Source organism: Mesoplodon densirostris, chromosome 12 (genome assembly GCF_025265405.1).
Source record: "Mesoplodon densirostris isolate mMesDen1 chromosome 12, mMesDen1 primary haplotype, whole genome shotgun sequence".
Taxonomy (NCBI): Eukaryota; Metazoa; Chordata; class Mammalia; order Artiodactyla; family Ziphiidae; genus Mesoplodon; species Mesoplodon densirostris.
The window spans coordinates 30,915,069-31,019,813 of record NC_082672.1 but is presented as its reverse complement, the minus strand read 5'-3'; the positions used below and the strand labels follow the sequence as shown (position 1 = coordinate 31,019,813).

General features: G+C 39.5%; 3 protein-coding genes, 3 non-coding genes and 1 pseudogene across 11 annotated transcripts; 5 read left to right on the top strand and 2 right to left on the bottom strand.

Moving 5' to 3' along the window:
* Positions 1-10,169: 10,169 nt before the first annotated feature.
* LOC132499959 (pantetheine hydrolase VNN2-like) lies at positions 10,170-35,106 on the bottom strand. 2 transcript variants are annotated; one of them, XM_060114673.1, is made up of 7 exons: positions 34,894-35,106; positions 34,645-34,775; positions 20,036-20,228; positions 17,577-17,865; positions 15,904-16,277; positions 14,361-14,531; positions 10,170-10,361 (listed from the first exon to the last, which is right to left on the bottom strand). In XM_060114673.1, exons 1-7 carry the CDS (start codon positions 35,104-35,106, stop codon positions 10,170-10,172), a joined length of 1,563 nt encoding a protein of 520 aa, XP_059970656.1. The 2 variants fall into 2 exon arrangements, with proteins under 2 accessions (XP_059970656.1, XP_059970657.1); XM_060114674.1 differs by lacking the exons at positions 15,904-16,277; positions 17,577-17,865.
* A 5,316-nt stretch (positions 35,107-40,422) lies between these two features.
* On the top strand, positions 40,423-43,793 carry LOC132499822 (splicing regulator RBM11-like; annotated as a pseudogene).
* SLC18B1 (solute carrier family 18 member B1) lies at positions 43,211-74,061 on the bottom strand. Of its 5 annotated transcripts, XM_060115004.1 has the most exons (15): positions 73,742-73,938; positions 73,185-73,218; positions 72,542-72,681; positions 63,664-63,759; positions 63,271-63,344; positions 62,397-62,544; positions 60,271-60,427; positions 54,939-55,075; positions 52,142-52,243; positions 50,744-50,835; positions 48,786-48,881; positions 47,010-47,084; positions 46,219-46,312; positions 46,070-46,122; positions 43,211-45,843 (listed from the first exon to the last, which is right to left on the bottom strand). In XM_060115004.1, exons 1-15 carry the CDS (start codon positions 73,847-73,849, stop codon positions 45,777-45,779), a joined length of 1,473 nt encoding a protein of 490 aa, XP_059970987.1. In that variant the 5' UTR covers positions 73,850-73,938; the 3' UTR covers positions 43,211-45,776. The 5 variants fall into 5 exon arrangements, with proteins under 5 accessions (XP_059970987.1, XP_059970988.1, XP_059970989.1 ...); XM_060115005.1 differs by lacking the exons at positions 73,185-73,218; positions 73,742-73,938 and adding an exon at positions 73,978-74,061; XM_060115006.1 differs by lacking the exon at positions 73,185-73,218 and having other exon boundaries at positions 73,873-74,060.
* Positions 74,062-83,109: 9,048 nt separating this feature from the next.
* On the top strand, positions 83,110-85,768 carry LOC132499795 (small ribosomal subunit protein eS12). The gene is made up of 6 exons (XM_060114496.1): positions 83,110-83,180; positions 83,311-83,361; positions 83,542-83,658; positions 84,606-84,708; positions 85,162-85,263; positions 85,674-85,768. Exons 2-6 carry the CDS (start codon positions 83,348-83,350, stop codon positions 85,734-85,736), a joined length of 399 nt encoding a protein of 132 aa, XP_059970479.1. The 5' UTR covers positions 83,110-83,180; positions 83,311-83,347; the 3' UTR covers positions 85,737-85,768.
* LOC132500469 (small nucleolar RNA SNORD101) lies at positions 83,883-83,955 on the top strand. Its single transcript, XR_009534057.1, has one exon. It is a non-coding gene; the product is annotated as a small nucleolar RNA SNORD101 (small nucleolar RNA).
* LOC132500475 (small nucleolar RNA SNORD100) lies at positions 85,001-85,077 on the top strand. Its single transcript, XR_009534063.1, has one exon. It is a non-coding gene; the product is annotated as a small nucleolar RNA SNORD100 (small nucleolar RNA).
* LOC132500474 (small nucleolar RNA SNORA33) lies at positions 85,420-85,549 on the top strand. The gene has a single exon (XR_009534062.1). It is a non-coding gene; the product is annotated as a small nucleolar RNA SNORA33 (small nucleolar RNA).
* Positions 85,769-104,745: the final 18,977 nt, after the last annotated feature.

Here is a 104,745-nt window from a genome sequence, read left to right as displayed (position 1 = left end):
CCCAACTCTAAAAGTGAAGTTAATGAGCCAACCAGATTAGTCCACCCCATTCCAAAACACACTGGCTGTTAAACTCTTTTCTTTTAATAAAATATATTTTCCTGGTAGTTCAATATTTCCATTCATAGGGCCAATATGGAATCACTGTAGTAAGAGCTATCATAGCAACAATTTGTGAAAATTTACATATTTAGCTGTAAGAGACAGAACAGAGTGTTAGGCAAGCCCTGGTTTTAACAGAGCTCACAAAATGGCTCACAAAATATACATGCAAATGACTGAACTCAATGTTCATGACCAGTGACCATAAATGTCTGCATTTATAAGAGGCTATCAGCAGAAAACACAGGAAAGACTGCCTAATAATCTGAGATATTAGAACTTTACCTGAACACTGTGCAAAACATAGATAGATGATAACATGGTCAATGCTGGCAAGTGTCCAACAGGTTAAAACTCCGGACCTCTGGGGAACCCAGCTAATGCTGTGGAGTTTATGTGCAGAAAACATAAACTCCAGGGAGCTAGGCTTTGGGGTCATACAATTTCTTCATCTTTATAGAATATGCTCATTTTTCAAGTGAACCCCTTTTCCCTAAATACTTATACTAGCACATCACTCAAAATCTAATTTTCAACAGGTTGTTTCCTTATGCCTCATCTGATGTAGGGAAACTGGTAGGTTTGGGATATTTGTGTCTTTTGTTTCTTTGATTGCTTCAGGAAAACCAGGAAATTGTGGGTGAAGAAATTGCCTCAAAAATGAGGTAGTGGCAGCTGTGTCAAATGCTGCCAGCATGTCAACTAACTTCGTTTTAAGCCCTTTAGTTTTAAGCCCTTAATTTTAAGCCCTTTAATTCTAATAACTTTTTTTCATTATCTGGATATGCCTTTATCCTCCCAGACCCCCTGGTGGGTTTCCATGTGTCCTTATGAAATAATATCCATCAGACACAAATTCTTTTCAGAAAAAAATATTCGTGGACAAGATGAGACCTGTGTAAGACAAATAAATTGCTTTATAATGAGAAGGAACTTATTTTCATAGGTCAAGTTGAAATTCTACCTGTTGCTTCAGTTGACCTGACTTTCTGAATAGAAGCAAAAAGAAACAAAGGAATTTCCCTTTGCTCTCCCTAATATCAGGAAGTATACCAACTTTTTATTATGTTGAAATCAATAGAAACTTGCATTAAATATTTCGTTACCAAGTATCATTAGTAATGTCTTTGCCTCATTTGTACATAAGGAATAAGGATTGTGGATGCAAATTATTTAAACGAGGTTTGAACGTAAACATTCAAGTACATAATTTGAATGACAGTTCAAAATTATTGTGGGATTAGGAAGTTTAGAGTCTAAAGTTTTGTATTAAAATAAATATAATTCTGCCTTTAAATATGTAAGGTACAAATTTTAAATGAGAGAAGGGCCCGTAGAATAAAATCTCTAAGTTCGTTGACTCTCCCCAGGTCGTTAGTTCCAATATCCATTATAAAACCTGCTTTCTATTTTTATCATCAGGGTCCTGACTCTGTGGCCAAGAGTTACTCTTACAGGCCCTCCATCAGCCCTTCTGATCTCACTCCTCCCAACCTAATCTTCAATCAATACTGCAAACTATTGAGTTCCCTTAACCCTTGCTCTCATTAAGTGAAATGCTTCCCATGTGTATGTCAAATCAAGGCAGACAATCAGAGCCTTCTCCCACTCAGTCCCATTTTATCTTTCCTGTTCTTAGCTAAGACCACCTTTCTTATTATATTTTAATACACTTACTACCGCTCTGATCCTGGGTTGATTCCTCGTTAAATCCTGACCTTCCAACTCAAGTTTCTCACCTCTCACCTCGGTTGCTGTTCACTTCTCTGAACTCTGAATGCACTTATGGTCAGTAGCCACATTATTAATTACTTTTCATTCTGTATTCTACCGTCATCTTGCCCCCATAGCAGATCCTTTTCTACTTCATACCTTTAACTACCCTCTATGAACTGAAAACTACTGTCGCTATCTTTAGCTCAAACTTCTCTCCTGAACTCCAGGATTGTTTATCCAACTAAATAGACTTCCACAAGCTCCTACAAAGCATCAATCCACTTGCCAGCATCCATGCCTATCAAGTCCACCTCCCCTCCTCTCACTATCAATGACTGCTCATGCCCCTCTCTACATCCTTTCCCTATCTTTGTCCACCGGATCCCAGACATTGCTTTAGAATTCCCTCTCTTCCTCCTTATCATCAATTTTTCTTTGTCTTTTGGGTTAATTCCATCAGCATACAAATATCGTGTTGTATTTCTTACCTTAAATAAAAACAAAACAAAACCGTCTCTTGATCTGACAACCCCTTTCAGTTCCTGTCTCATTTCTCTGTTCTATTGTACAAAAGAACCCTTCTACATGGTTGTGTGTACTCTCTGTCTTAATTCCTTCCTTCCCATCAGGATTTTGTCCCCATGACTTCACCGCCTTGTCAAGGTCACCACTGATCTCTGCGTTACTAAGTTAGTTGACATGCTGGCAGCATTTGACACAGCTGCCACTACCTCATTTTTGAGGCACTTTCTTCACCCACAATATCCTGGTTTTCCTCATTCTTTCTTCTTGGTTTTTGTACTTATTTACTTCAGAGGTTTTTTGTGGGCTTTTTTCTTCCTGCTTCCTTCTCATCATCCCTAACCTCTCAACGATGTTTGCCTTGGAGTCCAATTCTTAGAAATCTTCCGTTCCTATCTACACTTATCCATTTTGTGGCTTTAAATACCATTTATATGTTAGTGATTCAAAGATCTCTATCTCTATCTCAGACTTCTCCTTGAACTCCAGACTTCTGTGTCCTAAAAATTTTGTCTGCTCAGAATCTCCAGTTGGATATATAAAGGCATTTCAAATCAACATAAACAAAACTGAGCTTTTGACCTTCCATTTCCGACACTCCTGAAGTTAGTCTCAGATCTCAGTTAATGGCTTCTGTAAACTACCAGTTGTTGAGGCCAAAGCCCTTGGATTTATCCTTCCTTCTATCTTTGTCTCTCACTCTATACATGTTCAATCAGGAGGTCTTTCACTACTGCAACTCTGGTCCAGGCCCACCATCATCTCTGTCCTGGATTATTCCAATACCCTGCTACCTGTTTCTGGTACCACTTCTTATACTTTTGCACAACAGCAGTTAGAGTGATCCTATTAAAATGTAAAACTAATTGTGTCAATCTGCTCAAAAACTTCCAAAGGCCTCCTACTTCACTTTTAAGAGTAAAAAGCCAAGTTCTTGCAATGCCTACAAGATCCAGCCTTCTGTTACTTCTAACATCAACTCCTAGTGATTTCCTCCATGTTCATTTGGCTCCAGTTGTATTGACCTTGGCGTCCTTGATGTTTCTCAATGTGCTATTCTGCTACCACTACCCTGAGGGAACTATTAGAATTGTCTCCTATATGGCTACCCTACATTTAGAATTTTCCCTTCTTATCTATCCTCCAAACTACTAGCAAAGTAATTTTTTATGGAAATTTAGTTGATTTACAAATTGTGTTAATTTCTGCTGTACAGCAAAGTGATTCAGTTATACATATATATACATTCATTTTTGTTTTCCATTCCATTATGGTTTATCACAGGATATTGAACATAGTTCTCTGTGCTATACAGTAGGACCTTGTTGTCTATCCATTCTGTATATATAGGTGTATATAAAGGTGCAAAGTAATTTTTAAAACTATTTAGTTCATCATGACACTTGACTCTAAAGTCCCTCAATGGGTCTTTTAGCTTCAGGATAAAGTCCAGACTTCATTTGTGCTTCAACAATCTGGCCCTCACCTATTTTTCTGGCCTCATATTTTTTCATTGTCTCTCCTTACCCTTCTCCTTTTACCCTCCCTCAGCCTCAATATATTGGTCTCTACTTGCAGCATGCCATTCTTCCATGTCTTTGTATGCATGACTGTCTCTACCTAGGATGTTCTGATTGACTTACCCAACTGGTCTCTGACAACTCTCTTGTCTTCCAAGGCAAAATTGACCCATTATAATATTCTGTGATGTTCGTTACATGTATTAAATGAGATACTTGAAAATGCATAAGACAGTGTAAGGCATATTCTACTTGCTCTTTTTTTTTTTTTTTTTTTTTTTTTTTTTTTTTTTTTTTTTTTAGGTACATGGGCCTCTCACTGTTGTGGCCTCTCCCGTTGCGGAGCACAGGCTCCAGACGTGCAGGCTCAGTGGCCATGGCTCACAGGCCTAGCCACTCCACGGCATGTGGGATCTTCCCAGACTGGGACACGAACCCGTGTCCCTGGCATCGGCAGGCAGACTCCCAACCACTGCGCCACCAGGGAAGTTCTCAATATTTGATTATTATGATAATGAGTGACAATGATGATGGTGATGCTCTGTCTCCCAGACTGAGATTCTTAGAAAAGAAACGTTTGTTTTATTCATCATTACCATCCTGCACAAGACCTTCCTGACCAGTTGTAGGAATCCAAAATAAGTGGTTGGACTTCTTAAGATGCACAGGGAGATATGGACAAGAATGCTCAGAGAAGCTTTATTTATAATAGGAAATAATGTTAGTAATAAGTATAATAGGTAAAAAACCCAAAAGTAAAAAACCTAAGCATCCATTGAGCTGGACTAAACCACAGAAACAAACACAGGGACAAAGAATGTTGAAACTGGTGATTCAGAGTCAGCTGACATTACCTTTTGATTCAGTTTGTCATTGAGAATTCACATAAGTTCCACAAAGTATATATTTGAGATCAACGATATATGTGTCCACAAAGCCTCTTCTCCCAGAGGTGCACCCAAAATTTATGGTTTCAGCAGCCCTCCTGTAGTGAAGAGCATAGCAGCTCAGAGGAAGCCAGAGAATGGGCCTGCTGCTTTTTTACTGATGTCTGTGTGAGAGGCCCTGACAACATGCCTGGGACCACCACTGCATCACAGTTGACTGCTTCCACATTTTGTCCTTTACTGCATTATCAAGCTTACCCAAGATTTCAGTGCAGTGGGTTTGGCCATGCCCACCATATTCGTCAGTAGGAGAGAAGACAAATGAATATTGTCTTATCCATTGTGTCAGATGATGTGCAACCAGGAAAACAGAATCCACACCAGTTATTTTAAGAGAATTTAACATAGGGATTTGGTTAAACAGGTATCTGATGAATGAAGGACAAAAAAGGAACACTGAGGTAACACAGACAGGATAACTGAGGAAAGCAGCTACCACTCCATACGTGAACAAAGGGAAGAGGAGAGTGTAGGAGCTGGACGCTTTCCAGGGAGCACTGTGGAGCTGAGGCTCAGAGCCCTAGGGAGAGGGTACTCTCCAACTGCTGCTGATAAGCCAGCACCTCAGAGGAGGGCTTCCACAGCACTGGCACTCATCCCTTGAGGAGACACTTGTTGGTGCCGGTATTTTTGATAGAGGGTAATGACACTGGTTCTGAAAGTAAGGAAAAAACTGAAAACTAGAACCAAGTGCTTCTGGAACAAACTACTGCTGTTAGGTACAGTATTGTTGATGGGACAACACTGACAGGTGAGCAAACGGAAGTCTCTCCACTCCTCGTCCAATCTTCTGTTTCCCTCTAGCTTCCTCTATTGGCAGAACCTAACAGGGAGCCAGGTGACAAAGGAGGAATATGTTTGCCTAGTCCCCGCCTCATCATCACAAAGAAGAATACAGAAAGGTGGGTTTGGAGCTGAGAGACAATAGCTGAATAACTGGCACACTAAGGCAACTGTACAACATACACTGTGAAAATGCATGAGGTAGATTGATGCTTGTTTACATAGATAAAGCTCAAAATTTCTTATGTAAAAATAAGAAATATGCACAATGATATGTATAATTTGATGCCACGTATACAAAATTTTAAAAAATGCAAAATAGGACTAAGATATTTATGTACATATTAACAAACTATCAAGAAGTCATGGGAATGATCTAAAATAACCTTAGGATAATGACTTCCTCTAATAAAAGCAAACAGGGAAAGGAGAAGAATGCAATTGGAAGGAAAAACAAAAGGAGGCCATTCTATTCATAACATCTTATTCCATAAACAGGGCAGAGGGTACATATTCTTTCACTTAATTTCTTGTACTATCACTTTATCATCTTTTCTAGTATATTTGGATTCCTTTCAAATTAGTGAGATGTTTAACTGATGAATAGGTTCCTAGCCATGAGGCATGAGTTAGGACTTAATAGTAAGGCACATATCTGCCCTCCAACTACATACCTCCTACTTCTATTTTCATATAGTCAAGAGCATATTTATACAGATGTCTCCCAGCAGGAGTAAATTATAAGCAATTGCTTTTCCGTCATGTCCAAATGACAAAGCTCTCACAATTCACTGATATGTTCTATGAATTGCTAAGATACTTAAATCTAAATTCATATATGGTCATATTGGAAGCGTGATCTGGTCAGTGAAAGATTTATATCTTGTACAGTAGGATCTACAGAACTATCATGTCCCAAATACAAACAGACACCTATTCTGGGCACCCATTCTCTCTGTTCTTAGTAATTTTTTTTAGTTCATTCAGCAGCTTTGTTTTAGGCACTGTGCCATAAATTAGAAATACATCATGGTGAGTAAGCATGATTTCTGTCCCTGAGAAGTTCATTTCAGTGGTAAATATATCAAATGTGATGCTTTTTATAACATGAAGCATTACTAGTACTTACCAATGCCATGAGGGTTGTAAGAATTAATAATAGATGTAAAGTCTTGTAGGAATAATTTATTTTAGGCCTCACATTCTTTGCTTTAAAATCTACCATTTCTTATATTTTTTAATTAAGTCTTAGATTTCTTTAGCTCTGGCTTTTCAATTCTAACACATGGAACCTTACCTGTAATCTTGAAGTTGCTATGGTGGACCTCCTAATTACAGATAAGAGAAAGGCAGGCTAAATGCAGGTGGGTGGGGAATGAAAGTCAAACAAAAAAGAAACCTGAAGGGTACTCTATGTAAGGTCTGATGTCCAAAACATTAAATTCCTGTCCTATCACTGGTAACCACGTGAGTGTCCTTGTAAAGTTGTCTATGAAAACCCCCATTTTAGCCTTCTGGAATTCAAATATGTTATATGTCTGTTATACCCGCCCTTCATTTATAAAGCCCTTCTGGTTCGTTAGTCATCCTGGGTAACTGCATTTAAGTTTGCACTTCTGATTCTAGAAGATATATAAACTGCCACTTTATCATAAGAAATGAGTATTGACCTTCTTTGCCTCTTTTCTCTTTGTTCATAAAAATCAGACTCTCTTAGGAAACTCATCTTCAAACAGTATAATGAAAAACTCAATATTAGCAATCTCTTAAAATGTTTTCATTCTTTATTATTTATTTTATTAAAAAGATTGAAATTATAGTGTAAAATGACCTTAGCATAAGAATTCCTGAGTCTCCAGCTAATGGGCTGAATTTCGAGAGTTCAACAGGAATAAGTAAAGGGTAGCATATCTTTCTAAAAATTAACATCGGGATAAAAAAAAAAAGTACATGAGAGGAGCAGGGAAACAAGGGCTCACAACTCTTATAACTGAGCAAAGCTATCATCAGGGTTGTTCGATCCATATTTATATGAGGTGTCACAAGATATTTGAGGACAGGTAAATTAATATCATGCAGTTCATCCCTATTATTTTTCTCCTTTGACTTATCATCAAGTGGCCTGGAAATTCTCTAGGAGATTGTTAAAATATCTTCTTTCCTCCTCCAAGTACTACTTCATGCCTCCAGGTCCAGTAACTCAAGAAATCCTCTTCCCAGTTGTTAGTATTTTTATTCAATACATCCAAATATCTTTTCAAGAATGCCTTTGTTAGAGGTGTCTGTGTGTGGCTGAGTGTTTGAGTGTGTGTGTGTGTGTGTGTTATGACCATATTTACTTAAGCAGGCATCAGCCCTAAGATTTTTTTAAAACATTATCATCTATGAGATACCTAAGAGAGATGGTCAGAATGGAGTTAAAGAATGTGAATGGAATTTAAGAGAGGTGAAAACAGAGAAAAAATCTCACTGGAAATCACTTATGTAGATGAATATGCTAACACCATGAGGATGGGTCAAAATGCAAAGAAGGAATAAAAAAGTAGAAAGTAGAGGTAGTGATCCTTGCAGAGTAGGCTGCAAATATATCACAGAAATTACTGGACTAGATTATATGACAGGGGCAGTGTCACAGAATGAATGGTGAAAAGATCAAAGAGAATGCATAGACCATGTCCCAGTACCTAGTGCCTGGAACATAGTATGAAATCAACAAATGCTATGTGAATGAAAGAACAAAAGACAGAGAGTGAGCGCTGAGGGAAGGAAGCTGAAGGAGCAGCTTTGCAGTACAGGTGCCCGCAACTGGGAAGCTGTGACAGCGCATTTTAGGAAGAAGCCTGGTGAAATCCAGGCTAGGTGGAAACCAGCACCTTGTTTATTCCCTCCAGAACCACAGGAGACTCAAGAACTAACATGAAATTTTAAGGTGAGACAGAAAGACGCTTATCACAGAAACTGGACACTGACATCAGATTCGTTAGAAACTAAAGAGCTACTCCCCGACGTGTATTTCCCTAAATCAATGCCAAATGAAACTACTTGAATTGTTTGATAAAACACAGTGGTTGTGTGAAAACCACTGATGAGATATGGGTTAAAACATTGTGATGCAATTTTGCAATTAAGTACTCTTTATTTTCCTTGGGACTGGTGTTATTTGTTTTTCATTTTTGTTTTTATTTTTAATGAGTTGAAGTATAGCTGGCAGCTCTAAGTGTGAATGAAGGGAAGAACTGTCCCTTAGAATCTGTGAGGATATTCTTGCTTGCATCTTTCTCAAACCAGTGGGTTTAGTTTCAGCAGTCGACTAGAAGTGAAATATCGTTACCCAAGAGTCACAGAACACATTGCAAAACCATTGCATAATGTCTAACTTCCTCAAGCGAAACCTGGCAAATCTGAAATGTTCTATATTTTATGAAGCGATAAAAGAACACAGAATTTTGATGACTATGTGATTTTGGACTATTTACATACATGTACATTCACCACCACTAAAAAAGCAGATACTCAGTGTTGAAAATAGTGTTACCATTAACAGTCATGGTGGGGCTTCCCTGGTGGTGCAGCGGTTAAGAATCCGTCTGCCAAGGCAGGGGACATGGGTTCGAGCCCGGATCCGTGAAGATCCCACATGCTGCGGAGCAACTAAACCCGTAGGCCACAACTACTGAGCCTGTGCTCTAGAGCCCGCGAACCACAACTACTGAGCCCATGTGCTGCAACTACTGAGCCCATGCTACACAGCTACTGAAGCCCGTGTGCCTAGAGCCCGTGCTCTGCAACTAGAGAAGCCACCGCAGTGAGAAGCCCACACACCGCAGCAAAGAGTAGCCCCCACTCGCCACAGCTAGAGAAAGGCGGTGCACAGCAACAAAGACTCAACACAGCCAAAAATAAATAAATAGAATAAATTAAAAAACAGTCATGATCTTTGTGTTATGGGATTTGTGACTGTTAGATTACACCACAGCCTTTAGGCAGGACTGTTTGGAGCTATGAATACCCATTAACCTGGACTAGCTGTTATTTCTTCTAGAACATCTCAAAACAACTTTCATTGTTAAGATAAACTTCAACGTTGGAGTTTATGTTTCCAGTGAAACTCCAATGAGTTTATGTTTCCATCTGATTAGAAAGCAAATCCTCCCCAATCATTAGCACAGAAAACTAGATGAGTTCAAACTGTCTTTAATGTCAAATGGAATTCAGTCATAAACGTCTCAATTCCCATCATTACTGTTCTCTCCCAAGGCTACCACTATATTTACAATGTCCCTGAAGCTCTTCACTCTGTTCATGCTCACACACACAAGCACACACAAGCACACACAGCAAATAAGGCTGGAGACAGGATTAATCCTCATTTACATGACCCAAACCTCAATTATACCGTTATACCATACTGTATTATTTCAGCATAGCCAAAAAAGAGGCAAAATTACCATAACACTTAAATATAATCCTTGATGAGAAAAATATATATATTTGGAAATCATTGGTTTATACTGGGGAGCGAGCCATTCAGTTTCTTAGTAAACTTGGGATGCAACAATGAATATGATAAAGTGATGTCCTACACCATCACAGTATTTTGCAAAGCTATGATCATTAATAATGTGTATATTATCAGGTAAGTTGTTGCTGAGTTGCTGGTCCCACCTGAGATGGAACGTACGTCTTTAGTGTACCATCTGCCAAACAGTGACACTGTTAGAATAGGCTCAGATGATCCATTCTTGTTTACCAAACGCCCATCTTTTAGTACCTAAAGAAAAAGTGGGAAAAGTATAGTCAACTTGATTAGAATATACATTACAAGCAGACTCATGATTTTGAAACCATCCTAGATATCATGGTAGGTAAGGGGGCTAGGGCTGGGGTTGGGGCTTGGGGAACATGTGGGAAAGATAGGAAACAGCTATTTTATATGTAAGGAAGACTAGAGCCATTCTAGAGGGTTCAATAATTGAGTTTAAACAATCAGATGTAACCCTTAATGAAAAGTCAGAAATCATCAGTAGCAAAAATTTATTGAGTCCAATTATAAACAAGATAACCAGGAACCAGAGGAACACAAATAACATCCTTCCCTCAAGAAGCTTAAAAGTTAATGGTGAAACTGAGAAGATGCTACATATAAAGGGAGAAATCAGTATATTAGTATATTGCAGAGAGAAACAGGTATGTGCCTAGGAGGTCTGAGAAGGAATAGCTGAACTGCTCTGCTTCCCAAGGTGGGATACAGTCTGCTACAAGGAGCAGTTAGGAATTTCTCCCTGGGGCTGTATGATGGAAGACTTTGTGCCAAGTGGAAATCAAGCAGCAAAGGCTCATTCTGAGACAGCAATGTATGTGACAGATCTAGGCAATGTGCTTTCTCACTCCAATTTGGTTAGAACAAGTTGTGTGCTGGAGCCAGTGGTGTGTAAGCTCACAACAACAGACTGTTAAATCTTCAGGAACTTTGACAGCTGGTTGTTAAACATGGTTGTTCTTGAAATTGATGGTGGTGAGAATATTTACATCATGATAACTGGCAAATGCCACAAATCGGAGCTTTTCTTTTTCTTCCTCAGAGAGTGGCTTGTTACAATTTACAGCACATCACTAGCTGGAGTTGAAGATTATTGAAGAGGAGACTAAGCCATATGGTCAAAGAGAACTGTAGGGATCGGATTTGTGAAAGCCATGAATGATCAGATCTATCCTGAAGGCAAGAAGCTTCTCTGTAAGGGAGTAATGTATGCAAAGTAATGGAACAAGAATAGAAAAAAACACAAATAGACAACAGATAGAACAAGAATTAAAGAAAATGAGTTCATCATCAGTTGTGAGAAGGACAGTTTGGATGGGGAAGAACTTAGAAGGTGAGAAATTAGATACTTTATAACTAGAAGTAGAAAATACCTAAATATCCTCGAAGGTGATTATTGTGGTGACACACGCACACAAATACATAGCTCACTGACAAGTCGTCAAACACACAACCTGTTGGTAATTAAATGAACAAATATAAAATGTTAAATGTTCATTGTTTATTAAGTGTTTCTTGTTTCTAAAGAGTCCCTTGTTTATTAAATTGTTCGTTAAAGAACAAAAATGAAATAACAGAGGTATATTTCAAATTGCATTTGAGTGAAAGTTTGAAACAAGTTAAACACAAATATTTAGTTTTCTTGTGACTTTTCATCAATATAGTAAAATTGTGTCTATTTTGACCTCTTTGGAATTAATTGTTCCACATCGGTGATTGTCCCTTGGGTTCTAGTTAGAACTTAGCATTTTTACTGTTTTCTTGTTACAAATTTTCCTAAAATATACTATATAATTAACTGGCCTTCTATGTTACACTCAAGATAATTTGACCTTTTTGACTATTCCCTTAAACTGGTAGTTTTTACCCACCAAAATCACCTGTAGGACTATGAAAAATATAGGTCTCATCCCCAGAGATTCTGATTTACTGTATCTACAGTGGAACCTGGCCTCCTACTCCTCCAGTCTGTCTGCACATTGATGTATACTTACATGATGCTCAGTACATGTGGCCTAATTCTGGCAAGCTTTTCCTCCAGTTGTTGATGAACTTGGTTAACTAGGTAACCTTTTGAGGTAAGTACCTAAAAATATATCCTGATACTTGTATAATGCTCCACTGTTCACAAAGTGCTTTCACATGCATTACCAAATCAGTGAGGAAGATATTCTCCCCATTTTACAGGTAGGAAATTCAGAGGTTAACTGACTTGCACAAACTTACATAACTACATAGTTGTAGAGGCCACACTTCTGATAATATACCAGAGTTAACCTAAAATGTTAAAGCAAGATGTTTCCCACAGTTGTGGTGATGGTCAATGACACTTCATGCTCTTAGCGTAGAACTAAGGATGGGGAAAAGATAGGCAATGAATATGTTGGAATCTCTGCAGAAGTGATCCTCAAAGATAATGTGGAAATATGTGTTGATGGAGAGTCCAGCAGTCAAGGAAACTGGGGAAATACTCAGGAAGACATGGTCAGTGTGACTCATGTAAAAAACTTGTCATCTATGGTAGGGGTCCCCAACCCCCAGGCCACGGACTGGTAATGGTACCAGTCCATGGACTGTTAGGAACTGGGCAACACAGCAGGAGGTGAGTGGCGGGCAAGTGAGCGAAGCTTCATCTGTATTTACAGCCACTCCCCATCACTCGTGTTACCGCCTGAGCTCCACCTCCTGTGAGAATCTAATGCCGCCGCTGATCTATTTTTTAAAATCGTACTCAGAAAATTAGATTGTGTGCTAAATTTAAATGGCAGGGCTTTACAAGATATAGTGCACCCATACCTAAGCTTACCTGGGTGAACCCTACTCTCCCATCTTTGACTTCCTTGAATTGGCCCCTGAAACTTTCAGTTCATTTACACATATTTGTGCCACTCTAGCCAACTTTCAACTACAGGATTTGAGCTCCAGACCCCTTACTTCAGATCTGATCAAGATTTTCTGTAGTTGGCATTTAAGCTTTTATTCCAGCCTCAATTTGCTCATGAGATTCTGCCTAACTGGGTTCTATGGCAGCCAAGGATTCCCATTCTCTGGGTTTCCCAGCCTTAAGGCTGCATTGTATGTTGAACTATTGGTATTACAGAATTAAATATTTTTATAAATATGACCAATTCCAATCTGATTAAACAGGCAGACACAGATATACGACCATAAGCAATCTGCAATTTTAAAGATTTCCTTGCTTGATGTTTTGGATTACTTAACTTAGATCCTATTTTTCTTTTATAAAAAAAATGCAGTGATTTCACTTTAGGTTCTGAAACTCTGCCACTGTTTGTCACAGTTCAGTGAAGACATTAAGGGCCAAACTTGTAGAGTATGTGTATGTACATGTGTATATGTGCCATGTACTGACTAGAAGATACAAACCTACAGAATCTTAATTTTAATTTGAGACTAGTTTAATTTGTGGATTAATTGGCTATGGCCACTATGGTTTATGAAATAAATATTTGATTTTCTGTTTGTCTCCACATGTGACAAAAAGAAACTAAAAATCTGTAAGTAAATATTCTGCAATGAATGTTGCCTCAGGCTCATAGGGTCTAGGTATCTTATGGTGTTATTCCAACAAAGTGTCATCACTTTAGAATTAGTTGCTGTATGTTGCAAAAATGGTCACAAAAATTTCCCCTCCTTTATCCATACCCTTTTCAGTATGATTTTACAGCTCTTCCCATTGAGAGTTCTGCAGCATTTATTTCTCCACCCTTTGAATCTACCTTGGTCATGTGACTTGCTTTGGTAGATGAGATATTTGCAAACATGTTGCAAGAAGAGACTTGAAAAGAACTGGCCTATTGTGTCTTTCCCTATTTATGCTCTTGGACTCCTTAATCTAACATGTGAACAAGACAAGGCTTTCTGGAAGATGAGGGACCACAGAGGGAGAGTGGCCCCAATCATCCCACCTCTCCAAGACTATGCCATCACAAACCAGCCAGCCCCAACTAACCCACCTGCTAGCGGCAGATGCATGAATGAGCTCAGCCAAGATCAACTGAGCCTCTTCTAGTCCAGAAGAACAGCCAAGCTACACCCAGTTCACATCACCAACCACAAAATCAGGGCTAAAGAAATGGTTATTGTGTAAAACCATGAAATTTTGAGGAGTCTGTTACACAGCAAAAGTTAACAGATACAGTTGTCATAGCCTGTTTTATTTGACTTCAGAAAACAGATAAAATGAAGACACTCTTAAAGTTATCCTACCTCAAATTTTCCAGGTGCCAGATTGATTTTAGTAAGTAGCACTTCAGGGAAAACATACTCCGTTCTAAATGTGCCACTTAGGGAGAACATTTCATATCTTGTCAGAGCAGTGTCTACTGGCTGTCCACAAGTTGTCAGATTAGTGGATTTACATTTCACCATCGTGCATACCTGTGTAGAAGAGACGCACATGAAATGCAATGTCTTGCATCTAAGTTACTTGTACTAGAACTGTTGACTCAGTTTATAAACGTAGCAAAGTAAATATTTTCACCATCTGATAAAGGGATTTGGATCATATAATTACCTGCTTTATTGAAAATGGCAAATGATTAAGAACCAACCCCCACTTCCTGGGTAACTAGCGGGATTGAAAGAAAGAAGCCAGTTTAAAACTAGATTTGTAATAGGAAAGAACAAATCCACTCCATACTGGATCTGTTTCTTTTTATTTAAACCTTTGTAGTCTACTGCTTTTGCTACAAGTTAATCACTAAAGGCATGCTGCCTATAAGCTTTAAATTATACATAATGAACCATCTCTGAGAATCCTGCCTTTCATGTAATGATCTAAAATACCTTTGTTTAGCTCACAGGAAACTTCCAGACCAGGCACACCTATGAATGGCTACAGGAAGGAAAAAATAAACACATCCCCTCCAGAGTCTGACTGGAATTAGGATTTTACCCCCTCCCCATTTAGTGTAAAAGAAGCCTGAATTCTACCTCAGGGAAGATGGTTCTTTGGGACACTAGTCTACCATCTTCTCAGTCTGCTGGCTTTCCAAATAAAGTCACTATTCCTTGTCCCAACAACTCATCTCTCAATGTATTGGTCTGTCATACAGCAAGCAGTACAAGCTTGGACTTGGTAACAGATATAAACCATTAGTCTGGCATGTCAGATGATGGCATTTGGCCCAAGAAAGTAGAGGTATTTGGGCAACAGGAGTACAAAAGCCAAAAGGATGATTAAAATTTTGACCATCTCTCTTTTTTTTTTCATATCTGTTTCCTTAGGAGAAGGTAGTGAGGCACAGAGTAAAATAAGAAAAAACAAATGCATAGCCAACATTATACAAAAAGTTTAAAAAATTTGTCACTGGAAGGGCATGAAATGATCAGGGCATTTGGTTATGAGAGAAGTTAAAATAAAAGTTATATCCCTACTTATTGTTGGTTTTAAAAGTTAAAACAAGACTTTATATTCAGATGTGTCAACAAAGCTACTTAAAGAAGGCTTCTTGAAGTTCACTTCAATATGTAAACTAGTTTCATTAGTCAAATAGAAAATCAGCATCGTCAGGCTAATGTATTCTTTTAATGTGCTCAAAGCAAGCAATCAATGATACTTAGCCCCCCTGCAAATATCACATGATTAATCCCAAAGTGTGTGTGTGTGTGTGTGTGTGTGTGTGTGTGACACTGGCAATGCATGCAGTCATGCCAAGGAAAAGCATTTGGCTCCCTGGGACAAATATGAAAACTTAACCCCGGAATTTACTGACATCCAAACACTCCCTTTCTCTCGAGCTGAGATTACCTGCCAATACTCTCTTCTCCTTCGGCCATGAAGTCCAGCAAAAGCGCCTAGAACATACACTTCATTCTCCTCTTTTCCTAACATTCTGTAGCTTAAATGACAGCACAGCTCATTTCGACAGACTGTAAGGTTTCCTGCATTTTCAAAGAGTTCTGTGAAGTTGAACTCATCCCGGGAAATAAAGCCCCTAAAGGAGTTTTTCTGTCCTGGGAATGGTTTGACGGTGGTGGCGTAGGCACTCCAATTCACAGCTGGTGGGTAGGTCGGAGAGTTTCGGGGATACGAATCCACCTCTGCAAAGAGGATCTTTCCCAACTCTGTTTCCATATCATAATGGTATGCTTTGGGAGAGTGTGGCGCATAGATACCACTGCCTGTGAATGGAAGACAAGTCTTTTAAAAACAAAAAGCAAACCCAACACCACCAGTTTCCCCATCAGAATTGAGCATGTGGTCATGTCACAAGATTAGTCACAATGAGAAAGCACAAGGCACTGAACACCTAAGTATAATACTTCTCCTATTCTCTACTGGAGGAGGTTAAACTACATGATCAGTGGTCTCATTTCAAATAAACTTTGAATATAATTTACTAGCATTATAGAAAATTAAGCCAAATATTAAAATCATTGTACTCAGGCATTCCTGAGAGGTAGGGAAGTTAATACAAAACTCCCTCCCATTCTCCATTGTGGTGGTTTTCAAATATGTTCCAAAATTCTTCAACACTCCTTTCTCCAATGGGTGGATCTAATTCCCTTCACTTTGAGTGTGGGCTTGACTTAGCGACATACTCCTAATCAATAGAACATGGTAGAAATAATGGTTTGTGACTGGTCATTAATGGCGATGCAGCTTTCCTCTTTCTCTCTCTCTCTCCATCTCCCTCTCTCTCTCCCTCTTTCTCTCATTACTTGTTCTGGAAGAAGCCAGCTGCCATGTCAAAAGGATACATCACACAGCCCTATGGACAGACCCATGTGCAAGAAATGAAGGTCTCCTCTCAACACCCACTGAGAAAGAGAGGAACCCTATCGATAGCCGTATGAGTGAGCCATCCTGGAAGCAGGTCCGCCAGCCCCAATCAAGCCTTCAGATGACATTTAGCCCAGCCAACAGTTTAATGTAACCTGAAGAGATGGCCTGAGCCAGGACCACCCAGCTAAGCTACTCCCAAATTCCTGACCAACACAAATTGTAAGATAATAAATGTTTATTGTTTTTAAGCTGCTTTCACATTTTACTTTTAAAGCAATTTGTTATACAGCAACATGTCAATAATACACTACTCTGCCTTGCCAGTTATAGAGCATATCTTATTTATTTCCCTGCTTTGCCCCGTACTATCTCGTGGCCTTTGGCAAGTTACTTGCATTTTTGTGTGTCTCAGTTTTCTAATATGCAAAATTGGAATGATAGTACTTAGTGCATACGTAGAGTTGTTGTGAGGATAGATGAAATAATACACATAAAAGTCTTAACACAGCCATAGCTATTATAATCAAGCAGTAGCTTTTCTTTTCTTCTTCCTCTTTTTTTTTTTTAATGAAAGGATACAAACATAGTGAGAAGTCCCAATGAAGAACCAAAAAATTACAACAGGTCATATCTGAGGCACAAGTTTCTCTGCATTTAGAAATATAATCGGCAAACCACATCTGGTCATGAATTACCTGTCATTTTTAGGCTGACATTATGTGTGTTGGCCACAAGAAGATTAACTCTCATTCCCATTGCCCAAGCTGAATGAAATTCAATAGCTGTCAAAAAGGGCAAAACATTCATCCAAGCTGTGGGAAACAATATGGTGTCCACGTGGAAATCTTTCACCAGGGTCACAGCAGGATCATGGAAGAGAATATCAAAGCATGTGAAAATGCCAAGCTTTCCAAAGGAGGTGTTGAAAGTCACCAACTCCGGCTTTTCGGGGACATCAAACTGAAGCTCAGAGTAGAGGTGGTACTATAACAAACACACAGGATAAAACCAGGAAAGGCTTGTTTATTGAAGAGGTGACACATGAAAACTCTCCAAGTTAGTAATTTTGAGATTTGACAATGCTCAATAGCAGGAAATCTATAGAAGGTGAATGCCTCTGGTGACTGGAAGTTAATTTCCAAAGAAAAATACGAAGAAATATAGTCTCTCTCACTCCCTCTCTCCCTCTCTCTCTCTCTCTATCTTTCCCTCTCTTTCTCTCTCTCTCCCTCCCTCCCTCTCCTTATCTTCCTCCCTCTCTCAATCAGGAGCCAAATACCTCCCCATAAATCCTAAACACTATGTGCTTCTTGAAAGCTGAAGACATACATCATTTTTCTTTGAGTCCCTGATACCTATAAACATAATAGATGCACAATAAATATCTATTAATCAGATGAGGGAGGCCCTCTCCCTCTTTACAGTATTCCATCCAAAGTAATTTCAGGGACTCTTACCCAGCTTTCAAAATTGTTGCTAAAAATAAATATTTTATTTCATTCTCTCTGATTTCTTCCAAGTAAACTTGAGAAATGAACCTAGTCTAACTTAATAATCAGGGTCAACAGCTTAATAAAATGCTTTGCAAAGTAGGAAAGACTGAGGGTTGGAAGCCAGACTATTAAAACTTCTCTCTAAATTTATTTTCTACCTAAAAAAAATTTTAATTGAAATTTACTAGCATTTTAAGAATTGATTGACAAAAGTACTCTTATCAGATCCATATGTCAGAGAACATGGGTCACGAACTGTTCTGAGGTACCCTGATGGAAGAGTGAGAGCTTCTCACTTTAGGATGACCCAGGTCCTCATTAGCTGTCCACATCCAGTGCACTGTGTCATCCTGCCATTTACTGAGCCTGGATAAATGGATTGACCGACTATGCTACCAGTTTAACTAGGTCAACACTTACAGAATGGAAGAGTAGCTGCAAAGAAAGAGCCTTTAAAAATGATACTCACAATGCAAACACAGTCTCAGAAACAAGGAAAATGGAAGTACTGACATTTCTATTTCCAGTCTGAGACACATTTTTGAGAACACAGAAGTTTAATTACATATAAAAACAAGTTGTGGGGCTTCCCTGGTGGTGCAGTGGTTGAGAGTCTGCCTGCCAATGCAGGGAACACGGATTCGTGCCCCAGTCCAGGAAGATCCCACATGCTGCGGAGCAGCTGGGCCTGTGAGCCATGGCCGCTGAGCCTGCGCATCCGGAGCCTGTGCTCTGCAACGGGAGCGGCCACAACAGTGAGAGGCCCGTGTACCACAACAACAACAAAAAGCCAAGTTGTGAAATCCGCAAGTTTATGAAGAAAACTTTTTGAAAGTTTTGAGTTTTATTTATAAATACACAAATAAACACACAAATAAATATAAATATATTTTATTTTGAGGACTCATGTTAAAATTTTTTTTCCATATAGAGGTATATGATCAAAAACATTTGAAAGTCATTGGCTCAATGTCACTCCTCTTGAGTAATATTTATTTTTCCCTAGGAATTCCAGGAGATAATTTCTCCAGTCAGAAGATTTTGAAGCCACAATTAAGATGCTTAGAAAAAAATATGGGAGAGGAAAAGGGACATTCACACTGACCTGCACATCCCATAACCATTTAAAAGGTCAGCCTCTCTCCCGGTCCAATTTAGTATAAAATTATGACTTCAGGTTATTTTACTCTTTCAATTCAGATTTTAAAGTAAAAAATTTATGTTTTGACCTTAAATCAATAAGAGGATAATTAAATTAACTGGTGTAGAAACTAAAAGAGAAAGATCATTTTTGTGACTTGATAGAAAGCAGGGAAATTAACTTCCATGCAACTGATTCATACGATGTGAAAACATCTTTTATCATTTCAAAATTAAATGGTATCCAGACTACAGTCATCTCAGTATCTTTTATATCAATATGAAAATTACTTGTTTTATATATGCAAAAACTTTATCTCAATCCTGGACTATTACCAAACCTTTCTTACAGGTCTCTGCCTACAATTTTTTCCACATTTCTAAAGTGTCATTTTCTTTATTGCTCGCTTTAAAAAAAAATCTTGGTAACATTGTGTTATAAGAGAATGAAGCTCTAACTCTTAAACACAGCATCCACCCCCTCATAGCAGGCTCCATATTACACACCCACACCCTCTTACCTTGTGGTAACGTGCCACCAGCTTTCCCTTTGCATCATACACCACGTTGGTGTTGTATTGATAATGGCCATTTGGAGGACACGCAGAGTCATAGGAATTACATGGCTTTTTGTCCCCAATATTTGCCAAGACATAGATAGAGTTGTTCTTGGCCAGGCAGCTGAGTCTTCTTTGTACTGGTGTATGACCAAATCTAAATCCAATTTTAATTAAGACTTTTCAGTAAGTCAGACAGAGAAAGACAAATACTGTATGATATAACTTATATGTGGAATTTTAAAAAGTCAAACTTGTAGAAACAGAAGATAGAATGGTGGTTACTAGCAGCTTGATTGTGGGGAACTGGGGAGATGCAGTTTAAGGGTACAAACTTGCAACTAATAGATAAATAAGTCCTGGAGACTGAATGCATAACATAGCGCTTATAGTCAACAATCCTGAATGATAAACTTCAAAGTTGCTGTGAAACTGGATCTTAATTGTTCTCATACAAAAAAGAAATGATAATTGTGTGACATGATAGAGATTATATGTAGAAGTCACAAATTGTGCCTAACCTTGATGAATTTTTTCCACATTGTATCTATTTCTCCAGCAATTTATTATTCACACTCCTGCATCAACAGTTGTCATCTCTCTACTAGATCATTCCATCAGCATGCAAATATGCTCTAGTACCTCTCATCTACAAACAAAATAAAATAAAAACGTCTCTTGACCCCCATGCCCCTCTACTTTATGCCCCATTCCTTAGGTCCATCTTACAACAAAACTCCCTGGAAGAGCTGGACAGTTTGCTATCCTCAGCCCATCTTCTCCCGTTCTCTTTAGAAGTGCTCAGATCAGCTTTCATTGCTATCATCCCACCCGACAACTCTCTCTAATGCTGATGATGACATCCACATGATATCATCATCACGTGAAATCTTGTGATCTTGTGCTACTTACCTGCAGCAGTTGACACAGTTACTTACACCCTCCTCCCGGAATCACTTCACCTTGCTTATTGGACCCCACGCTCTCATTCTCCTACTCACTGGGTGCTTTTCTCCATCTCCTTTTCTGGTTCCTCTTCATGTGCACTGAGTCTAAACACTGCAGTTTCTTATAGCTCAAGCATTAGATTTCTTCTCTAACTCACTCCATGGGTGAACTCATCACGGTGTTAAAAAATTTTTTCTCGGGACTTCCGGGGAAGATAGCAGAAGAGTAACACGCGGAGATCACCTTCCTCCCCACAGATACACCAGAAATACAGCTACACGTGGAACAACTCCTACAGAACACCTACTGAACGCTGGCAGAAGACCTCAGACCTCCCAAAAGGCAAGAAACTCCCCACATACCTGGGTAGGGCAAAGCGGAGAGATTCCCGCACAGAGGATCGGTGCCGACCGGCACTCACCAGCCCGAGAGGCTTGTCTGCTCACCCGCCAGGGCAGGCGGCGCTGGAAGCTGAGGCTCGGGCTTCGGTCAGAGAGCAGGGAGAGGACTGGGGCTGGCGGCGAGAACTCAGCCTGAAGGGGGCTAATGCGCCACAGCTAGCCGGCAGGGAGTCTGGGAAAACTCTGGAGCTGCCGAAGAGGCAAGAGACTTTTTCTTCCCTCTTGGTTTCCTAGTGCGCGAGGAGAGGGGATTAAGAGCGCTGCGTAAAGGAGCTCTACAGACGGGCGCGAGCCGCGGCTGAAAGCGCAGAGCCCAGAGACAGGCGTGGGATGCTGGGGCTGCTGCTGCTGCCGCCAAGAGGCCTGTGTGCGAGCGCAGGTCACTGTCCACACTGCCCTTACGGGAGCCTGTGCAGCCCGTCACTGCCGGGGTCCCGGGATCCAGAGACGGCTTCCCTGGGAGAACGCACGGCGCGCCTCGGGCTGGTGCAACGTCACGCCGGCCTCTGACGCTGCAGGCTCGCCCCACACTCCGTGCCCCTCCCTCCCCCCCGGCCAGAGTGAACCAGAGTCCCTGAAGCGGCTGCTCCTTTAACCCTGTCCTGTCTGAGCGAAGAACAGACGCCCTCCGGCGACCGACACGCAGAGGCGGGGCCAAATCCAAAGCTGAGACCCGGAAGCTGTGAGAACAAAGAAGAGAAAGGGAAATCTCTCCCAGCAGCCTCAGAAGCAGCAGATTAAAGCTCCACAATCAACTTGATGTACGCTGCATCTGTGGAATACATGAAGACAACAAATCATCCCAAATTGAGGAGCCAGGAGTCAGTGCTGTGCCTCTGAGGTGGGAGAGCCAACTTCAGGACACTGGTCCACAAGAGACCTCCCAGCTCCACATAATATCAAATGGCGAAAATCTTCCAGAGATCTCCATCTCAACATCAACACCCAGCTTCACTCAACGACCAGCAAGCTAGAGTGCTGGACACCCTATGCCAAACAACTAGCAAGACAGGAACACAATGTCACCCATTAGCAGAGAGAATGCCTAAAATCATAAAAAGTCCGCAGACACCCCAAAACACACCACCAGACGTGGACCTGCCCACCAGAAAGACAAGATCCAACCTCATCCACCAGAACACAGGCACTACTCCCCTCTACCAGGAAGCCTACACAACCCACTAAACCAACCTTAGCCACTGGGGACAGACACCACAAACAATGGGAACTACGAACCTGCAGCCTGCAAAAAGGAGACCCCAAACACAATGACATAAGCAAAATGAGAAGACAGAAAAACACACAGCAGGAGAAGGAGCAAGATAAAAACCCACCAGACCTAACAAATGAAGAGGTAATAGGCAGTCTATCTGAAAAAGAATTCAGAATAATGATAGTAAAGATGATCCAAGATTCTATTTCCAAGATCCAAAATCTTGGAAATAGAATAGACAAAATGCAAGAAACAGTTAACAAGGACCTAGAAGAACTAAAGATGAATCAAGCATCAATTAAAAACACAATAAATGAAATGAAAAATACTCTAGATGGGATCAATAGCAGAATAACTTGAGGCAGAAGAACGGATAAGTGAGATGGAAGATAAAATAGTGGAAATAACTGATGCAGAGCAAAATAAAGAAAAAAGAATGAAAAGAGCAGAGGACAGTCTCAGAGACCTCTGGGACAACATTAAATGCACGAACATTCGAATTATAGGGGTTTCAGAAGAAGAAGAGAAAAAGAAAGGGATAGAAAATATTTGAAGAGATTATAGTTGAAAACTTCCCTAATATGGGAAAGGAAATAGTTAATCAAGTCCAGGAGGCACAGAGAGTCCCATACAGAATAAATCCAAGGAGAAATACGCCAAGACACATATTAATCAAACTGTCAAAAAATAAAAACAAATAAATCATATTTAAAGCAGCAAGGGAAAAACAACAAATAACACACAAGGGAATCCCCATCAGGTTAACAGCTGATCTCTCAGCAGAAACTCTACAAGCCAGAGGGGAGTGGCAGGACATAATTAAAGTGATGAAGGAGAAAAACCTGCAACCAAGATTACTCTACCCAGCAAGGATCTCATTCAGATTTGATGGAGAAATTAAAATGTTTACAGACAAGCAAAAGCTGAGAGAGTTCAGCACCACCAAACCAGCTTTACAACAAATGCTAAAGGAACTTCTCTAGGCAAGAAACACAACAGAAGGAAAAGACCTACAATAACAAACCCAAAACAATTAAGAAAATGGGAATAGGAACATACATATCGATAATTACCTTAAATGTAAATGGACTAAATGCTCCCACCAAAAGATACAGATTGGCTGAATGGATACAAAAACAAGACCCATATATATGCTGTCTACAAGAGACCCACTTCAGACCTAGAGACACATACAGACTGAAAGTAAGGGGATGGAAAAAGATATTCCATGCAAATGGAAACCAAAAGAAAGCTGGAGTAGCAATTCTCATATCAGACAAAATAGACTTTAAAATAAAGACTACTAGAAGAGACAAAGAAGGACACTACATAATGATCAAGGGATCGATCCAAGAAGAAGATATAACAATTGTAAATATTTATGCACCCAACATAGGAGCACCTCAATACATAAGGCAAATACTAACAGCCATAAAAGGGGAAATCGACAGTAACACACTCATAGTAGGGGACTTTAACACCCCACTTTCACCAATGGACAGATCATCCAAAATGAAAATAAATAAGGAAACACAAGCTTTAAATGATACATTAAACAAGATGGACTTAATTGATATTTATAGGACATTCCATCCCAAAACAACAGAATACACATTTTTCTCAAGTGCTCATGGAACATTCTCCAGGATAGATCATACCTTGGGTCACAAATCAAGCCTTGGTAAATTTAAGAAAATTGAAATTGTATCAAGTATCTTTTCCAACCACAATGCTATGAGACTAGACATCAATTACAGGAAAAGATCTGTAAAAAATACAAACACATGGAGGCTAAACAATACACTACTTAATAATGAAGTGATCACTGAAGAAATCAAAAAGGAAATTAAAAAATACCTAGAAACAAATGACAATGGAGACACGACGACCCAAAACCTATGGGATGCAGCAAAAGCAGTTCTAAGAGGGAAGTTTATAGCAATACAATCCTACCTTAAGACACAGGAAACATCTCGAATAAACAACCTAACCTTGCACCTAAAGCAATTAGAGAAAGAAGAACAAAAACATCCCAAAGTTAGCAGAAGGAAAGAAATCATAAAAATCAGATCAGAAATAAAAAGAAATGAAGGAAATGATAGCAAAGATCAATAAAACTAAAAGCTTGTTCTTTGAGAAGATAAACAAAATTGATAAACCATTAGCCAGACTCATCAAGAAAAAAAGGGAGATGACTCAAATCAATACAATTAGAAATGAAAAAGGAGAAGTATCAACTGACACTTCAGAAATACAAAAGATCTTGAGAGATTACTACAAGCAACTCTATGCCAATAAAATGGACAACCTGGAAGAAATGGACAAATTCTTAGAAATACACAACCTGCCAAGACTGAATCAGGAAGAAATAGAAAATATGAACAGACCAATCACAAGCACTGAAATTGAAACTGTGATAAAAAATCTTCCAACAAACAAAAGCCCAGGACCAGATGGCTTCGCAGGTGAATTCTATCAAGCATTTAGAGAAGAGTTAACACCTATCCTTCTGAAACTCTTCCAAAATATAGCAGAGGGAGGAACACTCCCAAACTCATTCTACGAGGCCACCATCACCCTGATACCAAAACCAGACAAGGATGTCACAAAGAAAGAAAACTACAGGCCAATATCACTGATGAACATAGATGCAAAAATCCTCAACAAAATACTAGCAAACAGAATCCAACAGCACATTAAAAGGATCATACACCATGATCAATTGGGGTTTATTCCAGGAATGCAAGGATTCTTCAATATACGCAAATCAATCAACGTGATACACCATATTAACAAATTGAAGGAGAAAAACCATATGATTATCTCAATAGATGCAGAGAAAGGTTTCGACAAAATTCAACACCCATTTATGATAAAAACCCTGCAGAAAGTAGACATAGAGGGAACTTTCCTCAACATAATAAAGGCCATATATGACAAACCCACAGCCAGCATCGTCCTCAGTGGTGAAAACCTGAAACCATTTCCACTAAGATCAGGAACAAGACAAGGTTGCCCACTCTCACCACTCTTATTCAACATAGTTTTGGAAGTTTTAGCCACAGCAATCAGAGAAGAAAAGGAAATAAAAGGAATCCAAATTGGAAAAGAAGAAGTAAAGCTGTCACTGTTTGCAGATGACATGATACTATACATAGAGAATCCTAAAGATGCTACCAGAAAACTACTAGAGCTAATCAATGAATTTGGTAAAGTAGCAGGATACAAAATTAATGCACAGAAATCACTGACATTCCTATATACTAATGATGAAAAATCTGAAAGTGAAATCAAGGAAACACTCCCATTTACCATTGCAACAAAAAGAATAAAATATCTGGAATAAACCTACCTAAGGAGACAAAAGACCTGTATGCAGAAAATTATAAGACACTGATGAAAGAAATTAAAGATGATACAAATAGATGGAGAGATGTACCATGTTCTTGGATTGGAAGAATCGACATTGTGAAAATGACTCTACTACCCAAAGCAATCTACAGATTCAATGCAATCCCTATCAAACTACCACTGGCATTTTTCACAGAACTAGAACAAAAAATTTCACAATTTGTATGGAAACACAAAAGACCCCGAATAGCCAAAGCAATCTTGAGAACGAAAAACGGAGCTGGAGGAATCAGGCTCCCTGACTTCAGACTATACTACAAAGCTACAGTAATCAAGGCAGTATGGTACTGGCACAAAAACAGAAAGATAGATCAATGGAACAGGATAGAAAGCCCAGAGATAAACCCACGGACATATGGTCACCTTATCTTTGATAAAGGAGGCAGGAATGTACAGTGGAGAAAGGACAGTCTCTTCAATAAGTGGTGCTGGGAAAACTGGACAGGGACATGTAAAAGTATGAGATTAGATCACTCCCTAACACCATACACAAAAATAAACTCAAAATGGATTAAAGACCTAAATGTAAGGCCAGACACTATCAAACTCTTAGAGGAAAACATAGGCAGAACACTCTATGACATAAATCACAGCAAGATCCTTTTGGACCCACCTCCTAGAGAAATGGAAATAAAGACAAAAATAAACACATGGGACCTAATGAAACTTAAAAGCTTTTGCACAGCAAAGGAAACCATAAACAAGACCAAAAGACAACCCTCAGAATGGGAGAAAATATTTGTAAATGAAGCAACTGACAAAGGATTAATCTCCAAAATTTATAAGCAGCTCATGCAGCTCAATAACAAAAAAACAAACAACCCAATCCAAAAATGGGCAGAAGACCTAAATAGACATTTCTCCAAAGAAGATATACAGACTGCCAACAAACACATGAAAGGATGCTCAACATCTTTACTCATTAGAGAAATGCAAATCAAAACTACAATGAGATATCATCTCACACCAGTCAGAATGGCCATCATCAAGAAATCTAGAAACAATAAATGCTGGAGAGGGTGTGGAAAAAAGGGAACACTCTTGCACTGCTGGTGGGAATGTGAATTGGTACAGCCACTATGGAGAACGGTATGGAGGTTCCTTAAAAAACTACAAATAGAACTACCATATGACCCAGCAATCCCTCTACTGGGCATATACCCTGAGAAAACCATAATTCAAAAAGAGTCATGTACCAAAATGTTCATAGCAGCCCTATTTACAATAGCCCAGATATGGAAACAACCTAAGTGTCCATCATCGGATGAATGGATAAAGACGTTGTGGCACATATATACAATGGAATATTACTCAGCGATAAAAAGAAACGAAATTGAGCTATTTGTAATGAGGTTGATGGACCTAGAGTCTGTCATACAGAGTGAAGTACATCAGAAAGAGAAAGACAAATACTGTATGCTAACACATATATATGGAATTTAAGAAAAAAAAATATCGTGAAGAACATAGGGGTAAGACAGGAATAAAGACACAGACCTACTAGAGCATGGACTTGAGGATATGGGGAGGGGGAAGGGTAAGCTGTGACAAAGCAAAAGAGCGGCATGGACATATATACACTACCAAACGTAAGGTAGATAGCTAGTGGGAAGCAGCCGCATAGCACAGGAAGATCAGCTCGGTGCTTTGTGACCGCCTGGAGGGGTGGAATAGGGAGGGTAGGAGGGAGACGCAAAAGGGAGGGGATATGGGAACATATGTATATGTATAACTGATTAAATTTGTTATAAAGCAGAAAAAAATTTTTTTTAAATTAAAAAAAGTTTTTTTCTCCCTCTTAGTGGTAATTTTCTTTTCTTTTCATAAAGGAAGTTTATTCTTTTATTATTTCCAAAAATAATCCAGCTCCTAAAGTCTTGAAGTTTAAGATGTATTTTGGAATTTGTTTCTTGGTAGTTGGGGAATAGCCAAATGAGTTTTCCTTCTGATGTGAGGGCGGAGGTAGGGGTCTCAGTGTGTTAGTGGTGGTAATCCGAAATACAGACATATTATCTGGGTGGTGCAGGAATGGAACACCACTGGAACTCCCCTGGAAATGGTAGTGCTGTGAGCCATTAGACCAAGGCCAGCTCTGAGTGCCCTGACGTTTGGAAGCCCATACTCTGAAGATACCAAGATAACTGACAAATAAATAGCAGACTACAACAGAAGGGACATCATTCTTACCTTTGTGACTCTCTTTTTAGCTGTAACTCTGTGGCCTTATGTTATGCAAAGCGGTCTATAATTCTTATCTTTGGAGATGAAAGGAGTATGAACAGAAATTTTTGCAGGGCTTATAGAAAATTTGACTACTGTGCCTTTACAATGAATTTAATAACTTTATTGTTGGAAGCCATCCTGGAGCCATCGCACCATGACAAAGTCATGAAGCAACGGAAGGCGAAACTGCAAGGCAGCGCCGTGCCAGGAAGGTGGACTACAGCTCTGTTGTTATGTTTTATGATAATAAATTTACATATAGGGGCAATTTTGGGGGGATGTTGCTCCACGTGAAGAAAAAATTCCTCTAGGACTCCCCCTCCTGAAACTACCACAGAATGGGAAGTACCCACTAAAGCCCCGGGGAAATAGGTAAAGAATTAAGAACTTGGAAATAAAGGGATGTTTTTATGAAAAACACCCTCTATTATGGAGTTATGGCCATGGGCCGGAGTTCCTGATGACATAGGAAATTTATGGTTCTATTATAAAGGAAGATTAATTATAAAAAAGCAAATGACTAGAGCAGAATCGGTTGCTAGGATAGGGAGAAAAACACTGTCTCAGTTGAAGGAAACAACGAGAAAGAGCATGCAGGATATATTGTAAATATTTTCGTGGAACCATTGTAAAAGTTTGCCCATGCAAGAAGAGAAATAGGAACAAGTAGCTCCAACTTTTACAATTAAAATAATCATATAACTGCTTGGCTTGGTTACTAAGAAATAACCTGTGATTAATGGGAACTTAGGGAAATATTTTAATAGGACATCTAGAAACTAGGGGATATTTTTTAAAAAAATCTTTATAGAATATTTTGAGATTTGATTGTGCTAAGATTGTTTGGCCACGTACCTGGTAATGTAATCAACTATAATATATAAACCTGTGATTGTAAACAATAAAGGAGAGGATGAGAGAGAGAAACATGCAATGCTGATACTTTAAGAAGTGTAATAGATTTATTTCCTTTGCCGACTCTATCCATCCCTCAGGTATCCCTGGACTGGCTGGAGCTGGACTCCGGCACTTTATATGATGAAGCTAACTTTCCTACTATAGAAATACCTTTAAAAAGTTTATGTTTAAGGACATAAAAATGTGCTTGACAGTGAGTGCCTAGAACAGTGCCACTAAAGGGAAATCCTAACTAAGAAGGTACATTTCTGTACCAGAGCTGTGTTGTAACCACCCTTTGGGCCTTCTGCTGGAAAAGTAGAATCAAGTCTCAAATAATGTCTTTTTAATTATATCCTATAATCTTACAGATGTAGGACAGTACTGTATCATACCTCTGTGAATGTAAAATATCTTGTACCTGCTTTATGATACACAGTAGTGATCATGCTTTATCAGATCTATTTATAATGATGTTATTCTAGAATGTTTTCTTTCCAGATGATGATTGAGGAGCTAATAAAGAAAATGGTGTCAGGTACCACAACAGTAACAGAACTTTGCTGTTTTCTGAGGTTTTGATTTTTACCTTTTTTTTTTTAATGGATTGTGCTATATGTCTCTATAATTTTGTTCAGATGACTGCAGAACCTAGAAAAGCTGTTGCTGCTATTGATGCATAAAATACTGCTCTTGGTCTTTTTATATAAATAAATACATCTATATATATATATATACATATATATGTATATACATAAAATTGGAATTTTTGGAAACTTTAGCTGTGCTGTCAACTTTGGAAAAAGTATCCCAGTTGTACTGTGCTGGGTTGGCACTGTACAGAAATTAACATCTATATTGGTCTAGAAATGTTAAAACATAAGTTTTTCCATTTGTACAGGGGTAACACACTGTATTAAATATGTAAGGTCTTATCTACATGGGTTTTATTACAGAAACTAACAAAGTATTCTCTAAATAAAAATAAAAATACAAAAATTAAAATGTGCTTGAAAGGTCTCTATTTTTACCCCAAATAAAGAATATGGAGAGTGTTTTTTAATTTTTGTGGTTTCATCTGTGAATAGGTAACTCTTTGAGACATTTCTGCTTCCACTGAGGACCAAGATTCTTTGCTCTTTGACATTTACTGACCAATGTGGAGTTGGCAATATACTTATTGATAAGTTATTAAGCTTACTTGAGAATAGTCATACTAAATGTGAAAGGAACAGAGTGAGAGCCATGTCAGGGTATCTTTTTAAAACTAAATATGATTATCAATATTTAAAAATGCAACTTTACTATTCTTGCATAGATGATAGATATTGTGTCTTATTTCCTAAAGCTTAATAGGTTTGAACATGGAGTTTATTTATAGAAGGCAAATAAAAGGAAATTTATAAAAGTGAATGTCTGAATAGAATGATGATAAACTTATCCATCCTATAAACTACATTATTACATTAGTTTCATTAAGAGCAATGTGATTTGAAAAAAAGGTCTGTCTTAGGCTTCCCTGGTGGCACAGTGGTTAGGAATCCACCTGCCAATGAAAGGGCATGGGTTTGAGCCCTGGTCTGGGAAGATCCCACATGCCGTGGAGCAACTAAGCCCGTGTGCCACAACTACTGAGCCCGGGTGCCACAACTACTGAAGCCTGTGCACCTAGAGCCCATGCTCCACAACAAGAGAAGCCACTGCAGTGAGATGCCTGCGTACCGCAACGAAGAGTAGCCCCCGCTCACTGCAACCAGAGAAAGCCCACGTGCAGCAACAAAGACCCAACACAGCCAAAAATAAATAAATTAAATAGATAAATTTATATTTTTTAAAAAAGGCCTGTATGTGAGAAGATTACTGTGGACCTAGATTTACTTAGGAGATATTTATAGATGGTTCCTCATTTGAGCTGCCACTGCTAAAGCACATCCCCAACCTCACCAATGAGAATCTAGTAAGATTCACCTTTGATTTTTACAGCACAATTATGTGTTTTGGAGCTTGCGTTTAACAGGCAGTCTGAATTCAAACCTCAGATGCTTCTTTATCATGACTGCACTTCCTGCTTCCTTACTGTAGCTCTTTATACATTTGCTGGTTTCATGGGTGAATGAGTGAATGCATGAATGAAAAGGGATGGATTGATAGTTACTCTTACCCAGGTTAGTAAATCTGATTTAAAAATTTTTTCTCCCTGACTTTTTCCCTCCAACCCTGACCTTGTCTTTCATGCCAGACTCGAATATGCAACTGCCAAGGTTATATCTCCAGTTGGATATCTATTAAATCACAGCTCAAACTTCAGATGCACAAAACTGATTTCCTGAGTTCCATCCCAGACTTTCTATTCTTTCAGTGCTCCTGTAACGGAGAGGACCCTATGGGACCTTCCCAAGACAGACTCCCCCCATCCTCCATGTGTCCTCTACCTGCCTCTTTTTTTGTGGAAAAGCTTTAGTCTCCCAGGCCTCCCCTGAGTCACAAAAAAATGGCTCAAGAATTAATGATTGGAAGAATGTAAACACATAGTAACAAAAAAATAGCAGTTGGGCGGGGAGAACTGGTAACGATTTAAATAATAGATTAGCTCTACAGCAGAGTCACAGAATCTTTAGTTCCTCCCCAAAGAACATAAATAACAGAGTCTGACACACATTCCTCAATTGTTTTGCAGATACTAAAATCCCCACCAGATCGAAGACGCTAACTGCATGATGACCATGAGCATATAACCCCCAGACTGGCTGGAGCCTGAGGATAGATGATGTTAACCCCTGTGACATCACCCTGTTACCTCACCATCAACCAATCAGAGAACTGTGCAAGAGCTGATCACACACCCTGCCACTCTCTCCCTCACCTTGCCTTTAAAAACCCTTCTCTAGGGCTTCCCTGGTGGCACAGTGGTTGGGGCTCCGCCTGCCGGTTCAGGGGACACGGGTTCGCACCCCAGTCTGGGAGGATCCCACGTGCCGCGGGGCGGCTGGACCCGTGGGCCATGGCCTCTGGGCCTGCGTGTCCGGAGCCTGTGCTCCGCAATGGGAGAGGCCACAGCAGTGAGAGGCCCGCGTACCGCAAAAAAACAAAACAAACAACAAAAAACCCTTCTCTAAAATCCATCGGGGAGTTTCGGTCTTTTGAGCATTAGCTGCTTGTATGTCTTGCTTGGCCCTGCACCTTCCTTCACCACAGCCCGGTGCCAGTACATAGGCTTTACTGTGCCTGGGCAAGTGGACACAAGTTTGGTTCAGTAACACTCCCTATGTCTGTAAATGGCAATTCCACGCCTACAACTGCTCAAGCCAAACATTTGGGAGTCCCTCTTTGTTTGTTTGTTTGTTTTCTTTTGTTTTCTGGTCGTGCCGAGTGGCCTATGGGATCTTGGTTCCCTGACCAGGGATTGAACCTGTGGTCCCTTCAGTGGAAGCACGGAGTCCTAACCACTGGACTGCCGGGGAAGTCCCATTAGCAGTAATCTTTTGATGTTGGGCTACCTTGCTTGTTTTTTCCTTTGGGGGGGTTGCAAAAACTCCTATATATCTTGGCTCCTACCTTACCTCTTTGGAACTGTCCAAAGAGGTATCTGAGGGGCTGTATCCCCAGCTAAAGTCCTTTGTAAAGCCCCAAAGAAAACATAATTGTCAACTATTAGGTTGTGCTTTTTTTTTTTCAGTCAGCATCCCTATTCTTATCTCCAAATGACATTCTATATAATAAATGAGTTTGTTTACATCTGTCTTCTCCCACTAGAATATTCATAAGCCACAGGGAGGGCAAAGACTTTGTTTTAATAAGTGTTATATCTCCTATTCTTAAAATAGTATCTGGCACACAGTAGATGCTCAATAAGTAATAGTTAAATGAATTAAATGTAACTGTATTGGGTGACAACGCAAACCCATTTTCTGTCAAAATTTCTTTTTTCTAGTGTAGAGCTATGAAAGAAGTATTTACTAACCATATGGAATAGATCTCGCCCCCAACCTTCACCAGTTTCCACAGCTACTGTGATATTTGACTAGTCCATAAATTTGCAACATATGTTGTTTTTAACAGGAAGTCCATCTTCCAATCCTACTGTGAGAAGAAAACAAATGGGTTGTCCCCCTTCTCAAAACTTCTAGGCAGAAAGACTGTCCCGGGCTTCCTTGGTGGTGCAGTGGTTGAGAATCTGCCTGCCAATGCAGGGGACACGGGTTCGAGCCCTGGTCTGGGAACAGCCCACCTGCCGCAGAGCAACTAGGCCCGTGAGCCACAACTACTGAGCCTGCACGTCTGGAGCCCGTGCTCCGCAACAAGAGAGAAAGAGACAGTGGAAGGCCCATGCACCGCGATGAAGAGTGGCCCCCGCTCGCCGCAACTAGAGAAAGCCCTCACACGGGAACGAAGACCCAACACATCCAAAAATAAATAAATAAATGTATTAAAAAAAAAAAAAAAAAAAAAAGACTGTCCAGCTATTGCCCCTTTTCTTCCACAAAAGTGTTTCTTACAAACATCATAGGAAGCATCAGCTCAGAACAGGAACTATTGGCAAGTGGAGCGGGTGACTGTCATGTAACCCGATATTCTCCTCGTTGCGCGGTTAGTCTCTTTAGAGCTGAGAAAAGCCATTTTCTGATAACCCTTATATAAAATTTACACTAACCAGGAGTGCCTCAAAAAGCGTGGTATCCATAATCCTCCAGCAAGAGCATGGCAAAGGGACATTTAACAAACTTAATTTGAGGTACAAGAGTGAGAGAAAGTGCAAGAGGGTAAGAGATGGTGAGAGGATTTGAGAGTTGAGAAAGAACGTGTGAAAGAGTGAGGGACTTTTTACTGCCATTATGGAAGTGTGCAATCCATGCCTCAGTAATTCAAGCCTTAGTAGATAGTAGGAGTTATATGTTAAATATACACACATATATTAAATATTTTACATTAGAAAGTTTCTGGATTACTTTTTCCCAGGAAAATTAGCTTTATGAGCCTAGGAAAATGCAAAGTTTCAAAACATAAAGTCTCACTAGAAAGTAGATAGTGAGGTCTTTCTGCCTGGGAAACAGATTCTAGAACAGAGAGACTGTGAATTGAAATATACTACCTTCAATAGAGACCTTGGAATATTTTCCAAACACAACCCCGTGTCCACTTCAGAAATTAATTTTCATGAGAAATTAATATTCATGAGATCGTGTTCCCCTTAGTTTCTAGTCCCAGTAATATATATTTTTATATTTCTCCAAATTTAATAAAGATACTAGATTATAAATAATTGTTAAATGGCATCTAGGTACAATTTTAAAAAAATCTAATGAATGCCGATATATATATATATATATATATATATATATATATATATATATATATAAATATAAAACAAAAACATACACCACATACATGATCATTCAGGATTTATCATTTTGCTGAAGCGAACATGTACATTTTAGAGAACCACAGCACTTTTGTACAAACAACTAGGATAACTCAAATACCTGTGTGGGTCTTGACATGGAATCCAGTTCACCAGAGGATCTGGAATATCCTCCAGATAAGGGAAAATGGTTTCCCTGGTAAATTTCCATCCATAAATTGCATCTTCTGGTGTCACAATGATCTGAGCACCCTGTTGAAAACAAGTTAAATCAAAATTATTTCTCTATGTATGTAGACTATTCAACACTCCAATCTTCACCAGCTCTCATGCCCCTCATAAATTATGATTAGCAGAAATAAAAGCATACCTGTTCAGCAGCCTGCTTAATTGCTCTCTCCAGAATATCTATATTCTTGTTCATGAGGTGCAAGGCATCATCCTGAGAAACATGTGTTTCTGTGTGATTTGGCAATATGACAGCATGTTCATATACTGCAGCTTTGAAAGTATCCAAAGCACTGACATGCAGAATAATTAGGGCAAAAACTGCCACGGAGGTTTGAAAAGAGGAAATGATCATGGTCAAGGTCTAGCGAGTTCTGCAAGTGAAAGAACATTCATGTAGTATTTATAAAGGAAGGAACATTTAGGTAACATTACTGCCAGCTCTTATTTTACAATCTCATGAATATTATGCCTTATCATTTTGCAGGAAAAAAATTCAGTTCCCTGAATACAATCAAAAAGTATTACAAGGATTGTACATGTACTATGGATGAGATTTAATGTCAAATTTCAAAAAGACAAAATTCAAATATAGTACAGTTGTACCCTTTTATTAATAGAAAGAAAATAGTAACTAAATTAACTCTCATGTGAAGAACCATAATACAACAAATCTCATTTATTAAATTACAAAAACTAGATAATAATTTTTTTCTGTTCTGTTGACAGATCTACATCATGTTCATTTTTAGAAGAGAAGAAAAAATTTTAAAGTATTTACTACTAGGAAAATGCAATACACGGCAATATTGGGAACAAAATTCACCCAAGTCAACACTCTGACTTACCTATTAAAGACTCTGAACTTGCACCCCATATAAACAAGATTTTGTGTCCAGTTTGCTCACTGCTGCATCCTTAGTACCCAAAGCACTGATCCTCCGGATACTGGTCCCTGGTGTTTGGCCGGAGGAGAAATCAAGAACTTCTGCTAAGGGGGCCCCAGCCCTCCGGGGACCAAGCCTCCTTCCTCCCCCACGCCTTTCCTCACCAGCCCTCTCTCCTTCCTTCCTTTCTTCCCTCCTTCCCCCTTTCCTTCCTTTCTTTGGAGATAGATGGAAGGGGAGGGAAGCATCTCACTCCGGCTGGTGATTATAAAGATCATCTCTATTATAACCCAGATAAGATGTAATTTTCATTTTTGTTAGAGGCAAATAACCACATAAATGAGCTTTTAAAAAAAACGTGTATGTTATGTGATCTCTGATAACCTCCTAGGACATCCATATTCTCCCTTCCCCAGTCCCAATCCTATCACACAAGAGTTTAGTGGGGTTTTTCGGTTTTCGATTTTGTTTTTTAATCTGAGTCTCTTCATTCAAATACTTTTAGACGGCATAGAAGAGTAGAAACAAATGAATAAAATTCTTTTATGTTTTCTCTCATACTGAGATAAAAGTCTTGATATAGGTGAGATCCAAGGGCTATAAACGAAGTCTGCTCATATCTTCTGCTTTGAATAGAAATTTTTAGTAAAGAAATAACTTCTTACCTCTATAGAATAGCAAACTGAAAATAATTTTTAGAAAAATGGTCAAGGCTTTTAGTGGATAATGTGAAGGGAAAGAGATTTTTATAATCTATTTTTATATAGTAGATTATGAGTGCCTTTAGAGTCTACAGAGCATGTAATGCAAATGCCCACACTTTACAGGACAGGAACCTGAAGCATAGAGAGGCAGAGTGACTTAGAGCAGGGCATAGGACTTTTCAGTCCTGATTCCAGAATCTTCCCCAATACCCAAGACATCATGCACGAGTCTGTACTCTGGTTTAATGTCTGCATCCAAGTGTCTGGACACTCACTTGCATTTTTTTTTGAATTTATTTTTTGCTGCATTGGGTCTTCATTGCTGCACACTGGCTTTCTCTAGCTGTGGAGAAGGGGAGCTACTCTTCATTGCGGTGTGCGGGCTTCTCATGGCGGTGTCTTCTCTTGTGGCTTGCGGACTCTCGGGCGCAGGCTCAGTAGTTGTGGTGCACGGGCTTAGTTGCTCCGCGGCATGTGGGATCTTCCCGGACCAGGGCTTGAACCTGCGTTCCCTGCACTGGCAGCAGGATTCTTAACCACTGTGCCACCAAGGAAGTCCCTCACTTGTATCTTTTAAGAAACCCCATTCAAAATGACCACGTTAGGAAGACCACAGATAAATCTAAATACTGAGTGGGTACTTGATGTAATTGAGAACTGTAAGCTCTTTCATTTCTACAAGTATCAATATAATTTGGATCATGATCTACTTCTTTGTGATTTAATCTCACCAATTAATACTTCATTATCTCTTTTGCTTGTAAGTAGTTAGATAAGCTGGTGAAAATAAGCTAACATCTTTACTTTTGCAGGGTAAGAACAGAAACAATCGTATGTCTTTCATATCTCAGTGTCCCCAAATTTCCTGGACATTTTTCTCTCTTTGTGGCTATAAACAAGAGAAATAGTGTCTTGTTTATTCGGGTTTTTTGGCTGGAGGGCGAAAGGGGAAATGGTTTCTGATGCAAAGTCAAGGTGATTAAGCTCCTTTTTTTCTCTGCAGCATTTCAAAATTGTCTCATAAAAACTGAGAATCTGAGTAACAAAAACAATGGCATGGAAGAGTCAGAATCTAGTAAATGAAACAATTTAAATATGGAAAAATCCATAAGACATAAAGAAAAAAGTGAATATTTTTTACATACATTTGTCATAGAAGCAGCTGATATTGTTTCAAATCTTCAGAGGTAAAAGACTAAATTCAGGACATAGAACTTTTAAGAGTTTACATTTTCATGCTCATAAAGGTGATTGATTAAGTAAGCCTTAATTAACTTCTTTAACTCTGTTGTAAAATAATGTTACCTGGCCACAGGGTACACTGATTAAGTATTAGTCACTGCTAATATGACCTATTTATTAATTTACCAATTTGTGATTAATGGAATTGATTACAAGGGTGAAAAGTTCCAATCAGTTCAAAATTATATGGTCAAAGGGCCACTATAAAAAAAAAATAGACGTCGTTCAAATATTTGTTTCTAACTGGGAATCTGATCATCTCTTAAAATAGTATTCAACTGGACTTGGTTTTCTGGCTGTAATAAGTAAGAAGAGTAGAAGTGTAGTTTCTGCTTTGCACTCCACTTCTCTGAAACTCTATTTCTCACCTAAAAGTTCAGGTAATCATACCTGCTCTATCACCTTCACAAAGTTATTCTGAGAGTCAAAGACATATGAAAGTTCTCTGCAAGATTATGATGGGATGACAATAATTAACAAAAAGGGGAGACAATTTAGTAATGTAATGATCCTGACTCCATAACTCATCGTTAGAGCTATTATTGTTATAATAGCTACAGAGCTATTATTGTTCGGCTGGACAAATCTGGTCTATCTGGGGCACTGTGTTGAGGATGGGATGGGGAACACAGCACCTGGGCACTTACTCCTGGATCATGCCCAGCTGGGCCTGGCAGATGTACATCCTCTGCATGGCGAAGGCATCTTAAGAGCACCAAGGCCCCAGAAAGACAAGGGGTGGCTCCTGGCTCTGATTCAGGCCTCAGGCCTCAGGTCTGGCCCCTCTCCCAGGTGTGAAATGACATTAACAAAGAGTTGGAAATAGCATGTACAGTCACTGATGGTGTTTCCTCATAAGCAGCAAAGATGACATCAAAAAATAAGTAAGCAAAAGAGAAAAACCAGGCCCTACTTTTAAAACTATTTTCTCTTGATACTGTATACCAAAAATAGGATGATACTGTACCCCTCCCCCTCCAAAAAAAAGAGTACTTGGTGGTAAAGAACTATGTTTCTGTCCCTGTCCCCATCGGAGACTTGCATTGGTCTTTAGCAAGCCTGTCTGAGTCAGCATTTGAGAAAGGAAATGGCTGCTTGAGCAGAACCAGCCTGAACTTTAACCATCTTTTGGGGCCACATCCCAGCCCAGGTGAGGTGCTCCTCCAGCTCTGGAGTTGGATTGGTGTTCAGCTCTTCAGACAGTTCATACAACTCAAACCAAGAGAGAATCTGAGAGAGTAATGATTCATCACAGCCTGCTGCTCCCAAAATGGATGGAAAGAGTGGTGCCATAGGAAGTTGCTAATCGCCACCTGTTTTGGACCTGCGGCAACAGTGATTTCATGTGGTTCAAACTACCCTTTTGCTTTCTGATGTTAGAAGTTTAGGATCGTGGTTTGCCGGGCTGCAGAAGCCCATTTGAACTAGCAGTATGCTCCCACATTGTCTGAAGGTCCCCACTTCCTCAAAAGAAAAATAGGAACAAGCTCTCTTCTTGATGATTTCACTTGCAAATCCTTTATTTTATTCTGATCCAACTCTGCCAAAGTTCATTGACTTCAGCAACAGGAGCTTCTAAAATGTCTGTTAGTTGGTGTCATAAACTGACCGTTTGCATCCACCCCCCGAACAAATTCATATATTGAAATCACATCCCCCGTGTGATGGTGTTAGCAGGTGAAGCCCTTGAGAGGTGGTTAGATTCTCAGGGTGAAGCCCTCTTGAATGTGATTCCTGCCCTTATAAAGGAGACCCCAGAGAGCCACCTGCCCCTTCCGCCATGTGAGGACACAGGACCACCATCTATGAACCAGGAACTGGGTCCTACCAGACCTGAATCTGCCAACACCTTGTTCTTGGACTTCTCAACCTCCAGAACTGTGAGAAAGAAATTTCTGTGGTTTCTAAGCCACCCAGTTGATGGTATTCGGTTGTAGCAGCCTGAACTAAGATGATATTGGGTGATGGTTAGGGATATGGACCCTGTAGCCAGAATGCCTGGGTTTGAAACACTTCCTATCTGTGTGGCCATGAGCAAGTTATATGTCCTCTCAGGGCTGAAGTTTCCCTCACCTGCAAAATGGTGATAAAATGTGAATAGTTTTGGCTGTTATCATTATCTCACGCTCACAAGATGGAGGCCCTATTGTGAGGGCAATGCCCAGTGCAGTGTTGACCCACATCTTTAAATCTCTCTGGTCAGATGCTCACCGTTTTTGGCCACTAACTCACTAAAAGAATGTCAATTAGGGGCTTCCCTGGTGCCGCAGTCGTTGAGAGTCCGCCTGCCGATGCAGGGGACGCAGGTTCGTGCCCTGGTCCAGGAGGATCCCACATGCCGCGGAGCGGCTGGGCCCATGAGCCATGGCCGCTGAGCCTGCGCATCCGGGCCTGTGCTCTGCAACAGGAGAGGCCACAACGGTGAGAGGCCCGGGTAGCGCAAAAAAAAAAAAAAAAAAAAAAAAAGAAAAAAGAAAAAGAAAAAGAATGTCGATTAGTTCACATTCTTTATTTTCTCATTGTTCTGTCGCTTTCCGCAAAGTTGTTCATGTTTCCTGTCTTCTATGTCAATCTGAACTGAATGGCTTCTCCAGGGATTATTAATTTAAAGTCCATTTCTACGAGCTCATCTGGATGGCTTTTCCTCCAGCAGTCCCACAGATTCGCCCTCTCCCTATTTCACACATCATTCTATTTTTTTAAACCACACACACACACACACACACACACACACACACACACACAAAACTTACCAAGAAACTGGGTTACTTCTGCATTGCTGTTGGGAGGATTGTGAAATGATACAGCCACTCTGGAAACCAGCTTGGGAATTTCTATATGAGCTGCTTCTTCAGTTTCTTATAAGCTGGGCCATTAACCAAAGTGACTATATTCAAAGACAGAAAAGAAAAGCCAAAGTCTGCGTTTGTCTGCTTTGACCACCCAGAATCCAAACCTTATGCTTTGCTAAATGGAATTTGTTCATATTGAAGATCAATTAATGTGCAGCATCTGTTTGGGACTTCTTGCTCTTCTGAATCAACTAACCAAAGTCCTGAGAGCTGCATTAAGACACATTCACCAGGTACAGGAATGGAAAAGTGTGGGCAGATCTTCCTTTCTTATACAGTTTTTTTTTTCCAATTAATAATGCTGTTTTACCCCAAGAATACTTTTACTTTCAGAGAGCTTTCAGTGACATGCATGAAATTAAATCCCGCAGCTTCCTTACAACCAGATGGCAGTGCCACTTAATGCACATCCCTGTCCTCACACTATTCGTGTTCCAGATCTAGAGGTTGGACCCAGCTCTTAGGAATGGACACATCGACAACAGGGTAACTCTGATCTTTATCAGATAAGTAAATAAAAGAGGCAAAAGCAAACCAGTAACAGCAAGAGAAAACAACAGAGGAAATGAATATAGCCATTCATTTCACTTAAGTTCTGAAAGTGAAAAGTATTAGTGTGATGTTTGCAAAAAATTAATAAACAGAAATCTCAATAAAGTTGGGAGACCAGAGAGGAAGCTCTCACACCCTGCAAGGATAGCAGAGCCCAACAGGGAAAAGAAAAACTCATCTTCTTTCCTGGCAAGAACTCAACCAACGAAACACCACGGGCTGTTTGTTTACCAGAGCCCTCCCAACTTCCTTTTTCCATCTATAAAAGTGTCCTCCTTCCCTTGCTGTGTGGGCACTTGTACAAACGCTGAATTGCAATTCTCTATTGATTCTAAATAAACCCATCTTTGTTGAAGAAATATCTGACTGTCTATTTGTTTCAGGTCAATATGTTCAAATGAAATATATACCTACACTGGTTTTAATTCTCAAAAGAAAAAAACCCTATTCATATTCATCCAACAACTGATTTCATGGTTGTCTTTTTTTTTTTTTTTTTTTTTTAGCCTCAATGGGTGGCATGTGGGATCTTAGTTCCCCGACCAGGGATCGAATTGGTTCCCCTGCGGTGGAAGCACAGAGTCTTAACCACTGGACAGCAAGGAAAGTCCCTCATGGCTGTCATTTCTGAAACATATAATAATGTGACTTAACTGATTTTGTATTCAAATTTATCTTAAATGACAAAAACTTAAAAATGATAATAATGTACTGCTTTTTGTAACTGTGCTACTGTTGACCATTTTGGCTTATTTTAGTACTGCTGATGCAATTGCACTAAACTGTAAACCAGAAGTTATTACTGAACATCATGCTTTATCAGATTGTCACCTATAAATAAACTGGGATTCGAAGTGGAGCTACGGATTTTCTGAAAGAAACTAGTGCAAATATTTTAAGAGTTGCAAGTTGTTCCTAATGAAAAACTGAATAAGTAGGCTTTTGTTTCATTTGTTAATACTTTGGATAACATTTTATTTTTTGTCTTAAGTATGTTGTTTCTTACTCTCCTGCGTGTTTATTTCACAAATTGAGGACATATGACAGTGAGACCAAAGGAAAGCTAACTATCATAGTCTTTGGATCATTCCCTTTTGCTATGATCATATATAAATAAAAGATATCGGTTTTACTTCTCATTTATTAATTGTACTTAATGAAAATTAGTTGGCTATGTCAGTATTTATTATCCACCTCTTTTGCCAGCTAGGTATGAGAAGGTATGTTTAACATATTTAAAGCTTGATAACTTAATAAACAATAGAATATTGCATTGATGTATGATATTTAATATTTATTGTCCAAATCAAATTTCCTCTGTTAAAATATATGGGTTATTTGGGGAAAAAACTAATCATGCAATTACCATACAACTCAGCAGTTGTATTCCTGGGCATTTATCCCAGAGAAATGAAGACATCTTCACACAAAAACCTGTACATGAATGTTCATAGCACCTTTATTTGTTTTACCCACAAACTGAAAACAATCCAGATGTACTTCAATGGATGAATAACCAAGCTGTATGTCCATACCGTGGAATACTACTCAGTAAGAAATGAACTATGGACACATGCAACAATGTGGATGAATTTCAAGAGCATTCTGCTGAATGAAAAAGGCAATCCCCCAAAATAACATACAATAGGATTCCATTTATGCAGGATTCTTGAAATGACAAAATTACAGAAATGGAGAACAGATTAGTGATTGCCAGAGAATAAGGAGGGAGTGAGGGTGAGAGAAAAGTAGCAGCATGGGCAACTGAAGACTGGGAATCTTTCTTTACCTGGACTCTACCAATATATCCTAGTTATAATATTGTACTGTTAAGTGTTGCAAGATGTTACCATTGGGGGAACCTGGGTAAAGAGTACAGATGATCTCTGGGTATTATTTCTTACAACTGCATGCGAGTCAACAATTACCTCAAACATTTTTAAAAAGTTTAATTGAAAAAACAATTTGTGATTTAAAAAAATTTGTCCTTTTTATTTTTCCTTGGGATTAGTCTGTATGTCATATATGTACAGGTTGCAACGTGACCTTAACATAAAAGATACTTCTTAACTTATTATATTCTACATTCAGTCTCATTTTTAAAAAAGTGCTTTTAAACTGGGCACTTTGTTACATATAGATGAATATAAATATATATAAATATAAACACATAGATTTCCTTTGACAATTTTGACCTACCTTTTGGTTTCAAAAGGTTCAAAGTTCTGCTATTGTTTCTCATATTTTTAACATTTTTTTGGTCATTTATCTTAATACTTCAAAATCATAAAATGAGGAAGGGGCAAAGTTGTTTTTGTACAAAGCGGCTTTAAATACACTGGTATCCACAGTAGCTACTGACAGCGACGTGTTGGGAGGGGGAACAAAAAGTTCTCTAGCCAGTAAGCCTGGAATCTTTGCGTTGACCTTGAACTAGTCTCAACAGTCAACAGCGCTGATAACGGTAATAGGCTGACAGCCCTGAGTGGGCCGGGACGGCGGGTGGGAGCGGTGCGAGCTCGGGCGCCGCGGCCCGGCTTTGAGCTGCTGGATCCCCGCGGTGCTTTTATAGCGGCCCCACGTGGTACAAATGGGAACTACAGGCATTCGGCGGCGTCCTCGACCACTGGGCGGACAAGGGGCGGACCCGCATTAGTCTGCATCCTGCGCCCAAGGAAGGAAAGCCCTGTAGAGGGGCCAGGACGATTTAACCCGGGAGATCGAGGCCTGGCCCTTTCCGCAGTGCACACGAGTGCAGGGGGCTGGGGTCACACTCGTCCTGGTGCCGCTCCAGTAAGCGTGTGACAGGCCACTTGTGCTTGGCAGGCAAGGGACCAGCCTCTGGAGTTCTCAGGGCGAAGGGACTTGGGGGAGGAGGAGAGTGAAGAGTTCATGGGAACTTTGAATATTCAGTTTTGGGAATTAATGCCAAACAGTCTTCCGAAACAGTCCGTGGTCCAGTTGCTGTCCATCTTCTCCAACCTGGGTATTGTGTTCCTTTAAATTTTATTTATTTTTTTCCTTATGGTGGTGTGAAAGGGCATGGTTTAATGTGCCTCCTCCAGATCTGTTTCTCTCCCATTCTTCCCCATTTCACTAAGAGGCACCAGCTGACCATCCATGCCCTCAAGCCAAATCCTAGGAGTCTTCCTGAATTTCTCTCCCCTTCTCTGTCCATTATTAGCAAACCCTGTTGGTTCTACTTCCAAACACATCCTTTTCTCTACTTCAGCACCACCTTCCTGATCCAAACCATTAATGTCTCTCTCAAAGCTTCCAAAGATTTCCCTCCACCCCTGGTAATCCGCATCCCCACTCACCTTGGCCATGCAAACACAATGACCTTCCTGAAATATGAATCAAATTATAGAATCCTCCATTCAAAAGCCAGCTCCTCTCCCCCGCCCAAATTCCTCTGTTTACTAGACTCCAGCCACGTGGGCCACGGCCTTCTCTTTGACCATGTCAAACCGTTTTGCACATGCTAGGGAGGGCTCTCCCCTCAGAATGGCTGCCTCATTCTCATCCTTCAGAGCTCAGTTCAAGGCCTTATCTAAATGATGATCTTCACACCTAATCAGCTCCAGCCAATTACTCTTTCATATCACCAGGTTTTTGTTTCTGTTTTTGCTTTTGTTTTCCATCATAGCATCTCTGCAAGATAACTAGAGATGCTGGTATTTATTTCTTGCTTGTCCCTTCCACTGGAATATTAGTTCCATAAAGACTAGACTGTTTAACTTGATCACAGCTAAATCTGTAAGATCAAGCACAATGTCAATTCAGAGAAGGCATTCAATAAATATTTTTGAATTAATAAAGAGATAAAAAACATTTCTTCTACTAAAAAGGGGTGGGTGGGTAAATGGGGCTACTACACCATGAAAATGGATCAGGAGGTATGAGAGCTGCACAGCAGAGATTCACTCACTTCAAACAACTGCATGGATTTTACCTGAAGTCAGAGGAACCCCTTCCCTAACATAGAACAAGCATTCCTGTGGGCTCACTTGCTCTGGGAATAGGATACATCTATTGGGAGTATGTTTTTTTTTTTAAAAAAATGATAGAACTAAAACAGAGACATTAAGGGAAATGAATAATATTATACCAAGCATGATTTATAAATCCAGATCCTAATTCACAGCATATTACAAAATTGGAAGTGTTAAGTAATATTATTCTTGTATCTTTCACACAAACAAAAGTTTTAGAAGAGCTGATGGCCAGGGTATGCAATAGAGTTTTTCCATGGTAGGCTGGAATTTTGCCTTTTGAACAAAAACAAAAAAACCTTAGGACACAGAGAAAGCAAATATTTTAAAAACTGATTTCACAGTAATTATTCTGTATGTTTTGAGTTATCTTTATATTATTTTTAAGCATATCAAATCAATTCATTTCTTTCCCTGTTAATAAAAAGGGTACAGTCACAGAATCAGTGCCCTCAGAATAAAAAGTAAACAGAGGAAACAGGACACCTAGAGTCAGTAACATCCTCAGGGCCAAGTCTGGTCACTCAAAACCAAAAACTTTTGTTGATTTTCAACAACTCTTCGCATACTTAAGGTTTCAAATATGGCTGCTTCAGCAGGTCAGCTCTTCAAGACGACAGTATGTGCAGCCCAACACAGGATCATCCAAAACTATGTTAACAATTTCAGGATGCTGGTGTGGAGTCCATGGCGTTTTGTGTGTAAAAATTAGGAAAATCCTTCCAGTGATGAAGTTCAAGGCCAGGAGCATCCATCTCCCAGCCCCGTATCAGTAGGGATCCCTAAGGTAAGGCTACGTTTCATCAGGCAAGAGAGCAGTCCGTTCCTCCTCTGTGCCGAGGATATTTTGAAGTTTAGATCTACGTTGAAGGAAAGAAGAGGCCAACCTCAATATTTCTCACCTTAAAAAAAAACTCAGTACTTACATCTCTATCCAACTATTTCCGTAAATGTGTCTATCAAGTGATGAGGCTCACAGTGCCCAGAAATCTCCAGAGTGGAAGAATGGATGTAAAATGGTGTCTTTTTTCCACTCCCACAAGCCAATTTTTAAAGAGAGAAAAAAAACTCAAGAGTTGACCATACCTCCTTCTTCTCCTTGAATGCTCCAATAGATAGAACAGGCCCATCACTAGTCCCTTTAACACAATGAAAGGTACTGCTTAATATCAATTATCCAAGTCACATTTCTCCATAAACATAAGGAAAATGAAAGTAAAAGACTAATTACTCACACTTGTCAGAGCCCAGAGACCCTGCAGAGCAGCTGCCCATTCAAAACCAATTTTCTCATATAGAAATCCCCCCAGCATTGGTCCTACAAAAGCACTAACAATGAAAAGAAGAAAGAGGATTATAGTGCAAAAAAAAAGTTACTCTTTATAGGCTGCATGACTGCTTCAATTCATTATATTGAAACTATAAAACACTAACAAAAAAAGCCAATTCCTGGACAGAGCATTAGGTCTAAGAAAATAATTCTACCTGATAATGATGATGTTTAAAATTTTTAAACAATCCTAAAATTATAACTGCTTCTGAAAAGTTGGTGCTTTATATGAAAATTTTTAAAAGATGATATGCATTCAAAAAAACCTTTATATTATTCTCTCTACTCTTCTAGGTATTTGTATTTAAAACAATTCAGTACGTACTTATTGATGATAGCTACATGGCCAGCATACAGTTATCCCTCTGGTAGTGTAGAGAGTTAAAAATAAATACACAAATGAATGAATAAATGAATACATTTTCAAAACTGAGACAGGCTCCTGTTAAAGGAACTTTAAAATATCACTTAAATAAGACAAAGTATATGAGACCATTTTGATTATGTATTAAAACTGCTGGTATAACCATTGATCTTGAAGTCAGACAGCTGGATTAGAACTGCAGCTCTGCCCTAAGTGAATTATGTGCCTCCTGGCAACTCATCTGACCTCTCGGTGTCTGAATTTCTTCATCTGTAAAATGGGGATAGCATTTTCCAACTTACAGGTGTGAATGAAATTCAATAGCTACTCACCCAACTGACCACAATGCACCAAAGAGACCTGAAACAAGTCCCAAGGTACTTAATCCTTCTTCAAATCCATTTTCACTGCAAAGAGAAACAAGAGTGTGTCTGTGGTTAAAAGGGAAACCTGCATGAAACAAAAGAATAGGGTATGGTATAAAAATAAACCAGGGATAATCTGGATAAACCCAACAGCCAGAACACTCCATTTCTAAAATAAAAAAGCTAATCTCATTTGAAGATATTACTATAGTAATATTTCCTCCAGGGTTTTCTAAAAATACTTCTACTGCATATATAGGATACAATATTAAGAATCGTGACCCACTTGCCTTAAATGTTTATTAAAGTATATAATTAACTAAGAAATTCTTCAAATGAGATAAACATGTAGAGAGAACGATGGGCAATCTTTAGAAAATACAGAGGCAGCTCCTCATTCCTTTGAGACCTGTTGAACTGACAACAGCAGAGCCATCAGTGTTCTCCCTGCTCAAGTTCACTTTGTGTTCTTCATCATTATGCCTACTAAACAAAAGACTGATGGCCAAGTGACAAAGATACATTTGGTCTTCTTCCCCATTTCTGGCACACAGCTCCTAAAACCCCGTGGAATTTCTTAAGTGATGAAAGCCATAAAAAAAAGTGTCTTTTGTTATGTTAATGAGATGACTTTGGGACTAGCACCCACATTGCCTGGAGAACCAACACGTGATTAGAGGGTTGAAACTTCCAGCCCCACACATCCCTCCCCCATAGAGAGAGGGGGTGGAGGTTGAATCAACTGCCAATGGCCAGTGATTTAATCAGCCATGCATATGTAGTGATGCTTCCATAAAAACCCAAAAGGACTGAGTTCACAAAGCTTCCAGCTTGGGAAGCCAGAATGCTTCCATGTGCCACTGCGCTGGGCCCCAAACTCCACAAGGACAGAGGCTCTGCTGCTTGGGACCTTATCGCCCTATATATCTTGTCATCTGGCTGCTGATCTGTATCCTTTAATATCCTTTGCAGTAAGCCAGTAGCTAGTGAGTCAACTGGTTTCCTGAGATCTCTGAGCTGCTCTAGCAAATGAAGAGAACTCACGGAGGGGGTCGTTGGAACCTCTAATTTACAGCCAGTCGGTCAGAAACATAGGTAACAACCTGCATTTGAAATGGGCATCTGAAGCAGAGGGCACTCTTGTGGGACTGAGCCCTTAACCTGTGGGATATGATGTTATCTCCTGGTAAATAGTGTCAGAATTAGTTGAATTGCAGGACACCCAGCTTGGTGGTGTGAGGGAGGAAAAACCCACACATTGGAATTGATACTAGAATCCATTTAGCTGGTCACTCTGTGCCCTTGTGTGGACCTCCTCTATGACAGGGAAATGATGCTGAGGCCTTCCCACTGTGCTTTGGCTTTTTTTTTTTTTTTTAATTTATTGAAGTATAGTTGATTTACAATGTTGTACTAATTTCTACTGTATGGCAAAGTGCTTCAGTTATACATATATATGCTTTGGCTTTTTAGAAGTATACCTATACTGAGGTGTAAACTAAGCCAAGCCTCTATCCACAACCCATTTTACCTATCATTGTACTAATATTACTATATATTATCATTTATACTATTGTATTTTTGCTTATACTATTTATATCACAATATTGCATGACATGAAATCATGAAGATTTAGTATTTTAAAAAAATATCCAACATCCTACAAAACTGAGAAATTCAAGAAAGCTTTTGATGTTTATTGCTAATCACAATACAGTTCTTCAAGCCATGGAAGTAACTTACTGTGCGCAACTGAGAATCTCCGGGAAAGCTGAAATTAAACTCATTCCAGCAGAGATACCATTTATGACTAATATCAACACCAACAACCAGAGCTGACTGCAAGAGAGTTTTGGAGAAAAATTAACATTTAAAGAGACAACAAAGCTTCACGCCAAGGAGGGCAGGCAGGATCTCAGAGAAGTTTGTTTTACAGATAACATGACTAGTCTGGTCCTTATCCCCATCTGATCCCATTTTGTTCAATGAAAGCACCTTTAACTCCTTACATTTTTGAGGGGGGAAAACGATCAATTTATCCTGCTATCCCAATATCTTTGGTCACACATGTCACATGCCTAGAGTCAACCTGCCTTCTTATCACCATGTAAAAGCCTTTCAAAGTTGGTTAAAATGTCAATGTTAATGTTGCTCCTTCAAGCACTTGGCTTTGAAATTCCACTGACTGAAAAATGGCACAGAAGGAAAATGGTAAAGGAAGTGACAGGAGCCTGCTATGTGTTCCATGTCGGGCCCTATGTCAGTTACTTCATATCCATTATTCTACTGAATCCTTGCAGCAACCCTGCCATGTAAGTCTGTTAAAAAATGATTAAGGAAGACAATCTAGGTGATACAAACAAACTTTATTTAACACTTCATGAAGTGGATGGTCTCATTTTGGAGAACCGAAAAATGGGATGGAAGGCAGGAAGCTTTTACAGGATAAGGGGAAAAAAAACAAGGAAGAGAAAAACAGGTAATATCTGATAGTCTGGGGCTACGCAGTCCATCTTGTTTGGGGTGAGAGGCCCACAGTTGGTGGCTTGGCGTTTGGGGGTGACTGGGTGACTGGATAGACTGCTCTTCTGGTCAAGAGGAGCATTTACAGGGACATGAAAGTTTTCTAAGTTTTGGTTTGCTGACATGGCACCCTGGGCTGGAGTCACTCTATCTTGAGCCTAGAAAATTATTTCAACAGTACTATTATTGGCTTTTTTGGTGGATACGAAAACTGAGGCTCTTGGAAGTTAAATGATTTGCTCAAGTTCACATACCAAGGAAGGGGCAAAGCCCACATACAAACCCAAATCTGAAAGACTCTGAAATCTTCCTTTTTCCATATCATGTTTTGTCCCAGAGGTACCTAAAAAGCTCTAAGTAGCTCACTTTATTTTAGCAAATAAATTATAATAAACAAGCTTTATTAAGCAGCTACAATATGCTAAGGATGATAGAGAAACAAAAAAGATTTAGATCCCTCCTCAAGGGGCAAGAAGGAATAGAAAAAACAAAAGTATATTCTAAGAACTATCAGCTAAAGGTAGATAACAAATGCTACTTTTAAAATAAAGTACAGGACTTCCCTGGTGGAGCAGTGGGTAAGAATCCGCCTGCCAATGCAGGGGACACGGGTTCGAGCCCTGGTCTGGGAAGGTCCCACATGACGCGGAGCAACTAAGCCCGTGCACCACAACTACTGAGCCTGAGCTCTAGAGCCCACGAGCCACAACTACTGAGCCCGTGTGCCACAACTACTGAAGCCCACGCGTCTAGAGCCTGTGCTCCGCAACAAGAGAAGCCACTGCAAGGAGAAGCCCATACACCGCAACAGAGAGTAGCCCATGCTCGCCACAACTACAGAAAGCCCACGCACAGCAACAAAGACCCAACACAGCCAAAAATAAATAATAAATTTAAAAAAAATAAATAAAATAAAGTACAAATGTGCAATTGAAATACAAAGGGAGAATAAGCATTTTTATCATTTGATTCAGATTTTATGCATTCCTGTTTGCCTAGACCACTGCTAGCATCCAGTAATACTGTCAGCAAAACAAACAATTCAATATAGTCCTAAATCTGGTAATTATTTAAATAAGATTCAAAGATACTAAGCATATCAGTGTTATACCAAAAAATTTTTAAATAATTCCTAATGTTATTTTGCCACAAATTCAGAAGAAGAAAAAAAAAATTACCTCTTAATGTGCAAGAATGGGGCAGGTCCTAAGAGCATGTAGCACCCTGCTGTGATTAAGTTTCCAAAAACGAGAAGCCATTTCCTTAGATGCTGGTAAAGAAAGTCCACAGAAACTCTTAGAGGTAAAGATCTTCCATAATTCAGGAAAATAAAGAAATCACTGAAGAACACAAGTCATGATATTAAAAAATCCAAATACATTGGGGAAAACAAAATTTTACATGTAAGAGAAAACAGGTAGATGGTAAACACAAAAGCAAATGCAATATACCCCAAGAGAGGGGTTGAGCAAATGACAAGTATTCCTTGGAAAGGGAGTGTATTGTAGATTTTGCACATGATAAACTGTTCCAAATATAACAATTTAAAAAGTAGTCACCACAAGGAATGACCAAGTAGATGCACTATCTAGAAAATTCACATTATTAAAAAGTACCAAATAAAATGTTTCCTTATAAACTACTCAAACACAGGCTAAAAATTATAGGGGTACGATATCTGTTCAGTTATATAAGGCTATGCCTTAAAACTAAGTTACAAACACTGTTTAAGACACTTGCTTTTTTCCACCTGGATTACCAAGTAATCTCCATGTAATAAGTCTTCATAAATATATACCCACATCTAATTAAGAGGGGAAACACAAAAATAAGCACTAAAGTCATAGAAGCTTGAGACCTGGCTAACAGTACTAGCTCTGTACACTAGTCATCTGGACTGAACGGTTTAGACCTAGTTAAAGGAGAATAGAAAGGATTTTCTGTCAGGATGGCTATGGGATAACTGATGCATATTTACGCGACCAATCCTTTCACTCCCACAGAAAAACTAAATTCTATCCTCTCAACTTGGTCAAGTCCTAACTACTTTTGGGGCTCTGCCCTAATTATTAAGGTCAAACCACGTTTTGGATCAAGGGAACTTTTTTCCTTTAGAAAGTCTAATCCAAGAGTTTTTCAACAGTTTTAGCACAAGACTCCTCTTTTCCCAGATGAAGCAATTAAAAAGTGAATCTGTTCAGGGGGATGGCAGGTTGGCACATACTGAGACCTCACACTGGAACCTCTCCATCAGCTTAAAAAATTGAATATATTAAAATTTAAATGTTCTCACTGCTCTCCACCCCCTCAAAAAGCTAACTGTGGTGATGGATACGTTAATTAACCAGGTAGAGGGAATCCTTTCTCAGGGTGTATGTATACCAAATCACCATGATGTATACTTTAAATATCTTACAATTTTATTTGTCAACTATACCTCAATAAAGATAAAATTTTTTAAAAACTGAATATGTTAATTCTAATCAATGGACCTCTAGAGTTCAGGAAGTACAGTTGGACAACCACCAGTCTAGACATACAAAAGTAACTCTTAAATATCGATGACGCATACATACTGGCATTTTATCACTGAGTAGGCCCACCAGTGGTGAAGAAATGGCGTAGGATAGTGCCAAACCCAGGAATACCAGTCCCACATATCCAGCTGGTAAATTAAACTGTAAAGGAAATCCTGTGTTAAAGTTACATGCTTAAGTCATTTTTTTAATAAATATCTATCTTTTCCTTCTACCATTTCTTCAGCTCTTACTATCTGCCATGAGGCTACTACTAATAGTCAGCATCCTTCCTAAGTTTTGTCTTACTCTTATAAACGGATTACTTTTTCTCTATAGGGGAAAAAACCTAACCACAGGTCAGGAGTCCTGGATGTTTTTGATTTGTAGCATTTGACATTATAGTATAATTATCCTTCTATGAATCATAGCATTTTTACATGTCAATCAGTGCTTTGCAAACGTTAGTATGCACAAAAAATTACCTAGAGAACTTGTGGGTTTTTTAAAAAATAAATTTATTTATTTACTTTTGGCTGCATTGGGTCTTCGTTGCTGTGCACGAGCTTTCTCTAGTTGCTACAAGCGGGGGCTACTCTTCCTTGAGGTACGTGGGCTTCTCATTGTGGTGGCTTCTCTTGTTGTGGAGCACAGGCTCTAGGTGTGTGGGCTTCAGTAGTTGCGGCACACGGGCTCAGTAGTTGTGGCTCGTAGGCTCTAGAGCACAGGCTCAGTAGTTGTGGTGCATGGGCATAGTTGCTCCGAGACATGTGGGATCTTCTCGGACCAGGGCTCAAACCCGTGTTCCCTGCATTGGCAGGCGGATTCTTAACCACTGCGCCACCAGAGAAGTCCGGAGAACTTGTTATAAGAGGTTCTTGGATGCCAGCCCTAGAATTTCTGATTCAAAAGTCTGGGATGAGGCCTGAGAATGTGCATTTCTAACAAAAATCCCAGGTGATGCTCACTGCCCACAGACTGAAGTGCACTGGTGTAAAAAACGCTGACAATAATATCTATTCTATCCATCTCAAAGAGATATAAATTTCTAATTAAAGAATTAGATGGTATGACACATTTTAAAAGGCTTCTAAAGTAGTAAGCTACCTCATAACTCTGCTACTGTTACTGTTACCAACATGATATAAATGCCTTTCTTGGTTATCTGAGTTGTTCTCATTTTCCTTAATTTCCTTAACTAATCCTTAATTAAGCCCATGAGCTCTATTTATACATCAGTATATGTTTGAATAATTTTAGTGACATAACTCAAGCTAAAAATCAGCCGTTTAGAGACAGTAGCAAGATAAAAAAGTCAGAAATGTCCTCTTCTGATTTTACAACAGTGGGGAGACAGGGTGGAACCCTCCTTCCCTAAAAGGCTGAGCGACTGGACAGCAAACAGCCAATACAAAAAACTGTTAAGAAGGCAGAAGAAGGGCAAAGAAAAACTAGAAAGTACATTTCTAAAGATTTTTTTATAAGTTAGACACGAGCAACTTGGGTTTATGAGCGATTGGTTACAAATTTTTTTTTTCATTGTTTGGACACACTTCTTAAAAGGACAGAAAAATGACTTAAAGAGACACGTTGTTGGGCTTCCCTGGTTGTTCAGTGGTTAAGAATCTGCCTGCCAGTGCAGGGGACACGGGTTCGAGCCCTGGTCCAGGAAGATCCCACATATCACAGAGCAACTAAGCCTGTGTGCCACAACTACTGAGCCTGCGCTCTAGAGCCCACGAGCCACAACTACTGAGCCCATGTGCCACAGCTACTGAAGCCCACACAGCTAGAGCCTGAGCTCCGCAACAAGAGAAGCCACTGCAATAAGAAGCCAGCACGCTGCAACGAAGAGTAGCCCCTGCTCTCCGCAACTAGAGAAAGCCGCGTGCAGCAATGAAGACCCAATGCAGCCAAAAATAATAAATAAATAAATAAATAAATTTATAAAAAAAGAGAGAGACACGTTGTTGATAATGTGAATGGAATGTGTCACCATAAACACCAAGTATTTTTCTTATGCATTACCTCATAGATACTCACTTCTTAAGTGTGATATATTATTTTCCAAAACTTGGGTCTGGCACTAAAATAACTGTCCCAAGTTTACCTGTGAAATACCCAAAACTGTCTTTACTGACTTGAAGGGGTTGTGTTTCTGGTAACAGTGCTTTTTTCATTCTAGGGCCTCAAATAAAGTGAGTATGGACTGCAGCTAGTAGATTTCTGTCTTTATAAACACAGATTAATTCTCCAGTATAATTAACTATCAGACTTAGTAACTTATTGCATTATTTATTAATAATCTTTTTTCAAAAATATCTAAGAACAAATTGCTATAACATCAAACTTTAAAATTCAGTATATAATTTTCAGCATTAAAAAGATGGAGAGAAATTCTTGGTTCCTTTCTCCCATCTCAGATTAATATAGCCCACAGTCTTTTGAGTATGTATGCAATAGACTAAAAAGTAAATGGACCCAGAGGGGATCTGTTAGAAAAGAAGGGACACCTCACATTAAATGAGGCACTAAGTACTCCAAATGTCTCACTGGAATCAAAGCAGAGGAAAATATCCTTATTAAGCAGCCAGGATGTTGCCCAAGCCAGACCTATGATGACTCGAGCAAGGCCTTGAAAAAGGAGACCAGATGAAAGGCTTCTTTCATTTACACCAAATCAGACCCCTAATTATAGGGACATCACAGAGGGAAGGTACAGGCTGTCTTGGTGAGTAGCTCTCATTCTGCCTCCTTCTTGAAGCCACTCTCAGGATTTTCCATCAAGCAGGGCCCGAGAGCAAGCAATTATGTCCGCCCGCTACAATGCGGAGGTCTGCATCACCAGGCTACTCACCTTCTCCAAAACAAAGAGGGACAGCGTAGGATCAAGGAAGCCAAAACCTGAGCTGAGTGAGGTAACGACGAAGGATATAAAGGCAACCTTGGGTAAAATGATGAGTTTCCAGAATGAGTGTTTCCCTGGATCAGACTCTGTGGGGTAAAAATAAAAAAAGAAATTAGAGTAATGAAAATTGCTTAACTTTATCTTTCAATCTATTTTGAAAAGTCAAATTGGTAAGGTCATCTTTATCCAGTAATCAAAATAACCACACTTTTGAGTTTGCCTAAAATTTGCACATAAGTTATTCAAACCTAGAGGCCATTTCAGTGTTCTTAAAAATAATTTCTGTAATTCAAAAAGAATCAACTGGAATCAGAGTGTGAGGAGAAGAAGCAGTCTTGGTTACAGGTCATAACCTAGAAGTCAGTGAGGCCTTCCCAGATGGGATAGAGAATATGTAAAGTTTGATTTGGTGCATAGGAAAAGCCAGACGCTTTATCGGGGAAAAATGTGTGTGCTGAGGAGGAATCTGAGTTAATCAAAGAATACAAAACAACTTTTTTTCTGCTCGTGAAAAAAAAACACTGAATTGAAAGGGATGCTCAGGACTTCCCTGGCAGTCTAGTCGTTAGGACTCCCTGCTTCCACTGCAGGGGGCATGGGTTCGATCCCTGGTCAGGGAACTAAGATCCTGCATGCCGTGTGGTAAGGTAAAAAAAAAAAAAAAAAAAAAGAATGAGATGCTACTGAATCATGTGTACATTCCATTTGGCAGTAAAGGTCAGTTGAACAGCAACCTCATGTCCCACCATTCCAACAGCAACACAACTTCTGCACCGTCCCAAGCACCAGGCATGGTTGTTTCCAAGCCGCCAATCATATCCTACAACTCCCTTCTTTTTCCCTGCTAATTTTTGAAGTTCTATTCACTCTGTAAAGTCTGGCTGTGACCCTAATTACCCCACAAATTTTACCTCTGTTTTCTACTGCACTTCTAATCTATACCATGTAATTTAGCACTTAAACTTAAATTTCATTTTACGTGGTTTACTACTGTTTGATGACTTTCCTATCTTCCAACTAACTTACTGAACAAAATCTATGCTGAGTCAGATACCATGCAAAATGCTGGGCAGACAAAGGCAAAGGAGACAAACGCAGATCCTGACCTCACAGAGAAGACACAGTAAGGCGTGGAGAGAGCTAGGATGGAGCTAGGAGTGTATGGATTGGAGCATATGAGAGGGTTGCCTTAAAAAAACAGGGAAAGCTGTTTAGGAAAGGATTTCCAAAAGTAATCATATCTAAGTTGCTGCCTAAAAGATGAGCTTGAGATGAACAAGCAAAGAAGGAGGAAAGAATAATCCAGGTATATTATCCAGGAATGGCTCATTCCAAGACTCAGAAGTGAGGGAAAACTATTCTGTTTGAGGAAATGAAAGAGCAGAAGCAAAGGTGGAGGATGGAAATTGGAGGGTAGGGAAGAGAGATCCCATTGTAGAAGGATGTAGTGATCAGATTATGCAGCACTTGTAAAATAGGCTAAGAAGCCCGGGAAATCACTAGACACTTCAAACAAAGACTGAGAATCAGATTTGTGCTTTAAAGAGACCCCTCTGTGGTCTCCTGGGAAATGGAGACAGGGGGACGAGTTAGGAGACTGTGCACTGAGCCAGGCCAGGAAGCTCTCTGAGGGCCAAATCAGCACTGACATCCTCATTTCTCCAAAGGCACCCACCATAGTTCATTACTCAATAAATTCCTGGTGAATAATGCTCCAGTAGGGAGCAAAGTACCAAAAAAGCATCAAGTATGGTTCAACTATTTTAAGTACTACCCTTAGACTTTGTCAGGATATGAGGGATAAAGTTAAACTGTGGTATTAGTTTCTTAATTATTAGCCAAATATTCAATGATGAACCAATTGTGAGCCCAGCCTAGGATGTTTAACTACAGATTTGACTTAGAACGGGGACAGGCACCACCATGTGGCTCAGTGTGGCAGTGCCAGCAGGGAGACTCCATTGGGTGTGGATTTTGGACTGTATTTTACAGATGTTTATTAGTCACCTTTAAAATATAAATGATAGAAGATCAACTGTAATCAATTACATTTATTATGCATTTAGAAGGTATTATGGATGTATGGTATAAGACAAATTATTATGGCATAAATGGTCCCTTTCTCTAAATCCAAAGTGAGAAAGGGGATTATCGCAATAAGAACATACAGAAACGTACATGAAAATGAACACATAATGAGTTTAACTAAGCTGCTGATGAAGCCCAAGCAATGAAAACTTATGGTGATACCTACTTCCAGAGGCACGTGACAAAATCACCTGGGGAGCTATTCAGGTATTTCAGCTACTCAGGTATTCTCTCTGCTTCCTGCAATTCTGATACATTCTTCTTGGAGGGACAGGACTCCATGGTTGACAAGGTCTGCCACAGGAAACTGCTCTTAGAGATGAGGAAGTGGTGTGGCCCTCAGGTGTGAAGGGGCAGGAAAAATGCAGAGTACTGTGGCACTAGTGACTTAGCATTTAGATCATTGATTGAGAAGGTTCAGAAAAACTTCCCAGAAGAGGTCATACAAATTAGGTTTTGAAGGATGAGTAGGAGTTAGGTAGAGTAGAAGTGGGAGATAGTCCAGCTCATGTGACTCCCCTGCTGACACCTGACAACAGCTCCTAGTGGCTTTCAGGATAAAGCTCTCATTTCATGGATTTAGGGATTTTTATTAAGAGGATTGTCATGTACTTGACTGTGTTTTAAAAATATTTCTTTAGTGCAGTATGAAGAGGTGACTTGGCGAGCAGATATAAAGGATGAGAGAGAGGGAGGGACTGAAGTTGACTCTTAGACACCCAAACCTAAAGCTACCTTGTTCATGGGTCTAGAAGCAGTTAAGTGAGTGGGGTGGAACTTATAGAACAAAATTCTGCCAATATCATCAAAATAAAAGAAAATTTAATTTTCTAGCTTCTATCTATAAGCTTTCCTAAAACATTAATTTTTAAAGGTACTCAATGGGAACCCCTAAATCAATATTTATACCCTCAACATTATCAATTTTTGAGATTTAAAAAAAATACCAGGTTTTTCCATTCAATCTAAATAGAAGATCCCTCTTTAGATAAATAGAAAGTTTGCCAAACCATTTTAAATGGGCAAAAGGCCTAAATAGACATTTCTCCAAAGAAGATATACAGATTGCCAACAAACATATGAAAGAATGCTCAACATCACTAATCATTAGAGAAATGCAAATCAAAACCACAATGAGGAATTACCTCACACCGGTCAGAATGGGCATCACCAGAAAATCTACAAACAACAAATGCTGGAGAGGGTGTGGAGAAAAGGGAACCCTCTTGCACTCTTGGTGGGAATGTAAATTGATACAGCCATTATGGAGAACAGTATGGAGGTTCCTTAAAAAACTAAAAACAGAATTACCATATGACCCAGCAATCCCACTCCTGGGCATATACCCAGAGAAAACCATAATTCAAAAAGAGTCATGTACCACAATGTTCATTACAGCTCTATTTACAATAGCCAGGACATGGAAGCAACCTAAGTGTCCATCGACAGATGAATGGATGAAGAAGATGTGGCACATATATACAATGGAATATTACTCAGCCATAAAAAGGAACGAAATTGGGTCGCTTGTAGTGAGGTGGATGAACCTAGAGTCTGTCATACAGAGTGAAGTAAGTCAGAAAGAGAAAAACAAATACTGTATGCTAACACACATATATATGGAATCTAAAAATAAAAATGGTTCTGATGAACCTAGGGGCAGGACCGGAATAAAGACGCAGATGTAGAGAATGGACTTGAGGACACAGGGCGGGGGGAAGGGGAAGCTGGAACGAAGTGAGAGAGTGGCATGGACATATATACACTACCAAATGTAAAATAGACAGCTAGTGGGAAGCAGCCGCATAGCACAGGGAGATCAGCTCGGTGCTTTGTGACCACCTAGAGGGGTGGGATAGGGAGGGTGGGAAGGAGAGGCAAGAGGGAGAGGATACGGGGATATATGTGTACGTATAGCTGATTCACTTTGTTATACAGCAGAAACTAACACACCATTGTAAAGCAGTTATACTCCAATAAAGATATATATATATATATATATATATATATATATATATATATATATAGAAAGGAAAATTAAAGAATCAAAGAAACAAAAAAACATAGCTAACTGTAACTTTAAGTTCATTGAAGATGCAGGGAAATTTTAATTGAGGAATAAGGGAAATGAAGAGGAAGAAGTAACCAGGCTGGCAGGGATTAAAGGGGCTTCAAAAGATACCAGGTAGTGGGGGTGATGGGCAGAGACGAGGAGGGCAGGCCAGGATGCAGGGAATTACTGATGTTGAGGCCAGTCCAGCACCCGACCACAGAAGCTCTAAATACACGTCCCACGATTAACTAGTAAAGTCTTTTTTCCTTATACGGTGTTACTGATAAAGAGTTAACACAACTCCTCTTACTGCATGAGAATCTGACCTGGTATCAGTTTCTTAGTCAATAGCCAAGTGTTCACCTGTGAACCCAGTCTGAGCACAGTCCAGGATGCCCTTCTACAGAAATAACCATCACGACGCACAGAAAGAGGACAGGCTCTCCTCCAGCTCTGTTCCACTAGTAATCTGACAATGGTAAAATGCCTACTCCATTGCTAGGCAATCTTACGTATAATGAAAATAACCCCCGACTGGTAAATTTCAGCTGTAGAGAAGGAACTATAAACAAACCATCAATATGCGATGCTTTGTGCCTCCCTGACTATGGTGACTACTGTACCTGGCGCGTGCCTCATGGAGACCCCGGCAGCTGTGCCCATAGTGTTGTTAAGGATAGGATGACTCCTATGGGGCATGAAGCTTTGGAGCCAAGATGACTCCCGTTACTGCCTGATGCGGCCCTGTGTCCTCGCACTTGAGCTGTGCTGTACACAGCTGCAAGCACCACAGGGAAGGAAGGTCTGACTTTGTCCTACTGTCACAGAGCCTTGTAAGCAGATGGTGAATCTTTAATTTTAAATCCAAAAAGACATCTGATGGGCACTGCGTATGTTTTATGATAAGAAATTTAATGTTTGCTAGTTCTATAGGTCAGAAAGAATTTATGACAGACAGAAATTCACATAAACTGATTGTTTACAGCAACATTTCTGAAAAGAGGATCGATTCAGCATGCTCTACAAAGCTATTATTGATTATGTAAAATAGAACTGTGTATATGTTAAATTGGTCTCCTACAAAGGCATAAAAATACTTAAATTTAAGGTTTTTAAAGTGAGTAATATATGAAATCTTACCATAATTAGGTAAAATACACATGTTGAGGGGAACCATCAGCAGAACTATGCATCCCAGAAGAATGAAAGGCACCTCATAGCCAAAGGATTGATACAAGAAGCCACCCAAAGGAGGCCCTAGTACTAGACCCAGTCCAGAGAAAGTCTCAAGACTTCCCTACAAATGGGAAAACAAAAGAAAATTGAGTTAATATATTTTGTTTGAAAAATGAACAAAGATTTAATGGGCATGATCTGAAAAAAATTCTATCCACTTTACAATTTATACACATACCACACACACACCCAAGATGGACCAAAAATTTAAACATACATATTAAAATCATATAAGTACTAGAAAAATTAAAAATGAGAGTTTTTTGTTTTCTAATCCTTATGGTGAGGTAAATTTTCTAATTATGACATAAAAACTTAGAAGACACAAAAAAAAAGACTGATCAATCTGATTACATGAAAATACGAAAAACTATGAATGGCAAAAAAAATCAAAAGACAGAAGAATGGGGAAAAAACATGGACAAAGGACTAATTTCCCAAATGCATCACAAGAGCAACTACTCATCAATGAGAAAAATCAACAGTCCTATGGGAGGAACTTCCATGGTGGTGCAGTGGTTAAGAATCTGCCTGCCAATGCTGGGGACACAGATTCGATCCCTGGTCTGGGAAGATCCCACATGCCGTGGAGCAACTAATCCCATACGCCACAACTACTGAGCCCACGAGCCACAACTACTGAGACCGCATGCCACAACTACTGAAGCCCACGCACCTAGAGCCCATGCTCCACAACAAGAGAAGCCACCGCAATAAGAAGCCCGTCTACCACAACAAGCAGTAGCCCTTGCTCGCCGCAACTAGAGGAAGCCTGTGTGCAGCAATGAAGACCCAATGCAGCCAAATAAATAAATAAATAAATAAATAAATAAACTTATAAAAAATATTTAGAAAAAAGAAAAAACACAATCTTATGGGAAAATGGGCAAATGTTGTAAATGGACTGTTGACACATAAAATGAAATACAACTAGCTCTAATGTGAACTGGCCATCTCTAAGTTGCAGGACAGCACAGCCACACTCCAAACATGTTTAGCCACAGAACCTTGTCTACAGAGCATGTCAATGGACTAGCATCCTTCTGAACCCTTCTCGAGAAATGTAAACAGTACACCTGTTACGGTGGCCACCACTGCATGGCAAATGACTATAGAACCTAAAGTGAATCTATACAGATATATATACATACATATATATATATATATATATATATATATATATATATATATATATATATATACTTACATGGGTGTATAAATATATGTGTACATATATTTAATAAAAGTGTGAAGATTTATATTTATACAGCAAATAGTTTACCTGAGGGTCAAAACTTTCAAACTGTAGTATTAATATGGGTAAATTAGAGAATCCTTGGTACTGAGCTGATTAGACCCTGAGGTCTCTGAGGGTGGTGCCTGTTCTGCAATGCAAACCAGGAGTCCTTCGGGGATGTCTGGGTCCAGAGGAGTGAGCTATGGGAAAGGCTAGTTGGGATCAGGGAGAAGCAGCCAAGAGCTAGGACAGGAATCTGGTATGTCACTAATACCTGGTATCGAGGTGCGTAGGCAATATATGAGAATGTACGCCAATATGATGCTACCAGGCTCTGGATTTTTTGGTAAAATAAGAGGGTGCTCCTCAGACTGACGGCACAGAAACACTTATGGACTTCAGAATGATCTCTAAGGTCCTTTCCGTGAATCTGGGAAAAGTGGAGGAAGGACTCTAGTATAAATCTGCTTCAGGTGGCCTAGCTACAATCTAGGCTATAGAGAGACAGCAAAATACTATTAGAGAGGGTTTTTTATTTTTTAAGGGGTAAAAAGAACATTTGGTTTTGCCCATTCAGGGGCTTCTAAGCCCAGGAAGAGCACTTAAGTAGACTAAGGGTATATTTATTGACAGCCTGCTGCTACAGGCAGAAATTGGGGTAAAAGGTAACAAAAACAGAAAGTAGAAAAAAAGGCAGGTCTAGAAGAATGGGCCCCAGGTTTAACTTGAAAGGTCAAATAAATATTTTAGCCTACACTAAAAGGAAAATAGGAAAAGTGTATAAAATACCTACCATTACTGTAGCCACGTTATTTGGAAAAGCCTTTGCAAGGATAGAAGAAGATGCGGTTATTGCTGCAGCAAAACTGATTGCGTCAGTTATTCTCACTAGAAAACACATAGCAATAAACACGGGTCCTTCTGGAACTTGGTCCAATACACTAAAAAAAGAATAAGATGACTCTCAAATGCCAAATTGATTTTGATTTTTTTTAACTGTACTCACTGAAAACAGTAGTACCTCAACCACAGTTATTAAAATAAATCTCTTTAGAATACAAATTTTTTAAGAGTTTCTTTGTTATATTTTTAGTAGGAGGAATCTGAGTCATAATGACAGCCTCATTGCGCATTTTTACTGATATATCTGATGCCCTAAATAATAATACTAAATAGGCCTTTTGAAAAATGTAGAGTCACTCTGATAAGAACATATGTAGAAAGCCTTCTTAGTTTTAGGTCTTCCCCCAAACAAACAAACAAAAAAAACACAAGAAGAGGAAAGCAAAACCAGGAACCTGAGAAAGATTTCTGATGACATTATCTTAACATTTGTATCCTTATGTTCTTCAGCTGATTCTTTAGGTAAGAAATTCACCTTTCTGCTTAAGCCAAAAAGCTTTTGTGACTCAGAAAAGGGAGTTAAGTTTCTGTCTCTCAGGATCACAGGAGTCCTAAAGAACAGATTCAGCAGCCAGCTTAATGGTGATCCCCTAGAGGACTCTTTTCTTAAGATCAATGTCATTCATTCCATTCACTGTGTCATTCAACTCCCTTCAACATTAGTCACATGATATTGACTGATTTACATAAACCATTAACATTTTAAACTGAAGATAAATTATGAAATCTGTTCAAGCTCCCAAACATATCAGAACATGACTTACCCGAAGAGAACTGTAACTCCTCCTGAGACAAACATTCCTGCTACAAACATAAATTTTGCTCCAATATGTAAAAGCTATAATAAATGTCAAAGAAAAGTGTAAACTGATGACTGCTACAAGTCTATAGTGACATAAACAAATCCACTGTATCAGGAAACAAAAGATTTGGGGAAGATATGTACAGTTAACAAAACATTATAAGTCTTTAATGGAATGACAACATGCGTTGCTTACAAACACGGAAGAAGTTAAAAATCAATCAACTTTAAGAATGGAACTGTCAACTGAAGCACGATTCATAAAATATAATGGTGGTTATTTCTGTATCAGTGGAAATTCTAGACTAGTAAATTAGAATAACTCATTACACAATTTTAAAAAATTAATACTTACATATTTTCCAAATACCAAAGATGCCAGCAAGTTAAACAAAGCATAACATCCAAAGATCATACCAATAACTGTATTGCTGGCTCCTTTCTTTTCAGCCTTTAAAGAAACAGAAAAGAAAACAAAGTTTGAAAGGCAAGTTAGCACCAATATAGAAAAATGGAGCTATTAGATCAGAGCATCATCTTCTTGTAACCTTTATCTGTAGAGTAATTTCAAAGATTATTATTTGAAAATAAACATGGTGAGGAAGGAAAGGAAACTATTAAACCTAGTCTCTGACATGAAAGTAATTCACTCACCAAGCCTATAACAAATTGTTAGCTTTACGATCTTGAGGAAAAAAAAGAACAAAGCTGGAGGAATCACACTTCTTGATTTCAAAAATAAGTTACAAAGGCACAGTAATTAAAACAGTACGTTACTGGCATAAAGACAGACATATAGACCAATGGAACAAAATAGAAAGCTCAGGGCCTCCCTGGTGGCGCAGTGGTTGAGAGTCCGCCTGCCGATGCAGGGGACACGGGTTCGTGCCCCGATCCCGGAGGATCCCACATGCCGCGGAGCGGCTGGGCCCGCGAGCCATGGCCGCGGAGCCTGTGTGTCCGGAGCCTGTGCTCCGCAACGGGAGAGGCCACGGCAGTGAGAGGCCCGCGTACAGCAAAAAAAAAAAAAAAAAAAAAAAAAATAGAAAGCTCAGAAATAAACCCACATAAATATGGTCAATTGATCTTCCACAAGGGTGCCAAGGACACACAATGGGGAAGAGATATTCTCTTCGACAAATGGTGTTGGGAAAACGGGATATCCACATGCAAAAGAATGAAATTGGACCCCTATCTTACACCACTCACAAAATAATCTCAAAGCAAATTAGACTTAAACATATAATCTGAAACTGCTACACTTCTGGAAGAAAACAGGGGGTGAGGGCTTCTTGACATTGATCTTGGCAATGATTTCTCAGATTTGACACCAAAATCTTAGGCAACAAAACAAATCAGACAAATGGAACTATATCAAACTAAAAATCTTCACAGCAAAGAAAACAATCAACAGACTGAAAAGGCAACCTACAGAATGGAAGAAAGTATTTGTAAACCACCTCTATATACGGGGTTAATATCCAAAATATGTAAGAATCTACTGAAACTCAATAGTCAAAAAAACCACCACAAAGAACCTGATTTAAAAATGAGCAGGGCTTCCCTGGTGGCGCAGTGGTTGAGAGTCCACCTGCCGATGCAGGGGACACGGGTTCGTGCCCTGGTCCGGGAAGATCCCACATGCCGCGGAGCAGCTGGGCCTGTGAGCCATGGCTGCTGAGCCTGCGCGTCCGGAGCCTGTGCTCCATAACGGGAGAGGCCACAACAGTGAGAGGCCCGTGTACCGCAAAAAAATAAATAAATAAATAAATAAATAAATAAATAAATAAATAAATAAAAATGAGCAAAGAACGTGAACAGACATTTCTATAAAAGAGATACAAATGGCCACCAGATATATGAAAGGCTGCTCAAGATCGCTAATCGTCAGGGAAATGCAGATTAAAATCATAATGAGATATCATCTCGCACCAGTTAGGATGGCAATTATTGAAAAAAACAAAAGATAACAAGTGTTGATGAGGATGTGGAGAAACTGGAACCTTATACACTGTTGGTGGGAATGCAGAATAGTGCAGCCACTATGGAAAACAATATGGAGGATCCTGAAAACATTAAAAATAGAACTACCATATAATTCAGCAATCCCTCTTCTGAGTATATATACAGAAGAATTTAAAGCAGGGTCTCAGATATATTTGCACCCCCCCATGTTCATTGCAGTATTATTCGAAATAGCCAAGATGATATAGAAACAACACAAATGTCCATTGATCAATGAATGGATAAAGAAAATGTGGTATACACATAAAATGGAATATTATTCAGCCTCAAAAAGAAGGAAATTTTGGCATTTGCAACAACATGGATGAACCTTGAGGAAATTATGTTAAGCGAAGTAAGCCAGTCATAGAAGAACAAACGCTACATGATTCCATTTATATGAAGTATCTAAAATAGTCAAACTCATAGATGCAGAGTCTAGAATGGTGGTTGTCAGGGGCTTTGGTAAGGGGGAAGTGGGGAATTATTGCTCTTTGGGTATAAAGTTTCTGTTATGTAAGATGAGCTTGTTAGGTTCTCACCACAATAAAAGAAAAAGAAAAAAAACCCCACAAAAGAACACAAGGGAATTTTTGGAAGTGCTGAATATATTTAATATTTTGATTACAGTGATGACATCACAGGTGTGTGCATATGTCCAAACTCATCAAGATGGATATATTAAATGTGTGCAATTTTTTGTATATCAATTATACTTCAAAAAGTCCCCCACCAAAAAAAAAAAAAAAAAGAAGAAGAAAAAAAGAATTGTTAGCTTTAGCTGGCAAAAATCAGAATTAGAGTATAAACAAAACAAAAAACCTTGGTTAAGGAAATTTGGGCTTTGCTTCAGCCATGGATCTATGCAAACAGCTGATCTTGACACACTTTCTTTTTGGTATCCATGATACCACACTTTCTTTTTGGTATCCATAGAAAATATGTATATTGCTCTCTGCCCCCGGTTCTTGGTACAAAGCTCCTAATACTCTTGTAATTTCCTCAGTGATAAGAGCTCTAGGAGCAATATTGTTCTAATATTCAGTCTCTGACCCTGGTTCCTGACACCGAGCTCCTAAATCCCTTGGCATCTCCTGGGTGACAGGAGTTCTAATAAGATAACTCTTGGTGGACTCCTACATGGGGGCTGGTCACCAGAAAAACCAAGCTATGATTAGAAGCTTAGAACTTTCAGTCCCATACCCCATCCTCCAGAGAAGGGCTGGAAATTGAGTTAATGATTGATCATGCCTACGTGATTAAGCCTCCATAAAAATCCCTAAGGTATGGGGCTTGGGGAGCTTTTGGGTTGGTGAATACATGGAGGTGCTGGGAAAGTGGCTCACCCAGAGGGGACATGGAAGATCCAGGCCCCCTCCCACATACCTCACCCTCTGGATCACTTCCATCGCATGCCCATCTGTATACTTCATCACATCTTTTTATAATAAAGTGGTAAGCATTAAGCAAGTGTTTCCCTGAGTTCTGTAAGCCATTCTAGCAAATAAATGAATCCAAGGTGGGGTGGGGGGTGGTCATGGGAACCTCTGATTTGTAGCCAAGTTGGACAGAAGCTGGGGGTAACCTAGACACCTACTACTCGCGATTGGCATCTGAAGTGCGGGGGGCAGTCTCGTGGGATGGAGCTTTTAACCTGTGGCATCTGGGCTAATTCAGGTTACTGTCAGAATTGAATTGAATGGTAGGACACCCACCTGGTGTCCAAGAGAACTGCTTGGTGTAGGAAAAAGAACCCCACATATCTGGTGTCAAAAATGTTGTGAGTGTGGTAGTAGTATAAGAATAAAGGAGAAACACACAAAACTGGACAGCTACATGCAAAAGAATGAAATTAGAACACTCCCTAACACCATACACAAAAATAAACTCAAAATAGATTCGAGACCTAAATGTAAGACTGGACACTATAAAACTCTTAGAGGAAAACATAGGCAGAACACTCTTTGACATAAATCACAGCAAGATCTTTTCTGACCCACATCCTAGAGTAATGGAAATAAAAACAAAAATAAACAAATGGGACCTAATGAAACTTAAAAGCTTTTGCACAGCAAAGGAAACTATAAACAAGACAAAAAGACAACCCTCAGGATGGGAGGAAATATTTGTAAATGAATCAACGGACAAAGGATTAATCTCCAAATTATATAAACATCTTATGCAGCTCAATATTAAAAACACAAATAACCCAATCAAAAAACGGGCAGAAGACCTAGACATTTTTCCAAAGAAGACATACAGATGGCCAAGAAGCACATGAAAAGCTGCTCAACATCATTAATCATTAGAGAAATGCAAATCAAAACTACAATGAGGTATCACCTCACACCAGTTAGAATGGGCATTATCAGAAAATCTACAAACAACAAATGCTGGAGAGGGTGTGGAGAAAAGGGAACCCTCTTGCACTGTTGGTGGGAATGAAAATTGATTCAGCCACTGTGGAGAACAGTATGGAGGTTCCTTAAAAACTAAAAATAGAATTACCATATGATCCAGCAATACCACTACTGGGCATATACCCAGAAAAAACGATAGTTCAAAAACACACATGCACCCCATGTTCATTGCAGCACTATTTACAATAGCCAGGTCATGAAAGCAACCTAAATGCCCACTGACAGATGAATATATAAAGCCATAAAATGGAACGAAATCGGCTCATTTGTAGAGATGTGGATGGACCTAGAGACTGTCATACAGAGTGAAGTAAGTCAGAAAGAGAAAAACAAATATCGTATATTAATGCATATATGTGGAATCTAGAAAAATGGTACAGATGAACCAGTTTGCAAGGCAGAAATAGAGACACAGATGTAGAGAACAAACGTATGGACACCAAGGGGGGAAAGTGGATGGGGGCATGAACTGTGAGATTGGGACTGACATATATACACCAATATGTATAAAATAGATAACTAATAAGAACCTGCTGTATAAAAAATAAATACAATTAAATTTTAAAAAAAGGTGAAACACACAGGAGGAAGGTTCGAATGCAAATAAATTAAAAAATCTCTTTGCTGGTCAAAAAACCTCAAGAACAGGAAGCTCCTTAAGCTGGCACATGAGTCATCCCAAGGACTGTTCAGTGTGGTTCTCTGTTTCTGACACCCACTCTCAACTACCTGACAGTTCAGAGAAGATGAAGTTTCCTTTTCTGACATCAATAACACAGATGAAAGAAGCTCCCCCAGCTCCCGACATTCTCTCCATTCTCCTGAAACATCTGGAGTAGTTTATCACCCATCAATGATCCCTATTAATATTTGTAGCCTATTCTATCAGTGAGCTCCTAAATTTGCTACAGATGATAGAGTATTTATTCTAAATCTACTTCTTTTGAACTTCAAATGCTACTATTAGTTGTGATGTGCAAATGAATAGACAAAAGGTTTGAAAACCTTTTTAAAACCCTGGAACTATGGTAGATCCTTAGATCAGGTACTAGCTATAACCATGTAAGGGGTTAAAATATGAGTTTAATTTCTTAAAGATAAGATTGGCAACTTGGCATACCATGAAGCACTAAGCCTGAAACACAAAGCTGTCCTCTCAGGCAGTCGGGAATCATTTATCAAGCACCTTCTATGCATCACGCAGGGTACCCAGGAGCCAGCAGTGAATAGCTATGGTCAGAAGATCTGACTTAGATTCATCCTGCTGCCAGAGCTTCAGCTCTTCCACAAATCACTTTACTTTGAATACAGAAATGCATGTGCATACACACACTCCCTTTAAAATCCGTCCTCCACAACAGCCATAATTCTATTTCTTTACCTTTTCTCCCTAACTACAATTTTAAGATAAAATTTTACTTTATTGCCTCCCATACGAAGTTATGATCATCATTCAAACGTTGTCCTTTTAAAAAATGGTCTTCTTATGTTATTATGTCTCTAAATAAACCTTACAGTTCTCAAAGCAGCGTACCACAGGAAATCAGATAGGTGAACTCTACTTTTCATGGCTAAACTATAGGCAGGAAAGGTCCCCTCACTCTAGGAAGCACCTCCTACCCCTGAAGTGTGGTCCCTAAGTGCCTGGTGGTGGGAGATAGTGGAGAAGTTGAACCCAGAGCATTGTAGAAACTGCTTGGGCAGGATTTCAGCCCATAATTCTGTGAGACTCAGGATTAGCCATTCCCCTTCCATTACTAATCATCACATGAGATAATGGTGTGGAGAAAAGAGAGATCTCACTATGAACGGTGCCTTCATTGGTATCCTAGCAAAAGGTTACACTGTGTGTAGACAAGAACACAGAGTCCACATTTCTACTACACAAAGGTCAGGTGGTGTTACGGGGTTCATTGTGTCCCTCAAACTTCTTATGTTGATGTCCTAACTCCCAGTACCTCAGAACGTGACCTTATTTGGAGATATAGTTTTTGCAGGGGTAATCAGTTGAAATGAGGTCATTAAGGGTGGAGTCTAATCCAATATTACTCGTATCTTTGTAAAAAGGGCAAATTTCTTCACAGAGACACGCATAGAGGGAAGATGGTGTGAAAGGACACACGGAGAAGTTGGCCATCTACAAGCCAGAGAGAGAGGCCTGGGACAGATCCTCCCCTCACGGCCCTCAGAAGGAACCAGCCTTGCCAATGACACCTTGATTTTGGACTTCTAGCCACCAGAGCTGTGAGACAATAAATTTCTGTTCTCCCCAGTCTGTGGTACTTTGTTACAGCAGGCCTAGTAACATAAAACAGGTACCTTGAAGGGAAGGTATCATCAAAGGGGTGAATTAAGATGTAGAAAGAACATTCATTGGTCAAGTCACATCCATGTTCTTTGCTTAATAGCTCTGAAAGGTATTTAATTCTAGAGTCTGGCAGAAAATATATAATAGTCACAGCAACTAACATTTATTGAACCCTCACTATGAGCCATGCTGTTCTATATGGTTTCTAACAACAATTAAATAAGGGATATATTTTTAGCTGGCCCCATTTTACAGATGAGAACACAGACTTGCAAAAGTTACTTGTGTCATGGGCCCAGCAGTCATGTCAGCTTCCATCCTGCACAGGTTCCCACATTCTCTGTGGAAGCAGGATGGTGACTTAGGATGTCCTAGAATCACATACCACAGCAGTAACTGAATACCACTTTGGGCATGTGGATCCTGCTTCACATTAGGACAGCAAGAACAGCTATTAAAAGCAATTTCTAGTTCACTTATAATCCTCTGCCAAAGGAGGAGGGGGCCAGAAAAAGGATGAGTAGAAATAAGAATCCTGTGCCAGAAGTTAAGAAGAAGGGCCTTGGGCTTCCTTGGTGGCGCAGTGGTTGAGAGTCCGCCTGCTGATGCAGGGGACACGGGTTCGTGCCCCGGTCCGGGAGGATCCCACGTGCCACGGAGCGGCTGGGCCCGTGAGCCACGGCCGCTGAGCCTGCGCGTCCGGAGCCTGTGCTCCGCAACGGGAGAGGCCACAGCGGTGGGAGGCCCGCGTATCGCAAAAAACAAAACAAAACAAAAAACTTTAAGAGAAAGAAAAAACAAAAAAGGCACACACCAACAGCCTTCTCTTCCTTTGTCTGTATTCCACTAAGAGGAATCTAACACTAGCTGCCCTTGCTGAGTTCCAGCTGAACCGGGAAATACCCTTCTAACTTGATGGCGCACTCACTCCCGGTCTTCTCCAGCGTAATTCCACAGGCTCCATCCAGCACTAGTTTTTTTCCAAAACTGGTATCTACTCAGTCTACTTACTCTGTGTTGCCCAAGCCCCTCTGATGACTTCCTACTGACTACATCTTTGGCCTGCGTGGAAGGACCCTTCCATCGGAGCACCAACCTGCCTTCTCAGATCCTCTGCTCACATCAGACCTCACAGAACCCTAGGCCCAAGCCCCACCTTCGTCCGTGGTTCCCTAAGAACACGCTATTTACTTTGCTAATCTCGTGACAATCCCCTGCGGGTTTCTAACCTAGAACACCTCTTGGACTTACCTTACGGTTATTCGGCCAAGCCCCTTTCAGTATTACTCCTCTCTTTCCCTTCCACACCAGCCAGCCTCTCCCACGGCAAAATGAACCATTCCCTTCCCTAGAGTCTCCTAACATTTTAGACATCCTCTTCAAGAATATCCAAATACTCTGCAACTTTTTGTTGTCATATTTTTTCACTCCCCATGGACAGACGAGAGAAGGACATTTTCCTCATCTTGTTTTCCAGCCCTAAAACATCCAACGCCTAGCACACTCTAGGGTGGGAAGTCGTTAAACCTCCCATTCCCGTTCCGTAAACGGAATTGAACTGGGCCAGTCACTTAACTTCGTAATCTGTTTCTTCACTTGCAACATTATGAGATTCTCGCTATTCTGCCTATCTTATGGAGTTGCTACAGAAATCAAATGGGATAATGCGTGGGAAACTACACTGAAAACTAAAAAGCACTTATGGCTACAGAGCTGTACTGCTTCTTTAGCAGAGAAGCCATGCTTCTCGTCTTTCGTAGCACACAGAAGGAAGGACCACATGTTATCAAAGAAGTTAGAGGACTGGGAGGGGCCCGTGCACCATGCGGCTTTGGCAAAGAGCGTGAAGCAAAACACATGGGCATATTATCTCCACTCAGCCAAGTCAGTATCATTCCTTCCATACTATACCTCACCAACCTCTAGATTCCAGGTGGATTCTCTAGGGGTTATTCCTTCCAGTCTGTGCCATTATCCATAGACCCTAACACCACATAGAACACTATGATTAGAAAGACCTAATCAATATTAATCAGAATTCCTCCTTGGCACAAACATTGCCACTAGATTCCATATGAAATTCAAGTCAGAAAAGGGCATTTAGTGGACCATGCCTACCTAATTCCAAAATATTAATAAACCCAAACTCCAGGAAACACTGTCTTAACGTAGATCTTTTGCAATAACGTTAAAATCTCAGTTATTCAGTGCACTTCCTTTTTTTTTTTTTATCAGTTGCAGAAACCAAACAGATGAATCAAACTACATGGTAAGCAAAGTAATCCTCAGAAGGTCAATTATACTTAGGTGAATTACTTCCCAAGATGATGTTATTTTTACTGATTTTTTTTTCTGGTATCAAATATTCTCTAAGAAGTCTTCTGTTGGCTGAAGTTCTATACATCATCTTTGCCATATGCAGATTTTTACATCCCCCAAATGAAATATTTCAAAGCTTTTTAAAAACACTAATAGTTCATAAGGATATAAAAATGTCTTACCTCCTTGGGGAAAAAAGGTCCAAGGATAGAATAGCACATCATGGAACCTAAGTTAATGGAAGCTGCTGCTATCAGTACAAAAATCTGTTCTCTTGAAAGCCACCTGGATGTCTCCCTTGCATCTCCTGGAGGGCCATCACCTTGAAGGCAAACATGCTGCAATTACAGACATGTAATTGGGGCTACTGACCAAAGTACAGAAATGTCACTTCTGTGCACAGAAATGCACTCAGGATAACATTTGCTGAGCTAAGGGCTATTTTGAATACAGCACATTTGATCAAATGTAACACAATCCCTGTATATCACTGCAATTTTCAAAATATATCACTTTCATTTACATACTATTCCCTATTAGGATTTCAGTGCACAATTTATCAAACCATCTGCTTTGTTTTGCCTTCACCATAAGGTCTATTTCTTTCACCTTTACTAGATTCCTTCAGGAAGGATGAGGCCACAGGGTATTGTTCTCTGAAGTATAGTGTGCTTTCTCAAGTTACTAGCTTCATATGCTACGTGGACTCAATAACATTTTAAGCATGTCATGTTAGCGGTTTATTAAAAGGGTACTATTGAAGTCAAGTGAAGTGTAAGTAGGAGAAAATAAGCTAAATCATTCAACTGGAGAATTAATACTTACAATGGCAGCTCCTGGAAAGACAAGTGCCATAAATCTGTAAATCAGTGTTTTACAATAATTACTGGTCTTCTGCATCAATTAATTTAATACTTATTCCCAGGGCTAAATTTCCATTTAATTTAAAGACACGAGGTCAATTACTCAGTTCCAAACATCCAGTAAATCTATTTGCTATTTTTAAATTAAATGGTTTTGAGAAAAAAGAAATTTAAGTAAGAAAAGTATATTTGAATTGCTCTATTTTTTCAGAGGTTGCCATTGTTGTCTAGAAAAAGAAATCTGTGCAACAGGAGGAAGTCTCAAGAGCCTGTGTAAAAAATTTGGTAGTGGATGAGGAAGGGAACTGAGAGAAAGTTAAAGGGGCGACAGGGACAACAGTGGGGCTGGGCTCGAAATGTAATGATTTTCGTTTGTCTAACGGGCACACTTATTTGAATGCATTCTTAAACACATAGTACTTAAAAGTAGAGCTACAGAGAGAAAGTCATTAGAGGCCACATCCGCACCACCCCAGTGCGCAAACTTTAACCCTTTCCAGAGAGAAAAAACACGCTGACCCGAACCCCACTGCCCGGCCCCTCCTTTTCCAATCTCTCGCAAACAAACCACGCTAAAGCTAATTCAATCGCTGTTAAAGAGACACGACTCAAGCCACAGAGATACATCCGGCATCACTGCTCTCTGTAACCTCCTGGGGGGCGTGGGCTCTCGGAGTCCCCCGGCGAGTCCATGGGCAGTGCGCGGACTCCTGCGCCGCGGCTCCAGGGTCCAAGCCCGCGCCCTCAGACTCGACCTTGAACGAGCGGAAAGGCGGGCGGCGATTGCTCAGCCGGGTCCATGCATCCCGTATTCCCTACGGGAAGGGCGCCTAGGAGTTCTACGCGGCCCTAGAGGATAGGGAGGGGCTCCGGGAGGGGGGGCGAGGGCGGGGCTGGGGCGGGCGGAGGGCGGAGCAAGGACTTTCTTTTTTTTTTTTTTTTAAGGCGTAGGCTGTTTACGTCCACCACCTAGGATGTGCTGTGCTTTTTCTCTCTGTATGAGAGAGAGAGAGAAAAAAAAGATGTCTATATTTCATATAGTTGAACCCCCTACCTTAAAATGAGTAAAATTTAGGAATACTAAGAGTAAGAAAGGAAGCTAGGTAGACACAGAAAAGATAGGGAACACCTAAACTTAAAAACACAAATGTGAATTAGAAAATTAGATTCATAACGACGCTTTTTTTTTTTTAAGTGAAAGCAAGTTTATTTAGAGAGATACACATTCCATAGGCAGAATGCAGTCCGTTTCAGAAGGCGAGAGCAGCCCAGATTTTTTATTTAAAGTGCGTTATTCTTCGTAGTGGGTAAACGATATGGTGTTTGTAATCACTGAAGCCAGACATTAGTAACCTGGCAATGAATTAACTGATGTGAAGTACCCGAATTAGAAAAATATTTGCAGGAATTATAGTGAATGCTGAAGACGCATGGCGGAGTGGCTGGGAGTATACCCTGGAGGCAGAGGCTTGAGGTTCAATTCAAGGCACTAGCCGGCCCTCTGTATCCTGCTTCTGCATTTCTCGAATTCAACCAAGGAGGGAGGGGCCCGAAAATATTTTTTTTAATTTTTTTGGAAATTTCCAAAAAGCAAAACTTGAATTTGCCAAGCAGTAGCAACGATTTACATATCATTTAAATTCTGTTTACAACTATTTATATATCGTTTACATTGTATTGGGTATTATAAGTAATCTAGAAATGATTTAAAGCAAATGGAAGGGGGTGCTGTAAGTTATATGCAAATACTATGCCATTTTGTATAAGGGACTTGAGCATATGCACTGGGGAACCTATACCCTCTGATACCAAGGGATGACTGTACTAGCTGTATGTGACTTTGGACCACAGGTCAGTTTCTCCATCTGTGTGACTGGGATTATAACGCCTATCTTGTAAGATGGCTGTGAGCACTGGTGACAAACTATGTGAATGGCTTGGCACTCGAACATGACGGCTGCTATGTTACTCTCACCCTCACAATTCTCTGGCACAAAAAAATAAGAGGCTTCACTTATCTACAACTTATTTACTATTTGGGAAGGGCTAATGTTTGAAGACTGGGAAATTCTTAATTTGGGGCCAAGGTAAAATAAAGTAACTCAAGACCATTGAGTTACCACCTAGTGCCAGGCATTGCAAATTCAAAGATAAGTGAGCCCCATCCAGCCTCTGCCCTTAAGTAGCATACATACCTCCTTCTAGCAGATAAAACAGACACTGATTAACAATTTATTATAATGCAATGAGTTCTATAAGAGAAACATATTGGAAGAACTGTTTACTTTGGCTAAATGAGTCCAGGGTGGCTTCCTGAGGAAGTGATGTTACAGTGGGTCTTGAAGATTATGTAAAAATTCCTGGGTGAGCAGGTAGGTTAGGAGAGCATTTAGAGCCATTCTAAACAGGATTAGCTCTAGCAAAGGTTCCTTGAAGTGGCCTCCAGAATCTTTATGATCTAATCCCTGCCTGTTTCTCCAATCTTATTTTATTCTGCATTCTCGCTCCAGTCTAACATCAAGTCATAGAGGAGAATTTTTTTGAATTACTTCTTTGATGACTACATCCCCTTTTTTGTTCTCTCTTTCTGGATTGCTCTTTATGTAGCTATTGGGTCGCTAGACTATTGGGTCTTCTTATTACTCTTTTTCTCTTCTACTTTTCATCTCTTTCTCTTTTTGCTCCATCTTATTCAAAGTTTCCTTAACTTTATGTTCCAATCCTTCAACTGAATTTTTCATTTCTGTTGTCATGTATTTCCCTCTATCCCCATTCCCATTCCCTCCCCATCAGCAATCCTTCTTGCATGTTTAATACAAATTTTTTTGTTTTTATATATTTTAATAAAATGCATGCTCTTGTTTTGCATCCATTTACTTTTAATTTACAATAAGATTTTGTGGTACACATATTCATACTCCTATCTTCCTCTCACATCTAACCTCTCTTTCCCATCCTCCTTCCAGATCCTTAGTGTTACGGTCGAAAATATTATCTCATTCGTCTTCTGTGGCTGCTATAACAAATAACCAAAAATTTGGAGCTTAAAATAAGCTGCAGTTCTGCAGGCCAGCAGTTCAACATCAATTTCACTGAGCCAAAATCCAAAATGATCTCTTCATCTCAAGATCTTTAACTTAATCACAACTGCAGGGACCCTTTTTTTCAAATAAGGTAACATTTATAACTTGCAGGGATTAGGATGTGGACATATCTTTGGGATCAATTATCAGCCTACCACAATTATCTATTCATATTTTTATATGTTCATGTAGACATATATACACATGTGAAACATTTTTTCTTTACAAACTAAAATGGAATAATATGGTCTCTGTTTAAATGTCACCTCCTCAGAGTTCATTCTTACCCCTATATCAAAACACAGACCCATAACCCTTTTTTTAAAAAAATCTTTATTGGAGTATAATTGCTTTACAATGTGTGTTAGTTTCTGCTGTATAACAAAGTGAATCAGCTATTCGTATACATACATATATCCCCATATCCCCTCCCCCTTGTGTCTCCCTCCCACCCTCCCTATCCCACCCTTCATTTTCTGCTTAAATGAGCAAAAGTTGTTTCTTTTAATAGCAACAGGGAACCCTGATTGCTACAAATGCTAGGAAGAAGGATTAAGGGACAAAGGGTTATGGGAATGTAAACGAAGACCCAACACAGCCAAAAATAAATAAATTAATTAATTTAAAAAAATTATTGTTTCAAAGTGATGACACAGAATATCCAAACCAAAAGAGTGTTTAAAAGCATCTCATTCAATTCTCACTTCATTTTACAGATGAAGCACTTGAGAGGCAGAGACTAGAAGTGTTTTGACCAGAACTACAGAGTCAGAAAATGGTAGAGAAGTGATTATGGAACTAGGACTTTTTTTTTTTTTTTTTTTTCTTTTTGCGGTATGCGGGCCTCTCACTGTTGTGGCCTCTCCCGTTGCGGAGCACAGGCTCCGGATGCGCAGGCCCAGCGGCCATAGCTCACGGGCCCAGCCGCTCCGCGGCATATGGGATCCTCCCAGACCGGGGCACGAACCCGTATCCCCTGCATCGGCAGGCGGACTCTCAACCACTGCGCCACCAGGGAGGCCCTTTTTTTTTTTTCTTTAATATAGCTCTAGTTTTAAGCACAGCAGTGGTCCTGGCTTCATTTCAATGATTCTGCAATAAGAACTGCAATTGTCAAACACATGTTAGAGCATAAGGACCCATTTTTCAAAAAAAAAGTTACACAGATAACAGCAGAGCTGGTCTATAGGAAGTAGCATTGGGATCTGGAATCCTGCACACCCAGGTCCTCCTCGCACTCCAAGTGAATAAATTTAATGTTAATTTAGGGTTTGCTCTATTAGCCACTATTTACTTCATTTATAAATTGCCTGTGTTGTTGGTTTATAATTAGTTTATTCATAAACTTTAAGTATTGCCTCTAATTATCTTCCTGGGTACGTTTCGTTCCTACACATCCTGAATCAGCCCTGTAGTGAGCAGCCATGGTGCCCAGAGAGCTCTGCGTAGCATCTGGTAGCAAGAAAAACAAGCGCTGAGGAAACAATCTTAGTAATACTTAGGAACATTTAGGTGAGAATTACACAAAAACCTCAAAATATATAGGCTTCATACTTAGCAATACAGTAAATTAGCCACACTGTCCCGCACAGCCTTTTTTTCTTTCTTTCTTTAATAAACTGGGTTTTCAATGGAAGGCTTTAAATATTAATTTTCCGAACTACTACTTACAGCCTTTATTCATCCATTCCACTCTTATTCGTCTACTTTATTTTTTATTCTCTTCCCTCTCACCAGCTTTCTCCTTCTCCTTTGATTCATCCCTTGATATAATAAGATTCTATTTTCTTTGGCCCAAACCTTTTTTCAGCTACAACTATTTTTCTTCACTATGTTTAAAACCATATGCTACATAAGCCAAGGCTAGACCTATATGTTCTGGAGCTGCAGCAGGATAATATTTTTGAGTTTTCTCATGTTTCTTAACTTCCATTTCCATCCATTATATTTATTTCTACCCGCAAAGGTAGGAACATTTTAAAAGTTTTCAAATTAAAAGTGGTTTCCTGGGATGCCCAAAGCTTCCAACTAACTCACAAAAGGCATTCATTTATGACAATAGTTGCCAACATGGCTTTATTGTTGGTGTGCCGACTACCCAGATGCTTAATCTTATTTCATTCCATGAATTCATTCAGTACATGTTGGTTTAATGACTCCACTATGTAAGTCACTGTACTAAAAGCTAGATGCTTTAGGACAGGAGGAAGGTAATATTAAGAACCTTTCCATATATTCTCATGTGAAGTTCTTTATAAGGTTAGTAACTACTTAACAGGCACAGTGGCAAACACTTTCAACAACTATCTCTTTTTACTCCTCACGATATTCTAGTATTATCACCACTTTACTGACTCGGAAAAATAAGTCATTTGCCAAAGGCCACAGAGAGAGCTGGAATTGGAACTCAGCTCAGCTGGACCCCACCACTCCATGATATAAAATCTTTTGTGTGTACTGGTTTAGCTTCTGTTCCCAGTGCTGTTTTTTTTTTTTAAGTTAGTTTTTATTGGAGTATAGTTGCTTTACAATGTTGTGTTAGTTTCTACTGTACAGCAAAATGAATCAGCTGTACATATACATCTATCCCCTCTTTTTTGGATTTCCTTCCCATTTAGGTCACCACAGTGCATTAAGTAGAGTTCCCTGTGTTATACAGTATGTTCTCATTAGTTATCTATTTTATACATAGTATCAATGGTGTATATATGTCAATCCCAATCTCCCAATTCCTCCCACCCTCCTCTTCACCCTTGGTATCCATACGTTTGTCCTCTATGTCTATGTCTCTATTTCTGCTTTACAAATAAGTTCATCTATAACATTTTTCTAGATTCCACATATATGCATTAATATACGGTATTTGTTTTTCTCTTTCTGACTTACTTCACTCTGTTTGACACTAAGTCCATCCACATCTCTACAAATGACCCAATCTCATTCCTTTTTATGGCTGAGTAATATTCCATTGTGTATATGTACCACATCTTCTTTATCCATTCCTCTATTGATGGACATTTAGCTTGCTTCCATGTCCTGGCTATTGTGAATAGTGCTGCAGTGAACATTGGGGTGCATGTGTCTTTTTGAATTATGGTTTTCTCAGGGTATATGCCCAATAGTGGGATTGCTGGGTCATATGGTAGTTCTGTTTTAGTTTTTTAAGGAACTTCCATACTGTTTTCCATAGTGCCAGCTCTGGTCTTTCAAGTAAGCTTTTTGCAGTTCAACTCAAAGATCTTTCCTATCATTTAATCTGTTCTACATCCCCTTCTTTTTTCACATCTGTCGTGGGTTGAATTGTGTCCTCCCAAAATACAAAGCTTAAAGTCCTAACCTCAGCACCCCATATCAATACCTTATTTGGAAATAGAATTGTTCTAGATGTAATTAATTAAGATGAGGTCATACTGGCATAGGGTGAGCCCCTAATCTAGTATAATGGTATCCTTATAAAAAGGAAAAAATTTGGACACAGAGACAGGTATGTACAGAGGGAGAACATCATGTGAAGATTGGAGTTATACTGCCACAAGCCAAGAACACCAATTTTGCTGGCAAACCTCAGAAAATAAAGAGGAAGGCATGGAACAGATTCCCCCTCACTGCCTTATAAGTAACCAACGCTGCAGATACCTTAATTTCAAACTTCCTGCCTTCAAAACTGTGAGAGGATAACTTTGTTGTTTATGCTACCAGTTTGTGATACTCTGTTAAGGCAGCCCTAGCTAACTAATACTTCTACACTTAGATGATTCAGAAACCCAAATTTCTACTGCTCTGTCCCTTTTTTTTCTAACACTCCAATATTCCCTTTCTCCAATTACGTGACTTTCTAGCACAATAAGGTAGAACCAGTCATACCTTTGCCAAATGTGAGGTGCAGAGTTATCTTTGAAATCTATGATCTCCCTCCCATATTTGGGCAATCATCCAAATGGCTGAAGGGTTAGAAGCATGAGCTTTGAAGTCAATTGGGCTCAAATATCAGTTTCCACATTTACTAGCTGTGTGATCTTGGGCAACTCTCTGAGTTTCTTTCCCTGTTAAAGGGGGCTAACACCACCACTACCATATGGATTTTCAATGATTAAGGGAGAAAATATGTGATAATAATTTAGCACATAAACTGGCATGTAGAAAGTACTAAATAAAATTACTTATTATTAACATTCTTTCTAAAATAAACTTTTATTTTTATTAGTTTATTATATATTAGTTTATTAGCTTTTATTATTTTTTGTTTTTATTAGTTTTATTAATAAACTTTTATTTTTTATTAGAATTTATTTTTCATATGTATTTCAGACACACATTTGTGTACATTATGTAAGTATTATGATCTGCTGGTATGAGAGTGACTCTACCTATTACGTTCTATTTGGTTTGTCTTTCACCTTCGGCAATATCTAAAATTGAGAGGGCGTGACCTTAAAATAGTGAAGTAGGAGAATCTATATTAGAGAATCCTTGAATCACTAGTGTGCCCTTTAACTTTATCCCTGAGATTAGAACCAGTTATATAACTAGGGCATCAAAACAAAAATGCAGCTCCAGTTCTAAGAAGGGAGGTTTCAAACGGATAGAAAAAGCATTTATTAAGGTGAAATATTAAGGCCCATGATACCTGAGTTTAAAAGGTATTTAATCATTTTCCCCCTATATAAATATGTTGTTTGGCAATGATTATTTTCCCATGTCTTTACCAAATTCCGTGCCTCCTCCCTAAGATTTTTTTTGGGGGGTGGGGGGGTTAGAAATCTACTAATATGCTTAGCATATTAACTTTTATTAACTTTAGATGAAAAATTTGCTGAAACACTATCACATTTCCTTTCAAAAATACAAACGTGTTAAGGTAAAAAAGACAAGGGGGCATCCATGCCTTTGGTCTTATTCTTTCCTTCACTTAGAATAATTTCTTTCCTTCTACCCTTCCTGTTTGAAATCCTTTCTTTCTCTTTTTTCTGTTTCTTTCTTTTTTTTAATACAGTTTCAAACGCTGCCACAGCCTAAAGGCCTTCTCTTACCTTCCCACTTTGTACATCCCCTGAGGCCTTTAGGTATTCTCATCTTTGGCTCAAATCTTAATCCCACCACAAACACGAGAGCAGCAGAAATAAACATTCTCATCTTTATAAACTCTGCAGTATTTTTAAAAAATTTATTTATTTATTATCTTTGGCTGCGTTGGGTCTTTGTTGCTGCACACGGGCTTTCTCTAGTTGCGGCAAGCGGGGACTACTCTTCGTTGCGGTGCGCGGGCTGTTCATTGTGGTGGCTTCTCTTATGGAGCACGGGCTCTAGGTGCCTGGGCTTCATTAGTTGTGGCACGCGGGCTCAGTAGTTGTGGCTCATGGGCTGTAGAGCACAGGCTCAGTAGTTGTGGCACAGGGGCTTAGTTGCTCCGCGACATGTGGGATCTTCCCGGACCAGGGCTCGAACCCGTGTCTCCTGCATTGGCAGAGGGATTCTTAACCACTCCGCCACCAGGGAAGCCCCTGCATTTTTTTTTTTTTAAAGCAAAAGTTCAATAGCTAATAAGTGAACAACTTTTTAGGATGAGTCATGAATGGAAAGAAGCAGTTTCAACACTTTTAAAATAAAAACTTAAAAGTTAAAAATGAACGATATTAATTTATGAAAATTCCAGTATATCACTATTCTGGCTAACTCTACCTCACAGTCTTACCACGTTACTAATTTTTGCTTTCTTCACAGCACTCAAGAATCTACCGTTATCTGTTTCCTCTTGGCGAACGTTCACTGTATGCACAGTGCTGGCACCTATGAACTGCTTAATTGCTGTCTTGGCGACTTGTCAGAAAAGGAAGTCAAAACACTAGAGAAAAGACGGTACTGATCACATTCGGCTGTTTCATGTATTTGCGTTGCAAGTGCTGGTAGGGGAATGGCCAATCAATGCAAAATGTTGCTTCCCGGGAAAATCAGAGTTAAAACTGACTTCTCAGACTGCACTTCTAACTCCGTCAGTCCTGGAAGGCGAAATTAATGCCGGATTTCTCAAAGACTACGTTTTCATCTCTGTATTTCCAGACCCTGTCCCTACGTATGGTACATTGCAGGTGTTTCAAGGCACCTGTTAAATCCCGATTTGGACGGGGTTACGAATCCAGGGGAGAATTTAGTGTTAAAAAGAAAATGAAAACAAACAAACCTCTTTTAGAACGAACTATATTAGGAAACCGTAACCAACCACCGGGCTGGCCAGAGGTTCCACTTAACTAACAGTCGCCGGGAAAGTGGAATTTGCAACGCGCTCAGAAGTAGCGAGCTTCCGTTTCATGAAAACAGAGACGCGCGCGCGGGCGAAGATCACCCACAGAATGAAAAATTCTTGAACATTCAGAATGACTTAAAAGTGAAGGGAGAGAGTGTGCAGTTAGGGAGGCCCAGTTAGTGGGGTCGACAGGAAATTACAATAATACTGTCAGAAGGGGTTAAAACTGGTGTTCCGACAGAACCTGGGCTCCGCGGGCTTTACCAGATCGCGCAGACAGGAAAGCTTGGCCCTTCTCGCGCTCCGTAGGAAGAGTTCTCTGGGCCTCCGCGGGCCCCGGCCCCGGCTGGGAATGACGTAGGGAGGCTGCCCGCGTTAGTGCCTGTTGTGCGGTCCAATGACCGCCGAACAGAGTCATGGCTCGTCCTGCTAGAGGCTAGCAGGACCCCTGTCTCAGAGCCGCCTCAATCCGGAAACAGAAATTCTCGAGACCCGGCACTGCCAGAGCCAGCTCTTGCACACAAGGGAGTGCACATGCGCCTAGGGGTCCTGGGAAACGCTTAAATACCGTCTTGAGAGTAAGTTCGTCCTCTTTCCCTGCCGCCGCGGAGCCGCGCGGAGGCGGAGGCGCGGGGTGAGTGGAAGAAAGTGAGGGTGGTGGTTACGGAGCGTGGCTTGCTGTTTTTTGCCAGGGATTGGCGATGAATATCTGCCCCTTAATTGAATCTTTTTATTAACCACTTTTTTTGCTTTTTGTCTTGTAGTGCACTCAAGATTCGGCTCCACCCGTAACCCACCGCCATGGCCGAGGAAGGGTGAGCCTAGGGCCCGGGGTGGTGGTGCGGCCCAGGCGTGGGCTTCGAGCCGGCAGTGCGGGCTCTGGGTCGGCCGTGGCGCCTTAAGCGCGTCTGACCTACTTTGCTGATGACTGCCAGGTGCAAGGCGTTAGATGGTGTGCGGGAACTTACTAATAGCTTATTTTTTGTGTGTTTCAGCATTGCTGCTGGAGGTGTAATGGACGTTAATACTGCTCTGCAAGAGGTGCTGAAGACCGCCCTCATCCACGATGGCCTAGCACGTGGAATTCGCGAAGCTGCCAAAGCCTTAGACAAGTACGTGTATCAGTCTCAATACGGTGGGGTGTTGGAACCGGAACAAAACTGCAGCCGAGGGAAGAAAGCGTGAAGTTCATGGTGTTAGCACAAAGGTTCTGAAAGGCATCCGTTCTACAGGAAACCTAGGAAAAGGTATCAGAACTCAGATCTCTAATGGCCCACTTAAAGTGTGTGGGTTTGGAATGGGGTTGACCACTTGATTCCTAAAGTGAAACTACAGGGTTTGAATGATGACTTAAATTGTCGGATACCCCTTCACTCCTTTTATGAGTGAAAACTAACAGTCTGACAAGCCTGTAGCTTTTGGGGCTAATTTCACTGTTATTTAGGGGATAGGTGGGAACCTTTATTTAGCACTTTGCAAATTAAAGCCATTATATTAAAGTGGCAGAAACATCTGGTTTTGGTATGAACTTTGTACAGTAGCTGTGGAGATCAATGTGGATGTGGGATAATTGTAAATTTACTCAGTAAGGTCTCTGGGTGGGTAACATTGGCAAAATAACTGTTAACTATTAGAGCTGAACTTAAATGTCGTGAAAAGGTTACTAAGCTAGGTAAATTTAAGTCTGTTCAATTTGGTGTAGGTTGGCCAGTTGAATCCAGTGAAAACAGCACTTGTTGGAAAGTTCCTGATACGAGTCTACTATCTGTACCTTGAAAATACTCTGCAACATTAAGGGTCTGGGCTAGTAACAGGTAACAACTTAGTAAACTAGTTCCTGTACATAACATTTGAAGTTTTAAGAGTTACTGAAGACAGGGTGATTCTGTAGATGAAGTTAAGGAATATATGCCCGGTGGTAGCTACTTCAAACTAAAGTTGTGTTCTTCAGTGGCTGCTTATGTTTTGCCAGTGTAGCCAGTGCAAAAATAACTCTTCTAAAGCACAGTAGTGGATTTAGATCTGAATTTTAACGTCTACTGTTGGATTTGCATTTCAGGCGCCAAGCCCATCTCTGTGTGCTTGCATCCAACTGTGATGAACCTATGTATGTCAAGTTGGTGGAGGCCCTTTGTGCTGAGCATCAAATCAACCTGATTAAGGTAAGTTTCTCTTTGAATTTGGTTTTTCTGAAAGCCAAAGTAGCTTAATGGAAATTGGGCTAGTTAGGGACATGTGTCCACATAAATGCTATCCATAATGATTTTTGTCATACCAGAGCAAATTTTGTAACGAGCTCTTTGTTTTCTGCAGCTGTGAAAAGCGTCACAAACTTGGCATTGTTGGCTATGATAAAACTAGTTCTGGAAACATTTTTATTCCTGCAGAATTAAATGCTAATTTTATGTTGATACAGAACAAAAGATAGGTAGGGTGTTGATAGGGGGTCTTGGTGCTGTGCATGATGACAACTGGCTCCCTCTACTGAACTGATATGAGGAAACTGCCATGTCACCCTCTCTGACTACAGCTGCCTTTCATAAAATGTACTGTGTTATCAACAGCATTAAAACCTTGGAGTGTGGTGATCTTTGTTTTTGTTCCCCCCCTGATAGGTTGATGACAACAAGAAACTAGGGGAATGGGTAGGCCTCTGTAAAATTGACAGAGAGGGAAAACCCCGTAAAGTGGTTGGCTGCAGCTGTGTGGTGGTTAAGGTAAGTCGGTACTGGTGTGCGGGGTGAAGGCTGCGCTGGGTAGACGTGCTTCACTGTGAGTTAAGTCAAGAATCTCTTCGAAGCAAAAAATGCGTAATCTTCAGCAGACTTAGAAAAAGCCTTCTGCCTTGCAGAAAAGGGAAATAAGCCATAATTAAGCCAGCCAATGGATCTGCTTACCTGAATGTGTTTCTGCAGAAATTTAGAAAATGCTGGCAATAGCAAAGCCATGTTACGAGCCTTAATGACATTGACATCTTTAAGGTCCCTGAAAATGGCTATAAGACATTTTAATGGTGGGAAGCATTTTCACGAGACGTGCTGATGTTTTTTAAAAGCTTCATTATAACTAGTGCTAACAATTTAGTTGAGTTTCTAAATTTTAGTAAAATCACATATGTTTTTTTTAGGACTATGGCAAAGAGTCTCAGGCCAAGGATGTCATCGAGGAGTACTTCAAATGCAAGAAATGATCAAATAAAAAAAACTAGGCTCTTGTTCCTCATCTCTGGTTTTTTATTTGGGGCAGTAAAGTAAGGTCCCTGTTAATGAAGAACAAAAGATATTCATTGCAAAATAACTGGAAGCATGCTATCTGTTGCCTGGTTCTAAGTGAAAGCCTATTCTCCCAACCAGTAAGTAACTTCAGTGTTGGCAAGTAGACGAGCCCAAGTAAAGATAGGCTTACAGTGAGGTATTGGTGACAGGGCTTCTTGGGTGTGGACATGTATCACGACTATGACGAGGCCATCCTAGAACCAAGAGAAATGGGTTCAGGCTAGTCAAGTGTGGGTGTCAATAATTTAAAATCCTAAAGCTGGATTGGATTTAGGCTGTGGGACACTAGAAGATACATGAAGTCCAGGTGCGCTTATGCACATGCCCATTAGGGAAGGTCAGAGTGTCTTATTTACCTGAATATTAGCCACAGAAACAAGATGTGTTTTCATGTATTTCTAGTCCCTCTAGAAACTCAGTAGGGAGAAGTAATGGTGACCCATGTTCAAGCCTGGATCAAGTTGGGTTTGTTTGTGTGAGTAGGAAATGTTGAGCCAGGTAGGACTAATGGAACTCTTAAAATTGGAATCCCTCGTAAATTGCCAACTGGGCTACTTTGAGTTTCTCTCCCCTGGTTTGCCTGTCTTACTATACAGTTATAGGGCACAGTGTGAAGGGAAAATGAATTCAGTTTGCTTTTAATTGTGATTTCTTTATATCACTGTCTACTTAACATTTTGAGTCCCTATGCTATATTTGGTGCTGTTTGAGTCTGTTGATGCAGTGGAAAAGCCATATTTTTGTTTGATCCTTTATGGGAAATTGTGTAATTCAGGCTAGGGAAAACTGTTGGATTACAGCAAAGTGCATTTTCATATTCACCCCTTTTTGAAATTAGTGCAGGGAAGACTTTGTGAAGCTAATCTGTTTGCTGAATGTTCACTCTGATTTGGGATTACATCATCGGATTTTCGATATTTCCATATCGGCTGTCAGCTGAGCTACAGAACACACTTAAAGGAATATTCTACCCTTGACCCTACCTTACTGTAAATACTACCTGGCTGAGTCCATTGTTGAAAATTCACTTTGAGTGTGTTTTCTGGCGTCTGTCTGCTAGAATGTTATGGTCACCAAGACACCTATGGTCAAACTAGCTTCTTAATGACCTTTTTCTTTTGACCTCTTCCTGACATTTTAGAAAAATTGATTTGTGGTCTCCTTTGGCCTTTGCCATGCTGTCCCTCAGTCCCTTGCTTCTCCCTCTGCCCACCCCTTCTATTGTAATAGTTCCAGGGTTCAGGCTGGTCCTGTTTACTTCTCTAAGGCCAGCCTGGGCCAGTTTCCACCTTTTTGTCTTTGATCAGTGCTACACCAATGGTGTGCACTAGACAGCACCCCGTGAAAACCTTCAAATTTTGTGTGCCTCAAAGTGAATTTTATCTTCCCCTTAAGGTCAATGATTTTTGTGAGAGGAAGGGGAAGAGCTGTTGACCTGCTAATGTATGCCAAGCTCTGCACCAAGTGTTAACGTTTTTTTGTGTTACTTCCTGTCGATTTCCCAAGCCAGAGCCCTTGGGCGTCCTCTGCTCCTACCTCTGCCTTTTGTAGCCTGTAGACTCCAGGTGGCAATGGCCCCAGTTTTTCATCCGCACTGCTCAGTTGCAGTGAAGTGATTATCCTTTTTCTCATGACTACATCTATAAGCTCTTGCTGCCTTTGCCTGAAGTACCTTTCTTTTTTGTCTACCTGGCAGTCTTCAAAACCCAGCTCAAAGGAACATAGCTTTAGCCCTGAAGTTGTGACTTGTCTGTAGCTTCTATGGGATTCATGAGGGAACCCATCCATGCCAAGGTGTCAGGGCAGAAGCAGATGTCTTCATTCTCTTACTGGGGAAAATAATAGTTTGAGGGCATCCCTCGTGAGACTCCCCTTTCACTGGGTTGCAAGAAAACCTCCAAGCCAAATCCATTTTCTTTGTTCTTAACTCTTATACTTTAAAAATATTTGCCTGGTCCTGATTTTATTAAAATTTCTATTATATATGTATTTTTGGTAAACCACTTTAAATTATTTTAAAAATAATCAGGACAGAAAAATTGTAAAAAGGCTGTATTAGGTAGGTATCCATTAAAAACAAGAATTAGTCTATCTTAAACTGGATTGTTGAAGCAATGAAAACAGGCAGAGGTGTTATAAACCCTAGAAATGTGGAAACATCTCTCTTACTGAAGACTAATCTAGCCCTTTAAATGGAGCTTGAATTTCTTTTTTCTTTATAGATGAGAGTACAAAAAGTTGGGCTTAAGGAATATGTTAAGCATGGGCAAGCATTGCGTCTTCCTGCCATCTTCATAGATGGAGGAGGAAGGAGAGGGTATTTAACCAAGGAGGGGAAGTAAGGTCACAGCCTTCATTCCAGGCTGAGGGTGGGGCAGGGTGATGGCTCAGTGGGGTGGGGCATTGTCCTCCCAACTGGGGTCCTCATAAAGCCCAATCCACAAGGCAATATGGAATTTGCAGGAGTAATTTCTAGCAAGAGCAATGGAGGCATCATGGCTGGGCTATGCAGGTGCCCAAGAGATGCCACCAGCCTCCCAGAGAGAAACTGTTGGATGAAGTCTGACTCATTGCTGGTGGCAGAGGGGTGGTCACAGTCAAAATTGAAGAATAATTGTACAGAGGGCGATCAGGTATTTAGGGCTTGGGCTACATAAATATTAACACATCAGTGTTCAGAAGGATTGGTGGTACTGGTGCTCCCCAGGCAAAAATCGGTCCTTTTTGAAAAACAGTGGCTTACACTTCAAATGGCATAAGCACACCTAAATTAAAACTTTATATCACAAGTGAGATGTTTCAGCCAGTTTTTTTACCCAAAACATACAGGGCCAAGTCTGCTGATTAAAGTTGCATTACAACCTGGCTTTTGCTTGGTGACCCTAGGAATTACTAAGACCTGCACTAAAGGGGCAATCTTTTAAGCTTTCTTAGTTCGTATGAAACATGCCTTAAGAGCGTCTTGACATTTCTTTTGCCCCTTGTTCACTGACCACTTTCATCACCGCATTCCTAATTTGTTTTCAGTGGCAAATTGGCTTTGGGAGGGGATGAACAAGAAGTAGAGACAGAAGTGCTTTTATAGGTAGAAGCTGAGTTTCGGGTTTCCTCTTTAGGAACTAAATGAGTTGTGAAACGTGAGGGTGGAGACTGATGGTTATTCTGTGGCCCTACCAACCCGGGAGGTTTTGTTAACCTTGCATTTTCTGATAAAGGGTGAGAAAAATTGTAAAGCATCAATTTAGTTAACCCATTCATTGACCAATTACAAATGAAAGAATGGTTATAGCTGTAAGTGTGCTTACTACAGAACTCTTAATAGGACTTGTTGGTTGAAGGAGGGGAACAATTAGGTAAAATGTGATACATCTACATAATGGGGTATTATGGTGCCATAAAAATGGACAGAATGGAAGGGTATTTGTCAATTTTGTGTGTGTGTGTGTGTGTGGTAGGCGGGCCTCACTGCTGTGGCCTCTCCCGCTGCGGTGGGGCACGAATCCACGTCCTGTGCATCGGCAGGCGGACCCTCAACCACTGCGCCACTTGGGAAACCCTTGTCAATGTATTTTTAAAGCAATAGTTAAAGCATGTACAGTAAGACCACATTCTGTAAAAAAAAAAAAAAAAAAGACACATCCCTTCAGAAGAGAATAAAGGTTGGAAGGATATACATTAAGGTTTTAATGGTTACTTCTGGAAAGGTGGGTATTTTGGTTTTCCTTTTGCTTTTCTTTTTTCTTTAATCAATATGTATTGCTTTTGTAGTAGGAAAACATAATTAAAGAAATGAAAGAATGGTACAAGATAGTCTTAGGGTTAATTTTAAGTAGTATTAATATAAAACTTTAAAATTTTTTGTATGTTTTGTGAACATGTGAATTTATTTACTTGTCTAGTAAAATAGCACTTGGGTATGACAGGGCAGCTTTGAGAGACTGAGTTCGGGCCTAACCAGCAGAGGGCAGTAAGAAGCTAGTGTCAGAGGGATGTATCAGTAAAAGAAGAGATAAGCACAGAGTATACAGCAGGCTCCCCTTAGGAAAAGATTCTTCTCCCACTCCTTGAAAATTGTTGGGCTTTAGTTTACTATTTCTGGTTGCTCTTGTTCTCTGTCTTGATATTGTAGAATCCACACTCCCCAACTGGTGAGGTCAATTCAACTTGTGCTTTGGGAGGTCAGTAGAGGTGACTAGTTATTTTATATACAGTTAAGAAATAGAGACTCCAACCTATTCCTAGAGGAAAAGGTTTTGCTCTGATAGTGGGTTGTATGTTCTTGTTAGGAGGCCCCTTTCTCTTCCACTAAATGAGAATTTGAAGCTACCTGAAGACTAAAAGGTTTCAGAGCAGGCCTGTTCTGGGAAAATGGGCATAATTTGGAGAGCATCAAGGCAACAGCCATACTCTGGAGATTATAATCCACAGTATAACTCCATGGAAGCACTGACTTTGCTCTGGGCTGTTATCTCTGGTGCCTAGAGTAGTGCTTGGTGTAATAGGCACTCATAATCTGTTGGGTGAATAGATTTGACCTGCCTATTAGTTTAGTCATTTAATTTGTGGGTTTCCTTCTCAGGCTTAAACTCCCCAGCCTCTTTTGACACTTTAATTTCTCATGTTCCTTTTTTTCTGGCAACAAAAGTGAATCAAGCTGGGCCTCTTCTAAACTAGAATGGTGCCAAGTTATCTCAACTTCCCGTCCCTCCAGCTCTACTGTAGGGAGCAGGGTAGAGAAACGTATCCTATCACAATGTGGGGTACACAGCTCTAAGAGTCTGAAACAATTCTAAAAGCCATTATGAGACTTGGGAACAGTAAAAAGCATGTGAATTCAGGGAAACTTTTTACACTGCAGTAATTTCTTTTTGAAGCTTGTTTATTGAGACACATGCCAACAGCACAGTACTGTATGCGTGATGTGAACTAAACCTTACACCAATGTAGTATTTGGCTTTTTATTTTTCCTTCTTTCAACTCAACTGCTCCCAACTAAAATTTACAAACGGATATAAAAATCCTGTTTGTACCTGGTTGGCTTGTTAGAGAAATATGGGGTAAAAGACCTGTGATATTCCACAGTGCTGCCACCAGGTGAAAAGGAGCAAAATGCACATAAATACGAGATCCGTAAGGGGAAAATAAAGTATTAACATACAAAATGCTGCAAATTAAAAATTCTTCTCTTTTAGATTTGATGCTTGCATATACTTGGTGAGTTCCAGGGGTCAGCAGATGTTTTGCTAAATGGGTGCATGTTGTGTCTTGCTGGGAGGTATTTACCCACGCATACGTCATAAAGTGTTGCAGTTACACCAGTGTTTCAGGAGGGAGTACATGTATAATTTTTAAGCAGAAAAAACCTTTTCTATCCCCACCCACAAGCTAGGGTTTTGAAATTAAATTATCCAGTTCAAAATTTTATATTCCAATTTTCTGTCATGTAAAGAGTCTAGAAATTTTATTTTCAAATAAACATGAAAATGATGATGTGAATGATATTCACATGCAGAAGCAAAGTTCAGAGCCCTGCTTGGAGAGGAAACAGTTTATGTGAAATTTTTTAGAATGTAAAATAACTTATCAAGGCATAACAATTATACTTATTACCTTTATTGTTGCCTAGTGTCCTGTGAAGTGAGGCTCATTCAAAGTGTTGCAGGTTGCATTGCTGCCATGTGGAGTCTTGGGTAATAGACTGCAGGGCAGATGGAGGTTTAGCTAACATTCAGTTACAGTTTGAAACTTTCCTTTTGGGTGGTAGTAAAAATAAAACCGGTAAGAAATGAGCTGCTCTTCAAAGAAACTTCTGTGTTTTGGTAAAACTGCTGAGGGTGTTTCTCCTGTCAGAGCCATATAACAGTGCGCAGCAAGTTTCTTCAATTGAAGCAGAGACCTGCCTGCCTGATAAATCCCAGGACCGTCCAGGGCGTAATGACCATTTGCAAGTAAGAGTACAGATTATTTGTGGCAAGTGAAGGCAACATTTAAAAAGCAAGCTGTATTTCTGAGGGGTGGGGGGGAGGAGAGGGAGACAGGGAGAGAGATGGAAGGAGGGAGATGCGGGGGGAGGAGGGGAGGGAGAGAGAGATGACGTGTTCAGTTGCCTATAAACTAGTACAAAGGATTGATTCTAAACATTTCCTTCAGTTAAAAAAAATGTGAACATTCACCTTTGATTTTGGAAGGTGAGCATTCATTGAACATTATAAATCAGTCGAAAATTAAGTATAATTGAGTTGAATATTAGCTGACCAGTTATCTTTTATTGCATTGGGTAGAACCCCAGTAGTTATTTTCTTTGGTGAGTCTCAACTGAAATGGTATATTAATCAAGTGAAAGTGCTCGTAATCATTGCCAGTCCCCAGACTTGTACTTGTGGGTTGAAATTTTTTCTCGGCAGCAAAATAAAATATTTTACCCTACCTATACAGTTTAACTCTTGTCTTCCTAGTAAGGCATTCACATTTAGAAATTAACAGCCAGTTTGGATAAGAGATGCAAACTCTTATTTAAGGGAGAAGATACATTTAGTAAGATTTATATTGCTTTATGTACACTAGAAAATAAACAACTGAAGCAAAATCTCCCCAACATATAAACAATATGTAACACAAACAAAACCCCTATGTAGAGTTGAGTGGAAGAGCATGTAAACTGTTCCTTTAACCCTATAATTCTGATTCCTTGATTTCTGCTTTGATACTTTGATAATGAAAGGTAAACAGTTGTGCAAAGAAATACAGCTATTTCTTTTATCTTAACATTTTGCTCTCCTATGCTATTCCCAAACTGCTTCATTTTTTTTTTGCCCGCACCACAGGGCATGGAGAACTTCCCTGACCAGGGATCGAACCCACGCCCCTGTCCCTCAACCTGCTTCATGTTTTTTGTCTGCGTTGGGTCTTTGTTGCTGTACACGGGCTCTCTCGTTGCAGTGAGCACGGGCTTCTCATTGCGGTGGCTTCTGTTGCAGAGCACGGGCTCTAGGCGCGTGGGCTTCAGTAGTTGTGGCTTGCAGACTCTAGGGTACAGGTTCAGTAGTTGTGGGCTTAGTTGCTCTGTGGCATGTGGGATCTTCCTGGACCAGGGCTCAAACCTGTGTCCCCTGCATTGGCAGGTGGATTCTTAATCACTGCGCTGCCAGGGAAGCCCAACCTGCTTCATGTTTGATTTTAGTCCTTTGAAGAGGCCCTACCAGGAAGGGGCTCTTATGTAATTCTGGGCTCTATTTAAGACTAATTATTTAGTGTAAAAAAAAAAGTATATTTCTATAATATCTACATGATTACCTTTCAAAGTTAGTTTATTGCTAAATGATACAAAATTTAGGGAATTAAAACATGTTACAGTCTTCTACTTAATAACACAAGTGATATTCTTTAATACTGTCATCTAAAGTAATCATTAATGGTGATTGTGGTAAATTACTTCTAGAGTTAGTAGTATCATTACTGGTTGTGTTATTTTCTAGAAGTAACTGTGGCCTTACCAAAATGTGGCCTTGCTACTTCCTTGCTGTATTTCTGGAGAAGATGCTCTCTCTTGCCCAGAGAGAATTGGGCTGGGAGTTTAGGCCTGAATTGATGAGTCTCCCATTGCAGACTCTACTTGCAGTTAGAATCTGAATTTTTCAGTAGGAAGGACCTGAAAAATGATCTCATTTGGTTCCCTCATTTTCCGGCTGAGAAGACAGAGCCTCCACACCCCAGGATATGCTCCAAGCAGACTTGGACATGTGGGTAAACTGATTATAGGATTTGTCATTTTGTTGAAGATTAAAATATTCTATATTTAATATATGTGGAAGGAATATACTTTGTAAATTGATATGGGTGTATTGGTGAAGAATATCAGGGATGAGGACTTAAACATACTATGAGTCCAGAAACACTTTTTAGTGCATGAAAAATAAGCTAACGAGGGCAATTTATTGGCTTCCACAAGAGGTGTGTACAGATGTGGAAGAATGTTTATACAAAGCCAAAATACACAAGCATCATCTCCCACAGGCTGTCATTTGCACTGTGCACTTTGAGTTTGTGCAGTGTTTTCCCGATCTGTACTTGTTCCATTAGTTTAGGCCACCAACAGTGATGTAGAACGATGAAGTCTCCAGAACTAGGGATCTACCACAGAGCCCTTGTTGGGCCCCTAATACACAGGTGAACTAACAGATCTGAGGATGTGTCTTTAAAGAGAAGGGAAGACAAGGGGAGGCATTTGTCCATAAGAGCGTGATTTGAAGAAAACCTGTCTCAAAGTGAATAATGGGTGTATTTTACAAAAGATTGCAGCTAGTTCTTTGCCTTGCCATTAAAGTTAATAATGTTAATTTTCAGAAGCAGTTGTAAGTAACTTTAAAGAAGGAGTATTGTTATCTATAGTTGGTTGGTAGGGGAATTGGACTTCTTAAAAATAATCCTGGATTAGGTATCCATTCTATAGTGTTGGCAGAGAAGAACCTGCTTCTTAGAGGTCTCTTTAAGATGAATGAGCATAAGATGCAGATTCTCATCCTAGACTACAGTGCAGTTCCTATCCACAAAAATCTGGGGAGACGATTGCATTAACACGCCAGTGTTACTGATTTATAGTTGATTCCAAGAGCAGAAGAAAAACTACTTTTTTGAGATACGGAATTCTGGTGGATATGTTTTCAGATTCTGAAATTTAGAGATGAAAAGAACCTTTTGAAAATTTCCTTTATTTTCTTGTATGTGTGCTTCGGTAAAATTCCAAAGGAAGACTAACTTCTGTTGTTAGCTTTTGTCTTCCACTTGCTTTTTTTTAAAAAAAGATTATATTTATTTTTGGCTGTGCTGGGTCTTCGTTGGTGTGTGCGGGCTTTCTCTAGTTGTGGTGAGCGGGGGCTACTCTTCATTGTGGTGCACAGGCTTCTCATTGCGGTGGCTTCTCTTATTGCAGAGCACGGGCTCTAGGGCTCACGGGCTTCAGTAGTTATGGCTCGTGGGCTCAGTAGTTCTGGCTTGCGGGCTCTAGAGCGCAGGCTCCGTAGTTGTGCACGGGCTTAGTTGCTCTGCGGCATGTGGGATCTTCCCGGACCAGGGCTCGAATCCGTGTCCCCTGCATTGGCAGGTGGATTCTTACCCACTGCGCTTACCCATTGCTTCTTTTTGAGTGTTTCTAAATTTGGATTCATTGGAGAGAAATCAATTTCCTAAGAATGCTTTAGCTAATATTAAAATTTAGCATATATGATTGTTATTTTTAATGTTTTAAAATGTTTTATTATATGTTTAAAATGTTTTATTTTAATGTTTTAAAATATTTTATTGTACAAAATAGATTATTACAATTTAGGTAATATGAAAACAATATTCAGAAAAGTCAGCTACCAGTTTAATGTTTAAATAAAGACTTCAGAACTTCTCCGGAATAGCTTCTATCTAAAAAACCAAATTTAAAATTACTATGGCATTGCCATCTTGATTAAAATTGGTTTTAATTTACTGGCTTAAAAAACCTTTATAATAAAGAGTGAACCATCTCTAGTTGTTAGTTTTATCCAACACCACTTTGCGTTCCTTTTGAGGGTCATTTCAGTACATCCTGTGCAGTGAACAGGAGAGGGCAGCATAACATCAGCTGTTGGAAAAGCAGTGCAAACCAGTCTTTCTGAACAGAGAAGGCTGGGAGCTGATGAAGAGCAGAGTTATAGCAGCAGGTGCTGCAGTGTGTCTATCAAGCAGGATACACAGGAAACAAATATGAAGTAAAACTGTTTAATGCCTCTGAATACTGCAGATTTTTACGCGTATTTTCCAGAGTAATAGCCCCTTCCCTTGTAAAAATGAAATGGGTCAGATGTTGAGATTTTTATGGGATTTAGAAAGCTGTACATGCCTAACAAAGAACTTGGCTCTACAGCTGTGGGTTTTCTAATCTCTATTTTTTTTATGGAGTAGTAATTTTCTAATAATACAAACACTCATCTTATTTCTTCTCAAATTTCTGAACCAATTTTAATAATAAGTAACCAGATCTCAGGTCAGTAAAAGTACATATATGCACCTGAACTGCTACTGTCTGTTTTGTTGTAGTATTAGTGCAGGAGAGAAAAGGTTAGATTGGTAAATCCATGGATCTCAAGGTCTTAAGACCTCAGCTTCTGTTTAACATCCAGTTTGCTACCTCTCCTTGAGGAGGCAGCTTCCAGGGAATACAAACCTGCAGTGGGCAACCTGGATATATTTTGCTGGAATATGTGTATATATATGTGTGTGTGTGTTTGTGTATGTAAATAAATTTACGTATGTGTATAAAGAACTTGTATTCTTTCTTAGCTTCCTTCAGGAAATTTAACCAGCTATTGGAAAAGTTCCTGGAGAATCAACATATATTGACTTTAAGAAAAAAGAGGAGAAAATGAAGGCCTAAATATGGAAGTTTTCTTGCTGCTTATGTTAGGTCTTTACCCTGGTTAGGAAAGAAAAGATTCAGAGGATTATTTTAAATTGACGAGTTGCATTCCAGCCTCAACTTTCACTTAAAAATTCTATATTCTTAGAAGTCTCGTTTAGGAGATAATTCCCAAAAATCTTACCTCGAAAATATGGATTTCTGTTGCTCATTTTCATTAACTTTTGAGCTTTTATTTCCTCATGTCTGCATATAATCTGCTTTGGGCAATGCTTGCTGTTCCCTCCCACACCCTACCAATTTGAGAAAGCAACCCTTTTGTAATGGCATAAATTTGACTTTTGTGCACTGAACAGAACATTTTTAATATGCTCACTCTTTTTCCATTAAAATCCTGGGTTAACAAATGCATAATACAGCATTTATGGATTCAGCAGAGATCCAAAGGTGAACCTGAAATTTCATCTACCGCTTGGTGGCTTATATCCCTGGCAGGGTTACTACATCAGAAATAATGACTTGAGTGTGAATTTGAATGAATGAAAACCATAGATGTTGAATCACAATGCAGTCAGAGGTTTATCCTGGCCTCCATACATAGTAGGGAGGGAATATCTAATTTTAAAACCCATTTCACCTTTTTTCAGTATGCTAGGTCTCATTAAATAATTGTGAACAAAGACACTGGTACTAATTTTCATCCCTTTTTGACATACTAAGGACTTTAAAATGGGATTTGACAGGTTTTTGGTGTGTCTGTAGGGCTGACCACTGGGCATCAGGTTGGTTAGTATAGGTTGTTATAGTGTCTATACCAATCCCATTGAAAAGGGGATGGCAATGGTGCACACACACACAGACACACACGATGTAGTGGTTGTTCAGCCCACACTGGCTTTATAATCAGGTGAGTGGATGGGTTCCTTGGGTGTAAATCCTGGCTTTGCCAGCTAGTGATTGTGAGACCCTAGAAAAATCATTTAGCTTATTTATTTATTTATTTATTTTAAAATTTATTTATTTATTTTTGGCTGCATTGGGTCTTCGTTGCTGTGTGCAGGCTTTCTCTAGTTGCGGCGAGTGGGGGCTACTCTTTGTTGAGGTGCACAGGCTTCTCATTGCGGTGGCTTATCCTGTTGTGGAGCACAGGCTCTAGGTGCACAGGCTTCAGTAGTTGTGGCACACGGGCTTAGTTGCTCCGTGGCATATGGGATCTTCCTGGACCAGGGCTTGAACCTGTGCCCCCTGCATTGGCAGGCGGATTCTTAACCACTGCGCCACCAGGGAAGCCCCATTTAGCTTATTTAAATCCCAATTCTTTTTCTCTAAAATAGGAATACTAATACCGTCTTAGAGTTTTCTAGTTTTTGTGAAGATTACTGAGATAATGTGTAAAGTGCTTAGTCCACTGTCCAGAACATAAATGATGGTGGTTATTATGGTGATAATAGAATTAGCACAGCAGATTTAAATACATATAGAAAGTATAATCAGACTACTTTTTTCTTCCAAATCCCTAACCTACATAAAGATAGCTTTAAGATCTGTTAAAAACTCAGGTATCCCCTAAGGAATAGTTTATAACTTTTTGTTACACAGTGCTTGAGACAATATATTTGTGTAACCTTCTCAGAAAAGTTTTATAAATAGCTTTCATAGGCCATGGACTTTATTAGGGTCCCAATCCTATGGGATTCATCGAAGCTGGTCTAAATATTGTTTAGAAAGATTATAGAAAACTGTTCTGCCCAGTGGGAGTTTATGTCTGTTCAGACTCCTGTTCTTGGCTTCAGCTCTCAACTGTGGCTTTGAGCCTCCATAGATAGCATGTTCATTTAAGAGCATTGGTTGTGGCCATTTGGAGCTTTTATCCTGAACAGTATTTCCCAAACAGGAAACTTTGCACTATGCTAACATACTCTGTGTTTAACACAATGTGTTCATTTTAATTCTGTAGAATCTGTTTATTGTTGTTTTTACCTAAGAAACAAAATGAGTTTAAGTATTTTGAAAATTTAGTTCTTCTTACTTGAAAGCTCTTTGATTTTGGGTCCTTTGTGCTTTCTTTCAACTACAATTTAGGTCTTTGAGCAATGAGGTCAGAGATAATCATTCTTTCCCTGCCCTGCATTCTGGTTGCCCATTGGCACTGCCCATGTTAGTTTATAGATTGCATACTTGAGTTTCTTGAAGGTAGGAAACACTCTTCTTATGTGCTTTCCCTAATGCCTAATAAGATGTTTTGTTCAAATGGTGCTTAAAAAATGAGGATGTGAATATGAACTGTATATTTTGTGTATTAGGGATGTAAGCACTGCCAAGCATCCTGGAAAGATGACAACTGAATACTATGATAGGGAACATGTGTGGTACAGATTAACAAACACAGTCTTTTTCCCATTATAATTTCGGCTAATTTAGAAAAGAAATTAAACAGCTACTTTACATATTGAGTAGATAACATGTTACTCCAAGAGGTGATATGGGCTGAAAAGAGTAAGTTTGGTTAAGTGTAGAGGCAAGATGTAGAAGGAATAGTTAGGGAAGCTGTGGGTTTTAAGAAATCTGAACTTTAAAGCTAATGTGAGCTGCTGCCATCTTATGGCATTTCTGCCAAGATTGAGTCATTCTATTAAACTGACAGGGCTCTGACTTTGACAGTAGGACAGTTCTTACATTTTTAGGAATCAAAAAGAATTGAATGTATAAGTTATAATTGTTTTGTCCTTGTCCCCAGCACCGTTCATTCTCACCTAGCAAAACCCCAACCCTGGATAATACAATACTTCTCCTGGTCCATCCCTGCACCCACATAGCTAAACAGCATCACAGAACAGCACACAACCAAACCAGCTAGTTTCATGTTGAATATGGATGCAGGTAGGAGGTTAGAAATTGTGGTGGCAACTGATTGTTTCTGTTTTCTCTCATTGAAATAAGAAAGCAAGGTTACCAGCTAGAATCAGCATGAGGGGAGGAGGTGATGAAGATTTGAGGTGAGAGAAGAGTGACAGAGTGAATGGGCAAAGCATGTGATCCCACATCCCCTTCAGATACTGTCCCCATTTCTCAATTCCCATTTGCAGCAAAACTACCCAGAAGAGTTGTCTATACTCTTTGTCTTCAGTAGTGCTTCCAGTTCATCTTAAAACCACTCCAATCAGGTAATCACTCGAAATTCCCCTGAAATGTCTCTTGTCAAGGTCACTGGTGAATTACATGCTGTTAAACTTAATGGTCAATTCTCAGTCCTTAACTTTTTTTCAGTAACATTTGACAGTTGACCACTCCCTCCTCTGAAGTACTTTCTGGTCTTCTGTTTTTTACTACTTCATTGGCTCTTCCTTCTTGGTCTGCATTACTAATTCTTCATCTTGTCTCTGACCCAGTCTTGGAGAACTCAGCTTTCATTCCCTGGATCTCTTCTTATCCACCCACTATCTTGGTGATCTCATCCATATAGATGTGGAGGGCTTCCAATTTATATCTCGGTCACAGACCTTTCCCTTGAACTCCAAAAGCATTTACCCAACTGCTCACTTGACATCTCTACTTGGATATGTAACAGGCTTCTTTAACCAAACTTCTGATATTTCCTCAAAAAGCTTACTCTGCTCCTGATTCCTCCCCATTGCAGGAAATCACAACTTTATCCTCTTAATTGCTCAGGATAAAAACTTGGGAGTCAAGCTTGCCTCCTCTCTCTGCTGTATACTCCACATTCAGTTCTGTCAGAATATCCTGTTGTTTTTACCTTCAAGATACAGTCAACATGTGGTCATCTCTTACCCCTTCACAAAAAAATAGAGCAGCCAGATGTCACATGGTTGAAATCCATGCTGATCATCACAAAGGTAGGAACATGAATTAGGATACATTTTGAAGAAGTTGATAGACCGATGTTGCCTTTTCCTCAATATCAAGCTCCAGCCAGTCAAATGTTCACAGAAAGGTGATGATATTAACTCACTTTTTCTATTTCTTTGGCATCTACACTCTCCAACCTTAATATCTCCTTCATTGTTACATTTATTTAGCATGTCCTATGGTTGCATGATATTGATTTGTAAATAGGATTAACAAACAGGCCACCACCAGTTCACCTGTGTCAAAATAGCTCTAAAGGAGAAGCCATCTGCGGAGGATAAATGAGAGGCACTTACATGGCCAGAGGAACCTAAAATAAACAGAAGGAAAAAAAAAAACCCTGAGATGCTGCACAACTTGGGAAGCAATTTTATATCAGTTCTACAAAGTTAGAGGGAAATTCAGGAGAAAATTTCATATTCACCTGTGATGGGGACAGCAGCAGGCTGGGCACTTAGGGGATTGGTAGGTATAGTTTTTCAAATATGTGTGTATTGGTCTTGTGTTTGTATTTGCGAGTATGCACAGTGCTCATAGACTGGACATAAAGAACAAATGGTTCTTTATTATGGGACTTTCCTGGTGGTCCAGTGACTTAAGACTCTTGGCTTACACTGCAGGGGGCACGGGTTCAACCCCTGGTTGGGGAACTGAGATCTCGCATACCATAAATGAGTACAAAAATTTTTTAAAAATTAAAAAGAACAGGTTCTTTATTATAATTTTAACTTAGTACAGCACCTAACAAAGGGCTTTGCATATTAAAAATGCAAGCACTAGTTGAATGAATAAAAATACTGAAAAATGAGCATAAACTACAGCATATTAATTAACACTTGTTCTCAGTGTAATGTTTTGCTTATTTAACTGATTGATGTCTTGATTGAATCTGTTAATTGAAAATAGTCAATTAATAGTCAATAATTTAACCTATCCAAGAGATACATTGAGATATCTATCTGTTTTCTTAGCTAAAAGTTAATTTCCGTCATTTCAAACACCTTTTGGAGCTATCCCTAAAGAAGTTACAGAAAAATCTATTCATTTGTTAATCATTAATAATGCAGCCATTGTGACTTAGGTGTATAAATATACAAACTAGATGCTCATGCTTTCAAGTTACTGCTTATTTATAATTTGGATCCTGAGTTTCCTTGGCCACTTCTAACCTGAGCAAAAGTATAGATGACAGAGCAGTGAAAATCCAATGCCTCTATTGGATGAACAAGTAAAAGATGTGTCTCCAAATGGAGGATCAATAACATCATTTTATGTATTTATGAATTGGCATGTTAAAGAATTCAGTTTTAAATTGAATTGTTAGAACTTTATCATTGCCTCTGTGGTTGCTCCAAAAGCTGATTTTGTGCCATCTGAAGTCACTAGGTAATAGGAAAATGAAAAAATGTATTTCATATGTTAGATTCATATGTAAATTGAGTGCAGTTGTAGGCTTCAGATGAAACACTTGGCTCCTATAAAATTTTTTACATACTGTATAATAAAAGTCTGCAATATGATACCTCACACATCCCCATTAACCTGTGACACGGAATTTGTTCTATTCTGATTGTTTTTTCATTGATACAAGTGTTTGGTGAGGAATTAAGGAGCTTTCCTTCACAAATGTTTTGTTTGATTTACAGCATTTTTGGCTGTGATAGTCCTGGTTAGAATACTGTTGAAATCTTAAAAAAAAAAAAAAAAAAAATTCCCAAAGGATAATGTGCATCAGTTCTGTGTTAAGCTCTTTGTTCAGATTTATGATATCAGCCTCCAAAATGTGTTTTCACTAACATTATAGCGTGATAGATGAAAAAGTGTGTGCACAGCTTAAAACATTTGGAAATGCTTCTATAAGTTACTTTTATGCTGGGCAGTTTACTTTTTCCATAAAGGTATTTCTATTCCATACTCTACTGTCGCACAGGTTTCTGAAAGGTGAACATGAATTCTGTAGGAATTCTGTTTTTGGACTTAAAAACTGGAGTTGTGTGGTAGATAGTTTTTACTCTTGTCTAATTGAATTCTCCAACTTTTCCCCTTGCTTACACAGACATCAGTTTTATTTGTTTTCTCTTGAATATTTATGTGTGCTACCTTCACTTACAGTACCAAAACCTCCCAGTTAAAGAGTTAAGTCATATTCATCCTTCATTTTTCATGCTGTTTCATTCTCCTTTTTGACTTTTCTAATCACCTTCTTTCCTCAATCACTTAGTAGTTGTGAACCATCAAAATATAGTACCATCACCAAGACAGTGTACATCACTAAGATGATTTACCGCTTTACAGCCCGGATCTGTTCTTCCCAGTGTGGTTGCCGGTAGCCCTAGGTGGCTGTTGAGCACTTGCCGTGGGGCTGGTCCAAATTGAGATGCGCTGAGTGTAAGACACACACTGGATTTCAAAGACTTAGTACAAATAAAAAGGACGTAAAATATCTTATTAATAATTTTTATGTTGATTACATGTTGAAATATTTTGAGCTTATTGATTTAAATAAAATGTCTTATTTAAGAAGTTTTCTTTTTTAAATGAGGCTACTAGAAAATCCTTTTGAAAATGTAGCTACCAGAAAATGTGGCTTGCATTATATTTAGATTAGATAGTACTGCTCAACATCAATTTTTCTCAAACCTGGTTACCCATCAGAAGCATCTAGGAAACTTAAAAAAACCCCACAGTTTCCTGGGTCCTACCCCAGACCTACAATTTCCAAATACTGGACATGGGTCTTAGGAATCTGTACTTTTAGGAAGCTCTCCTGACAGTTTTGAGGATGCCAGTTAGTAGAGCAACGCTTGTAAACTTCTATTCCAAATGCCGCTCATTTGCTACCTCAGGGCAACACTTTTTGGCCTGGATCTCATGTATTACAGGAAATGCTATTTTATGTGACTGAATATGGTGTGGGTAAATCACAAAAACAAGTCCCTACCTACTTGCTGAAGTAGTTCCCTTTCCCTAATGTATTTAAATTTAGAACTCTGAAAAGCGGCTTAGTGACTTAAGGGTATTTGAATAATGCTATATCTAAGTCGGTTGGGACCAGCAATGGTCATTTACTTTTCTTTTTTGTTTTTAAGACTTATTTTTTTAAGTAGTTTTAGGTACACAGCAAAACTGAGAGAAAGGGACATAAATATCCCATATACTCCCTGCCTGCACACATGCATTGCGTCCCCCGCTTTCAGCATCCCTCACCAGAGTGATACATTTGTTACAATTAATTGAACCTATAATGACACATCATCATCACCCAAAGTCCATAGTTTACCTTAGAGTTCATTCTTGGTGTTATATTGTTTGCTTTCAAAAATAGCAACTGGGTGGGGGGGATGATATATTCATACACCAAACATTTTATTTTAACTTAAAAAATATGTACAGACATTCCATTGTCATCTTTTGATGTAGGGCCAGAGTGTTTTCTTGACATACTGGTCTGCTGATTAGAGCTCTCCAGTATCTTTCTTTCATAAGCAACATCCAAAATGCCTTCTTTACAATTTCCAGTTCAATTTCTTTAAAATGTAGAATGATCTTAAATATACATATGAGGCAATCTACGTGCAGTACTTTCTAGATTATTGTGATCTTTTCCCCTAACCTTCTGTAGTTTTGTCACTTAATTTGGCAGAAATCGTTTTTCTACTTATCTTTCCAAAGCATTTCACTTAGCTTCCACAGAGATAACAACTCTTGTTTTTGCTCTTAGGCTTTATAAGTTTACATAATATTTATTAAATTACAAAATTCCAATAACTATTACAGTGGTCACAGTCAAGTTTGGCAATAAGTTTATGTGGCTTTTGTTAAACATAAAACTCAGTGTACAGGTTTCCGAGATGTAGGTTGCTGTCGAGAGCATTCAGAGTGCTGTGGGCATCAGTCTATATGCTTAACAGAAGGAATGGATAGTATGGTGAATTAATTTGGCAAATCAGTTAATGTCATTGAGAAAAGTTCTACTATAAAAACAATGGTATTAATAGTAATAGTAACTGATATTTATTGAACACTTACTATGTGCCAGACATAAACACATATATATATATATATTATCATACCTCACTTTCACTCACAAACATCCTTTGAGGCATGATTTATAATTAGCCTCCTTTTACGTTGGAGGGAATTGAGACTTCCAGAGGTTAAGTCACTTAAGGTCATACAACTTTAAGTTTGGAGATAAAATTCAAACCCAAGTCAGCCTGATCCCAGAGTCAGGGACCAATTTTTAGCTTCAAAAGCCTAACCTTGGCGAGAGGGTTCATGCTGTCCCTTTCTGGAGATCTCACTTGGCCTGACATTGATCTATAGGACTGGATCAAGGGCAGAAACTGCAAAGCAAGCAGTCACCATAACAAATAACTTGCATGTGTGTCTTAGATCAGAGGACAACTCTATAAACCTTTTTTAGAATATGATGAAGCATCATGTAATTAATGTGTCTAATGTCTTAAACTAATGAGTAGATTTGGGTATTTTGAAGCAAATTTTGCTGAGAATATTTGAGCTAGAGCCCAGGCTTCAAGGAGATAAATTCTTATCCTCATTTCTGGACACTCTATCCTGCGATCCCAAAACCAGGTATTTATCATGTCTCCTTTGTGGTGCTTTTCTTTGGTGTGATAAATGTGGCTTCCTGGAAAGGCTGCTTTATGCCA

Coding starts and splice junctions, on each gene's coding strand:
- LOC132499959 (XM_060114673.1), bottom strand. CDS start 35,106: ATGATCATTTCCTCTTTTCAAACCTCCGTGGCAGTTTTTGCCCTAATT. Junction 17,866..20,035: donor TGGTGGCACGTTACCACAAG/GTAAGAGGGTGT, acceptor TGTTTGTTATAG/TACCACCTCTACTCTGAGCT. Junction 10,362..14,360: donor TGGCACCTGGAAAATTTGAG/GTAGGATAACTT, acceptor CTTTTTCTTTAG/GTACTAAAAGATGGGCGTTT.
- SLC18B1 (XM_060115004.1), bottom strand. CDS start 73,849: ATGTATCTCTGTGGCTTGAGTCGTGTCTCTTTAACAGCGATTGAATTA. Junction 63,760..72,541: donor GACCTTTTTTCCCCAAGGAG/GTAAGACATTTT, acceptor GTTTCTTTAAAG/GCTGAAAAGAAAGGAGCCAG. Junction 63,345..63,663: donor CTTTGGTATTTGGAAAATAT/GTAAGTATTAAT, acceptor CATTTATTATAG/CTTTTACATATTGGAGCAAA.
- LOC132499795 (XM_060114496.1), top strand. Junction 83,659..84,605: donor GCTGCCAAAGCCTTAGACAA/GTACGTGTATCA, acceptor TTTGCATTTCAG/GCGCCAAGCCCATCTCTGTG. Junction 84,709..85,161: donor ATCAAATCAACCTGATTAAG/GTAAGTTTCTCT, acceptor CCCCCCTGATAG/GTTGATGACAACAAGAAACT.